Source organism: Coregonus clupeaformis, chromosome 27, assembly GCF_020615455.1.
Source record: "Coregonus clupeaformis isolate EN_2021a chromosome 27, ASM2061545v1, whole genome shotgun sequence".
NCBI classification, from domain to species: domain Eukaryota; kingdom Metazoa; phylum Chordata; class Actinopteri; order Salmoniformes; family Salmonidae; genus Coregonus; species Coregonus clupeaformis.
Genome location: NC_059218.1, coordinates 19,117,719 through 19,261,897, shown reverse-complemented (window position 1 = coordinate 19,261,897; position 144,179 = coordinate 19,117,719). Strand labels below are relative to the sequence as shown.

General features: G+C 44.6%; 2 protein-coding genes and 1 pseudogene across 2 annotated transcripts; 1 reads left to right on the top strand and 2 right to left on the bottom strand.

Moving 5' to 3' along the window:
- Window positions 1–16,277: 16,277 nt before the first annotated feature.
- On the bottom strand, window positions 16,278–22,005 carry LOC121541144 (AT-rich interactive domain-containing protein 5A). Its single transcript, XM_041850120.1, has 6 exons — window positions 21,828–22,005; window positions 19,786–19,933; window positions 19,559–19,611; window positions 19,209–19,306; window positions 18,809–18,977; window positions 16,278–18,466 (listed from the first exon to the last, which is right to left on the bottom strand). The coding sequence occupies exons 2-6, from the start codon at window positions 19,922–19,924 to the stop codon at window positions 17,000–17,002; spliced, it is 1,926 nt and encodes a 641-aa protein (XP_041706054.1). The 5' UTR covers window positions 19,925–19,933; window positions 21,828–22,005; the 3' UTR covers window positions 16,278–16,999.
- Window positions 22,006–60,706: 38,701 nt separating this feature from the next.
- LOC121542198 lies at window positions 60,707–89,641 on the top strand (annotated as a pseudogene).
- Window positions 89,642–96,585: 6,944 nt separating this feature from the next.
- On the bottom strand, window positions 96,586–114,908 carry LOC121541143 (aquaporin-3-like). Its single transcript, XM_041850119.1, has 6 exons — window positions 114,797–114,908; window positions 108,718–108,844; window positions 97,824–97,961; window positions 97,520–97,638; window positions 96,995–97,212; window positions 96,586–96,805 (listed from the first exon to the last, which is right to left on the bottom strand). The coding sequence occupies exons 1-6, from the start codon at window positions 114,902–114,904 to the stop codon at window positions 96,613–96,615; spliced, it is 903 nt and encodes a 300-aa protein (XP_041706053.1). The 5' UTR covers window positions 114,905–114,908; the 3' UTR covers window positions 96,586–96,612.
- Window positions 114,909–144,179: the final 29,271 nt, after the last annotated feature.

The window sequence follows — 144,179 nt, the reverse complement described above, 5'->3', positions numbered from 1 at the left end:
GGATTTTCTGTTGAAACTCTGGGTTTGACTTGTAATATGAATTGCTCACACCTATTTTAATCGAAAACTGAAACATAATAAATGTTGGAAATTATTGATGTTATTTTACCTGGAGATAGCCTCCCAAGCTTTTCACAGTCTTGTACATCATGAACAGATCGACTAGAAACATAGAAAAAATATACAGAATATCAGCTCTACATTCAGTCTGAGAGATCTCAACAATTACTGTGTGTGAGTGTGCTTGCATGTACTGTGTGTGTGTGCATGTACTGTATGTGAGTGCATGTACTGTGTGTGTGTGCATGTACTGTGTGTGCGCGCGCATATGTTTCTCTGTGTACAGTATACTCACTCTGTTTGAAGCCCAGGTGTGGTATTCTCTCTATAGGTGTACCTCTCTTCTTCATGTATAGACAGAGGTCTTTGAGGAAGGTCTCCTCTTCCATCTCTTTCTCCTGTTCTGAGGGTCTCTCCTCCTGCACCTGGACCATGATGTCTGCCTGTGAACACACACATGACGCAACCACACCATTACCACAACCTTTACACAACATATTGAAGAAGACACCAGCATCATGTTGTTCATGCATCATTGACGTTCATAGTTAACATTATTCATAATTCCGAACAGTATTTTACAATCTTTTACCACACATACACAGGGCCGGCTCTAGCCTTGTGGGGTCCCCAAGCAAGATTTTAAAGTTTTCTGAAGTTCTACACATTTTGCCATGGGGTTTACACGTTTAGATAACTGGCTAGACTAACTTACCAATCTAAAAATTGTTAGCTGAAATGGCTAATTGAATGACTGTCAATGACTGACAAAACAAGAGAAACCCATATTTCGAATTTACACCTTGGGTATTCTTCTATTCTAACTCTCAACAGTAAATTGAATCCCCGACTGAGTTCCTTTGGGTCGGGGCCCCCCACTCATGTCTCTTATGCCTGGAGCCGGCTGTGCACATACATATTTACAATGCACATAAAACATATTTGACCGTGGCTTGACTGTAAATCAAACAATGAGTTTGACTGATGAACGGACAAATAAAATGACATGTTTGACTACTGTATGCATTTCAACCGATCTTCAAGGGCCTACAATCTCTTTATTGACTGCCAATCGGTGTTCCCAAATATAACTAATTGATGATAATGACTAAATGTCAACACAAACTAATGTTGTTTGACTGATCATGGTTAAATCTGTTGTTTGACTGATTACTCAGCAATGTTTGTCCCTGGCACAGTGGTACCAGTGTCAACACCCAGGCTGTCACAATCGGCAAACATGCCACTGAGCTGACTGTGGTCATGGCATAGATGAGAGGCTTGATCAGTGCAGTCAGTGTTTCCTATACGTTTACTTATCTGTTGTGTATTGTGTTCTATTGGAGAGGACAAACCAATCATAGACTAGGGGTGCATTCAGTGAGGTGAAGTGTTCACAACATTGCAGATAGAAATCCAACAAATAAACCCAACATTATTCCCTATTCTGCTTAATGGAAAATCATATTATAAACAATACTTTTCTATCTAAATGTTGTGTAACATTGCAACCTCCTGAAAATACCCTTTAATAAGTGCCAAATGTGCCCTACCGAGCTAGGAGAGTTGAGAAGAGTCAGATACGGAATATGGCACAGTCTCACACTTGGTCCTGTGAGACGTGTACATATCTTTGTGCCACTTTATTTTTCAACATTTCATTGAGATCCAATATATAGTATAGAATATATATTTGAAATATGTATCTCATGTTTCTGTCATGTTTTTCATATTCTGTTTCAGGCGTTGATGAATCTACTATAAATCTCTATGAGATATCTCTCTTGTAGATTTTTATATGGTCTTTCATATTTGAATTAAAGGTTAAAATATTGTGCTTGTTTTATTATTTCTTGAAAGTTCCTTTCACATATTACATGCATGAGGACTTAAAAGATCAACCACTAAAGATGTGAAAGTGTCTCTTGCCAAATTAAGTTAACCATAACAGATATTTCAATTTCACTCTGTGTTCATGAATACAACCACAACCAGCAATTTGTTTCTGAGACACACAGTTTGAGAGCAATCTAGAGCAACACCATCACTTCATGTGTGTTGACATACCAATGGGTGGTTGAGCTATGAATTGCGAATCGAATTAAGTAATATGTGGTCCTCTGTAGCTCAGCTGGTAGAGCACGGCACTTGTAACGCCAAGATAGTGGGTTCGATCCCCGGGACCACCCATACATAAAAAAAAATATATAAGTCGCTTTGGATAAAAGCGTCTGCTAAATGGCATATTTAATTTTAAATATGAATTACATAAAAATCTAATAGTATCTTCATAGAGGATACAGGCCATTGGCTACACATTTCTGTTACAGAAGTTATGTTGATTGTGACACCAGCTACTTCAATAGTAGTCTCCTTAGGCAGATGGGTTGTCTCTCACAATGTGAACAATCTTCCAGCATACATTGTTCTGTTACACAGTGCTGTTACCCTAGGTCTGGGATTTCCAAAACTACTTCAATAGCTACGGGAAATTCAATGCGAAGATGTGAACCACATTTGAAGAAATAAAACACTATTATCCTATTCATGATTGGAATTGTCTTTCAATAGGGAAAATAATTTCTTCCATTTTGGGCATTTTTTCCAAATTGAATTCCATATCCCCTTTTTATCCCCTGTATTGAATAATTGTATGACATTTAATGGAAATTTGACCCTAAATCACACAAGAATATGGAGTATACATTGGAGATACCTTCAGTACCAAGAATATTATCTGCAGCTCCAACATTTGACCACATCAGTGCCTCCTCTCAGCTATGAAGACTTAGGAATTGTGAAGAAACCAAGATGATATCAGAACCACCAACCAAGCTGTAAGAGAGTAACACTAGAGTATTTAGTGGTGGTGCTCACCTGTGATTTCAGGGACAGAATAGAGGTGGCTAGGTCTCAGTCTCAGGCCTCCACACCAGGCTACAGCGCATCCACAGGCTCTATAGATCAGTGTTTATATCTGCAGATTGGTAGCTACAATACAGTCTCTTCTCCTGTCTCTGTACGTCTCCTCCCGTTTTCCACAGGCAAGACAGTATTGTCACCTCTTCCTGTCCACACAACTGTCCTGTACGTCTGAAGGTCCAACGCTCTCAGGGAGGTGAATACCCAGAGTTCTTCCTGCTATGAGTTGGACGTCAGACCAGTCCAACCTGTTCGTGGTAGCATGCCAAAGGCTTGGCATCAGAAATGTCCACAGAATTAGGTAGAAATTTGAAAGAAATCTCTGAGATAAAAAGTGTTTTGTTCACCATTCGTGATGATGGCAGCCATTCACTCATGCATAATCATTATTTGATGTTTTTCTTCAATGCCTTTTTCCTGTGTTGATGATGCTTACAGTACATTGGTAGGTGGTGAAATGTAAACAGCTTTTAGGCAAGTGTGTGGCCCTTTGCCCAGTAGAAACCAGAAGTAACATCAACAACATGAATGCCAGTCTTTCCTGGTTGAGGGTTGACGAGAGATTAACTGCTTCTCTTGTAGTTTCTATGAGAAGTATTACTGTAATGAAAATTCCAGATTGTCTGCATAAACAAATAAAATTCAGCTCAGACACCAATACATACCCCACAAGACGTGCTACCAGAGGTCTGTTCACAGTCCCCAAGTCCAAAACGAATTCAGCGCAATGATCGATGGAACTCCCTTCCATGTCCAATTACTCAAGCAAAGAGCAAAATTACCTTTAAAAAATATGAAACATCTCATGGAACGGCAGAGACTGTGAGGGACACACACAAACACACATACATTTTTATTGTTGTATTGTATGTATTTTTATTTGATGTATATACACTACCGGTCAAAAGTTTTAGAACACCTACTCATTCAAGGGTTTTTCTTGTTTTTCAATATTTTCTACATTGTAGAATAATAGTGAAGACATCATTCATATGAAATAACACATATGGAATCATTAGTAACCAAAACATTTATTTTATATTTGCGATTCTTCAAATAGCCACCCTTTGCCTTGATGACAGCTTTGCACACTCTTGGCATTCTCTCAACCAGCTTCATGAGGTAGTCACCTGGAACGCATTTAAATTAACAGGTGTGCCTTCTTAAAAGTTAATTTGTTGAATTTCTTTCCTTCTTAATGCATTTGAGCCAATCAGTTGTGTTGTGACAAGGTATACAGAAGATACCCCTATTTGTTAAAAGACCAAGTCCATATTATGGCAAGAACAGCTCAAATAAACAAAGAAAAACGACAGTCCATCATGACTTAAGACATGAAGGTCAGTCAATACGGAAAATTTCAAGAACTTTGAAAGTTTCTTCAAGTGCAATCGTAAAAAACCATCAAGCGCATTGATGAAACTGGCTCTCATGAGGACCGCCACAGGAATGGAAGACCCAGAGTTACCTCTGCTGCAGAGGATGAGTTCATTAAAGTTACAAGCCTCAGAAATTGCAGCCCAAGTAAATGCTTCACAGAGTTCAAGTAACAGACACATCTCAACATCAACTGTTCAGAGGAGACTGTATGAATCAGGCCTTCATGATCGAATTGCTGCAAAGAAACCACTACTAAAGGACACCAATAAGAAGAAGAAACTGTCTTGGGCCAAGAAGCACGAGCAATTGACATTAGACCGGTGGAAATTTGTCCTTTGGTCTGGAGTCCAACATTTTAGATTTTTGGTTCCAACATCCGGGTCTTTGTGAGAACAGAGTAGGTGAACAGATGGTCTCTGCATGTGTATTTGGAAGAGGTGTTATGGTGTGGGAGTGCTTTGCTGGTGACACTGTCTGTGATTTATTTAGAATTCAAGGCACACTTAACCAGCATGGCTACCACAGCATTCTGCAGCGATACGCCATCCCATCTGGTTTGGGCTTAGTGGGACTATTATTTGTTTTTCAACAGGACAATGACCCAACGCACCTCCAGGCTGTGTAAGGACTATTTTACCAAGAAGGAGAGTGATGGAGTGCTGCATCAGATGACCTTGCCTCCACAATCCCCTGACCTCAACCAAACTGAGATGGTCTGGGATGAGTCGGACCGCAGAGTGAAGGAAAAGCAGCCAACAAGAGCTCAGCATGTGGGAACTCCTTCAAAACTGTTGGAAAAGCATTCCAAGTGAAGCTGGTTGAGAGAATGCCAAGAGTGTGCAATGCTCTCATCAAGGCAAAGGGTGGCTATTTGAAGAATCTCAAATATAAAATATATTTAATTTGTTTAACACTTTTTTGGTTACTACATGATTCCATATGTGTTATTTCATAGTTTTGATGTCTTCACTATTATTCTACAATGTAGAAAATAGTAAAAATAAAGAAATCCCTTGAATGAATAGGTGTTCTAAAACCTTTGACCGGTAGTGTATATATTTTTATTGTTTGTATATTGTTGCATTTAAATATGTGTGACTGTCCTTGTCTATCAGTGTATCAGTGTTGTCACAGGCCGGCTCATAGCCTGTGGCAAAAATGAGTGGACATAAACAACAGGTATAGGCCAATCAAAAGGTTCTTTATTGTAAACCAAAAACTATTAACTTTAAACAAAGAAAAAGGAATGTGTGGAAATGTCATAATGTAGGGTGTAGGTAAGGTGCTTGGATGCATGAATCTGTGTGAACATGACTGAGTGGATACTAAGTAAACCTACAAAGGAACAAACAAAACAGGATCATACCTGGAGGAGCAGGGAGAGGAGAGAGAGAGAGAGAGAGAGAGAGAGAGAGAGAGAGAGAGAGAGTGGTTAGTTAAGCAGTTTTAAATACCCTGAGCCCAGGGGGCTCCAATCACACCAACTCCAATCACTAACAACCCTCCTCTGCCTGCAGGAGGAACCGCCCCTGCACTGCAGAGGAGGGGCCATGACAGTGTTTTGTTACTTGCAATGTTTTTTTTATGGATGGACCCCAGGAAGAATAGCTGCTGCCTCTGCAAAAGCTAATGGGGATCCAAATAAACAAACAAACCATTCCATAATGTTGTCTGAAAATTGTCTGAAAGTTGTCTGAAGGTTGTCTTAAAGTTGTTTAGTATTCTTTATATTTTGATTGTTAAAACACATAAACCTCCATCTTATGATTGGTGATTGATTGATTATTTATTTTACGGTCCTATAAATTTTACAGGAGCCCAGCCAATATGTGCTTACATAGGTACATAGGCTACAGTCCGTATGTCACGACTTCCGCCGAGGCTGCCTCCCCTCCTTGTTCGGGCAGGCTTCGGCGTTCGTCGTCACCGGCTTACTAGCCACTGCCGCTCCATTATTCATGATTCCATTTGTCTTGTCTTGTCAATCACACACACCTGGTTCTTATCCCCTCATTAGTCCGTGTATATGTGTTCCCTCTGCCCCCCTTGTCCTTGTGGGTGATTGTTTAATTGTGAGAGTAGTGTAGCTCGGTGGAGCTACTCGTACCTTGTTATTGTCGGGGTAGATATTTCCCCTGTGCCTGTTATTGTTGGAGCTACCGTTACCTTTTATTGCCAGGGTAGATTTTCCCCTGTGCCTGTTTCGTTTGTCGCTAACCAGCGCTATTTGTGTACGACAGAATAAACTCTGGATTCGGTGACTACCCTCCTGCGCCTGACAACTTCTATCACACTCATCACACCGTATATTGCAACATCTAACACAATCACAGTTTGTAGTTACAATTCAGATACAGAACTCATATTCACATATTCAAAATGTTTTACCAATATAATATATTGTCAGTGTAAAAAAATATCCTAAGCCTTAAGAATCTCTCTCAATTAAACGGTTTTGATGCTGCAAGTCTTGAATTCAGGTGAGCCTTCGCCAACAAAGGCAAATAAAGGAAAGGAGGGGTGCTCAACAACAATGAGAAAAATCAGGAGCAGGGTTTACCAAGACAAACTTCCAAAAGGACTCATTTGAGGTAGAAAGGAGTTGGAGCCCTCAACAAAATAAGCAGAGATTGATTTCTTTTAGCTCACTTTAATCCATTGTAGAGGATGCGAACAGGTGACTAAGGTTTTGACGTCAAGATGACGTCTTCCTCAGTGTGGCAAGTCTTGAATTTCAATGCAATAACCTGCTGTCTGATGTCTGATGCTCCTCAACCCAGTCATTAACCCCAGGAATACAGGAAGTGGCACATTCTGAATGCTGTTTACCCTCATTAACATATTCTGATGAAGGAAACATACAATTAGATCAGATGTGTCAAGATTGTTGTTGTGTTTTATTTTGTATAAGTTTGATTCCATTTTCACACTTTCTTGCCTAAGATTTTGAGTGTCACATTGCAAGGCTTTACAGAGGTGCTGATGGCCACATTTCCAACCTTCCAATTATGAGACCAATTTGCAGTAGTGCAAATCTAGATGTAGTTGAACAAGCTATCTCAGTCAGAAGATCATGATGCTAACAACACCAAGGCTCGTTGGTTCGATTCCCACTGGAGCTACCCATACAAAAGATTTATGCACTCATGGCTGTAAATCGTTTTGGATTAAAGCGTCTGCGAATCAAATCAAATCAAATATGTGCCAAATATATTATGATTATATTATTACATTTGTGTAAATATTGGGGGAAAAATACTGAATCAAGATAAAAAATCACAACTTGGACGGACTACAATAGGGGACAACCAAACAATGAATGGCTAGACAACTTAAAAAAGTAAAAGCCAAGTATCCCTCACAATGATGCCTCTCAAACAATCTCTCTAAAGGCAGGAATGATTATGATTCATTAGAAATTCCCATCTGTGCAGCCTGGCCTCAAAGACGTAACATAGTAAATGTCAACGTATGTCCCTTCAATTAATATGATATTTTACGTTTGGTATGGTTAAAAAAACAAAAGGAGGGAGGTTGGTTGAGGAAAATGGAAGGGTATAGCGCAAACGTCTAGCAACCCAAAGGTTGCATGTTCGTATCACATCAATGACAACGTTAGCATTTTAGCTAATTAGGCACTTTGCAACTACTTTCTACTTTTTTGATACTTTGCAATTACTAAGCATGTTAGCTAACCCTTCCCCTAACTTGAACCCCTAACGCTAACCTTAACCCCTAACATCTAACCCTTACCCTAACCTTAACCCCTAACCTTAACCTTAACCCCTATACCCTAGCCTAGCTAACGTTAGCCACCTAGCTAACATTAGCCAAAACAAATAGGAATTTGTAACATATCATACGAATGGCAAATTCATAACATATTGTACGATTTGGAATTCATAGCATATCATAAGAATTGGAATTCGGAACATATCATATGAATTTGAGGACAATTAAGACATTTCATACGAACTTAACATATCATACTAAATGGAGGGACAAATGTACATTTACTATGTTACGTCAACCCCTGTGTCCATGTTGATCTGTGATTGCCTAAACAAATTACTGCACTGGCAGTCAGGTTACTGTGTTGACTGACAGCCACACTTGTCCCCAGACTGGCTTTCTGTGTTTGTCTTGACTCTATCTGTCTTCTCTGTCTATTCTCTCTGTCTAAACTGGCTTGTTCCAGTCCTTGGGCTCTATTTTAACAAGCCTAATGCAATGGTCAATCTAAATTTTGGGCGGTAGCGCTATAGGTTCAGGGTGTGCCAGAAATATTTTTGCTATTTTCACAAGCACAGTTGTCTGTGCAAATGCTGTCGTTGGCGCAAAAGGGCTGTTTCTTGGATGACCAAACAAGTTGTGGGTGTGTCGAGGCTTGGCCCCTCACTAGCCAATCAGAAAGTGCTCCATGGCTAAATACAGTGAGGGAAAAAAGTATTTGATCCCCTGCTGATTTTGTACGTTTGCCCACTGACAAAGAAATGATCAGTCTATAATTTTAATGGTTGGTTTATTTGAACAGTGAGAGACAGAATAACAACAAATCTAGAACGTGCTCCATGGCTAAATATGTGGTTCCTTCAAGTTGCGTATTTACGTTCCTTTACGTATTGCCTTGGAATCAACTCCAATTCCAGTGTTAGTCCATTATACTTTGTTAAACAGCTTACAGAAACAAAATAACAAAATGTAGACCTATCCCATCTTTGCTAAATATGTTCACTTGAACCTCTTTGCAGTCCACATTGTCTAAGTAATTGCGTGGCTTCAATGTGGTAATATACAGCGCATACGGAAAGTATTCAGACCCCTTGACTTGTTCCACATTTTGTTACGTTACAGCCTTAATCTAACATTTATTAAATTATTTTCCCCCCTCATCAATCTACACACAATACCCCATAATGACAAAGCAAAAACAGGTTTTTCGATTTTTTTGCAAATTTATAAAAAATATAAAACTGAAATACCTTATTTACATAGGTATTCAGACCATTTGCTAAGAGACTAAAAATGGAGCACACGTGCATCCTGTTTCCATTGATCATCATTCAGATGTTTCTATAACTTGATTGGAGTCCACCTGTGGTAAATTAAATTGATTGGACGTGATTTGGAAAGGCACACACCTGTCTATGTAAGGTCCCACAGTTGACAGTGCATGTCAGAGCAAAAACCAAGCCATGAGGTCGAAGGAATTGTCTCTGGAGCGCTGAGACAGGATTGTGTCGAGGCACAGATCTGGGGAAGGGTACTAAAACATTTCTGCAGCATTGAACGTCCCCAAGAACACAGTGGCCTGCACCATTCTTAAATGGAAAAAGTTTGGAACCACCAAGACTCTTCCTAGAGCTCGCTGCCCAGCCAAACTGAGCAATCGGGGGAGAAGGGCCTTGGTCAGGGAGGTGACCAAGAACCCAATGGTCACTCTGACAGAGCTCCAGAGTTCCTCTGTGGAGATGGAAGAAGCTTCCAGAAGGACAACCATCTCTGCAGAACTCCACCCATCAGGCCTTTTTATGGTAGAGTGGCCAGACGGAAGCCACTCCTCAGTAAAAAGCACATGACAGCCCGCTTGGAGTTTGCCAAAAGGCACCTAAAGACTCTCAGACCATGAGAAAGAAGATTATCTGGTCTGATGAAACCAAGATTGAACTCTTTGGCCTGAATGCCAAGAGTCACATCTGGAGGAAACCTGGCACCATCCCTACGGTGATCTAACTAAGTGGAAGGGGTCTGAATACTTTTCAAAGGCACTGTAAGTGGTTCTGCATGAGAGCGTCTGCATAAAAAATCTAAATGTTCACTCAACAACACCAATCACCCACACCTTACTATTAGCATCATTGTGTCCAAAACAACATGGAAAGTAGGCATGCAATCAACTCAAACGCTGGGATTGTAGACAAAAGCATTGAAATGCGGTGTTTATTGAAGACAATTTTCCCGAAGTTTGCTGAGATCGCATTCACAGTAAATGCTGCGGATGTCAGCTCCAGCATAAATTACATTTAAAAGTCAAGTGCAATGCACTCCTTGACTGAACCCTGGCCTAAATCAACTCAAATTCCCGCCCCCAAAAATGTATTTGGTTCAACCAAATAAGTCATTAAGGTGCACTATCCCTTTAAATGATAGATTTTTGAGAATATTTGCTCCTATAGAAAAAAGATGGATGAAAGGATGTAAGGAAAGATGTTGTGCCCTGTGAGAGCAATGATCCATTGTAGCAGGTACTTTTATGAGGTGAAGACACTGAGACTGGTGCAACCTGATGGGAGGCACACTCCTCTTCCTAGTACGTCGATGTCTGACTCAGGGAGGCATGGGCAGGTAAAGTCTTGCAGGTTTGAGATATGATCTTGGTGGCGTGGTATGGTGTGGTGTGGTTGTGGTACGTGACTGGTGCAATGATACCTCTTGAGATTTCTCCGCAACCACGTGATGAGAGTTTTGATTGGTTTACTTAATGATATGTTGTCCAGATTTTCTCGAAAAAGTGTTGGCTAGATAAATAATAGAGATATACAGAAATCCTCTAGTGCCATCTCCTCTCCTCACCAACCCCAAGCGTAATTGTCTTACGCCAGACAGCATATGCCTCCCCCATAACTGTTGTGTAACCAGGGTTTGGAACCGAAATTATTTTCCAATTGTTTCGTTCTGAACAGAACCATGATTTTTTTTTGTTCCGTTCCACTGTTCCGACCCATGCTCTTGCCTTGAAGGGCATCTTGTTATGACATGCATTATCTGAATTAGGTCCACAGAATTATGCCTACTGAGGAGCGGCTTCTATGGAGGAACTTTAAATGTCTTTGAACGTCTGAGTTGGTGTAACGTTGATAGCTAGCTAACAAGCTTGTGTGTGCAGAAGAGCTCTGGAATTATAATGTCACGCCCTGGCTCTAGGGACTCTTTTAAGTTGAGCCAGGGTGTGTAGAGTTTATGTTTTGTGCTTGTTGTGTCTAGTCTAGTTTTTGTTTATCTATGTTGGCCAGAGTGGTTCTCAATCAGAGGCAACGAGTATCAGCTGTTGCTGGTTGTCTCTGATTGGGAACCATATTTAGTCAGGTGGTTTTCCCACAGTGTTTGTGGGATCTTGTTCCGTGTTGGTTTGTGTTTTGCACCTGTGGACGTCACGTATCGATTTGTTGTTTTGTTCGTGTATCATTTAATAAATAAGTATGTTCACCTTCCACGCTGCGCCTTGGTCCTCTATATCCGACGATCATGACAGAAGATCCCACCAATACAGGACCAAGCAGCGTGCCCAGGCAGGAGAGGAGAAGCGGCACCAACCGGGCAGTCGTCGGACAGGCGAGGGCACCCCCAATACATTTTTAGGGGGGCACATGGCAGGGGACGACGGGGCCACTGGAGGCAGATAAGGGGCGAGTTGGTGGACGAGGGAGAGAAGGCCACCGGGTTACGGGAGCCATTGGTGTATAGAGGGAGGGAAAATGTAGAGGCACGGCGAGAGGTACTGAAGTGTGTTGCCAGTCCGGTCCGGCCCGTTCCTGATCCCCGTGTAAGGCCAGTGGTGTGTGTTCCCAGTACGGTCCGGCCTGTTCCTGTCCATCGCGCCAAGCCTATGGTGCGGCGTCGCCAGCCCGGCCCGGCCTGTTCCTGCCCCTCGCACCAAGCCTATGGTGCGCGTCGCCAGCCCGGTCCGGCCTGTTCCTGCTCCCCGCACCAAGCCAATGGTGCGCGTCGCCAGCCTGGTCCGGCCTGTTCCTGCTCCCCGCACCAAACCTGTGGTGCGCGCCAGCCAACCCGTGCCCGTTTCACCGGTGCCTGGTCAGGTACCGGTCAGCTGCTCCACACCGGAGCCTGAGCAATCCGCTCCACCGAAGTCCAGTCCAGCTCCAGCCAGTGGGGCTAGACCAGACCAGGGGCACTACGAGGGGGGTTAGTAGAGGGTGGTGGTCAAGCCCGGAGCCGGAACCGCCTCCGAGGAGGAATGCCCACCCAGCCCTCCCCTGTTCGGTGATGTTTAGGCGCGGTCGCCTAAACTGCAACACAGAACTTATATAAACTTATATAAACTCTACACAGAGAGCTGGATTGGTGTGTATTCTCCAAAAAGTAGTTTTTCTAGGGTAAATCTAAAAAAGTATTTATTTGAATCCAGGTTTCTCTGGAGACATATTATTATGTTATAGATATCCTCAGAGGGTGGAGTGGGACATTTTGGAGTGATCCTGGCGATTTTAGCATGTCAATCTTGGTGGGGTAAACAAAACAAAAAAATGGGTGGATGCATGCCAGCAAAGCCACAACACTAAACAATAAATTAATTGGACTATAACGGTGACAAGCGGTGCCCACAAACTTTTAGGGCCTACATAAAGCTGTCCCAAGAGCAAAGTCCCAACAGCAGTCCCAACACCTTACCACTGTTACACCTGGCTATCTGCGGAGCCTTGTCTGGCAGCGAAACAGTTCATTCAGTCTAATTTGCTGCCTTCAAAAAAACATAGCTGACATGGCTGACTTGCTTAAACAAATGTGGTTTCTACTGACAATTGAGATGTACAAACTATGGCATAATGGGACGACGAGCGGATAAGAGGCAATCCGTAATTTCAATGAAGACATTAATGACCGAGCTAGGATGGACGTAGTCAATATAACTATTTGTTCAGCACTTTTGAAATGTACAGCGACAGAATTCAGAACATGGGCCGTTCTTACAGTATTCTCCCTGTACACCAAGTCAGAACCGTTTGATAAATAAAGGGGGCATATCAGCAGACAATGAAAGCTCTTACAATATTCAATGATGACATTTCTCTAAAACAGGGTATAGACTACATGTGCACCACCAAGTCAGAACAGTAGGCGAAAATGAGGGGAAAAGGGATCAAATTATTAGGGTGAGGCACATGGGCTACTAACAGCTTACTACACAGCATACACTTAGTATGACTTTCTTAGCTACAGTATACATATCTCCCTGGCATATTACATAATTTATGCAGCGGCATACAATACATTTTTGGACTCACCTTCTTGTGCTGTGCTCAATTGAACAAGGTGGCGCGGCGGTCCTTCGTTGGAAAATGTTGTCATCAGCTTCATCATCAAAGTCTGGCATTCTCTGGACTTATGGTGCTTTCAAGACAACTGGTTACTTAAAAATCAAGACGTTAGTGATCTTCAGGTTGGAGCTCTAGAAAGATTGCTTTGCAGTGCTTGCAGTTTGCCACTGATTCCTTTCAAACCACTCATTGCTGATTTTGTGATTTCCAACTTGTTGTGTAATGTTTATGTCCAATGGCCGATGAGCACCCGATACGTTTGATCTATAATTTATCTTCATAATTTATCTTCATATGACAAGGATTGAAAAGGATTTGCAAGTATATTGTCGACTTGATTCATGATGATGACTGCTAGCTAGCTAGCTAAGATTTTGAAAGTATGATGTTGACATGATCAGTCCAGTCAAAGCTACTGTATATATAACGTGATTTGACTTCATTTTATCTGTGGCCAATGACCTTGAGCCTTCTTGGATGGGTACTTCTAATGTAACTCCATGGCAGCACCCAAGGGGCTTGAATTTTCGAGCTCTCCCCATAGATTTTGCAGTACCATAGTGTCCCCATGAGTGACAGAACACTGAGCCAATCAAGGCGCAACTTGAGAACATTACCAAACCCTACGCTCTGTATTTTCCGCTGGCTGCCCCACCGCCACAGCACTTGCTAGGCTAAAACACCTGCATTTTGGAGCTGCCTTACTCAAGAAAGCAAAAAAGAGACCTTGTTGGTATGCCGCTTCATTAACTCAATGATATATTATATATTTTTTTACATTGTTTGCAAACTAATAAGTGACATGTATTAATACCAAAATAACATGCAAAAAAGGCACCAAAAAATAAATAAAATAAAAAATATATTATTTGCTAAACAGGTGGGGCTCAAAACACCTACCCTGAATGACGGGTCGCCACTGCCTGATAGACAGATCACCTGCAGAGATGGAGCACCTTATGTACTATGGTTATAACCAGGTATGACTGTGATCAAAATCAAAACTAACTTAGATATATGCTTAGTTGCAGTCAAAACCGCTCATTGTCAGTGGTATAACTACTTGGTAGAAATGTAATACAGAAACCAGCTACCCTCTGAATGTACACGTGGGGATGTTTTGTTGTTTTCTCCAAAAAATAGTTATTCTAGGGAATATGATATATAAATACCATCACTCCTATAACATCTTCCAACATTCAATATTTTCAACTTGTTATGGTATTTGTGTTGCTATAACATTTAGTTTGAAGTGACTTTGCTTTTTGAAACATCCTGCCATAGGCTCTATACCAATCCCATTGATTCACTAGCAGCGATGCTAATGCTGGCTGTGGGGTAAATAAATAAATAAAACTATGTTTTTGGTCTCTCAGGATCAAAGGGTGAATCGCTTTTTGTCAATAAAATTAAGAACAGTATATTTCACATTTTGGTGTACCACCCCTTTAAATTGCAGTTGTTTTTACCACATAAATATGACAAAATGTATATTTACTTCATAATTCTAAAAACTGAATGATACTATATACAATAAAATGATGGTAAATCAGCTTTAGTACTAATGTGGGTTGTACTTTGGAAAATAGCTGCACATTATTTAAGGGAAAAATACATATTGTCATTTAAGAAAATATGCAGAATAAGTGTAATTCTGCTAAAATAACAGTCCGTTTTGGTTATATTTTTATTTCAGATAACATTATTTACATGTCTTATGATGTTTTCAAAATCATTTAGTTTATATTTTGCTGTGATTGTTGCTTTTTCCAATAGTTTCTTATCAGAGTCAAAATGACCCCAGTTGGTAATCCATGTATGTAAAATATGTTGGTAGTATAAGGGTTAATATACTGAACAAACATATAAATGCAACATGTAAAGTGTTGGTCCCATGTTTCATGAGCTGAAATAAAAGATCCCAGAAATGTTTAATACTTACAAAAATATTATTTCTGAGGAGAATTTCTGTCTAATAAAGCCTTTTTGTTGCGAAAAACTGATTCTGATTGGCTGGGCCTGGCTCCACAGTGGGTGGAGCCAGGCCCTGGGTGCCCTCCCAGGTGCCCTCCCAGGCCCACCCATGGCTGCGCCCCTGCCATGTCCCGTGACATCCATAGATTACGCCTAATGAATTTACTTCAATTGAATGATTTCCTTATATGAACTGTAACTCAGCAAAATCTTAGAAATTGTTGCATGTTGTGTTTATATTTTTGTTCAATATATGAGTGTCAGTTGACGTGTGTTTTTAGTGTTCTTTTTTTTAGGAATATAGTTAGTTTTTCTGAGGAACATAGTTAGCATGGGGTTTCACACTGACACTACCTGGCATCTCCTATTTGATTTACAGCCACAAATGACACATTCTCGCTGTTGTGACCGTTTTCGAAGTTCCACCTTGGTTAGGGTTTTGACTATGCAAAATGAGTTGATGTAGGTGTTAGATAATGCCATATTTGTACAATACTGTGTAAATATGTGAAGAAAATAATGAAAACTATCAGAATATTTGTGTGAAAAATTAGAAACATGAAAAGGATTAAAAGAATCCATCATTACTCGTGGTAAAATAAGAATAGGAAAAAAAAATTAAATTTACAAATATATACACAGCGTACAAAACATTAAGAGAACCTTCTTGACACAAACCGGTGCGCCTGACAACTACTACCATACCCCGTTCAAAGGCACTTAAATCATGCCCATTCACCCTCTGAATGGCACACATACACAATCCATGTCTCAAGGCTTAAAAATTATTCTTTAACCTGTCTCCTCCGCTTCATCTACACTGATGGAAGTGGATTTAACAAGTGACATGAATAAGGAATCATAGCTTTCACCTGAATTCACCTGGTCAGTTATTTTTAATGTTTTGTACACTCAGTGTATATAAAAACATTCACATGTTCATAATAAAACGTATATTTTACATTTTATTTGTATATACTGTAATTGTTCCTTCTCAAAACAGTGTGGCTCACAATTCTCAACAAAATCACAAGTACAAGTCACATTTCCCAACAATTCACACACAAAATATACCTTTGCTGTCTGGGTGGTAAACTTGTATAGTTTCGTGCAGAACATACCAGATTTTGACTGTTATTATCAGACTACATAATATTTTTAAAACGTTAAAAAAATTCAATTTCAATGCTACTTCATGTTCAAAACAAATCCCTGAGATGAAGGCTAAAAAATACTTCATTTTGGAACAACCTTTCATTCCAGTGCATAATAAATTGTTATCAAGCTTCAAAGGATAAAAACACAGACTAAAATTCATATTCGGAAGTATTTCAAAAGTTAGTCAACAGTAGTGCTACAATGTCTCTTGAACTGTGTTTTATAACTGAAACAGTACTCTCTCTCTCTCTCTCTCTCTATATATATATATATTTATTTATATGTCTCTTTGTTATGTGTCAGGGCATTTCTCTAGACAATATTCTATGTACAGTAATGGGTGCTTTTCCAAGAGTCCAATGTCAACATTGACATGTTACATCTTTCGTCCAGAGTGCATCATGTTTTCTGTTAATTAGCAGGATTGTTGTCCTGTTGTTGCCTTCTGTTCACAAGGAGCTTGAGATGAGCCTCTTTAACTTCATGAACTCCTCAGGTGTCAGTGGTACCAGAGAGGAAGATGAGGGGTCCACCATCAAAGCCATCCTAGGGTTATCCTCCCTTCCCTGGGATGTGTCTAGACTATAGGCTGGGGATGTGGGGCCTACATAATCCTGCTCCAGAGCCTGACTGCTGGGGTGGATCTTCAAGGGGATTGGCTGGGCTCTGTCCCGTAGATCCTGGGGGTGCATGTGGTTTGGGTGGTAGGGCCTCCTGGTGTTCTCCTGTTTCTCCCAGGGGTACAAGTCCCGGCAGGCTGGGTTATGGATGATGCTCCCTGACAGCTGAGGCTTGTAGCAGGAGATCTGGTAGGGCTCCATGGGATAGAGGTGACTGGAAGCAGGGGAGGTGGTGGTGGGGCTAGGCAGGTTCCTGTACCTCTCCAGACTCCTCTCCCTCAGATAACCAGAGCTCCTGTCCTGGTCTCTGTGAGGGCTTTGGAAGACCTGGTCAGCATGGTTCACTACGGTGGGGGAGGTGTCTGATCTGGTCCATGTCCTCTCCCTTGGCTCTGGGGTCTGGCCCAGGGTTGGACCTTGTGGTGTTGGACCCTGCAGGGATGGAGCCCCAGGCCGGGAACCAGCAGGCCCACATAGCAGGCCTCCTTTAATCCAGTCATGGAGCAGCACCAGCGGGATCTGGATCTCCATCCTTCCTGTCTCTCTGGGGGGACTGGGCAGAGCGCAGCTGAGATTGAGAGGCCCCGGACTGTGCTTGGGGCTTTCCCCCCTCCACTCCTCCATTGGCCAATCTGGGTATTCTCTCTTCAGGGGTCTAGGGACGTGGACCATGGAGGGGGCGCTGGCCTTGCGACTCTGCAGTGGAGAGGGGACGAGGGACTCCGTCTTCATGCCTGGGCTGGAGGCTGGTGTCAGACTGTGGGAGGAACCGCCAGAGGAGGAGGAGGAAGTGAGGTCGATGACGTAGCCGTCTCTGGTCTCCAAGGGGTAGAGGTAGGATCTCTCCGGGGGTGACTTCCCCTCCGGCGTCTCACAGCCCTCGTCTTTAGCCATCCCCTTGGTGGGGTACAGGGGTGAGGGCATATTCAAGAACTTTGGGGATTTGTTGGAGGGAGGAGGGGTAAAGGACGAAGCAGGGTGACCGCCTGACTCTACGCAAGCTCTCTTGCGACTGAGGTTGAGTGGCTCAGTCCAGTCTGAGGAGCACTTGTACTGGTTGGCCAGGAGGCGCAAGCGCTCCAGAGGCTGCTTGGTCCTTTCTATCTGCCCTTGAGGGGAGGGGAGATATGGGGGCTGGGGCTGGGGTCCGGGGTGGCTGCTGGGGGTCAGAGGTGGGTGGACATAGGGGAGCAGAGGTGGGTGGACGGGGTTGCCAGGGTGGTGATAGTTCTGACGGTAGTGTACATGCATAGGGATGATCCTCACTCTGGAGTCTATCAGGACGTTATGGGGGTTCTGAGAGGAGAAAATGCCAATAATGAGTCAGTCAATTCATTTAAATGTGTGTGTGTGCATGTGTGTCTGTGTGTGTATGGCTGCTATTACAGAGGCAGCCCAATCCTTTGTTCCACTAATTTGTCTTTTGACTAATCAGATCAGCTCTGAAAAATATCTAATGTGAAAAGATATGATGTGATTGGTCAAAAGAACAATTAGTGGAAAAAAGTTCAGATTTTGGCTGCCTGTGTAAATGCAGCCTCTGTCTTCATCTGTGTATGACCACTTGTCAGTGTGTGTGTGTGTGTGTGTACATGCTTATGTGTGTGTGTGTGTGTGTATGTTTGCTTGTTAGTGTACCTGTTGCTGGGATGTCTGGAGATCGCCGTATGTCATGATACGTTTAGCTGTCCTGGGGCACTCATCCTCCTCACAGAGACTACTGTAATGTAAACGCTTCTGCTGGTGCTGTGGCAGGACCTCCATGTAGTTGTCTCCTTTTACGTGACACTCATATGCAAGAAGCAGCCTATGGCAACACAAAGGCCATTTTTAGAGACTGAACCAATTTAAATATACCACACATACACATCATTTACTTGCACACTTATACTGTATATTCAAAATATCTGTGTCAAAGACATGCAAGCACACAGCCATGTGCACAACCATACAAGTCTATGCACACATACACGCACGCACACATGCAAGCACAGACACGCATGTATATAAGATGTAGGATAAGTTTGCTTTGACATACTTCTCGTAGTGTCTACGGGTGCAGGTGGCTGCACTGGTGCTTCTGGGGTTTCCTCCCAAGATGTTGTATACTTGCTTCCACAGCTGCTGGGTTGTTACCTGGTAGAAATTCAGCTTGATTTTAACATTGAATCATTGTATACATGTAACAAAAACATACATGAAATGTGGCCCCATTACAATAGTTTTCAAACTTGTAAAAGAGGGTGATGAGGATAGTTGACTTTAAAAACAACTTTACAGGATTTTCTGTTGAAACTCTGGGTTTGACTTGTAATATGAATTGCTCACACCTATTTTAATCGAAAACTGAAACATAATACATGTTGGAAATTATTGATGTTATTTTACCTGGAGATAGCCACCCAAGCTTTTCACAGTCTTGTACATCATGAACAGATCGACTAGAAACATAGAAAAAATATACAGAATATCAGCTCTACATTCAGTCTGAGAGATCTCAACAATTAATGTGTGTGAGTGTGCGTGCATGTACTGTATCTGCGTGCATGTACTGTGTGTGTGTGCATGTACTGTGCGTGCGCGCGCATATGTTTCTCTGTGTACAGTATACTCACTCTGTTTGAAGCCCAGGTGTGGTATTCTCTCTATGGGTGTACCTCTCTTCTTCATGTACAGACAGAGGTCTTTGAGGAAGGTCTCCTCTCCCATCTCTTTCTCCTGTTCGGAGGGTCTCTCCTCCTGCACCTGGGCCATGATGTCTGCCTGTGAACACACACATGACGCAACCACACCATTACCACAACGTTTACACAACATATTGAAGAAGACACCAGCATCATGTTGTTCATGCATCATTGACGTTCATAGTTAACATTATTCCAAACAGTATTTTGCAATCTTTTACCACACATACACAGGGCCGGCTCTAGCCTTGTGGGGTCCCCAAGCAAGATTTTAAAGCACGTTTTCTGCAGTTCTACACATTTTGCCATGGGGTTTACAAGTTTAGATAACTGGCTAGACTAACTTAACAATCTAAAAATTGTTAGCTGAAAATGCTAATTGAGTGACTGTCAGTGACTGACAAAACAAGAGAAAAACTGTTGACGGACAACCACATTTCTAACTTACACCTTGGGTATTCTACTATTCTAACTCTCAACAGTAAGTTGAATCCCCGTCTGAGTTTGTCATGCGTCAGTGTGTAGCGGTAGGACGGAGTCAGGCGCAGGACACAGAACTTAGTCAACTTAGTCAAGTAAATAAACATATCTTCCACGCAGGGAAGAAAATACCGACTCACAATGTCAATGACAACAAAACAACGAACAATCACGCACAACACCATGAGGGAACCAGAGGGTAAAATAGGGAAACAAATTATCGTAATTGGAACCAGGTGTGTGCAATATAGACAAAACAAGTAGAACACAGAAACATAGATCAGTGGCAGCTAGTACTCCGGTGACTACGAACGCCGAAGCCTGCCCGAGCAAGGAGGAGGAGCAGCCTCGGCTGAATTCGTGACAGAGTTCCTTTGGGTCGGGGCCCCCCGCTCATGTCGCTTATGCCTGTAGCCGGCTGTGCACATACACAACATATTTACAATGCACGTAAAACGTATTTGACCGTGGCTTGACTGCAAATCAAATACTGAGTTTGACTGATGAACGGACAAATAAAACACAAACTAATGTTGTTTGACTGATCACGGTTAAATCCGTTGTTTGACTGATCACACAACCATGTTTGTCCCTGCACGGTGGTACCAGTGTCAAAACACAGGCTGTCACAAACATGTCACTGAGCTGTCACTGAGCTGACTGTGGTCACGGCAACCATGACAATTATTTCAATTTCACTCTGTGTTCATGAATACAACCACAAACAGCAATTTGTTTCTGAGACACCAGACAGTTTGAAAGCAATCTAGAGCAACACCATCACTCCATGTGTGTTGACATACCAATGGGTGGTTGAGCTATGGATTGCGAATCGAATTAAATAATATAAATATTAATTTCATATTACAAAACAAAAAAAATCTAATAGTATCTTCATAGAGGATATAGGCCATTGGCTACACATTCTGTTACAGAAGTTATGTTGATTGTGACACCAGCTACTTAGTAGTCTCCTTAGGCAGATGGGTTGTCTCTCACAATGTGAACAATCTTCCAGCATACATTGTTCTGTTACACAGTGCTGTTGCCCTAGGTCTGGGATTTCCAAAACTACTTCAAAAGCTACGGGAAATTCAATGCAAAGATGTGAACCACATTTGACCACATTATTTCAAAACCTTTAAAGAAAAAAAGACTATTATCCTATTCATGATTGGAATTTTCTTTCAATAGGGAAAAGAGTTTCTTCCATTTTGGGCTTTTTTTCCAAATTGAATTCCATATCCCCTTTTTGTCCCCTGTATTGAATAATTGTGTGACATTTAATGGAAATTTGACCCTAAATCACACAAGAATATGGAGTATACATTGGAGATACCGTCAGTACCAAGAATATTATCTGTAGCTCCAACATTTTACAACCTCAGTGCCTCCTCTCAGCTATGAAGACTTGGGAAGAAACCAAGATGATATCAGAACCACCAACCAAGCTGTAAGAGAGTAACACTAGAGTATTTAGTGGTGGTGCTCACCTGTGATTTCAAAGGCAGAATAGAGGTGACTAGGTCTCAGTCTCAGGCCTCCACACCAGGCTGCAGCGCATCCACAGGCTCTAAAGATCAGGGTTTATATCTGCAGATTGGTAGCTAAAATACGGTCTCCACTCCTGTCTCTGTGCGTCTCCTCCCGTTTTCCACAGTCAAGACAGTATTGTCACCTCTTCCTGTCCACACACCTGTCCTGTGCGTCTGAATGAAATCAAGGTCCAACGCTCTCAGGGAGGTGAATACCCAGAGTTCTTCCTGCTATGAGTTGGAAGTTAGACCAGTCCAACCTGTTCGTGGTAGCATGCCAAAGGCTTGGCATCAGAAAAGTCCACAGAATTAGGTAGAAATTTGATAAAATTCGCAGAGAGAAAAGTTGTTTTGTTCACCATTAGTGGTGATGACAGCCATTCATTCATGCATAATTATTATTTAATGTTTTTTCGTCAATCCCTTTTTCCTGTGTTGATTATGCTTACGTTGGTAGATTGTGAAATGTAAACAACTTTTAGGCAAGTATGTGGCCCTTTGCCCAGTAGAAACCAGAAGTAACATCAACAACATGCATGCCAGTCTTTCCTGATTGAGGGTTGACGAGAGATTAACTGCTTCTCTTGTAGTTTTTACGAGAAGTATTAGTGTAATGAAAATTCCAGATTGTCTGCATAATCAAATAACATTCAGCACAGACACCCATACATACCCCACAAGACGTGCTACCAGAGGTCTGTTCACAGTCCCCAAGTCCAAAACGAATTCAGCGCCATGATCACATGGAACTCCCTTCCATGTCCAATTACTCAACCAAACAGCAAAATGACCTTTAAAAAATATGAAACATCTCATGGAATGGCAGAGACTGTGAGGGGACACACACAAACACACAGACTCACTCTAACACACATAAATTTTTTTGTTATGTATGGTTTGTATTATTATTATTAATATATATATATATATATATATTACAATTATTGTTTGCATATCATTTTATTTTAAATTTGTGTGACTGTCCTTGTCTATCAGTGTGTCAGTGTTTCGTTACTTGTCATGTTTTTGTGTTTTTTGTGGACCCCAGGAAGAATAGCTGCTGCCTCTGCAAAAGCTAATGGGGATCAAAATAAACAAACAAACCATTCCATAATGTTGTCTGAATATTGTCTGAAAGTTGTCTTAAAGTTGTTTAGTATTCTTTATATTTTGATTGTTAAAAAACATAATCCTCCATCTTAAAACAAACCATATGTCAAATGATTGGTGATTGATTGATTATTTATTTTATGGTCCTATATGTTTTACAGGAGCCCAGCCCATACAGTGCCTTGCAAAGTATTCATCCACCTTGGCGTTTTTCCTATTTTGTTGCATTACAACCTGTAATTTAAATGGATTTTTATTTGGATTTCATGTAATGGACATAAACAAAATAGTCGAAATTGGTGAAGTGAAATGAAAAAAATAACTTGTTTCAAAAAATTCCACACAAAAAAATAACGGAAAAGTGGTGCGTGCATATGTATTCAACCCCTTTGCTCATGAAGCCCCTAAATAAGATCGGGTGCAACCAATTACCTTCAGAAGTCACATAATTAGTTAAATAAAGTCCACCTGTGTGCAATCTATGTGTCACATGATCTCAGTATATATACACCTGTTCTGAAAGGCCCCAGAGTCTGCAACACCACTAAGCAAGGGGCACCACCAAGCAAGCGACACCATGAAGACCAAGGAGCTCTTCAAACAGGTAAGGGACAAAGTTGTGGAGAAGTACAGATCAGGGTTGGGTTATAAAAAAATATCAGAAACTTTGAACATCCCACGGAGCACCGCTAATCCATTATTAAACATTGGAAAGAATATGGCACCAAAACAAACCTGCCAAGAGTGGGCTGCCCACCAAAACTCACGGACCAGGCAAGGAGGGCATTAATCAGAGAGGCAACAAAGAGACCAAAGATAACCCTGAAGGAGCTGCAAAGCTCCACAGCGGAGATTGGAGTATCTGTCCATAGGACCACTTTAAGCCGTACACTCCACAGAGCTGGGCTTTACGGAAGAGTGGCCAGAAAAAAGCCATTGCTTAAAGAAAAAAATAAGCAAACACGTTTGGTGTTCGCCAAAAGCCATGTGGGAGACTCCCCAAACATATGGAAGAAGGTCCTCTAGTCAGATAAGTTTAAATTGAGCTTTTTGGCCATCAGGGAAAATGCTATGTCTGGTGCAAATCCAACACCTCTCATCGGCAGGGACTGGGGAACTGGTCAGAATTGAAGGAATGATGGATAGCGCTAAATACAGGGAAATTCTTGAGGGATACCTGTTCAGTCTTCCAGAGATTTGAGACTGGGACGGAGGTTCACCTTCCAGCAGGACAATAACCCTAAGCATACTGCTAAAGCAACACTCGAGTGGTTTAAAGGGAAACATTTAAATGTCTTGAAATGGCCTAGTCAAAGCCCAGACCTCAATCCAATTGAGAATATGTGGTATGACTTAAAGATTCCTGTACACCAGCGGAACCCATCCAACTTGAAGGAGTTGGAGCAGTTTTGCCTTGAAGAATGGGCAAAAATCCCAGTGGCTAGATGTGCCAAGCTTATAGAGACATACCCCAAGAGACTTGCAGCTGTAATTGCTGCAAAAGGTGGCTCTACAAAGTATTGACTTTGGGGGGGTGATTAGTTATGCACGCTCAAGTTTTCTATTTTTTTGTCTTATTTCTTGTTTGAAACAGGTACAAAAGTATCTATATCCACAGTAAAACGAGTCCTCTATCAACATAACCTGAAAGGCCGCTCAGCAAGGAAGAAGGCATTGCAAAGATCATACTTTTTGGAGAAATGTCCTCTGGTCTGATGGAACAAAAATATAACTGTTTGGCTGTAATGACCATCGTTATGTTTGGAGGAAAAAGGGGGCAGCTTGCAAGCCGAAGAACACCATCCCAACCGTGAAGCACGGGGGTGGCAGCATCATGCTGTGGGGGTGATTTGCTGCAGGAGGGACTGGTGCACTTCACAAAATAGATGGCATCATGAGGAAGGAAAATTATGTGGATATATTGAAGCAACTAATATTTGCACCCTCCCATCTGAGCGCAAGCGTGCTGATGTTTGACAGGTAAATTGCCATAACTGGCGTTAAGGCTGGAAAATGCCTGTGCGCCAGTTTTTACATGAAGAAATTGCAAACTAACGTGCATTTGACACTTGCACCTCCTTAACGCCAGCTAAAAATAGATCCCCTTCTGTTCAACCCAGGGTGCTGACAGACATACAGACTGACTGACTGACAGACAGCAGGAGGGTGGCTTTGAGGTGAAAAAGATAAGGCGGTGTAGATATTGGACAACAACAACAATGGCATAATCTGAGTAGAACGTTTAAGCAGGGGACATATTTGTGTTGTGTCGGAACATATAGTAATGTATAGTATATGTAACCTTAGTGTCAGGTCTCTGGGTGTGGTTTGTCCCTGGTGCTGGGCTTTGGCGGAGGGTGATGATGGTGATGAGACTGTCTGTGTGACAGCTGTTGAAGACAATGTTTTAAATTTCCCTATTAGGAATTATGATTTATGAAAGAATTATACTTGGGGTTGTTTCTAGTTGGCCCGTGGACAGTTCTCTGATTTGATTGCAGCCAAACATGTAGATGAGAATAAAATATATTGGATTCTTTAAAGGGGATAAACTGCAGTTCAAACAATAACAAAGTGGACACCCTGCCACTGTTTTGGTAAAGAGCTGAGGGATTGGGCTGAAGAAATGTAACCACTCTCAAAATTATAGACAGCGCTATTGATGCAAGGAATGACCATCCATGAGATCAAAATGATTGTTTTAACCATGTTTTGAGGCTATACAGTGTTTGTTTACAATTACATTGTTTACAAACAATGGAGTAAAACAAGCTGGTATTTTGAGTTCTGAGGGGTTAGGACAGTTGAACTAAGATCATGAGGCATTTATAAGTTATATTCTTCAAGAATCATGGGTACACATGGGGTGGCAGGTAGCCTAATGGTTAGGAATGTTGGGTCAGTAACCAAAATGTTGCTCGTTCAATTCCTTGAGCAAGGCACTTCACTATATTTGCTCTTCTAAGTCGCTCTGGATAAGAGTGTCTGTTAAATCACTAAAACAAATGTAGTATACACAGATTGCACCTTTAAGGTTCGCTACCTCTGCTTTTGCTCAGATTGGGATTATTATGATTTTTTATTGGGAAATGTATACCTAATATTTCACACCACAATCAAATTTGTGAACATTGGTAATAAATGCTTAACTTAATACTAATAACACTGTTATTAGGCTACGGATAGGATGAGACCATGAGAGAAACTTAAGAACAAAGTGCCATAAGAGATGACAAAATTGAAAATAACTCCTCATATATATTATTCATGGTGTAAAGTCTATACCTTATTGATTAGACCAGTAGTTCCCAAACTTTTTCGGATGCTGTACCATCAACTGAATTTTGCTCTGCCCGGAGTTGCCCTGAAGTACCCCCTCATGAGCGTTTTACCAGTAAGCCTATGGTCTCCTGATTCATTTCAAGTATCCCCTGTGGATAGGCCAATTACCCCCAAGGGTCCTAGTACCCCTGGTTGGGAACCACTGGATTAGACCAAGATAACATTTATTTTCCCGGAATGTGTATCTCATAAATCATATTTTGTGCTACTTTTGTAAACGTGAACAGTGAATGTGAAGTAATAATAGAATCAAGACAATAGGATTCCTGGATAATATCACATTAAGTACTGCTGTTTTTAGTTGAAGTCAGTTGGACCAGTACAAAAATGTCAGTCTCTACCTTGTCAGTGACACAGAGGAGATGTAGCAATTATCCCACTATGTCACATTGACAGGACTAAACAAGCATTTCCTCTCACTGTTTTAAGCCTCTGGTGATTGTCTCGCAGAATCTTTGACTTTCAGTAATGATTTGAATCTGACCTGTCCTCTTGTATTTCTGACAGCTTAAATCACCACTGCATGCTGAACCTGGTTGTTATCCATATCCATCTACAGAATTCTTTTTTTTTTTACTTCCCATGGGTAACATTTATTTGATTTGATACGTCTGCATGTTCTATCATATATCTTACTGGAAATAATTTCTATTGAATGACCTCTGGTAACCGTAATCATGTAATGTACAGGCAGCATGTGGTATGTTGTGTGAGAGTTGGGTTGGGTGACAGTTGGGAGAAATACAAAAGCTATTTCCCCATATTTGCTTTCCTGGCAAAGACTTCCTTGTTCATATTTTGTCAGGTATTGATTTAATACCTAATCATTCAAACTCAATGTCTACAAACTGACTTCTAAATTAAGATTTGAGCTTTTTGTTTCTGCTAGTCTTTATACAGTTTGAGTGATATACATATGAGTGATATATAACCACTCAAGTCATCAGCCAGTTGCCTTCATTCGACACCAGACTGAACACAAGCATTTCTCTTCCATTTTCTTCGGCAACTATGATAGTTATTAAATGTTTTATTTATTCCCCATCCTCTGCATTTGCCGTAAAGGAAGTATCCAGGCTGGGAGTGATGACAGACAGATGGCATGTCTGCTATCATTGCTCAGGAATGTCTGTTCATAGAGGAGTTTATTTTGGTGAGTGTTGATCGAGAGAATGAAGGAAAGCCGAAACTCTGTTGACTGTCTGGATTTGGCTTTTACTCTTGACAGTTGAGAGACGAGAGACAAATATGATTAAACAATCAGATGTTCTGTTGAAAATTCACTTTCAGTTTGAACTTATTGAAGGACAGGCTTGTAGAAGAGCTCAGAAGGAAACAATAACATAACATTCTGCAACCAAATTACAGTGCATTCGGAAAGTATTCAAACCCCATTACTTTTTCTACATTTTGTTACGTTATAGCCTTATTCTAAAATTGATAAAATAATTTTTTCCCCTCGTCAATCTACACACAAAACCCCACAATGACAAAGCAAAAACAGGTTTTTAGAAATTTTTGCAAATGTATTTAAAATAAAATCAATCAATAAGATCAATATCACATTTACATAATGTGGCAACGCTGGGCCAGCAAGGATCTACAAAGGAAGGAGCAGGTCCTTGGTCAGCTCCAAAGGGCTAGAGAGGCCAAGGTGAGTCAGAACCATGGACAGCTCTACAGGCACCAACTGGGGCTGGTGATTCAAAACCAATACTACCCAGTCCAGGTGCTGCAACCAATAGGCACCTGGAATTGGTCGCACCTGTCCCTCATTACCCCAAATGGGTATAAGTAGAGGTGCAGTCACTTTGGCAGACAGGCAGAGAGTATGCCTAGACCTCAAAAGAACCGGAGTGAGTGTGATAAGCACCTCAAACAGACGCCAAAGAAGATACTAGGCAATGTTTGACTCACTCGTCTCTCTCTCTTCCTTTTCTTTGCCCCCAAAGCGTCCAATCACATCCCTCAGCACGTTATTGACTAGGTTCCGGAAAACAGCAGGGATGTTAGTAAGACCAAAAGGCGTGACCAAATACTCAAAGTGACCAAGTGGTGTGTTGAACGCGGTCGTCCACTCATCCCCCTCTCTTATGTTGACAAGGTGGTAGGCATTCCGGAGGTCGAGTTTTGTAAACACCGTGGCACCATGGAGGGGGGCAAAAGCAGAGCTGATGAGTGGCAAGGGGTACTTGTTCTTAACAGTGATATTATTCAGCCCACGGAAGTCTATGCACGGCCTCAGTGACCCATCCTTCTTCTTCACAAAGAAAAACCCAGCACCCACCGGGGAGGAAGATGGCTTGATAAGTCCTGCCGCCAGAGAATCCTGGATGTACCTCTCCATAGCCTCTTGCTCGGGATGAGAGAGGTTAAACAACTGGCTACTGGGGAGAGGAGCTCCAGGCTGGAGGTCAATGGCGCAGTCGTACGGCCGATGAGGCGGCAGCAACAGGGCGTGGTGCTTGCTGAACACAGGAGCTAGATCGTGATACTCGGGAGGAACTGATGACAGGTCCGGAGGTTCTAGAATGAACTGGGGCACAGACAAGGCAGGGGGAAGGGCAGAATGTAAACAATTAGAGTGACAAAATGAACTCTGAGTGGTTACCTTTCCAACGGTCCAGTCAATCTGTGGACTGTGTAGCTTTAACCATGGATGGCCAAGAACTAGGGGAGAGTAAGGACAGTCGATTATGTGGAAACTGATATTTTCCTGGTGATTTCCAGAGAGACGCAGGATGACAGGGACGATTCTCTCACAGACACAGGTGAGGAGCTGGCCATTGAGAGCGTTGGCATCGAGGTGTGAATCGAGTGGGACAGTGTCCAGGCCCAACTGGGTAACGACACCTCGGTCCAGGAAGCTTTCGTCGGTGCCCGAATCGATGAGAGCAGACAGAGGAAAAGCCTGGCTCTGCCACACAAGGTTGCCTTCAAGCAGGGATCTGGGGGAAGATGGGAAGGCGATTTGGCTCAACAGTATATCCCCCACTACTGCCGAGCCCCCTCTTTTGCTGGACTCAAGGAACAAGTGGAAACAAAGTGACCAACCTGGCCACAGTATAGGCAGCTCCTAGCGCCGATTCGTCGTTGCCTCTCCCCTGGAGAGAGACAGGCCCGGCCGAGCTGCATGGGTTCAGGATATGGACGAGCAAGGGGATGGGGTGGAGGAGGAGGAGGACAAGGCACTGAAGCAGATGTTATGGGACATGCAACCCTACCTACCCTCTCACTCACGGAGACGCTCACGGAGATGGTTGTCAATGCGGATAGCGAGAGAGATGAGTTCATTAAGTCCATCAGGCTCATCCCTGGACACCAACTCGTCCTTGAGGGTCTCAGTGAGCGCGTACCAGAATGCTCCCTGAAGGGCCTCCTCATTCCAGCCGCTCTCAGCGGCGAGGGTGCGGAACTCACATGCCATCTCAGCAACACTATGGGGACCTTGACGGAGGGACAGAGGTCGTTTAGCGGCATCCTTACCGCAGACTGGGTGGTCGAAGACTTTCTTCATCTCCTCTGTGAATCTGGAGTAGGAGAAGCAGATGGGGGACTGTCTCTCTCACTCCGCCATGGCCCAGGAAAGCGCTGCTCCATGGAGGCAGCCAATCAGAAAGGAAATATTGGCTGTTCGCTAGCATAAGAGTAGGGCTGTTGCTGAAATACTAGTGAACATTGTACCAAAAATGCTCTGCAAGCTCCGAGGTTGCCATCGTAACGCTCGGGAGTCGAACATACGGCTCCCGGAGCGGAGGAGAAGGACTTGGAACTGGTTGTGAGCTCTGGGCAAAGGGTCGGCCCTGTAGGTCAGACAGGCTCTGTGAAAACTCCTTGATGTGCTCCAGAAGAGTATTCAGGGCTTGGTCATGTTGCTCGAGCAGGGCGCCTTGGCTGACAAGGGTTTGGTGGAGAGTAGCAGAGTCTGCTGGGTTCATCTCTTAGGCCAGATCGTACTGTTACACAGAGTGGAACAGGGGAACCCAAGAGCAGACTCAGACGAGGAGACTGGGATGAAGTAACCAAGGTGTTTATTGAAACACAGGGGGGAGATGGAGTGCAGGTCAGGGGAAACTGCTGGAAACCAGGTGCGGGGCTGAGGTTGGAGCGAGGGGGGTTGAGACAGGGTGAGCAGGTCCGGAGGGGAATCCAAGGGAGTAGTAGAGTGGGGAATACAGGACAGAGTAGCAGGATGACGAGTCGTGGGACTGGAGACAGGGACCAGAGTCAGAGTGGGCAGAACTGCAGCGGAGAGGAAAACAGCGTCAGGCAAGGAAAACAAGCACAACAGGATAACAGGATCTGAATAGTAACTAACGGCTAGAACCGTAGCAGAGATTGCGATCTGGCAGTGTTGAAGTGGCAGGACCGAGTATTTGTAGAGGTCTAGATTATGGAACAGGTTGCAGCTGGTGGGGATGTGCTCTGACTCCAGCACACCTGTCTCCGCCCACACAATCACACACACACACAGAGAGAGAGGGGGAGTGGGAGAGAGTACTGGGGGAGTGGCGGCAGGTCAAGGAGACACAGGATGAGCAGTAGAGGGCGTTGCAGGAGCAAATGTGACAAAATATCTGTTATTAGGTCATTTACTACTTGTTTATACAGAAATACTAATGCAACATCGGAAACTAGGTCCTTCCCTGAATTTATGAAGTCCAGTGTTCGTTAATAACCTGGAGGGAGGGTTCTCCTCACCCTGGCAGACAGACCAGCATTTCACACAGACACTACTCATGGATTGGAATGTTATCTTATCACCAAGCCATAAAATTGTCCTTCATTGAGAATGATATAAACATCAAAATATTGTTAAGAAATCCTCAGCAATCAAAATGTTTCATCAGTACTGAACAAAATCAATGTCACGTCTCCTTCCATTGCACCCCTCTGGTGCTCTGATTCGCCGGTCTACTGAGCCACCGGTCTGAGCGCACCACCTCGGCAACACCGGAATGGAAACCCAACACACCCTAATCACCTCCAGCACACCTGCACCTCATCATCTCATCACCACCCATATTTAGCCCTGGACTGTTCAGTATTGTGTTGTGTGTGATTGTTAAGCGTCATGTCGTTTACTCTCTCTTTGTTATTCTCTTTCTCATTATTAAGTAAACCTTGACCTTATTAATTCCTGCGTCTGCGTCCTGCCTCTTCGTATATCAGTACTCGTCACAGAATCACACACCACACGAAAATGGATGCAGCAGGAGTTCCCAACACCTCCCGGAGCCTCGACGCTCACCCCATCTGAGCTATGGAAGCCGCCTTGCTTCCGAGTCCTCACTCATGGAGGTGGGCAGCACCCCCTACACCACCACCTGGCGGCTCCCTATCTAGGCGGTATGACTCCCATCGCCACTCCATGAGTTTTACGTCATCTCCTTTCACAAAACCATAGTTTTTAGTTCCCATGACGGTGACAGGTTATTCCTTCTTTTCTACTGCAATGATAGATTCCGGATCAGCGGGGAACCTTATAGATAGGGAGCTGGTCTCTGAATGGGGGTTGCCCACCGTGCCACTGACATCTCCGCTACACGTCACCTCACTGTACAATAAACCCCTTGGATCTGGCACCATTACGCACATCACTCTCCCCATCACCATCACCATTCCCACACTACCGGAGCACCACGAGGAGCTGTCATTCCACATCGTCACGTCACCCCTTCACCGGATCGTCTTGGGATTGCCCTGGCTCAGACTACACAACCCCACCATCAATTGGATCACCAAGAGGATCACAGCCTGGTCCACCTCAAGCCGGAAGACCTGCCTGCCAGTGGTTTGTTGTTCCACGTCAGTGGAGAGTCCGGAGTCCGCCCTCCAGCCCAACATTCCACGTGAGTATGCAGATCTCTCCGATGTCTTCTCTTCATCAAAGGCTACGTTTCTCCCTCCTCACAGGCTCTGGGACATCGCCATTGACCTGCTGGAGGGACAACACCCCCCGAAGAGTCGCATTTACCCCCTTTCCATGGCGGAGACTGAGGCCATGGAGAAGTATGTGGCGGAGACCCTGAAACAGGGGTTCATCAGACGCTCTACCTCTCCTGCCTCCACCAGCTTCTTCTTCTTGGCCAAAAAAGACGGAGGACTGAGACCGTGCATTGACTACAGGGGGCTGAACGCAGTCACCACCAAGTACCGGTACCCCCTCCCTCTGGTTCCGTCGGCCATCGAGCAGCTACGAAGGGCCCGGTACTTTACCAAGTTGGACCTGAGGAGTGCCTACAACCTGATCCGAATCCGGGAAGGAGATAAGTGGAAGACGGCATTCAGCACTACCTCAGGCCACTATGAATACTGCGTCATGCCCTACGGCCTCACCAACACACCTTCGGTATTCCAGTCCTTCATCAATGACGTGTTCAAGGACATGCTGAGTAGACAGTTGCTGCTGTACATCGACGATATCCTGATCTACTCGGCTACGTTCGAGGAGCACGTCAGGGATGTCCGAGCTGTCCTACTCCGCCTCCAGGAACACAGCCTGTTGGTGAAGGGGTAGAAATGTGAATTGCACCAACAGGCCATCTCCTTCCTGAGATACAGGATCAGTCCTCAGGGGGTGTTCATGGAAGGAGTGAAGATGGACGCCGTCAGGTCATGGCCAGTCCCCACCATCATCAAGGGCCTACAGAGCTTCCTGGGCTTCGCCAATTTCTACCGACGTTTCATCAGGTCCTTCAGCTCCATACCACCCCGTTCACATCTCTCCTTAAGGGTGGACCTCAGAAGCTGGCCTGGAACCCTGAGGCTGATGCTGCCTTCAAGAGGCTGAAGGAGAGGTTCAACACAGCGCCCATCCTAAAACACCCAGATCCATCTCGTCCTTTCATCCTGGAGGTGGGCGCATTGGAGGAGGGCGTGGGTGTGCCAGAGAAAATGTATCCCTGTTCCTTTTTCTCTATGAAGCTTACCCCCGCAGAGAGGAACTATGGAGTTGGAGACAGGGAGCTGTTGGCGGTAGTCCTCGCTCTGGAGGAATGGAGACACTGGCTGGAGGGCGCAGTCCATCCACCCCCGGAATTTGGAACACATACGGGCAGCGAAACGGATGAACTCTCGTCAAGCCAGGTGGGCCCAATTTCTTACTCGCTTTCAATTCATTCTGTCCTACCGCCCAGGATCCCAGAATGTTAAAGCCGACGCACTATCCAGGATGCACCATACCGGAGAAAGGAAGGATCTGGGGGGTCCTATCCTGTCCTTGTCTCTCAACGTTGCACCTGTCATTTGGGATGTGGATGAAGACATCCACCTGGCGGCTCAGGAGGACCCAGCGCCTGCCAATGCCCCTCTGGGGCGCGTGTATGTACCCACCAGTGTCCATGACCGCCTGCTGATCTGGGCGTACACCACCCTTACGGCAGGGCACTCTGGTATTATGCGCACCCTGCATTTTCCAGCCCAAAAATAATGGTGGCCCACCTTGGCTTCTGATGTCTCCCGCTATGTCAACTCCTGTTCTGTATGTGCCCAAACGAAGACACCTCGGAACGCCCCGGCAGGCAAACTAGTTCATCTCCCAGTGCCTCAGTGACCTTGGTCACACCTGTCCATAGACTTTGTCACCGACTTTCCACGTTCTGACGGCTTCACCACAGTCATGGTGGTCGTAGATCGGTTCTCCAAATCATGCCATTTTTTGCCACTAAATGGTCTTCCTTCTGCTCTCCAGGTCACTGAGGTCCTGTTCCAACAGGTCTTCCGGTATTATGGCCTTCCGGAGGACATCGTCTCGGACCGTGGACCACGATTCATCTCCCGAGTGTGGAAGGCTTTCCTGGAGAAGATCGGGGCCACGGCCAGCCTCACTTCTTGGTATAGGCCTCAGTCTAATGGGCAAGTGGAGTACATGAACCAGGAGCTGGGGATGTTTCTTCGTTGCCACTGTCAGGACTGGCAGAGTGAGTGGGTAAGGTTTTTTCCCTGGGCAGAATATGCCCAGAACTCCCTTGTTCACTCCTCCACAGGGCTCACTCCCTTCCAGTGCATCCTGGGGTACTAGCCGGCCCTGGCCCCTTGGACACCCAGCCAGACCGATGCGCCTGCTGTCGACGAGTGGTTCCACAGGGCCGGACAGGTCTGGGACGCCGCCCATGTCCATCTCCAGAGGGCCATTTGTCGGCAGAAGGACCAAGCCGACCGCCACCGCAGTGAGGCCCCTGTATTCCAGCCACCTGCCCTGGAAGAAACTGAGCCCCCAGTTTGTGGTGCCTTTTAAGGTCCTCCAGCGGATAAATGAGGTATCATACCGGCTGCTCCTTCCCCCTCACTACCGTGTCTCACCCACTTTTCATGTGTCTCTCCTTAGGCCGGTGGTTCTGTTGTGGAAAATTATCACTATGCTTATTAAAAATCAAAGTTCTTCCAGAGTTTTTATAGAATCAAGATAGACTTTATTACACAGAGTAACGTAAGCCGAGATGATCTACAGAGCACCTTCCCTCTACCTTTCAGCACTCTGTTTATATAGTCTTAGCTATATAAATACATCTTAGCATATACATCTTAGCTTAAAGCCCCTCCCTCTTGGGTTCCCCCACCATTATCTTCAGTTTCCCTCTCTCTACCGCTCTGCCCACTTCCTTAGTCTATGATAGCGGCTAAATTTGACTTTTAGTAGAACAATCAATCTAGCCCTTATCATGCAAAAACACTCATCTTCAGTTTAAACTCTGTTCAACCCCGGCTCTCCCTGGCTTGACCTAAAGATTGATTGTTGGACATGACAGGTCCACACTTAATCTTTCAAACATACCCAAACCCACTCCTCTCTACCCTCCCATCATGCTGTAATTACTCATGATTAGTCTAGACTCTGTTTAATTCTGGCGCCGCTCTCTCTCTACTTTGTTTGAGGAGAGATGCATGAGGCAACAGTCTGGTTTCAGTCTCTGATAAGGTAGGACAGCCATGGATAAGGTAAGAGCGAGCAATTCGATCCTAGGTCAGATCCCCACTTCACACAAACACAGTGAAATGAACCAGTTAAGTTCTTGCCTAGCAACAGAGAATTCTAACTACAGTGAGGGAAAAAAGTATTTGATCCCCTGCTGATTTTGTACGTTTGCCCACTGACAAAGAAATGATCAGTCTATAATTTGAATGGTAGGTTTATTTCAACAGTGAGAGACAGAAAAACAACCAAAAAATCCAGAAAAACGCATTTTGTCAAAAATGTTATAAATTGATTTGCATTTTAATGAGGGAAATAAGTATTTGACCCCTCTGCAAAACATGACTTAATACTTGGTGGCAAACACTTGTTGGCAATCACAGAGGTCAGACATTTCTTGTAGTTGGCCACCAAGTTTGCACACATCTCAGGAGGGATTTTGTCCCCCTGCTCTTTGCAGATCTTCTCCAAGTCATTAAGGTTTCGAGGCTGACGTTTGGCAACTCGAACCTTCAGCTCCCTCCACAGATTTTCTATGGGATTAAGGTCTGGAGACTGGCTAGGCCACTCCAGGACCTTAATGTGCTTCTTCTTGAGCCACTCCTTTGTTGCCTTGGCCGTGTTTTTTAGGTCATTGTCATGCTGGAATACCCATCCACGACCCATTTTCAATGCCCTGGCTGAGGGAAGGAGGTTCTCACCCAAGATTTGACGGTACATGGCCCCGTCCATCGTCCCTTTGATGTGGTGAAGTTGTCCTGTCCCCTTAGCAGAAAAACACCCCCAAACCATAATGTTTCCACCTCCATGTTTGATGGTGGGGATGGTGTTCTTGGGGTCATAGGCAGCATTCCTCCTCCTCCAAACACGGCGAATTGAGTTGATGCCAAAGAGCTCCATTTTGGTCTCATCTGACCACAAAACTTTCACCCAGTTCTCCTCTGAATCATTCAGATGTTCATTGGCAAACTTCAGACGGGCCTGTATATGTGCTTTCTTGAGCAGGGGGACCTTGCGGGCGCTGCAGGATTTCAGTCCTTCACGGCGTAGTGTGTTACCAATTGTTTTCTTGGTGACTATGGTCCCAGCTGCCTTGAGATCATTGACAAGATCCTCCCGTGTAGTTCTGGGCTGATTCCTCACCGTTCTCATGATCATTGCAACTCCACGAGGTGAGATCTTGCATGGAGCACCAGGCCAAGGGAGATTGACAGTTATTTTGTGTTTCTTCCATTTGCGAATAATCACACAAACTGTTGTCACCTTCTCACCAAACTGCTTGGCGATGGTCTTGTAGCCCATTCCAGCCTTGTGTAGGTCTACAATCTTGTCCCTGACATCCTTGGAGAGCTCTTTGGTCTTGGCCATGGTGGAGAGTTTGGAATCTGATTGATTGATTGCTTCTGTGGACAGGTGTCTTTTAAACAGGTAACAAGGTGAGATTAGGAGCACTCCCTTTAAGAGTGTGCTCTTAATCTCAGCACGTTACCTGTATAAAAGACACCTGGGAGCCAGACATCTTTCTGATTGAGAGGGGGTCAAATACTTATTTCCCTCATTAAAATGCAAATCATATTATAACATTTTTGACATGCGTTTTTCTGGATTTTTTTGTTGTTATTCTGTCTCTCACTGTTGAAATAAACCTACCATTAAAATTATAGACTGATCATTTCTTTGTCAGTGGGCAAACGTACAAAATCAGCAGGGGATCAAATACTTTTTTCCCTCACTGTATATGTTCGTGATTAACTCAGTTTTATGTCATAGTCCACTAAAAATGTCCCATCAGTTCCTGGTCCTCTGGCAGATGCCGTCCCCCGGGGTATGCATCCTCCGCCCCTGGACAATGACGGGAGTCCAGCGTATTCGGTGAGGGACCTGCTGGACTCCAGGTTCTGTGGGGGACAGCTCCATTACCTGGTGGACTAGGAGGGGAATGGTCCTGAGGAGAGGAGCTGGGTTCCGGGGGGTACTGTCATGTCTCCTCCCGTTGCTCCCCTCCGGTGCTCTGATTTGTCGGTCTACTGAGCCACCGGTCTGAGCGCACGACCTCGGCAACACCTCATCTCATCACCACCCCTATTTAGCCCTGGACTGTTCAGTGTTGTGTGTGATTGTTAAGCATTGTGTCGTTTACTCTTCTTTGTTATTCTCTTTCTCATTATTAACCTTGACCTTGTTAATTCCTGTGTCTGCATCCTGCCTCTTCGTATATCAGTACTCGTCACAATCATCATGTTGATACTGAGCACACTCCCATTGGTCAGCATAGTGGAAATAACTATTTCCATCCCCATAACACCATCTGTAGAAACTAAAATTAGCATATCTTGTTGGACAAATCCAGGTAGTAACTCCCGGTTTAAGTTAAATGTATTCCGTTTAGTTGCTAATGAACATGACCCAGGACAAACATCATGATTCCACTATTTATAAGGCAACGCCTATGGACTCTGACCATTAGCATAAACCTGCTAAAGTTTCTGAGTATTATCATCAAAAATGTAATTTGGTAATGGATATAGATCAAATAGATTAGGATCAGTTTCACTATCAGGATCAGAGTTTACCCTCTCCATTCACCAGGGCATGCTGAGAACAGTGTCAACATCTTTAGTATGTAACTTCTTTACCCATGTCACAATTAGCATAACAACAATCAAAACAATCAAACCCTAACACATTAATTGCTTCACTCATATAGTTATTAACATATTATGAACTTACTCAAATCAATTAGTCCGTTTTCAAAAAATCATTCAGTTTCCAAATCATAATTAAAACCCAATTAATTATCCAACCCAAATTTAGAATGACAATGCTTCAGTGATTCACATTAGTTATATCACTCAAAGTTAAAACCCTCAATTTAACACATATCGACACTGGCAAAATGTAAATGTATATTAACATACAGTATAATTATCCCTAATTCTAGTTTTAACTTTATCATTATGATTTATAATTACAGATCAGTATCTTAATGCATCCCTAGTCTAAATTCCTATTGATTTAGCAGTGTATAGACCTCCACAATCAACCTGATAACCCAAAATAAACAATTTTAGACTAACCTAAATTAATTCTGTGCACAGTTGACCAACCCCTTCTCCTTCCCGTCACTCAAGCTTCTGGCATCTCTTCAGATAGCCTTATAGTTTAAAATGGATGGCCCATGATAATGTCCCAATTTCAATGTCTTTCATGGGCCCGCAACCTTTACCACCCATTATGTCTTGTCCATTTGCCAACCACTATACCAGCAACATGAGAGAAGTTTTAGAACGGATCTCTCTCCATGCTCATTCCACCTGGACTCCTGTCACACTCCTGAGAGAAAATGCATGAGAGAAAAAGCAGTTGATAGCTTCGATTGAATGCTGTGTGCAGGTTGCTGGCTCGGACTCAGGTCTCTCGGTAGTGGTGCAGGACAGGGCCGTATTGAACGGTTTTGAGGTTCACACCGTTCTTGGCCGAATTATCCCTTCCATGCATCTAGATACCATCGAAGAGTCACTGGATCAGGAAGTTAGACCGCTAATCCTTAAGGAGTAATCTTGATCATCCAGCAGACCCAATCTGGTGAGATTTGTATCGAAACAAAACAGAAACAGAACAAACAACACAACAATACACCTTCATATATCACTCGATACACTTCTATACATCACTCAAGGTGTGTAAAACTTAAATCCAAAAACCCAAGAGGACTGGTAACTCCCCATTTTGACACGACTCACATCGTGATTAAAAATAACAAATCCATAACTCCATAAAGAAAAAATGGTACCCATACGGTCATAGGAAAATAGACTTAAGACAGCCTCCCCTTATTTAAGGGCATCACTCTCTTTCCCCCGTGGACCGAATCACAAGTAAACATGTCAATAAATCAGTATTACATATGACCTTCAAATCAGTATTACAATGACCTTTAAATCATCACCCAATGTCTCTCAGCTTTCCAGTGAGGGCGATCAAACCACACTATAAAGTCAGGACAGAGGTCAGAGGTCATTCAAACCCTTCAAAGAAGTGTTTCTTTCTATATTAGACAAATTATTTAAAAACAGTCAAACATTTCATACATTTCCTTTCCCAGGGTTACAGTAAGTTTTTCCAGTATATTTCATGTCAAAAGAATTCACGTGTTCAATGAAAACTCCGAAAATAAAACTTCAGAGAATTCCATGTGGGTGCCCCTTTAAGATACCTCGCCTCTAACCCATGAAAAACACACTAAACCAAATGAAATAGTCCACTCAATAAGTCAAACACGGTATTTAACACCACTAACATATATTCATAACAAGTGTGTTGTGTGTGGGTATTTGCAAACCATAGGGCAAAAACAAACAAAAATGGCCAGGCCTTAAAAGGGCATTTTAGGTTTGGTAATCCCAATGCTGTCGCTTGACACAACTTCTTAAAAATCTACTAACACTTACTCCCAATATTAACTCCAATCTAATTTCCCATAGGGTAAAGTTAAAACAAATCAGATGATACAGCGCCCCGTTAACCAGAACTAACACCTTCTAAAATCAACAAACCCAGAACCCCTTTCCGAAATCTTATTATTGTAATCTGTTGCATTGATTTAGTCAAAATATAAACCTGTTGATTGACAAATCTAGAACTTTCAACAAGTTAGTGCTGTCTCATCAGCGTAATAGTCTAAACTAAATGTCACGTTCGTTCAATGACGGGTCGGACCAAGGCGCAGCGTGATATGCATACATGTTTATTATACCGAATAAACACAATGACAAAACAACAAACTAAACGAAACGTGAAGTCCAAGGTAGACACAAACAACATACCTTACACGGAACAAGATCCCACAACTAGACTGTGCCAATAGGCTGCTTAAGTATGGTCCCCAATCAGAGACAACGAGCGACAGCTGCCTCTGATTGAGAACCACACCGGCCAACATAGATCCACACATACTAAAATCAACAACATAGAAAACGCACAACAAAGAATATACACACCCTGACTCAACATTTAAGCGTCCCCTGAGTCAGGGCGTGACAGTACCCCCCCAAAGGTGCGGACTCCAACCGCACAACATAAACATAACAGGGTATGGACCGGGTTGGACCGGGCGGATCCGGCTCAGGGCGTGACGACCTCTTACTCTCCGCCTCCCTGTTGCGCCCCTGGTCTGGTCTGGACCTCGGCGCGCTACTTCCCCTTTCCTTCCTCCCACGATGTACCAAGCCCTGTCTGGGCCCTGGTGTGGGAGACCCCGAACCTGGAGAGGGGCTGACGTCTGGATCTGGACTGGAGCCGTTGACCGGAGCTGGACCGGGCACCGGTGGAGCGGACTGCTCTGGGTCCGGAGTGGAGCCGCTGACCGAAGCTGGATCAGGCACCGGTGGAGCGGACTGCTCTGGCTCCGGAGTGGAGCTGCTGACCGGAGCTGGACTGGACCCCGGTGGAGCGGACTGCTCTGGCTCCGGAGTGGCGCAACTGACCGGAGCTGGATCAGGCACCGGTGGAGCGGACTGCTCTGGCTCCGGAGTGGAGCAGCTGACCGGAGCTGGATCAGGCACCGGTGGAACGGGCACGGGCCGTGCCGGACTGGACAATCGCACCACTGGTCTGGTGCAAGGAGCAGGCACGGGCCGGACCAGACTAGGAACAAGCACCACTGGCTTGGTGCGAGGAGCAGGTACAGGCCGGGCCGGGCTGGCGACGCGCACCACTGGCTTGGTGCGAGGAGCAGGAACAGGCCGGGCCGGGCTGGCGACGCGCACCACTGGCTTGGTGCGAGGAGCAGGAACCGGCCGGGCCGGGCTGGCGACGCGCACCACTGGCTTGGTGCGAGGAGCAGGAACAGGCCGGGCCGGACTGGCGACGCGCACCACAGGCTTGGTGCGAGGGGCAGGAACGGGCCGGGCTGTACTGGGAACACGCACCACTGGCTTGGTGCGGGGAGCAGGAACAGGCTGGGCCGGACTGGCGACGCGCACTCCAGGCTTGGTGCGAGGGGCAGGAACGGGCCGGGCCGTACTGGGAACACGCACCACTGGCTTGGTGCGGGGAGCAGGAACGGGCCGGACCGGACTGGCGACGCGCACCACTGGCTTGGTGCGAGGAGCAGGAACAGGCCAGGCCGGGCTGGCGACGCGCACCACTGGCTTGGTGCGAGGAGCAGGAACAGGCCGGACTGGCGACGCGCACCACTGTCTTGGTGCGAGGAGCAGGAACAGGCCGGGCCGGGCTGGGAACACGCACCACTGGTTTGGTGCGAGGAGCAGGAACAGGCCGGGCCGGGCTGGCGACGCGCACCACTGGCTAGGTGCGGGGTGCAGGAACGGGCCGGACCGGACTGGCGACGCGCACCACTGGCTTGGTGCGAGGAGCAGGAACAGGCCGGGCCGGGCTGGCGACGCGCACCACTGGCTTGGTGCGAGGAGCAGGAACAGGCCGGACTGGCGACGCGCACCACTGTCTTGGTGCGAGGAGCAGGAACAGGCCGGGCCGGGCTGGGAACACGCACCACTGGTTTGGTGGGAGGAGCAGGAACAGGCCGGGCCGGGCTGGCGACGCGCACCACTGGCTTGGTGCGGGGTGCAGGAACGGGCCGGACCGGACTGGCGACATGCACCACTTGCTTGGTGCGAGGAGCAGGACTGGGTTCCTTTATTAACCCCCGCTCCTTCTGCTGCCTACCCAGCTCCTCTCGCCGTGCCTCTACCTTTTCCTTCTCCCTTTTAGCCTCCTGTAGCTCCTCCCTCTGACCGACTAACTCCTGCTCCCTCTGAGCCAAAAGCCCCCGTAACATGGTGGCCTCCTCTCCTAACCTGCAGATCCGCCCTGTCGCGGCCTCCTGCTGCCTCGTCGTCCACCCCGTGTGCCCCCCAATTTTTTTTTCTTGGGGTTGCCTCTCGGGTCTTCGTCGTCGGCACTCCTCTTCCCGTGAGGACTCCTCCGGGAGCCCCCACGAGTTAGGGAACAGAAACTCGTCGTCATCTTCCGACTCCTCAGTATAATACTGTTCCCACTCCTCTTCCCATGGTCGTAGGGACCCAATCTGGAAACCAACCGGGTGCAGTGGTCGGGGCTCTTCTCTCTCGCTCTCCGACCACCCATTTAGCCCTCAAAATTTTTTTTCTTGGGGCTGCTTCTCGGGCTTCCTCCTCGGCCGGCTTCCGTGTTGCCGTTGCTCCTCTCCTGCCTGGGCTTCCTTCTTCGCCCAGGGTTCTTTTCCCGAAAATATCTCCTCCCATGACCATATCTTCCCCACCTGTGTCCAGGGTGTTCGGTCCTCCTGGGCACGCTGCTTGGTCCTCGTTTGGTGGGATCTTCTGTCACGTTCGTTCAATGACGGGTCGGACCAAGGCGCAGCGTAATATGCATACATGTTTATTATACCGAATAAACACAACGACAAAACAACAAACTAAATGAAACGTGAAGTCCAAGGTAGACACAAACAACATACCTTACACGGAACAAGATCCCACAACTAGACTGTGCCAATAGGCTGCTTAAGTATGGTCCCCAATCAGAGACAACGAGCGACAGCTGCCTCTGATTGGGAACCACACCGGCCAACATAGATCCACACATACTAGAATCTACAACATAGAAAACGCACAACAAAGAATATACACACCCTGACTCAACATTTAAGCGTCCCCTGAGTCAGGCCGTGACACTAAATGCAATCCACTTCAATGACTTGACACTGTTCCACGTAATGGAAACAGATTATCGGTTTAAAATATATGAACTTTCTGCTCAAATTCACTGGTTTTACCCAAACTATAGAACTGAGTAATAATAGTTAGAAATTGTCAAAGAACATCTCCGCTTTGAACTTAGTTATACCTCTACTCCAAACTTGGCCCACTACGTCCCTTACAGCCCACTCGATTTCAGCCAGCACCAGTTGCTCACACCCGCTGACTATAACATGGAAACTCTTCTATTCTTTCCAGTAGAAAATAATACAAATACAAAAACCATTCTCAAACAATGTTCTGTGTTTACCTCTATAGTAAGGATAAAAAACAACAACCGTGACAACTTTCTCTTCTCATTCCTGCTTCACACTCATGAAATGTCCATGACTTTAAAATTAAAATGTAATGCGCCGAATTTATAAAATACATTAGTCAATCCATGAGGACAAAGATACATTTCAATGGGCGCTAAAATAGTCTATCGCAATTGCCTATCCGCTATTATTAAAATGCATTAGATATAGGTAACAGTCCGTTCTGATTAGACTACAGGTAATAAAACAAACACTTGCTGTTGTTAACAAGCATATAGTATTAATATTCAATTTAGTGATTTAAATTACGACTCCATTCTCAGTAGTTTCCACCAGCAAACCATTAGGCAATGCAAAAATGTATTACCTCAAAATCGTCACGCTATTCATGTTGAATAAATTAGCCTTTCAATTTGAACTAAGCAAGCTGCTAAATCCTTCAGTATATGTCTTAAAACAAACACTGGCTGCTATATCTATCCAAGCAACCCATGGCCATAGTTGAATTACAATCAGAAAAGCAGATTTTAGTCAGTAACATAGAACCTATGCCTATTGGAATGACAAGTAAATCCCACAAATAACCCAATTATAATGGTTTGTAGTCTTAACATCTGGCACATAATAACGACTCAATTACCAGTTCGTCAAAGTGTTCCTCCGCAGACATTTCACATGCGCAAATGGGATTTATGTACAATCACAGCAGTCAAACGAATTAAATCGATATCCATTGATTTGGAAACAGATCTTGCGCCTTTTAATAAAAGCGGATTATCTTTTATTTTGCGACATATAGAAATGACTTTACTACATCACATTTGCACAGCAATGACTATTATCTTGATATAAGTTACGTCGAGATTCCACCTTAAATCGCTCTAACTGTATGAAATAAAAACAAATTTCAGGCCATATGGGCAGTTTTGGTTTTAATGTATTACCCGTGCAGAGAAAATCCCAAAAGCGTTTTATAGTTACATCGTTAGGGTAAGTCAATTTCCCATACTTTGCAAATGTGGACATAAGCCTGTCACGCCCTGGCTCTGGGGACTCTAATATGTTGAGCCAGGGTGTGTATAGTCTATGTGTGTTCTAGGTTTCACTTTCTGGTTTTGTAGATCTATGTTGGCCAGGGTGGCTCCCAATCAGAGACGGCTGTAGCTCGTTGTCTCTGATTGGGAGTCATACTTAGGTAGCCGTTTGGCACTCCTTCATTGTGGTTTCTTGTTCGTATTTGGTTTGTGTATTACCATTGACTGTCACGTCATCGTTTTGTTGTTTTGATCGTGTGATCATTCTATAAATAAATATGTTCGCCTTCAACGCTGCGCCTTGGTCCTCATCTCTGTTTGACGATCGTGACAGAAGAAACCACCAAGATTTGACCAAGCAGCGTGTCCAGGAGCCATCGCCAGGGAGATCTCTAACAGATCTCCTTCGCCTCCTCGACTGGGTCAAGCCGAGTGAGGAAGAGAAGGGCTTGACATTGTGGCAGAAGGGCGAGAGGCTGGCGAGGGACATGGAGACCTGGTCCACGGGTAGGAGAGACGCCCAGAAATTTTTTAGGGGGGGACTAACGCCGTGGACGACGGGCCAGCAGGAGACCGCGGCAGAGCGGCCCAGCGGATTGGCAGAGGAGGCCGCCAGGTTACGGGGGCCATTGGTCGAAGAGGGGGTGGAAGGTGTAGAGGCACGGCGAGAGGTACTGGGGTGTGTTACCAGTCCGGTCCGGCCCATTCCAGATCCCTGCGTAGGACCAGTGGTGTGTGTCCCCAGTACGGTCCGGCCTGTTCCTGCTCCCCGCACCAAGTCAGTGGTGCGCTTCGACAGCCCGGCTCGGCCCGCTCCTGCTCCCCGCACCAAGTCAGTGGTGCGCTTCGTCAGCCTGGCTCGGCCCGTTCCTGCTCCCCGCCCCAAGTCAGTGGTGCGCTTCGTCAGCCCGGCTCGGCCCGTTCCTGCTCCCCGCACCAAGTCAGTGGTGCGCTTCGACAGCCCGGCTCGGCCCGCTCCTGCTCCCCACACCAAGCCAGTGGTGTGCGTCATCAGTCCGGCACGGCCCGTGCCTGTTCCACCGGTGGCTGGTCCGGCACCGGTCAGATGCTGCACGCCGGAGCTAGAGCAATCCGCTCCACCAGTGTGCAGTCCAGCTCCGGCCAGCGAGGCCAGACCGGACCAGGGGTACTTTGGGGGGTTGGAGAGGGAGCGGGGATCAGGCCCGGAGCCGGATCCGCCGCCTAAGCGGAGTGCCCACCCGGTCTGTTCTTGACTTGGGGATTGTGAAGAGACATTTGGTGGCATGTCTTGTGGGGTATGCATAGGTGTCCGAGCTGTGTGCTAGTAGTTTAAAACAGACACCTCGGTGCATTCAGTATGTCAACACTTCTTACAAAAAAGAGTAGTGATGAAGTCAATCTCTCCTCCGCTTTGAGCCATGAGAGATTTACATTCATATTATTAATATTAGCTCTCTGTGTACATTTAAGGGCCAGCCGTACTGCCCTGTTCTGAGCCAATGTTAATTTTCAGAGGTCCCTCTTTGTGGCACCTGACCACACGACTGAACGGTATTCCAGGTGCGACAAAACTAGAGCCTATAGGACCTGCCTTGTTGATAGTGTTGTTAAAAAGGCAGAGCAGCGCTTTTTTATGGACAGACTTCTACCCATCTTAGCTACTGTTGTATCAGTATGTTTTGACCATGACAGTTTTCAATCCAGGGTTACTCCAAGCAGTTTAGTCACCTCAACTTGCTCAATTTCCACATGATTTATTACAAGATTTAGTTGAGGTTTAGGGTTTAGTTAATGATTTGTCCCAAATACAATGCTGTCAGTTTTTGAAATACTTAGGACTAACTTATTCCTTGCCACCCATTCTGAAATGTACCTGCATTCCATCTTTTACAGTATACGGGTGAACTGTACAGTATGGGTGGACAATCCGGTTGGACTATATTACGTGTACGTGGACTGTGTCTACGGGTTTACCTAAGCACCTTATATCAGCCATAACTGTGTGAGGCGAGGTCCTTCTCTCAACCTTTACCCCAAAACATTGTTTTAGCGCCATGGCGTGGTAATTTTAACCATGTAATTATATGTACTCTATGAAGGCATTCACAATAATATGTTGGTGTAATTTCACGGTGCGGTTGTGTGTGTAGGTGGGATACGGAACAGTAATGGTAAACAAAGACACATTCAGAGCGTGACTGAATAGGACAATAGCATTTCGCCATCATATGCAGGTAGAATACAGTGATATTAATAGTGGTGCACGTAGGAGAAGAGTGGCCCAAAATTCCTCCACAGCGATGTGAGAGACTGATCAACAACTACAGGAAGCATTTGGTTGGAGTCATTGCAGCTAAAGGTGGCACAACCAGTTATTGAGTGTAAGGGGGCAATTACATTTTCACACAGGGGAATTGGATGTTGCATAACTTTGTTTATGAAATAAATATGTAATTGTTGTGTTATTTGTCCACTTATGTTCCCTTTATCTAATATTAGGTTTTGGTTGAAGATCTGATAACACTCAGTATCACAAATATGCAAAAGTAGAGAAAATTAGAAAGTGGGCAAATACTTTTTCATAGCACTGTACCAACCTGTTTGGTAGTCATTGTGAGTTTGCATGTGAATTCCTCTGTCTGTGTTTAGTAATCCCTGTGGGATAAAGAGAGATATTACCTACAGTGCCTTCAGAAGGTATTCATACCCCGTGACTTATTCCACATTTTGTTGAGTTACAGCCTGAATTCAAAATTGATTAAATATTTTTTTCTCACCCATCTACACACAATACCACCTAATCACAAAGTGAAAACATGTTTTTAGAAATGTTCAAGTCTTGCCATAGGTTTCAAGACAATTTAAGTCAAAACTGTAACTAGGCCACTCAGGAACATTCAACGTCGTCTTGGTAAGCAACTCCAGTGTATATCTGGCCTTGTGGTTTAGGTTATTGTCCTGCTGAAAGGGGAATTCATCTCCCAGTGTCTGTAAGATGGTTGGCAGACTGAACCAGGCTTCCTTTTTTTCACTCTGCCAATTAGGTTAGTATTGTGGAGCAACTAAAATGTTGTTGATCCATCCTCAGTTTTCTCCTATCACAGCCATTAAACTCTGTATCTGTTTTAAAGTCACCATTGCCCTCATGGTGAAATCCCTGAGCGGTTTCCTTCCTCTCCGGCAACTGAGTTAGGAAGGACGCCTGTATCTTTGTAGTGACTGGGTGTATTGATACACCATCCATGGTATAATTAATAGCTTCACCATGCTCAAATGGATATTCAATGTCTGCTTTTTTTTTACCCATCTGCCAATAGGTACCCTTCTTTGCAAGGCATTGGAAAACATCCCTGGTCTTTGTGGTTGAATCTGTGTTTGAAATTCACTGCTCGACTGAGGGACCTTACAGATAATTTTATGTGTGAGGTACAGAGATGAGGTAGTCATTAAAAAATCATGTTAAACACTATTAGTGCACACAGAGTGAGTCCATGCAACTTATTATGTGACTTGTTAAGCACTTTTTTACTCCTGAACTTATTTAGGCTTGTCATAACAAAGGGGTTGAATACTTATTGACTCAAGACATTTCAGCTTTTCATTTTTTATTAATTTGTAAACATTTCTAAAAACATAACTCCACTTTGACATTATGAGGTATTATGTGTACAAAATCTCAATTTAATCATTTTTAAAGTCTTGAATCTTCAACATAGAAATGCTCCCAAAAATAATTTACAGAAACTCGTTACAAATTATGGAGTAATCCATGATTCACCAAATTATATTTTGAAAGAGGAAGCAAAATATTTTAAGCACATTTCTTTTCAGTCTCCTCCATCTCCACTGAATGATGTTAACTGTAATGATTTATTTCTTAATAATAACAATGTAATATTAGCAAATGTACAGAAAGACCTGCGTGAAGGCCAATTTACAGAGGAGGAGCTTCTTGAGGAAATTAAATATTTTCAATCTGGAAAAACACCAGGGCTTGATGGTATACCAGTAGAGATATATCAGACCTTTTTTGATGTACTCAAATATCCATTATTAGCATGTTTTAATTACTCCTATAAAATGGTAGACTTAGGTACTCAACAAGAAGGTCTGATTTCACTACTACTGAAACAGGACCCAGGTGGTAAGTATATAGATCCAGTCCATTTAAAAAAATGGAGGCCTCTTACACTTCAATGTTGTGATGCGGAAATCCTGGTGAAATGCATAGCACATAGAATAAAAAAGGTTTTACCAGATATTGTTAATTCTGATCAGACAGGTTTTTTACATGGACGATATATTGGAGATAATATATGACAATTACTTGAAACAATTGAACATTATGAAACATCAAAGATACCAGGCCTGGTTTTCATAGCAGATTTCGAAAAGGCGTTTGATAAAGTATGACTAGAATTTATATATAAATGCCTGGACTATTTTAATTTAGGTGAATAACTTATAAAACGGGTTATAGTTATGTACAGCAACCCCAGGTGTAAAATAGTAAATAATGGTTATTTCTCAGAAAGTATTAAGCTTTTAAGAGGAGTAAAACAAGGCTGTTGTCTCCATATCTATTTATTATGGCCATTGAAATGCTAGCTATTAAAATGAGATCCAACAAGAACATCAAAGGGTTACAAATCCAGGGGTTAAAAACAAAAGTGTCAATGTATGCCGATGACTCAGGTTTTTTCTTAAATCCGTAATCTGGATCCCTGCACAGTCTCATTGAAGATCTTGATCACTTTTCTAGCCTCTTTGGACTGAAACCTAATTATGACAAGTGTACCATATTAAGTATAGGATGAAAAGACACAATGTTTACACTACCTTGTAGTTCACCAATAAAATGGGCGGATGGTGAAGTAGACATACTTAGTATTCATATCTAAAAAATATATAAATGAATTTAGCACAACCAATTTCAATAGAAAGTTTGCAAAAATAGATACGATTCTGCAACCATGGAGAGGTAAATACTTGTCTATTTATGGAAAAATCACAACGATTAACTCTTTGGTCCTATCACAGTTTACTTACTTACTAATGGCGCTGCCTACTCCAGATTACTCCTTTTTTAAATCATATGAGCAAAAAAGATTTCACTTTATTTGGAATGCTAAGCAAGACAAAATTAAACATGCCTATTTATATAATAAATATGAGTTTGAGGGGGCTAAAATTATTAAATATTAAAGCATTAAACCTTTCACTAAAAGCTTCACTCATACATAAGTTACAGTGAGGGAAAACAGTATTTGATCCCCTGCTGATTTTGTACGTTTGCCCACTGACAAAGAAATGATCAGTCTATAATTATAATGGTACGTTTATTTGAACAGTGAGAGACAGAATAACAACAAAAAAATCCAGAAAAACGCATGTCAAAAATGTTATAAATTGATTTGCATTTTAATGAGGGAAATAAGTATTTGACCCCCTCTCAATCAGAAAAATTTCTGGCTCCCAGGTGTCTTTTATACAGGCAACGAGCTGAGATTAGGAGCACACTCTTAAAGGGAGTGCTCCTAATCTCAGCTTGTTACCTGTATAAAAGACACCTGTCCACAGAAGCAATCAATCAATCAGATTCCAAACTCTCCACCATGGCCAAGACCAAAGAGCTCTCCAAGGATGTCAGGGACAAGATTGTAGACCTACACAAGGCTGGAATGGGCTACAAGACCATCGCCAAGCAGCTTGGTGAGAAGGTGACAACAGTTGGTGCGATTATTTGCAAAAGGAAGAAACACAAAATAACTGTCAATCTCCCTCGGCCTGGGGCTCCATGCAAGATCTCACCTCGTGGAGTTGCAATGATCATGAGAACGGTGAGGAATCAGCCCAGAACTACACGGCAGGATCTTGTCAATGATCTCAAGTGAGCTGGGACCATAGTCACCAAGAAAACAATTGGTAACACACTAAGCCGTGAAGGACTGAAATCCTGCAGTGCCCGCAAGGTCCCCCGTCTGAAGTTTGCCAATGAACATCTGAATGATTCAGAGGAGAACTAGGTGAAAGTGTTGTGGTCAGATGAGACCAAAATCGAGCTCTTTGGCATCAACTCAACTCGCCGTGTTTGGAGGAGGAGGAATGCTGCCTATGACCCCAAGAACACCATCCCCACCGTCAAACATGGAGGTGGAAACATGATGCTTTGGGGGTGTTTTTCTGCTAAGGGGACAGGACAACTTCACCGCATCAAAGGGACGATGGACGGGGCCATGTACCGTCAAATCTTGGGTGAGAACTTCCTTCCCTCAGCCAGTGCATTGAAAATGGGTCGTGGATGGGTATTCCAGCATGACAATGACCTAAAACACACGGCCAAGGCAACCAAGGAGTGGCTCAAGAAGAAGCACATTAAGGTCCTGGAGTGGCCTAGCCAGTCTCCAGACCTTAATCCCATAGAAAATCTGTGGAGGGAGCTGAAGGTTCGAGTTGCCAAACGTCAGCCTCAAAACCTTAATGACTTGGAGAAGATCTGCAAAGAGGAGTGGAACAAAATCCCTCCTGAGATGTGTGCAATCCTGGTAGACAACTACAAGAAACGTCTGACCTCTGTGATTGCCAACAAGGGTTTTGCTACCAAGTACTAAATCATGTTTTGCAGAGGGGTCAAATACTTATTTCCCTCATTAAAATGCAAATCAATTTATAACATTTTTGACATGCGTTTTTCTGGATTTTTATGTTGTTATTCTGTCTCTCACTGTTCAAATAAACCTACCATTAAAATTATAGACTGATCATGTCTTTGTCAGTGGGCAAACGTACAAAATCAGCAGGGGATCAAATACTTTTTTCCCTCACTGTATACATGAACCCGAAATGGTTCTCCAGTAGATTATTAAGAAAGGCTCATCCTTTGTTCAAAAAGGCAATTTTTGTCTTTATACAGATTACAACTTCTAATTTCCGACTAATTGAAAATGAAACTTTGTTTAAAGTATCGCCCTTTCTTAAACAAGCCATACAAAGCTAGTTAGAATTTCAATTTTATCCTCCAGAAAAGATATAACAAATATTACAACAAATATACTGATTGATAAAAAAACATTCTTTATGGATTTAGAAATATATATTTATTAATGATATTATGAATAGAAATGGTGGAGTTATGTCACATATGCAGCAATCAAAAATATATGGGAATGTCTGCTCAATCCAAAGTTACAACCAACTGATTGCAGCATTACCACAAAAAATGGAGGAGGCAAGTGGAAGATACAAATTGGCTGAAAAGGATTGGCATAAATAGAAAAATATACCAGTTTCATTTGAGGACAAAAATGTTGACAGCTGCGCCATACAGGTTGCAAAATAAATGGGAAGAGATTTTCAATGTACCATTCCATGGCACATGGTATATGAACTGGTACAAAAAAACAACACTTGATTCAACACTTTGAGTTTTTCCAATTTAAATTATTATACAAAATCCTTGCCACCAACATCATGCTATATATATGGGGCATACAACAATCTCAGCTCTGTAGATTTTGCTGCGAAGAGACAGAATCACTAGATCATTTATTCTGTTTTGCCCCTATGTAGCTTGTTTCTGGTCACAGGTTCAGGAATGGTTAAAAATTCACAACATTCACTTAAAATGAACCTTACAAATAACAGTGCTGGGTGATTTGGAAAGCCATAGTCAATCAATCAATAATATAATAATACTCATAGGAAAGGTTTTCATCTTTAGCTCACAATCTGTGGATACTATGCGATTAGAAAGGTTTCAACATTTACGTAATACATCACAGCACAATTGAAAAATATATGGCACATGGAAACCAAATGAGGGTGGTCTATGGTGATAGGTGGGATGGGCTGAGAGTGGCTGAGGGGTAGGATTGAGAGTTTATGTTCGGTAATGTATTATTGTTATGTGATTGCTGTATATAAAAGTACCAGTCAAAAGTTTGGACACACCTACTCATTCCAGGGTTTTTCTTTATTTTACTATTTTCTACATTGTAGAATAATAGTGAAGACATCAAAACTATGAAATAACACATATGGAATCCTGTAGTAACCAAAAACGTGTTAAACAAATCAAAATATATTTTAGATTTGAGATTCTTCAAAGTAGCCACCCTTTGCCTTGATGACAGCTTTGCACACTCTTGGCATTCTCTCAACCAGCTTCATGAGGTAGGCACCTGGAATGCATTTCAATTAACAGGTGTGCCTTGTAAAAAGTTAATTTGTGTTGTGACAAGGTAGGGGTGTGGGGGTATACAGAAGACAGCCCTATTTGGTAAAAGACCAAGTCCATATTATGGCAAGAACAGCTCAAATAAGCAAAGATAATCGACAGTCCATCAATCAATCAATCAATCAATCAATCAAATTGTATTTATAAAGCCCTTTTTACATCAGCAGATGTCACAAAGTGCTATACAGAAACCCATCCTAAAACCCCAAACAGCAAGCAATGCAGATGTAGAAGCACAGTGGCTAGGAAAAACTCCCTAGAAAGGCAGAAACCTAGGAAGAAACCTAGAGAGGAACCTCTGAGGGGTGGCCAGTCCCTTTCTGGCTGTGCCGGGTGGAGATTATAACAGTACATGACCATTAAGGCCAGATTTCTCTCCAAGATGTTCAAACGTTCATAGATGACCAGCAGGGTCAAATAATAATCACAGTGGTTGTAGAGGTTGCAACAGGTCAGTACATCAGGAATAAATGTCACTTGGCTTTTCATAGCCGGGCATTTAGAGGTTGAAATAGCAGGTGCGGTAGAAAGACATGAAGGTCAGTCAATCTGGAAAATTTCAAGAACTTTGAACGTTTCTTCAAGTACAGTCGCAAAAACCATCAAGTGCTATGATGAAACTGGCTCTCATGAGGACCGCCACAGAAAAGGAAGACCCAGAGTTTCCTCTACTGCAGAGGATACGTTTATTAGAGTTACCAGCCTCAGATTGCAGCCCAAATAAATGCTTCACAGAGTTCAAGTAACAGACACATCTCAACATCAACCGTTCAGAGGAGACTGCGTGAATCAGGCCTTCATGGTCGAATTGCCGTAAAGAAACCACTACTAAAGGACACCAATAAGAAGAAGAGACTTGCTTGGGCTAAGAAACACGAGCAATGGACATTAGACCGGTGGAAATCTGTCCTTTGGTCTGATGAGCCCAAATATGAGATGTTTGGTTCCAACCACCGTGTCTTTGTGAGACGCAGAGTAGGTGAACGGATGATCTCCGCATGTGTGGTTCCCACCGTGAAGCATGGAGGAGGAGGTTTGATGGTGTGGGGTGCTTTGCTGGTGACGCTGTCTGTGATTTATTTAGAATTCAAGGCACACTTAACCAGCATGGCTACCACAGCATTCTGCAGCGATATGCCATTCCATCTGGTTTGCGCTTAGTGGGACTATCATTTGTTTTTCAACAGGACAAAAACCCAAAACACACCTCCAGGCTGTGTAAGGGCTATTTGACCAAGGAGAGTGATGGAGTGCTGCATCAGATGACCTGGCCTCCACAATAACCCGACCTCAACCCAATTGAGATGGTTTGGGATGAGTTGGACTGCAGAGTGAAGGAAAAGCAGCCAACAAGTGCCCAGCATATGTGGGAACTCCTTCAAGACTGTTGGAAAAGCATTCCTCATGAAGATGGTTGAGAGAATTCCAAGAGTGTGCAAAGCTGTCATCAAAGCAAAGGGTGGCTACTTTGAAGAATCTCAAATATAAAATATATTTTGATTTGTTTAACACTTTTTTGGTTACTACATGATTCCATATGTGTTATTTCATAGTTTTGGTGTCTTCACTATTATTCTACAATGTAGAAAATAGTAAAAATAAAGAAAAACTCTGGAATGAGTAGGTGTGTCCAAACTTTTGACTGGTACTGTATGTAAAATGTGTATGTCCAATGTATATGTAGCAGAAAAGCTGTACAAAATATGTGTCCTCTGAAGAGGGATGGCTTAATAATAAAATTAAATATTAGAATGTGGAAGTCAGGCTGTAACACAGCAAAATGTGGAAAGAGTCAAGGGGTGTGAATATTTTCTGAAGGCACTGTATAGCTGTAAACTAGTGACAACCTGCAAGATTTACATTTTAGTCATTTAGCAGACACTCTTATCCAGAGCAACTTACAGTTAGTGAGTGCATACATTTTTCATACTGGCCCCCCGTGGGAATCAAACCCACAACCCTGGCGTTGCAAGCGCCATGCTCTACCAACTGAGCTACAGGAGGCCTATAATAGATTGATAGATTAAATGTGAAGATAAAACATTTTGTATAATAAGATATCATTGTATTTTGAATGATGTCAATGAGTGATATGAATAAGAGGAGTGTGCACACATGCATGTGTGTGTGTGTGCTACGTCCACTCTGTTCTTCCTTTCCTTTCTACTTGAGTCATGGTGAGGAAGTCCTCTATCCCATCATTCCTCAAAGTGATAGATGGTCATTTTGGGTTCTGATCTGCTTCAGCAGGGCAGAGGTTTCCCTATCCCCGTTTATACCTGGTTCCAACATGCTGTTGTCCTGATCTTGTCCACATTCTGATTGTGCCCACATTTTTAGACAAGTGTAGACAATCGAAAAATGAATTGTGATCTGATTGTGATTAGATCTCCCTGACCACATCCAGAGGTAGTCGAAGACGCATCTTGTACGGATATCCTTGAAGTGTAAACGATTCCTGACAACGAAAGCATAACATTTGGCCAAGGTCACGGTTGTCCCACCCTCTCAAAAAATATCACACCGGCCAGTTGAGGTATAATTATGGACAATCATACCTCTACAATTCCTCCAGAATTAAGATCATATTCTTCATTAGAAACCAATTACCTACTCACACTGTGGTCGGATGCCACAGTCCAATCGAAATTAGATCAAGCATATAGAAATAAAGATATGTATATATAGTAGCGATGAGGGAAAAAGGGTTCTCATTTTCCCACATTCAATGCCAGTGCAAAACCAAACATTTGAAAACATTGTACATAAAGGTCAAGGACTGTAATAGCAGGAGTGGAAATGGGAGCCCCAATCCCCAATGTATTCACAGTTGGACGAGGTATTGAGTGAGCATCCCACCACCCCGCCCATGACCCACCATCCCATGCATCCCCCATATGTAGTTCCGTTTAAATTCTGTAATGCTAGTATAGGGCAGTCTATCAGTCTATCAACTCAGGATAAGTGAAATAGACTCTGTTAGTGAATTATCATTGATCAATGATTTGGAGGAAACAAAACCAAGTTTGTTCTTCTCCCAGCATGTCACATTTCCCCCCTTTGGTGGGCTACTGTTTAAGCCAATACTAAATAAGAATCTCTGGTATATAATGCAGTCCTGTTTATTATAGACTATTCTGTGAATCTCAGACAAATCTCTCTATAGCAATAAAGTGCAGAAGATGTCCAAACTGATGTGTAAAGGCGCATAGCTTTCTCTTTCTGTGTCACACTGTCCAATATAATGTAGCCTACAATAGGAAGGACTAGGCTACTTTTAGATTTACACTTTATTCCTCCATAGTATTTGCTTTACATGCGTGGTCCATTGTAGGACTATAGATGTCAGTTTATTTAGAGAGCTTAAAGTATTTGCCTTTTCAATCATGAACATAATTATGAAGACAACATATGTAAACATCCATGCATAAAGATCAAGCCGTACAGACCTGTTTGAATGAATGCGTTACGCCATTCGGAGATAACTACTCTGTAACTTAACTTAACTTAACTTTCTGTTTCTACTGTGTGCATAAGGGCCCTAAGTGTCATTTGTATTTATACTGTGCATTAATTGTATTTTGTGCACACATCCAGATACTCAGCTAGTTTGTGTGTTGACTTTTCTGAATATTTATTTGTGCGGTGGTGGACAGGTCGAGGTTATCGGGACAGTAGATAACAAAGGTGGGCTGTAATGATGAGAGTATAGACTATTGACTATAAAAGTGTGCAGTTTTCTGTTGATTTATACAGCTTGTGTCATAAGGGGAGGTTCAAGGCAGGTTGGATTAATTTGCGTATAGGGAGGGCACAGGGAATCTGGTCACAATATGGATGCAGTGGCCAGCTAGAGACACATTTTATTACCATGTGTAGATGCAACAAATCTCGATCATATAGTGATCGAATCGTCTTGATCAGATGACGAAAACCACATGTTAATGCAAGGTGTCACCATGGCTTCTGAGGATAATAAAAGGAAGTATACATATGTAATGCCTTGTTAAAACATGTATTTAGAACTATGGTTTAATAGCAATAATAATATGTGGATGTATATTTTGTATACATTTAATCCGATTTTCATGAACTCTACGTTTTACGACAGCCTTCGCTGTTGGGCCTATGTTGGTTAAATTATTATGTACTGTTACTTTAAATATGTTGGGACCATTTCTGTTCATGTGAAGGGTGTGTGATCGTTTGGGCCAATCAAGATGGACTATGGGTGGTGTGCGGAGGGCTTCGCAGGTTTTTCTGTTGTAGCTGAGGAGAGAAAGAAAGGGAGAGAGATGCTCTTGTGAAGCGGGAAAACATTTTATGTACTAAAAATAGTTTTTTCCCCGAATTGGGTTGAACTGTGCTCTAATTTACTCACCTTAAAAAAATTAGATTTAAAATGTAATATTTTAGAGAGAGAGTGGGCTCAAATTCGCTTGCTGCTTGGCTGGATTAACGAAGGTTCCAGACGCTTCGGGAGCTAGTGTCACGCCCTGACCTTAGAGATCCCTTTTATTCTCTATTTGGTTAGGTCAGGGTGTGATTTGGGTGGGCATTCTAGTTTTTCTATTTCTTTGTTGGCCGGGTATGGTTCCCAATCAAAGGCAGCTGTCTATTGTTGTCTCTGATTGGGGATCATACTTAGGCAGCCTTTTTCCAACCTTAGTTTGTGGGATCTTGTTTTTGTGTAGTGGCTTTCTAGCCTGCAGACTTTACGTTTGTGTGTATTTAGTTGTTTTTGTCTGTAGTCATTTAATAAAGTAATATGTTCGCCTACCACGCTGCACCTTGGTCCGATCCGTCAATCCACGAGTGTTACAGAAGATCCCACCACAAACGGACCAAGCAGCGTGGCCAGGAGGAGCAGACATCCAGGACACATGTGGGGAAGACATTCTGGACATGATGGGAGATATTGGCCGGAAAGGGACCCTGGGCGAAGGAGGAGACCCAGGCAGGAAGGGAACGCCTTCCATGGGAGCAGACGGAGGTAGCGAGGGAGGATCAACGGCGACTCCGAAGGTCACGACCACGACGGAAGCCAGAGAGGCAGCCCCAAAGATTTGTTTTGGGGGGGCACACAGGGTGGTTGGCGGAGCCAGGTTTCAGACCAGAGCCAACTCCCCGCACTCGCTTTAAGGAGCATGGGACCGTTCAGGCACCCAGTTATGCGGTGATACGCACTGTGTCTCCAGTGCGCATTCACAGCCTGGTGCGCTTGGTGCCTGCACCCCGCACTTGCCGGGCTAAAGTGAGCATCAAGCCAGGACGGGTTGTGCCGGCTCAGCGCTCCTGGTCTCCAGTACGCCTCCTCGGTCCAGTATATCCTGCGCCGGTCCTACGCACTGTGTCGCCAGTGCGCCTTCATAGCCCAGTGCGTCCTGTGCCAGCGCCCCGCACTTGCCGGGCTCCAGTGATGATCCATGGCCTGAAGCCTCCAGTGATGATCCATGGCACGAAGCCTCCAGTGATGATCCATGGCCCTAAGCCTCCAGTGATGATCCATGGCCCGAAGCCTCCAGTGATGATCCATGGCACGAAGCCTCCAGTGAAGATCCATGGCACGAAGCCTCCAGTGACGGTCCATGGCCCGGAGCCTCCGGCGACGGTCCGCGGTCCGGAGCCTCCGGCGACGACCCACGGTCCGGAGCTTCCGGCGACGATCGACGGTCCGGAGTCTCCGGCGACGATCCACGGTCCGGAGCTTCCGGGGACGGTCTGCGGTCCGGAGCCTCCGGCGACAGTCTGCGGTCCGGAGCCTCCGGCGACGGTCTGCGGTCCGGAGTCTACGGCGACGTTCCGGAGTCTCCGGCGACGGTCGGCGGTCCGGAGTCTCCGGCGACGGTCGGCGGTCCGGAGTCTCCGGCGACGGTCGGCGGTCCGGAGTCTCCGGCGACGGTCGGCGGTCCGGAGTCTCCGGCGATGACCCACGGTCCGGAGCTTCCGGCGACGATCGACGGTCCGGAGTCTACGGCGACGATCCACGGTCCGGAGCTTCCGGCGACGATCCACGGTCCGGAGTGTACGGAGACGACCCACAGTCCGGAGCTTCCGGCGACGATCGACGGTCCGGAGTCTCCGGCGACGATCCACGGTCCGGAGCTTCCGGCGACGATCCACGGTCCGGAGTGTATGGAGACGACCCACGGTCCGGTTCCTCCGGCGACGATCCATGGTCCGGAGCTTCCGGCGACGATCCCCGCACCAGAGGCACCACCAAAGATGGCGGATCCGCGAGCGGAGCGGGGTCTACATCCCGCACCGGAGCCGCCACCGAGGCTAGATGCCCACCCGGACCCTCCCCTAATGAGTCAGGTTTTGCGGCCGGAGTCCGCACCTTTGGGAAGGGGGGGGGGGTACTTTCACGCCCTGACCTTAGAGATCCCTTTTATTCTCTATTTGGTTAGGTCAGGGTGTGATTTGGGTGGGCATTCTTGTTTTTCTATTTCTTTGTTGGCTGGGTATGATTCCCAATCAGAGGCAGCTGTCTATCATTGTCTCTGATTGGGGATCATACTTAGGCAGCCTTTTTCCAACCTTAGTTTGTGGGATCTTGTTTTTGTGTAGTGGCTTTCTAGCCTGCAGATTTTACGTTTGTGTGTATTTTGTTGTTTTTGTCTGTAGTCATTTAATAAAGTAATATGTTCGCCTACCACGCTGCACCTTGGTCCGATCTGTCAATCCACAAGCGTGACAGCTAGCTTGGATTCGTTGGATCGGGAGCTGGAGAGGACTGTTTGGTCTGAGTGAATTTGAGGGCTTCATTGATGCTGGACATCGTTTTTTGGATGCATGCAGTGCACTTTCTGCTAATTGGATTGTAAATAGGCAACTGTTGGTTTCAAGGGGGGTCTACGAAACCGTGAGTAACTGTGGGGTTAGCCTAATGGTTTAGGTTTTAGGCTGTCTTAAAATTGTATTGTGTCAAGTGTATTGCAGATTGTATGCAAGTTTACCATTCATTATTCATTATTTTCTATATAAACATTCTATCTGTAGGTAAGAACCCTGGTACCTCTGTTTTTTCCCTAGCAAGTTAAGTCAAACCAGGTTTATTATATACCGAGAGTGTCCTTTTCACCATACTTACTGTATTGATTTATCTGAGCCTGTGGTGAGAGGGTTACATTTTGGGGGCTGTCCGGGATATTATTTTATTTGTTTTCCTTGAATGACACTGTGTATTTTCCGTACATATTAACAATAACTACTAAGCTTTTACGCTGAGTCACTGTACTAAACTGTTAGTTGTTAGCGCTTTGTTTTTCTAATCGTCCCTGCTTAATTGAGATTGTAGCTTGGTGCACTGAACAGAAGGTAGCTACACACAATGCTGTTGTACTGAGTAATGTGTCTGTTGAAGTAACAGATGAAGAACTGCATGAAGCCCTCATTCATGTCAAACCTTTGCGGAAGGCTTTGGTGTGCAATCGATGCTCGTATGCATCTGGTGAAAAGCATTATGTCTTGGTTGAGATGTCACAGGATGTAACTAAGATGGTAGTACCAGATGTTGTAGGGATACCTGGAGAGGTTGGTACCTTGCCTGTACATGTCATTGTTGCATCACCTGCATCTCCTGCTGAGGGTGAAGATTTTCAGCCTAAGCTGCTGTCCTTTCTGAGGAAGGAAGGGAAGACTGTTGCAGAAGTCCTTCTCCACTTCTGTTGATCTAAATACTACGTTGGTTAGTGCCATTAGTTCATTGGTGGAGCAATGTCACCGCCTACTGAAATGCAAGGTTACCGCAAGCTATGCATGTTCTCTGGCGTGAAGCCTACTCCCAGTGGAGAAGAGGAGTATGATGATTGGGCTGAGCAGACCACTCATCTGCTGGATGAATGGCAATGTAGTGATAATGTGACGAAGCAGAGAATAGTTGAACATCTAAAAGGTTCTGCTGCTGACATTGTGAGGTTTTTGAAGATTGGAAATCCCACAGCTACTGCTACTGATTACATGAACACTCTTGAAACTGCATTCGGAACCACTGAAAGTGCATCTGATCTGATGGCAAGGTTCAGAAACACGTTCCAGAATGAGGGAGAGAAACTTTCTGCATATCTGCTGAGATTGAACAAACTGCTGCACAGTGTATTTTGCAAAGGTGGAATTGAACTGTCTGAGATTAATAGCAAACGCATCGAACAGGTTGTGAGAGGTGCCCTATCACATGACATGGTTGCTCTTCTCATACGGATGACCTACAAGCTGCGTGATCCACCTACCTTCTCTGAGCTGCTTCACGAGGTAAGGGAGGAGGGAGATATGATTCAATACAGGACTGTTCCCACAAGTGTTGTGATGTCATCAGCTGTCACTCCAGTTGTTGCTGCACCCACAGAAGTCAACAGCGACATGGAGCTGCTGAGGAAAGAAAACTGAGATTACTTAGGTTTGCTGCTGTCACCACGGGTAAGCCTGACATGTTCACTCAGAAGACAGATTGCACATTCAATGTCAGAAGGAAGAACGCTGATCCATCTCAAGGTCCCACTAAGGATGAAGGCCGACCTGGTATCTTCTGCTATAAATGTGGAGAGGATGGACACTTCAAACAAGACTTTGAGGGCGAAGACAATCTGAGGAAAGTCAACAAGCGTCTCATCAGCCAGAAACGGTCAATGGGAAACTACAGTGGGACCCAGTAAAGGAGTGGCATGACGTCCCGGTGAAGATACGTTCCACCAAGTGCAACAAGAAACGTGAAGAAGCAAAATACATGCTATCTACCGGCTTAATGGGCCCTAGTGTAGTTGTTCCTGTACAGATTGAAGGCATCTATGCTTTACTAGATAGCGGGTCTCAGATGATCCTACTCTACAGATCCTTTTACAAGAAGTCCTTGACACATCTGCCATTAAAGCCCATTGAACACTTGGAGATTTGGGGCCTTAGCTCAGAGCAATACCCCTATGATGGCTATTTGTCGTTGAAGTTGGAGTTTTCAGGATCACTAGTAGGTGTAGCAGAGACCATAGAAGCACGTGTGTTGGTTTGTCCAGACCTGGCCATGAAAGGTGAAGTCTCTATCCTGGTTGGTACAAACACTTCTGTGGTGAGAAGGCTGATGATGGTTTGCGAAGAGAAAGGAGGTGAAGGTTTCCTGAGCACACTACGAGTTCATCCTGTTATCAAAGAGGCTTATGAGAAGATGAAAGAGATCCCAACTGATGTTGGGACCAGAAAAGAGGAATAGTATGGTTTTCACAGACAAAACCTGTAACATTGCCCCCTGGTGGACTACCAAGAGTCACAGGGATTCCAAAGTTTCCTGTATCAACTTGTACTCAGACCATTTTGATAGATAGGCCTGAAGAATCCCAGTGTCCAGAAGACTTCTGGTTTCCAGAAGAACTTCTTGTGAGACCTGAAATTCAGACGTCTACGGTTGTGTTGTCTAGAAGAATAACAGTTACAGTCAGGAATGTATTGTCAAGGGAGATAACCTTAAAACGTGGCATGCCCATTGCTTACCTGTTTCCTGTAGATGTAGCTCCTGTTCCTGCTGCCCCTGAGAGGAGTAAGTGCAACTTACCTGAGAAGCTGACTTCTTCTTCACTCAACTTCGGTGACTCACCTTTATCTGAAGAATGGAAGAGGAGGTTAACTGACATGATGATTGAATGAAAATATGTTTTTTCAACTCATGAGTTTGACGTTGGTTGTTCCAAGAGTACCCGCCATACCATTAGAGTCACTGATGACACACCGTTTAGGGAGAGGTCTCGACAGCTGTCTCCAGCTGATGTGGAAGGTGTAAGGAAACATCTGAAGAACCTGAAAGATGCTGAAATCATCTCTCCGTCGAAAAGCCCCTATGCGTCACCGATTGTAGTGGGGAGGAAGAAGAACGGAGACCTATGGATGTGTGTGGACTACAGAACACTCAACAGACGTACAGTTCCTGTCCAATACACCATTCTACGAATTGAAAATGCCCTGAACAGTTTGAATGGAAGCAAATGGTTCAGCGTGTTGGATCTCAGAAGTGGATATTATCAAATTCCAATGAGTGAAGCTGACAAAGAGAAGACTGCTTTCATATGTTTGGCTGGATTCTATCAGTTTGAGAGGATGCCGCAGGGTGTGTCAGGAGCACCAGCAACTTTTCAACGTGTTATGGAACAGACCGTTGGAGACATGAACCTGTTCGAAGTTCTAGTGTACTTAGACAACCTGATAGTGTTCAGAAAGACACTGGAAGAACACGAAGAGAGTTTTCTCAAAGTGTTGGATCGCTTGAAAGAAGTTCTAAAGTTGTCTTTGGACAAGTGTCAATTCTGCCGAACGTCAGTCAACTATTTGGGACACATAGTATCCCAGGATGGAGTGGCTGCAGACCCATCAAAGATCGAAGCAGTAACCACATGGCCGAGACCAAACACTGTGTCTACTCTGTGTTCTTTTATTGGATTCTGTGGGTATTATAGAAGATTTGTGAAAGACTACTCAAAAGTGAGTTAACCTTTGAACCAACACCTTCATGATTACCTTCCCTCAGCCAAGAAAGGAAGAAAGTCCAAGGAAAGAACAGAGTACTTCAAGCCTTCTGAACCCTTCGGATCTAGGTGGGATGAGAAATGTGAAATGGCCTTTGAGAAACTGAAGGAAAGCCTCACTAAAGCTCCGGTGCTGGCTTTTGCAAACCCTCAACAGCCATATGTACTACATGTTGATGCAAGCGGTGAAGTGTTAGGTGGAGTATTGTACCAAGAAGACAAGGATCAACATCTGCGTCCAGTTGCATTCGTCAATTGAAGTTTATCTCCATCTGAGTGCAATTACCCTGCTCATGTGGTCCTCTGTATCTCAATTGGTAGAGCATGGTGCTTGTAACGCCAGGGTAGTGGGTTCGATCCCCGGGACCACCCATACGTAAAAATGTATGCACACATGACTGTAAGTCGCTTTGGATAAAAGCGTCTGCTAAATGGCATATTATTATACGTCTAAATATCTAGCATTAAAGTGGGCCGTCGTTGACAAACTGCACGATTACCTGTATGGAGCAAAGTTCGAGGTGAGAACAGACAACAATCCGCTGACATATGTCTTGACCTCAGCAAAACTGGATGCTACTGGTCATCGTTGGCTTGATGCATTGTCTACCTACGACTTTAGTCTTAAGTACATGCCGGGAAAACAGAACATTGATGCCGACTCCCTATCCCGTCATCCGCATGATAAATCTGAAATGAAACCGGATTGGAGAAACATTCCTGCATCATGCGTGAGTGCCATGTGCCAGATGTCAGACCGACTCATCGATCATCTCAAGACAGAGTGATTGACCAATTGGGTGCTTCTATGCATGCCGTTCCTCAAGCATACTGCAATCTGACTATGTTGAGTGCTCATCAGCTGCCAAGGTTGAGTCCATCTGAGCTGTCAGCTGTTCAAAAAGAAAATCTCTGCATTGGTGAGGTGTGGTCTGCTCTAGCAAAGGGTGATGTCACAAGAGTAATTAAGAAGGGACATCCAGCAATCTCTACTCCTGAGAGAATGGGATAAATTAAAGATTGAAGACGGAGTGCTATACATGATTACCAATCCTCCGCATTAGACCTTGTCGCTATCAGTTACTTCTGCCAGAGATGTTTAAAGAAGTGGTGAAGTCACTACACTATGACTCAGGTCATCTGGGATTCGACAAGACTTATGGATTAGTAAGAGACCGTTTCTACTGGCAACGTATGAAACCGGAGGTCAAAGACTACTGCAAGTCCTTTACTCACTGTATCCAGAGAAAGACTCTACCCAATTTTGAGAGTCGCCTTATACATTAAATGTTGAGCATGCTTGGAGTCAAGAAGTCAAGAACAACACCGTACCATCCTCAGGGAGATCCACAACCTGAGAGATTTAATAGAACGTTGTTGAACATGCTTGGAACACAGAATCCAAAGAGAGAGTAAATGGAGTCAGCATATTGTACATCTTGTACATTCGTATAGTTGCACTCAGAATGAAGCAACCGGATACTCTCCGTACTTTCTCATGTTTGGCCGTGAAACAAGGTTACCTGTAGACTTGTTCTTCGGAGTCTCAAGTGATGGAGCATCAGAGAAGACTTACCTGAAGTACGTGTCAGACATGAGGAAAGAGTTGCAAGCTTCATTCAAATTTGCAGAGACCACTGCTGACAAACAGAACAAAGGAAACAAACAAATATATGATCAGAAGATTCGCTATTCCCATCTTATGCCTGGAGACAGTCCTGATATGGAATCTAGGACTGAAAGGAAAGCACAAGCTGGCGGATCGCTGGGCTTCTACGCCGTATGTTGTTGACAGTCAAATGCCAAACTTAGCTGTGTTCCGGTTGAAACCAGAGAAGAGAGATGGACCCACCAAAATCCTTCATTGGAATCACCTGTTACCACTAGGAGAGCAAGTGCGCCTAGAACCAGTGGCTGACGTTGAGCCAACACCGAGTCAAAGAACCCTGCAAAGAAGAAAAAAGAAAGAAAAGAAGCAGAGTGAAGTGTATTCGAACAATCCTGAAAGCAGCGCTTCAAGTGGAGAAGTGAATAATCTGAATATCTTGAAGATGTCGATTCAGAGAATGAAGACATAAGAGTGTGGTATGATTGACCTGACACAAACTGTCAAGACAAAGAAGATGAAGAAACGTCAGAAAATTACAGTTTGGACTTACATGGAATGTAGTGACTGGAGAACCTAAGGCGAGATCAGGAGAAGAAAAATAAACTGAGTCCACTGAAGAAACAAATAAAGCTGAAGAAGCAACAGAAACAACTGAAGCTGAGGAAACATATAGAACAAATGAGGATGAAACAAATGAGGTTAAGAAATCAGATTCAGTTGAAGACAACTCAGAAGCAGAAGCAGAGATAAGAAGATCTCTAAGAACTAAGAAATCTTCTACACTACTGACCTATGACACACCTGGAGTTCCTAGTGTGGTGTCTGTTCGTATAGTAAGATATATCACCTCTATATACAAGTGAATTGGGGTAGTACTATGTGTAGGCCTATCCCTTATTCCCTAAGAAACAGAACAGAAGGGTTAACACATTTCTTGTGTTTGTACATACTATGTTCTTTACCCTGGTTTACTTGTCATGAGGACATGCCTGTTTTTGGTAGGGGGAGTGTGTAATAACCTGTTAAAACATGTATTTAGACCTATGGTTTAATAGTAATAATAATATGTGGATGTATATTTTGTATACCTTGTATACATTTAATCAGATTGGTTTTATTTTCATTAACTCTACATTTTACTACAGCCTTCCCTGTTGGGCCTATGTTGGTTAAATGATTATGTACTGTTACTTTAAATATGTTGAGGCAGTTTCTATTCATGTGAAGTGTGTGTGATCGTTTGGGCCAATCAAGATGGACTATGGGTGGTGTGCAGAGGGCTTCGCAGGTTTTTAGTTGTTGCTGAGGAGAGAAAGAAAGGGAGAGAGATGCTCTTGTGAAGTGGGAAAACATTTTATGTACAAAAAATAGTTTTTTCCCTGAATTGGGTTGAACTGCACTCTACCTTACTCACCTTAACAAAATACGATTTATAGTTTCATATTTTAGAGCGAGAGTCATCTCAATTCGCTTGCTGCTTGGCTGGATTAACGAAGGTTCCAGACACTTCGGGAGCTAGCTTGGATTCGTCGGATCAGGAGCTGGAGAGGACTGTTTGGTCTGAGGGAATTTGAGGGCTTCGTTGACTCTGGACATCATTTTTTGGATTCATGCAGGGCACTTTCTGCCAATTGGATTATAAATAGGGGGGTCTACGAAACCGTGCGTAACTGTGGGGTTAGCCTAATGTGTTTTTGAGCTCCAACTGCGCCAACAAACATGTTCATTTTGGGTTTTGGTTTAGGCTGGCTTAAAATTGTATTGTCATGTGTATTGCAGATTGTATGCAAGTGTATCATTCATCATTCATTATTCATTATTTTCTATATAAACATTCTATGTGTAGGTAAGAACCATTGTCTCTCTGGTTTTTCACTAGCGAGTAAAGTCATACCAGGTTTATTATATACTGAGAGTGTTCTTTTCACCATACTTACTTCTTTGATTTTATCTGAGCCTGTGGTGAGAGGGTTGCACATAATTTTTTATCTTGAGGTAGGCAGGTAGCTTAGTGGTTAAGAGCGTTGTGCTAGTAACCAAAAGGTCGCTGGTTCTAATCCCCGAGCCGACTAGGTGAAAAATCTGTCGATGTGCCCTTGAGCAAGGCACTTAACCCTAATTGCTCCTGTAAGTCGAGGGATAAGAGCGTCTGCTAAATGACAAAAATGTAAATTTTTATTTGATTTTGATCATTTTAGTTTCCACGTTGAATACTAAATCATACTTTTAGTTTAAAATGTGTTTCACTGTTTAACTGTGTTTTGTGAAGATTTCTGTACCCGAGGCATACAGTTTCACACATACTCCATTCTCCCTCGTCCCATTGGATGTATGAAGTTCAGGTTCAAGCCATTCCTCATCTGTGATCATCTTATTGGCTGATTTCTCTTCCTCCTCCTCCACCTGCACTTCCTCTCCTTCCTCATCAAGTGACTCCATTTCCAGGTTCATGTCAAGCCCAGGTTGGGTCTTCTCCAAGGCTCTAAAGTTGGGTGAATGAGGGGAGGTTTAGGACAATGGTGGGGACCTTCCAGGGATGTGTCTAACTCGATTGCTGATGCTACTGTGTCTGCTTCTTCCTCTCCATCTATATCCTCTGATTCTCTCACTCTCTCCTCCTCTCCCTCACTAGTCTTACTATCCTTCTCTTCCTTTTCAATCACTTCCTCCTCTTCTACTCCTTCCATCCCCTCATCCTCTTCTCCATCCCTATCCTCTTCCACCACACACATCCCTCCCCTCTCCTGTAGTACCTCCTTCGCCTCCCCCTCCTCCCCCTTGTCGCGACATGACTCTCATTATTGTGATGACTATTATTTATCGAATAATTACCTACTATGTTTAATTGTTACTAGATTAAATTAATCATGTAAAAATTAACTAATTAAGAATTTGGGGCACCACGGGAAAAGTTGTTTAACGAGTTACCGTTTACAGAATTAACTCTAAAGATATCTAGATAACTCTTATCGTTTAACAGTCATTTATTAATCATTTACCTCATATCAGTCTCATTCTGAAAGTCGTAGACTTTAAGTCTGCACGAATCCGGGTCTTACTGATCATTCCATACCACACAAATTGATGTAATTATTTATATACTAACTAATTAAAAATGATAACACAAGATACAAACACATACACGGTATAGGTAGGGATTAGAAACGTAATACAATGAAAACGGGTCCCTAGCGGACTAACACAATATGACACATGTTACAAAAGATGACGAGAGAGAGAGAGAAAACACTTGGATACACATGGACCTACGCTCACAGTAATCCTAATACTTTGCCCCGAACTGCCGCCCATTTGGGAAGAAAGGTAATGCATGTATTTACGTGTTGGAGGTCTTCGTCATGTATCTCTGTTGGACCCAGGCCTTCGTGGGAAGGGGTCGATTGGGCCTTCTCTTTCAGATGGCCTTTTAGATGTAAGGCTCAGATTGTCCACAAGAGGTCACAATGTTCTTCTTCTTAGTTGTCTGTTTACTTTCACTCGTTCTGGAAGTGATCCCATGTGGGGTGATGAGAGCAGTGTAGTAGACGATGGCTTGAAGAGAGTAACAGGATGGTCCCTCTTAAATTCACCTTCTTAGATACAGTACTTAGAACAGCTACTCAGCCGTAACATTGATTGTTAGTGGAGGCAACTTTGTCGTCTTCACCTCGTGTTGATTTTCAGGGTCGGGACCAATATGGACAAAAGCTGCAGCTTGAGGTCCGTCTAGTCTGATCTGATCATTCTTAACTCAATATTTTATGCACTCTGGTAAAGAGGGGCGTTTCTGTCATACTGACACACTCTCTGAGCTCCCTCGGGCGTGGCTAGTTACGAGGCAAAAGTATTATCATCACTATGATTTTGTTAGAAAGCTAAAATCACATTCCTATCTTCAAGAAAACATTGTCTTCCTCCTTGATATTTCCTACACAACGTAAAGGATGAAAACCTGATATACACAGTGTAAAAGCTCTTTAAGTTCCAATGTTTTCGTTATAACGCCTTTAAACCGTTTTTAATGACATCACAAAATATACATTCATTTTCCATATTCCATTTCTCATCATTCCCAATGTTTGGATGAATAAAATATATTGTCCCAATGTTCATTGTTGGATGTTGAAGTTTTTGGGCAGCAAAAAGTATCTGAAAACAAAGGCATTCCTTTCACCATACTAGAGTGCCAGAGATAGATTATCCTATCTCTCTAATTTATGGCAGCATTAAGGTGTCAAGACCGGCTGCTGCCTCCTGCAGGAGAAATAGAGTATTACATAACACCTGCCATTATTTCTGTGCATTTCCATGGTTATAGCTAGATAGTCTGCCATTACCAACCATTAGTTTAACAGTCGTCTGCCAACTAGTCACATTAATCTGATTGTGAGTCCAAAATATTTCTAGAGATAATCAATATCCTTTCATCTAATGATTAGGGTGTAATGATGGGTAGGAAAAAGGGCAGATTTCAGTTGTGTATTTACAGCTACTCTATACATAATCAGTGCGAGCCAGACCACCTCTTGTCTCTTGCTCACACTCCCTCTGCTGCTGCTCCTGCACATGGTGGAGATGTGTATGTAAGACATGCAGATACACACACACACACACTCACACACACATCCTTACCCATCTTAGTCTTTCTTGTTTGTGAATCTCTGCTTCAATCTGGGCTTGTAACCTCCTGAGGGAATGAGATAAAGAGAGAGAAAAGGATGATATTCATTTGTAAAATAAATGTGTATAACAGGGTTGGGCTCAACTCGAATTGAAGGCAGTCAATTCAGGAAGTAAACTAAAATTACAATTCAATAATCGAAACATTTCATTTATTTTCAATGACTAAAAAGTAGAAGCTATTTATTTCAAAAGTTTTAAAATGTTTGACTTAAATTCAAATCACTTCCTGCATTGACTGCCTTCAATTCGAATTGCACCCAACCCTAGTGTATAAAAGTAGCATACATTTGTGAAAGTGTGTATATTGCATGACTGACCTCTGCTCCTGTATCCTTTCCTCTTTTTCGTTCATCCTCCTCTCCCTCTCTTCCGCACCCCTCCTCTCAGCAGCAGCTATTGTCCTCTTGTACTTGGTACCCTGTTGAGGAAGACAGAGGAACTAAACAAAGTTATTATTTATTTAAAGGAGTTTACATGGTCAGAAGGAATGTATTTTAGAGCAACATTAGTTTAGGTGGTCGACGTGGCCCACCAGTGGTTGAGTTAAGAACTGCACCACTGCTCAGTCTCACCACACATGGGATCATTTCTTTGTCAGTGTTCAAACGTACAAAATCAGCAGGGGATCAAATACTTTTTTCCCTCACTGTACACATACACATACAGACACACACACAAACACGCACCCATGCACACACACAATGTAAATATTGTTTGTTTTAGACCCCACTCCCCCTCACAGTGACATTCCATCATCTTCTCTCATTAACAAGCACTTCCTGTGTCTGTCAAAACGCCAGGAAGCACGCAACAACGATAACGTCTCGTTTCAGCGCCACTCGTTTCACCAGTGCATTTTTAACACTTTAAAGAATCACAAATATAAACCTTGTTTAAGCACTTCTCACACATACTGTGTAAATACAGTAGTTTAAGCTCTATAGGTTTAGAGGCCTATGTAACTACTTAAGGCTACTCAGCCAGTCGTCACCATTCTACAAGTTAAGACCTTAGTCGTTTAGACAGAATGTACAAATAGAGAATGCACCTTATGTAGGCTACATCCAACTAAGTGCACCCGATTTGTTAAGACCTATGTGTCTGACATGATGTCTAGCGACTAGGCTAAATGGTTCAGACAGACAGGCATGCAGACAGACATAAATCACAGCAGGGATCAGCAACTCCTCCCAGGCTGGCCTTGTGGGGGGATATGAATCAGACTGGAATAAAACTAAACACATATAATTTCACTCAAATTACTAACATTTTGGCCATCCCATCAATTAAGTCACCATAGGGCATAGCATGAGTCATACTGTATATTATTAGTCTGTGCAAAATGGCCCCTGGCCTGTAGTCTACTATTCACTACATTGCAATGCACATTTTGTAGGTCTGATGACTTTTAAGGTTTGAAATGAAATTAAGGTTAGAAATTAACTTAATCAATTCATGTTGTGAGTAGGCATATAGCGAATTGGCTTGATAGTCCAATGATGAGAGCGTGACAATGACACTTTACACTACCCAATGCAAAGAGCTGAAAAACATTTTGGACTAGTGGGGGCGCAAAACCTACGGAACAGTGATATATTCTTTAACTGACTTCAAAGTCGCCGCAGCAGAGTGGCGCAGCGGAAGCGTGCTGGGCCCATAACCCAGAGGTCGATGGATCGAAACCATCCTCTGCTAAAAGTGACTTTTGCCCCCTCAATTTATAGTAGGCCTACTTAATAGAATGTAGCCTACTCAGTAAAGTGAGTAAACTATAACAGTAAATGTTAATGTGAAATGTAATCCTAATACAAAAAGCTGCTCACTATAAAAAAATAACCTGCCGAATATCGTTTTCTTAAAAACCAAGATAGTTTAAAAAAAAGGCGACCGCAAAATACTAAAAACTCCTTGAACAACAGTACAAAGACGACACATTATACAACACATGCAAATCAATGCTAAAGTAAGCAAATACTATTGGATAGGTTATGAATACATCTTGTGCCTAATCATAACAATTCATTGATGAACGTGGGTTCAGAACGTCCTCTTTCGCCGTCAGCAGAGAAAGGCTGTAGAAGTCTAAATTAATTACTTGCATTTTATAACGGTAACTTTTTAATAGTTTATTTGCTTCATCCACTCCAGTCTGTTCGCAACACGCATAGTCTAAACACACTTGGCACACCCACTCACTATATTCCACAAGAACATGCAATATTGCAATGTTTTCTAAGTTGATCTTTTGTAAATGTATGTGCGTCTTGTAAAATGTTGTGAACCTGTCGTTTGATCGCGGCTCATGAGAGAGATTAGTAGTCTTTCATTGGCCACTCCTCCAGCTCAGCGTGTGTGTGTGCGTGTGTGTGTGTGTGAGAGAGAGAGAGAGTTTGTGTTTTGCTTCGAATGTTTTGAATTTCCCCCGCCTTTGTGTTTGTGTACCGAAATAAGGCAAGGATTATAAACAGATCCATGCCAGTAGAGAATGGCTCTGAGAAAGAATGTTGGCACCTTCTTCTGGTTAATGATAGACAAGTCAAAGTGTAGGTGAGACGCCTGTTGCTCAGCAACCGCACCCGACATCAATTTGAAGGAAATAATGTTGCTGCAGCAAAAGGTACAAATATTGAGTATTCGAGAACTAACAATATAATGGAACTTTCTTGAAGTGAGCGTTCTTTAAAGAATGTTGTGACATATGCGGTAAAGGAGTCAATGGGTCGCAGGCCGTTCCATTGACCAGATAGGCGCACATTCAACAAATCTGATCTAACAAAGTGGATAGTCCTCAAATCCGCCATGATTTATGTATTGTAACAGGCCCACAATGTGGTTACTTTAGTCCGATTTTTATATATTTGGCTGTTTTCGATGCGCAACATGTATAAGTTGTCCCTTTTCAAGTTTAGAAGAAGTAACTGCTGAATGCTAACTCCCGTTCGTATAAACTGGTTAGCATAGCTAGCATACAGAAATCGGTGGTGGTAGTCAAATTCGTTTTTAACTGTAATGCAGTTGATTGGTCAAGATGACATGAACATGTGTTAGTGTTGACATCCATACAAGCATTATAATTTTTTACCTCAACATAGTGTGACATACACATATAAACAATAGCCTAACATTTTGCTGGGGGGAGACTGGCTCTTTCCCCCACGGCCCTTTCCTCCACGTGTTTCCATGGCAATTCCATTGTTTTGGTCGAGTTCGATTGACCTATTTACCGCATTAGAATACTAGAATGGACATGAACCTTTTTATGATGGGATCAAGGTCTGCCATTTTGGTCAGGGAGTTGGCCAACCATGGTTTGCCAGTGCTGTGATAAAATATTGTGCAAAATTATTAATTTTAAAATTTTATCTGAGCTGTATGTTTGTTTAGCTAGCTAGCTAGAGAGAGGAATGATTCCATATTTTGTTTAAATAAACTGCCAATATGCCAACATTCCATTCAAACAATGCAGTCAATCCACAGCCATACACTGTCTGAAATCAGTTGATGATAGATAGGACTTAGACAAGTTGTAAATGCAACAAGTACTGATATTGTATCATATAATAGCATTCACAGCTTTCCAAGAAAACAACAATTGAGACATTTATGGTCTGTTTGCATATATTTTAGAGGCTATTTATACAGAAAATTGGTATAAATCCTGTATAAACGGTATTTATAATTATATTACTCTATTTTAGGTTGACAATAATTATATCACACAATTTCTGACATATCACATGTGTTGTATTTTCCTGCATAAGTAAAGTCAGGGTTATTTCTCTACTGCCATTAATTCCAATTAGACTGGTTTGGATTTCTCCCTGATCAATATGGCTGCCATTTTCACACCATTCTGGAACTTTGAAGGGTTTATGACATAGATCCTCTAGTAATTTAATATGATCTCTATGGGCACATCATGCATGTTGTATTGTTTAGGCTATTTCTCAAGACATTCACCATTGGCACAGTTGTGGCGATATACCCCACTGGGCACAGACGACATTTCGACCTCTAGTTTTGGTTTACATTTGGTTGAGTTGTCAACTAACGTAAATTTAACGTGAAATAAACCAAACATTTCACCATGTCATTGGATTTAGGTTAAAAAAGTTAGTAAAAAAAAAAAAAAACGAACTTCCCTTACGTTGATGACATTTTGCAAATCCAATCAGTTTTTCACATTGATTCAATGTCATCACATTGAATTATTATAATATTTGTTTTCAGTGGGACAGCCCTACTGTGGATGTTTCGATGCTCAGAGGAGGATACCACTCACAACATAAACAATCTCTATGAAGCCAAGTCGCTGTTACTTTAGGCATGGTCATGAGACTAGAATATTATATATTTACTTTTCCATCACACACACACACACACACACACACACACACACACACACACACACACACTGAGCTGGAGGAGTGGCCAATGAATGACCACTAGGCTCTCTCATGAGCGGCAATCCAGCGACAGGTTCACAACATTTCCAAAGACACACATGAACATAAACGTACAAAACAGTGCAATATTGCATGTTCTTGTGGAATATAATGAGTGAGTGTGCCTAGTGTGCTTAGCCTATGCGTGTTGCAAACAGACTGGAGTGGATAAAGCAACTAAGCTTTATTGAAAAGTTACCGTTATAAAATGCAAGCAATTAATTAATTAATCTCTGCTGACAGCGAAAGAGGACGTTATGAACCCATGTTCATCAATTAATTGGTATGATTACACACACTATCCAATAGTAGCCTATTTGCTTACTTTAGCATTGATGTGTTGGATAATGTGTCGTCCATTGTACTTTTCAAGGCCCTACCACCACCTCTGAAGACCCACAAACCCTTGCACCCTAGTGAACCAACCCAGTGGGACCAGAGCCTCTCTGTACCCAACCCGGGGCGTAGAGAAGACCACGAGAGGTTCCAGTTCCTAGGAGACTACCACAACATCACATCTGGCCCGAGTTGGAGGTCCTGGAGCCTCGCCCCTCACACCGCTCCATGGAGAGGACAGGGGGGCTCACTGCCCTCCTCCGGCCCAACCAGGACCAGCACAGCCCGCCGAGCCACCATAACCCCCCCCCTGACTGTCCACACCCACCACCTAATTAAATCAGGGTCTACACTTGAGTTTGTGTTTTTATTTTTATGTTTTTCTTCTGTGAGACGGTGCTCCCATGTTTTGTCAGATAAACTTAAAACCCCACCCCCCATACCGGTAGTTACATAACAAAATGTTTACATAGTTACATTGTTACACGATTGTTACTGATCACCTGTTTGTTTTCAACTTTGCCTTGTTCATAGATTAACACAGAGGTTGGCGCTAAACTAAAGGATAGGGCTACCACACACAGGGCTAGCGCAGACAACCCTGAGGCTACGGCTGAAGACAGGAACAAGTACAAGAAGTGCTGCTATGACCTTCACAGAGTCATCAAACGAGCAAAAGGACAATATAGGAAAAGGTGAAATCTTTTTGCCTGTGCTGGCGCTGCAGACGGCTGTATTGGTCCGCTATTACAGGACTATTAAAGACCCAGTGCACTGCTTTTTTTATTTTAATTTTTGTAATAATTATTCTTCAGCACCCCTACTTCCCGCGGCTATGAGTGTGGGGCCGGAACCGCAATCTCTCCCTCAACGTCATAAGACCAAGGAGCTGATTGTGGGTGGGAGCACGCCACCATCCACATCGACGGGGATGCAGTGGAGCAGGTCGAGAGCTTCAAGTTCCTTGGTGTCCAAATCACTAAGAACTTAAAATGGTCCACACACACACTGTTGTGAAGAAGGCGCGATAGCGCCTCTTCCCCCTTACGTTTCAAATCCTCAAAAAGTTCTACAGCTGTACCATTGAGAGCATATTGACTGGCTGCATCACTGCTTGGTATGGTAATAGCACCGCCCTCGATCGCATGGCGCTACAGACGGTGGTGCAGACAGCCCAGTACATCACTGGGGCCGAGCTCCCTGCCATCCAGGACCTCTATATGAGGCGGTGTGAAAGGAAGGCCCGGAAAATCGTTAAAGACTCCAACCACCTAAGCCACAGACTGTTCTCTCTGCTTCCGCACGGCAAGCGGTACATCAGGTCTGACACCAACAGGATCCTGAAAAGCTTCTATCCCCATGCCATAAGACTGCTAAATAGCTAACTAAATAGCTAACAAAATGGCTACATGGACTATCTGAGCTGACCTTTGTATTTTATTATTCTTATTTTTGCACTGTCTCTATGCACACTCTCAGGGCCCTACACACTATGCACACTGATACTCCAACACACATACAAACACTCACTCCATAATTTGCTCACACACACATAATATGCACATACAGTGCATTCGGAAAGTATTCAGACCCCTTCACTTTTTCCACATTTAGCAACGTTACGTTACAGCCTTATTTTAAAATGGCTGAAATATATTTTTTTTCTCCACACTCTACACACAATACCCCATAATGACAAAGCAAAAACAGTTGTTTGGACACTTTTGCAAATTTACAGATTTTTGACGTTTTTCAGCGGCAGGGACTGGGAGACTAGTCAGGATCGAGGGAAAGATGAACGGAGCAAAGTACAGAGAGATCCTTGATGAGGGGGGGAATTTAATCCATTTTAGAATAAGGCTGTAAAGCAACAATATGTGGAAAAAGTGAAGGGGTCTGAATATTTTCCGAACGCACTGTACATTTATAGACACACCCACTCACATAAAATCATAATATACACACACTGGTGCTACTCTGTTTATTATATATTCTGATGCCTAGTCACCTTACCCCTATACATATCTGCCTCTATCGATCCAGTATCCCTGCACTTTGTAAATATGGTATTGGAACTGACCCTGTATATAGAATGCTTATTACTTTATCGTGTTCTTCTTATTCTTATATCTCGTGTGTTTTTGTTCTACCTTGTTATTTTTAAGTTTACATTGTTATTGATTGCTGCATTGTTGGGGTTAGAGCTTGCAAGAAAGGCATTTCACTGTACTTGTGCATGTGACATTAAAACTTCAATCTTGAAATTAGATGTCCTGAGGTTTGATGTCAATGCAGTTCAATACTTGACCACATGATGTCAGTGTGGATCATATTTTAACATTTCTCATCAATGATTCTCAGCAAATTCAGGAGATGATTTCTGGGGTGGACGAAGGCTGTTTTTACAAGACTGTATGAATGACAACAGATGACAAGGGAAAGTACATGATTCACCATTGTTCAGTTCTAGCTCAATGCTTCATACATTTACTTCATTTTTGACATTTTATCTTTTGCAATGACATTAATTCTCAAATCAAATTATATTTGTCATGTGCGCCGAATACAACAGGTGTAGACTTTACAGTGAAATGCTTACTTACAAGCCCTTAACCAACCAACAATTCAGTTTTAAGTCAAATAAGTGTTAACTGAGTGTTATCAACCATTGAGAATAGTATTTGTTTCACTAGTAATTGTACATTCTTATCTATGACGAGTCACATACTTTACTTTGAATCCCATTGGGCAATTATTCTGTGTTGATGATTTACTGCCAGTAATACAAAAATAACCCCCAGCTAATTTTGCACTGTATGCAGTCACACTACAATCATGAATAGTTTACAGACCAGCACACCAGATACCGTATGTGGCCCCTCAACATGAAGGTCTTGATTTTATTATATAAGACATATTGCTGATCAGTTATGTACGATATTGATGTATTATGTATATGCTTCTGTATGTTCTGGCTAACATTGCAAGCATAATAAGAGTTGGACATAGGCATCTTTTTGATGACAAGCATTGAGCTTCATTGTTGACGCCATAGGTTTTTTTAGGCTGCGTTTAGACAGGCAGCCCATTTCTGATATATAATCACATCATATTGGTCAAAAGACCAATTAGTGGAAATAAGATCAGAATTGGGCTGCCTGTCTAAACGAAGCCATAGAGGGTTGTGTGTGTCATAGCCTCAATAACTTTTCTAAAGCACTCTTTCCAGCTTGCACATATTGAAAATATTGCTAATTGACTCTTAGGCTGCGTTTACACAGGCAGCCCAATTCTGGGCAAAAGACCTGATCTGATTGTTCAAAAGACTTAAGAGTGAAACAAAGATCAGAATTAGGCTGCTTGTGTAAACGCAGCCATAGATGTGATACGTTCCATGCAAATATACACTGCATGGGAAAAAAGCCTGTTTGTGAATGAGCTTTATGTATGCATAGTAGAGTGAACATACTATACCTTACATTGATTAGTTTGGCTATAATAAACAGATCATTATAATATTATCCCAAATATTCAAAGTTGTGGGAGATGCATTGGTCAGGGTTTTTGTGTATCAGTATTTGTTACGAGCAGTAGGATTAGATTAGATATGTTCTTTTAATTGACACAATCCCCATCCATTAAGATGATTTAATGTACCTGGTTACATCCATCCAACATGAAATACCATGTGTGATTTACTGCCTTTCATGATGCTCACTGTGAACCACAGCATGAAAGCCATGATGAAACGTCCTTCAACTTCCTTCAAACTGCACACAGAGACATAAACATTGTATCCATGAGTTCATCTGCCTCCATGGGTAAGTAAAACAATAAATTATTTGCACTATCCCTTTAACTATCCATTTTAAGTTTTCAGCTCATTGTGAAAAATATGAATGTATTTGAAATGTTGATTAAGTTTCACAAAACACCACGGTAACAGTAAGATTGGATAACATTTTGGTTACACTCTACTTAAAGCCTGGCAGTATAATAAGACATTGTAAGACTTCATGAGCACGTATGTCTTATTATAATCTCATATGACCAGGATGAAATATGTACGTTTCTGAGTCCAATTGCGAAGAGGCCTTTTGGCGATGGAAGTTTCAGTGGGGAGGCAATAAGCTGCTATAGGGCCTATAGCGGTGCCATGCCTATTTACATTGAATCAGGGAAATCAGTCACAGCAAGACTTATGTAGAATATGTACAAAGTATATAGAAAACAAAAAAAACGGGACAATGAACAGACAGGAACATAAACTGGACAGAAATCAAATAAAAAGTTATTAAAGTATAAACCAAGACTTCAATAATACCTAACAACCTGACCATGTCTTGCCACAAAGGAATGAGACAACTAGATAAAATGCCTCCTCAGTTGGCCCTCCCACGCGTACTGCCTGCCTCAACTTTAGAGATCCCTGTTTTTCTACATTCAGAAGACTTCAATAGCCACAAGGCTGTTGACAACCGAAGTATCCATTACTGCAGTAGTTAAAATAGCAGTCAACCTATTTCCTGTAGTCTCAAAATTATTAAAGGTCCAAAGCAGCCGTTTTTATCTCAATATCAACTCATTTTTTGATAACAATGAATACTAATAACCTTAACTGTGATTGGTTTAAATTAAAATGGTACAAAAAACACACAAGAAAAAACGCTTTTTATAGAGGTTTGGAACTTTCTTATTGGTCTATTAGCTAATGTACCACCTAGGGATGTCACCTGGCAGGCCAAAACATCCCACCAAAACAAGCTGAAATTCCAGGTGGTCTTTTCAAACAGCTCTTACACTAAAAGAACATCATAATTTCACAATTTCACAGTATTATTTTTTTGACTGCACTGGGCCCATAAACGTTTTGTTTCATGTAATAAAGTTTATTTTCGATTTCTACTTCAAATGTAGCAAACTTTGTTAATATCATGTATTAAATCATATGACATAATATCATAAAAATACGTTGACTCACCTAAATAAGTATATCTAGATGCACATTTATCAACTTTGAAAAATGGTTTTCTTTGATTGGGCTAATGGCTAGGCTAATATGGCTTCTAGCACCTGAGCACATGGCATTTTAGTAATAGCTTGCAATTCACACCTCCATGTAGATGGTGATAATTAGCATAACTCTCAGTGCTGGGCCCCTCTTTCCCACCAAACATTTCTTAGTTCATTGAGCAGCTTTGCTGCTTGAGCTAGGCGGTGGAGACCAACTTCAGCGCGGCGCAATTCGCGGCCATTTCATTGATGCAGCGGTGACCATAGAGAATAATAGAGGCCTCTAGTGGTCAAAATAGTCATGGGTAACTGCATACATCGAGTATGTCTGGGAGTGGGCGGGTCAATAGAAGTGGGAGGATCAACAGAAGTGGGTGTATTGAAAGTGAATCAGCTAATTAGGTAAATTTGTTGCCACTCAAGACCGTTTTGCGTGGCGCTGTGTTTTCAAACTTTCCGAGTGTGGTCTTGGTCGGCAGAGATGACGGTAAGGAATTTCAATTAGGCTAACATTTTGCAATTCATGTTGAGCTGTGTCTTTGGTGTAGCTAACTAAGTTCTTCTTAGATGTATGCTAGCTTTTTATTGCTGTCTAACATTAACATGGCTATAATCTACCAAGCTAATGTTAGAAAACCTAGCCTGTTAAATTAGCTATATCATCACAGAGAGTCCTGTTTGCTGTGAGTGACTGTTAGCTGTTATCAACTCATCTAACTAACTAGCTAGCTTTCTTACTAAATTATTAGTCTTTTATGTTTGTGTTTGACGGCATATGACAGTTTTTAAAGCTGCTGATGGCCGCATGGTTTTATCCCAGTGCCAGAAGTGCCAATTGTATCATTGCCCCTTCTGCCAGCACTTCATTATCTACCCCTGAGACTATGCCAGTTTGTGGCCACACATTGAATGTCACATAGTGAAGGCACAATAATAGCTACAGTAATCACACCAACAGATAAAGAAATAAAAATGATGATTTCCCAGTATTTTGTATTTGTATTTATTATGAATCCCCATCAGCTGCTGCCAAGGCAGCAGCTACTCTTCCTGGGGTCCAGAAAGTTATATACATTTAAAAAAACATTACATTACATATAACAACAGATTTCACAACACATTAATTGTGTGTCTTCAGGCCACTACTCTACTACCACATATCTACAATACAAAATTATGGTCAGCACCTGTCAACACATGATACCATGATCCAGGGTTGTGGGTTCGATTCCCATGGGGGGCCAGTATGAAAATAAAATGTATGCACTCACTAACTATAAGTCGCTCTGGATAAGAGCGTCTGCTAAATGACTAAAATGTCAAATGTAATTAATATAGGCTAGCCAGGCTATTTGCATCCCCTTCCATGAACACTTACTTAGTGTTTTGTTTTTTCAATTTCAGAGGTAACTGTGGATGCTGGTGGTGTTTCTGCGTCTGAAGCAGTTCGACGTGCCCGGTGAAACAGAGTCATACAGAGACCTGTCACACATGGGGACAGGACTGGCCTTCAGAACCTGCAGGCTCTGGTGAAGTGTATCACACTGCGTCGTACGAAGACCAGCCGCGTGTGTGGATAGCATCTGGCTCTCTGCCGGAGAGGAGCGTCAGTATAGAAGAGGTGGAGCAGACACAGAAAGAGAGGAATACAGAGGAATACGAGCTGGCACGCACAGAGGGACGCATCACCGTCAGCAGGTATGTTGCAGAGGGGACTGTCCTCAGGAACTATGAGGATGTTCTGGCTATCCTGGTCATGCTGAGACAGTTCTGCTGCTACCCTGACCTACTGGTCAAGACCACTACATACAGGTGTGGTAGCTATGACTCCTGCAGAGTTGAGAGAGCATCTGATAGAGAAGCTGAGGCTGGTGCTGGGCAGAGGCTCTGATAAGGAGTGTGCTGGGTGTCTGGCTGTGCACTGTGCACACGTCTACTGCAGACTCTGCATCGCAGAGGTCATACGTACCCAGCAGGAGCGTTGCCATCTGTGCAGAGGCAAGATCAAGGCCAGTGAGCTGGTGGAGTTTCCTCAGGAAGAAGAGGAGGAGGAGAGCAACCTCTCAGAGAACTGGAGGAGCAGCTCTAAGGTGGAGGTTTTAATGTTTAGCCTGCTCAGACTGCACAGTGAGGGCAACAGCATCAAGAGTCTGGTTGCCTCTCAGTTCACACGCTTCCTCACTCTACTGGAGGTCCCACTCAGGGATAAGGGTTTCAGGTTTGTGCATCTGGATGGCAATGAGCCAGAAGAGGCGGGCTCAGGTGATCCAGGAATTCCAGAGTGATGCACCCGGCAGCCCATTGATCATGCTGCTGTCACTCAAAGCCGGACAGGTGGGGCTAAACCTTACAGCCTCCTTGCGCGTCTTCCTCATGGACCCAGCCGGGAACCCAGCAATAGAGGACAAGTGTGTGGACTGTGTTAACCGCCTCTGCCAGAAGAGAGACGTTGTCATCACTAAGTTCATGGTGAAAGACTCCGTGGAGGAGAACATGGTGAGGATTCAGAGGAAGAATCTGGTTGAGAAGGCTTTTGGCATCCCCAGCAAGAGGAAGACGGTACGCATAGATGATATCCCTCATGGAGCTCTAGACGTCTGGCTGTTTCAAGACTGTTCGAAGGAGACTGTTCTCACTGTTATTTTGTTATTTAATATCCTTTACATTTAGAGGGAATGTTTTCCCATTTGTGGAACCAAACATATAGTGCATTCGGAAATTATTCAGACCCCTTGACTTTTTCCACATTTTGTTACGTTACAGCCTTATTCTGAAATGGATTACATCGTTTCCCCCCCTCATCAATCTACACACAATACCCCGTAACGACAAAGCAAAAACACGTTTTTAGACATTTTTGCAAATATATTAAAAAGAAAAAACTGAAATATCACCTTTACATACACTACCAGTCAAAAGTTTGTGCACACCTACTAAATCCAGGGTTTTTCTTTACTTTTACTAATTTCTACATTGTAGAATAATAGTGAAGACATCATAACTATGAAATAACACATATGGAATCATGTAGTAACCAAAAAAGTGTTAAACAAATCAAAATATATTTTATATTTGAGATTCTTCAAAGTAGCCACCCTTTGCTTTGATGACAGCTTTGCACACTCTTGGCATTCTCTCAACCAGTTTCATGAGGTAGTCACCTGGAACTTATTTCAATTAACCTTGTTAAAAGTTAATTTGTGGAATTTCTTTCCTTCTTAATGCGTTTGAGACATTCAGTTGTGTTGTGACAAGGTAGGGGTGGTATACAGAAAATAGCCGTATTTGGTAAAAGACAAATCCATATTATGGCAAGAACAGCTCAAATAAGCAAAGAGAAACAACAGTCAATCATTACTTTAAGACATGAAGGTCAGTCAATGCAGAACATTTCAAGAACTTTGAACGTTTCTTCAAGTGCAGTCGCAAAAACCATCAAGAGCTATGATGAAACTGGCTCTCATGAGGACCGCCATTGGAAAGGAAGACCCAGAGTTACCTCTGCTGCAGAGGATACGTTCATTAGAGTTAACTGCACCTCAGATTGCAGCCCAAATAAATGCTTCACAGAGTTCAAGTAACAGACACATCTCAACATCAACTGTTCAGAGGAGACTCCGTGAATCAGGCCTTCATGGTCGAATTGCTGCAAAGAAACCACTACTAAAGGACACCAATAATAAGAAGAGACTTGCTTGAGCCAAGAAACCCAAGCAATGGACATTAGACCGGTGGAAATCTGTCCTTTGGTCTGATGAGTCCAAATTTGAGATTTCTGGTTCGAACCGCTGTGTCTTTGTGAGATGCAGAGTAGGTGAAAGGATGATCTCCGCATGTGTGGTTCCCACCACGAAGCATGGAGGAGGAGGGGTGATGGTGTGGGGGTGCTTTGCTGGTGACACCGTCGTGATTTATTTAGAATTCAAGGCACACTTAACCAGCATGGCTACCACAGCATTCTGCAACGATACGCCATCCCATCTGGTTTGGGCTTAGTGGGAATATCATTTGTTTTTCAACAGGACAATGACCCAACACACCTCCAGGCTGTGTAAGGGCTATTTGACCAAGAAGGAGAGGGATGGAGTGCTGCATCAGATGTCACTGGGGAGCTCGCGGCTGTGCTTCCCTTTGTAGTCTGTAATAGTTTTCAAGCCCTGCCACATCTGACGAGCGTCGGAGCCGGTGTAGTACGATTCAATCTTAGTCCTGTATTGACTCTTTGCCTGTTTGATGGTTCGTCGGAGGGCATAGCGGGATTTCTTATATGCGTCCGGGTTAGAGTCCCACTCTTTGAAAGCGGCAGCTCTACCCTTTAGCTCAGTGCAGATGTTAGCTGTAATCCATGGCTTCTGGTTGGAGTATGTACGTACAGTCACTGTAGGGACGACGTCAAATTGAGCTCAGGTGCATCCTGTTTGCATTGATCATCCTTGAGATGTTTCTTCAACTTTGTTGGAGTCCACCTATGGTAAATTCAATTGATTGGACATGAATTGTTAAGGCACACACCTGTCTATATAAGGTCCCACAGCTGACAGTGCATGTCAGAGCAAAGACCAAGCCATGAGGTCAAAGGAGTTGTCCGTAGAGCTCCGAGACAGGATTGTGTCGAGGCACAGATCTGGGGAAGGGTACCAAAATATGTCTGCAGCATTGAAGGTCCCCAAGAACACAGTGGCCTCCTTCATTCTTAAATGGAAGGGAGGTGACCAAGAACCCGATGGTCACTCTGGTAGAGCTCCAGAGTACCTCTGTGGAGATAGGAGAACCTTCCAGAAGGACAACCATCTCTGCAGCACTCCACCAATCAGGCCTTTATGGTAGAGTGGCCAGACGGAAGCCACTCCTCAGTAAAAGGCACATGACAGCCCGCTTGGAGTTTGCCAAAAGGCACCTAAAGGACTCTCAGACCATTAGAAACAAGATTCTCTGGTCTGATGAAACCAAGATTGAACTCTTTGGCCTGAATGCCAAGTGTCACGTCTGGAGGAAACCTGGCACCATCCCTACGGTGAAGCATGGTGGTGGCAGCATCATGCTGTGGGGATGTTTTTCAGCGGCAGGGACTGGTAGACTAGTCAAGATCGAGGGAAAGATGAATGGAGCAAAGTACAGAGAGATCCTTGATGAAAACCTGGTCCAGAGCGCTCAGGACCTCAGACTGGTGTGAAGGTTCACCTTCCAACAGGACAACGACCCTAAGCACAAAGCCAAGACAACACAGGAGTGGCTTCGGGACAAGTCTCTGAATGTCCTTGAGTGGCCCAGCCAGAGCACAGACTTGAACCCGATCAAACATCTGTGGAGAGACCTGAAAATAGCTTTGCAGTGACGCTCCCCATCCAACCTGACAGCGCTTGCAGAGAAGAATGGGAGAAACTCCTGAAATACAGGTGTGCCTAGCTTGTAGCATCATACCCAAGAAGACTCAAGGCTGTAATGTGCTTCAACAAAGTACTGATTAAAGGGTCTGAATACTTCTGTAAATGTGATATTTCATATAAATTTGCAAAATTCATAAAACCCTTTTTTTGCTTTGTCATTATGGGGTATTGTATGTAGATTGATGAGGTGGAAAAAAACGATTTAATCAATTTTATAATAAGACTGTAACGTAACAAAATGTGGAAAAGGTAAAGGGGTCTGAATAGTTTCCGAAGGCACTGTATATATTGTTTTTGGTTACTACATGATTCCATATGTGTTATTTCATAGTTTTGATGTCTTCACTATTATTCTACAATGTCGAAAATAGTAAATATAAAGAAAAACCCTGGAATGAGTAGGTGTATCCAAACTTTTGACTGGTACTGTATATATTTAGTGATTCCTACTTGATGCACTAAGTTGTGGACAGTACAGTAGGCCAGCAGGACAGAGGAGAAGAGACTGAGTGTAAAATACTTTTCTTCAGCACGTTGGATGTTGTCATTAGTGAAATGTCAGAACGATTTAGCCAACTGGTGGAGGCCCTGTGTGCCCTTGACCCAGACACCAATGACTTTCTAGATGTGAAAAAGGTGAAACCACTGCTGGATCTAAGCTAAACAGATTTGGTGGAAGCTGAGTTTAGTGTCGTTCACTAGTTTTTGCAGACTGAAATCACCCGTTCTGGCTCCAATGAGAACAAATGGACCCACTTGATATCCTGCAACGATTCGCTGGTCCTCTCTCCGCTATGCCGACCATGCTTACTGCACTGATACATGGACTGACTTTTGGGGCATCCACAGAACTCATTTTCCACTTTGACAAACGTGTTCAGTCAGCACAGAAGAAGCATGCTACACCCGAGGAAAGCTCAACTAATCCAACTGGCGTTTGATGGGGATCTTACAAGGAAGCTGCAACTCGTTTGAAAAGTTAAGATTGAAACAATCTAGCTTGTTTTTTAAAAAAATCAAAATCTTGCTTTAGTGTGTAGGGCGCTGCCCATGGTGCTGATAGAGCGTAGTGAGATTTCGTGCCATTGAACCTGTCACTTCTTGATCAAAAGCATTTTTTGAACGTTTATGTTTATTGTGGTATATCATGATATAAGCAGAATTCAATATAATTCCAATGCAATAGCCCAAATGACACATCTGGCTATAGCTACATATCAGAATGTTTCATCATAGAGATAGATAGGCTACATTATGTTATGATTTTCTTGGTAGCCTATTGGTTTTAGTTGCTGTAAATGGAACTGTACGTATTGGTACCTGTTTATGGTAGGCTGGCATTGCTTAATTGATTATGTGTTTAGAATTTGATTCACAGAAGTGTATCGTGCCATATCACAACGTGTTGCTGAACTCATGAGCGAGCGGCATGATTTTCCATGTTTGAAGCGGGCCTGTATAGGCCTATCTATTTGGCAAGACAGCTTTGCATGACTGCATCTCACTATAGTAGGCTGTAGTTATTTTTTGGTTATTTGGATCTCCTTTAGCCTTTTGTTTACAGCATTTGTTTACTGTTAATGTAACTAGCCTTAATATATATTGTGTCATGCCTTTATCGATCTGATATTTTGTTTACTAGCCTACTACTTGGTACCGCTGTTTTGTGCTGTTCACATTCGCAGTTGTGTCGGTATACTAAGCCAAACTGCTACTCAGTATTTTTGTTTGCATGCAAGAATAACTAGGCTACTACTTTCATCGTTTAGTTTGCATTATTTTGATAAGATAGCTGTGTGAACAACTGCATTCACCTAGGGCAATTCACCTATTATAAACAACCTATCTATCTTGTCGCATATATGCATTACCAAAACAGTCTAGCTGTAGTGCACTGTCCATTGTGCTGATACAGCGCAGCAGAGATCAAAAGCACTCAATGATCTCGGAGTCGTAGCATTATAACTTTATGTTTATTGTGGTATAGCGTGATTATATAAGCAAAATTCAATATAATTCCAATGCAAGAAGGCCAAAAAATTTAGTCACCTAATCCTGGTGCCGGGTCTGTTCTAATGGATACAGTAAAACAATTCTTAGATCTGTATAATAGCCCAAGCTTATAGTTAATTGTTTTTCTAATATAATCAATATGCTTTCCAAAATATAATTCAGAATCTATCCTCAAACCCATATATTTCAAGCATTGTTCCATCACTTGCATGAATTTTGAAATTGCAAACTGTGGAGTGTACATGAAATAGTTGACCCCTTGTTTCAGTCAACTCTGCGGTGCGTTAGTGACCATTCTCTGATTTATGGGATTTTGCATTTACTTTCTTACGCAAAACACCTGAGAACACTGTATCCTCAGCTTAGAAAATTCCCACCTCTTCACACTTCTGTTATTTTCTATCTGCAAGCAGCCACTGTTGTTTCACATTGAAGGAATGAACAGAATTTGAACAGATCAAGAAGAGTTTTTGTTATAATGTTGGCCAATGCTTGGTTTCTTATGATATTAGCTGTGATATATTGAGCTCATGTGTGTTCACTTAACCACTCTTTTAACGTGAGCCAACAATAGTATAGTAGACACGCACTACTAGGCAGTAGAGTTTTTTTAATAAAGAACAGATCAGAGTAACTCCTCTTGACCCTCCCTGTCCTAAAGACGAATGCGAAATGTAGGCCTACAGTACACCTGCCTACATCTTATCCTCTTTTACTCTCTTTTCACACTATTATCAGCAAATCCTACTAGTAGGCCACCACTGATTTATGCCTGACGAAACGGATTGAAAACCAATCGACATGACGGTGTGATATGGTATAGGCTGTGGTTACGATATAAAACCATTACTGCTTTGTTTAAGTAGGATACACCAGAATTTGGTACTAACAAATGTAAAGAGGAAAACACTTCAAGGTTTTGGATCAGTATTTTGAGGTAAACAAATAGTCAGTCACCTAATTTTTTTAACCAGCATGGCTACCACAGCATTCTGCAGTGATACACCATCCCATTTGGTTTGGGCTTAGTGGGACAATCATATGTTTTTCAACAGGACAATGACCCAACACACCTCCAGGCTGTGTAAGGGCTATTTTACCAAGAAGGAGAGTGATGAAGTGCTGCATCAGATGACCTGGCCTCCACAATCCCCCGACCTCAACCAAATTGAGATGGTTTGGGATGAGTCGGACTGCAGAGTGAAGGAAAAGCAGCCAACAAGTGCTCAGCATATGTGGGAACTCCTTCAAGACTGTTGGAAAAGCATTCCAGGTGAAGCTGGTTGAGAGAATGCCAAGAGTGTGCAAAGCTGTCATCAAGGCGAAGGGTGGCTATTTGAAGAATCTCAAATATAAAATATATCTTTTTGGTTACTACATGATTCCATATGTGTTATTTCATAGTTTTGATGTCTTCACTATTATTCGACAATGTAGAAAATACTAAAAATAAAGAAAAACCCTTGAATGAGTAGGTGTTCTAAAACGTTTGACCGGTAGTATACAGTGCATTCGGAAAGTATTCAGAACCCTTCCCTTTTTTGTTGTTGTTACGTAACAGCCTTATTTTAAAAATTTATGAAATACATTTTTCCCTCATCAATTTACACACAATACCCCATAATGACAAAGCGAAAACAGATTTTTAGAAGTTTCGCACATTTATTAAAAATAAAAAACAGAAATACCTTATTTACATAAGTATTCAGACCATTTGCTATGAGACTCGAAATTGAGCTCAGGTGCATCCTGTTTCCATTGATCATCCTTGAGATGTTTCTACAACCTGATTGGGGTCCACCTGTGGTAAATTCAATTGATTGGACAGGATTTGGAAAGGCTCACACCTGTCTATATAAGGTCCCACAGTTGACAGTGCATGTCAGAGCAAAAACCAAGCAATGAAGTCGAAGGAATTGTTCTGGGGAAGGGTACCAAAAAAATGTCTGCAGCATTGAAGGTCCCAAAGAACAAAGTGGCCTCCATCATTCTTAAATGGAAGAAGTTTGGAACCACCAAGACACTTCCTAGAGCTGGCCGCCCGGCCAAACTGAGCAATCAGGGGAGAAGGGCCTTGGTCAGGGAGGTGACCAAGAACCTGATGGTCACTCTGACAGAGCTCCAGAGTTCCTCTATGGAGATGGGAGAACCTTCCAGAAGGACAGCCATCTCTGCAGCACTACACCCATCAGGCCTTTATGGTAGAGTGGCCAGACGGAAGCCACTCCTCAGTAAAAGGCACATGACAGCCCGCTTGGAGTTTGCCAAAAGCACCTAAAGGACTCTCAGACCATGAGAAACAAAATTCTCTGGTCTGATGAAACGAAGATTGAACTCTTTGGCCTGAAAACCAAGCGTCACGTCTGGAGGAAACCTGGCACCATCCCTACGGTGAAGCATGGTGGTGGCAGCATCATGCTGTGGGTACGTTTTTCAGCGGCAGTGACTGGGAGACTAGTCAGGATCGAGGGAAAGATGAACGCTCAGGACATCAAACTTGGGCGAAGTTTCACCTTCCAACAGGACAACGGCCTTAAGCACACAACCAAGACAATGCAGGATTGGCTTCGGGACAAGTCTCTGAATGTCCTTGAGTGGCTCAGCCAGAGTCCGGACTTCAACTCGATTGAACATCTCTGGAGAGATCTGAAAATAGCTGTGCAGCGATGCTCCCCATCCAACCTGCCAGAGATTGCGAGGATCTGCAGAGAAGAATGGGAGAAACTCCCCAAAAGTCAAGGAGTCTGAATACTTTACGAATGCACTGTATGCATAAGCATGGTGTCAATTGAAAATGAACAGTTTGGAGATCATGGAAAAATGATTAGATCAAAGTTGAGGACACAACAGTTCACTTGACACAAGACTGAATCCAAACATGACTAGCTAAGTTCAAAAATACGGTCATACAGTTGTAGGCTTTCCCAAGGCAATTCAGAGAAACAGATCGTAATTTTGGTGTGTTTGCTACAAAGTGATTTTTTTTTCTTGTGTTTATCCTTACTTTTTTTTAACAGAAAGTTCATACTATTATCACATATGACCTCCAAGCACTGCTGGACATCAGATCGACAGTTACTAACCACGACTTCGACTTCAAATCCGACTTCAACTCCGACTCAGCTGTTCTCTTCTTCATTCCTTAGTTTTATGGGCTACCAAAACGCTGCAGGCGTAGACAAGCCGGCATCCTGGTGAGACTGAGATGAAGAGAAAATCGAACTGGATGATCTTTGTTCGAGAGTCTCCTATCAGAGAGACTTGGAAAGCTGCAACATTATATGCCTTGCAGAGACGTGGCTGGATGACTCTATGTATGTAGAACTCAGTGGTTTCTCCATGCAGCAGCACGATCTGACAAATGCAGCCTCGTGCAAATCGAAAGGGAGAGGGGTGTGCCTATTCATAAACAACAACTGGTGCGCTGCCTCCAGTGTGAAGAAAATCTCTAGCTTTTGCTGACCTGATATAGAATATCTCATGGTAAACTGCAGATCCTTTTATCTACCAAGAGAGTTCTTATCCGTAATCATCACAGCTGTCTACATCCCTCCACAAGCCAAAACCACTTTGGCACTCAACGAACTGTATGGGGCCATAAACAAACAAGAACCCGCTCACCCAGAGGCAGCGTTTCTGGTGGACAGAGACTTTAACGTGGGGAGACTATTCTACCTCACTTCTACCAACACGTCTCCTGTGCCACTAGGGGCACTAAAACTGTAGACCACTTTTATTCTACCCACAGAAATGCATACAAGGCCCTCCCTTGTCCTCCCTACGGTAATTCTGACCACGACTCATTTCAACCTGCATCCTGTTTACAAACAAAAGCTCAAACAGGAAGCATCAGTGAAGCAGAAACGAGGCTACAAGGCTGGTACAGACTGCTAGTACAGATTGGGATATGTTTCCGGGATTCATCCGATAGCGTTGAGGAGTTTATCACATCAGTCACAGGCTTCATCAATAATTGCATAGACAACGTCGTCCTCACAGTGACTATAGAATGTATCCAAAACAAAAACCATGGATTACAGGCAATATCTGCACTAACTCCAATTCCCATCCACAGGTGACGCAATCTCAATTGCACTTACAATTGCATACTCTGCCCTCTCCCAACTGGACAAGAGGGGAAATAACTATGTGAGAATGCTGTTCAAAGACCACAGCTCAGCGTTCAACACCATAGTCCCCTCCAAGCTCATCGCCAAGCTGGGGACCCTGGGACTGAACACCTCCCTCTTTAACTGGACTTCCTGACGGGCCAGCCCCAGGTGGTGAGGGTAGGCAACAACACCTCCGCCACGTTGACCTTCAACACTGGGGCAACTCAGGCGTGTGTGCTTAGTCCCCTCCTGTACTCCCTGTTCACCCATGACTGCATGGCCACGCATGACTCCAACACCATCATCAAGTTCGCTGGTGACACAACAGTGGTAGGCCTGATCACCGATGGCGATGAGACAGAGAGGTCAGAGACTAAGCAGTGTGGTGCCATAACAACAACCTCTCCCTCAATGTCAGTAAGACTGATCGTGGACTACAGAAGAAAGACGGGAGAGCACGCCCACATCGACAGGGCTGTAGTGGAGCGGGTCGAGAGCTTCAAGTTCCTTGCCGTCCACATCACTAAGGACTTAACATGGTCCACACACACCTGCACAGTCGTGAATAGGGCACAACAGTGCCTCTTCCCCCTTAGGAGGCTGAAAAGATTTCTCATGGGCCCTCAAAAAGTTATACAGCTGCACCATCGAGAGCATCTTGACTGGCTGCACCATCGCTTGGTATGGCAAATGCACAGCCCTCGACTGTAAAGCGCTACAGAGTGTGGTACGGACAGCCCAATACATCACAGGGGCCGAGCTCCCTGCCTTCCATGACCTCTATATTAGGCGGTGTCAGAGGAAGGCCCGCAAAATTGCCAAAGACTCCAGACACCCAAGCAATAGACTGTTCACTCTGCTACCATCCGGCAAACGGTACCAGAGTATCGGCTCTCGGACCAACAGGCTCCGAGACAGCTTCTACCCACTAGCCATAAGACTGCTAAATAGCCATACGACTGCTAAATAGTTAAGTCAATGGTTACCTGGACTATCTGCGCTGTCCCTATCTTGCACTGACTCTATGCACACTCACAAGACTATATATACACACCATATACACACTCACTCACACACACACTACACTGACACTCTCACACAAAACCCACACACATTCACATACACTACATGCACACACACATAACACACACACATACCAACACAACACATACACACACACACACTTTTACACTCATCATATGCTGCTGATACTCTTTTCTTTATTTTACTCTTATTACAATCTATCCTGATGCCTAGTAACTTTACCCTGCCTTCATGTACACATCTACCTCAAATATCTCGTACCCATGCACATTGATCTGGTACTGGTACTCCCTGTATATACAGTGGGGGGAAAAGTATTTAGTCAGCCACCAATTGTGCAAGTTCTCCCACTTAAAAAGATGAGAGAGGCCTGTAATTTTCATCATAGGTACACGTCAACTATGACAGACAAAATGAGAAAAAAAATCCAGAAAATCACATTGTAGGATTTGTAATGAATTTATTTGCAAATTATGGTGGAAGATAAGTATTTGGTCAATAACAAAAGTTTCTCAATACTTTGTTATATACCCTTTGTTGGCAATGACACAGGTCAAACGTTTTCTGTAAGTCTTCACAAGGTTTTCACACACTGTTGCTGGTATTTTGGCCCATTCCTCCATGCAGATCTCCTCTAGAGCAGTGATGTTTTGGGGCTGTCGCTGGGCAACACAGACTTTCAACTTCCTCCAAAGATTTTCTATGGGGTTGAGATCTGGAGACTGGCTAGGCCACTCCAGGACCTTGAAATGCTTCTTACGAAGCCACTCCTTCGTTGCCCGGGCGGTGTGTTTGGGATCATTGTAATGCTGAAAGACCCAGACACGTTTCATCTTCAATGCCCTTGCTGATGGAAGGAGGTTTTCACTCAAAATCTCACGATACATGGCCCCATTCATTCTTTCCTTTACACGGATCAGTCGTCCTGGTCCCTTTGCAGAAAAACAGCCCCAAAGCATGATGTTTCCACCCCCATGCTTCACAGTAGGTATGGTGTTCTTTGGATGCAACTCAGCATTCTTTGTCATCCAAACACGACGAGTTGAGTTTTTACCAAAATGTTCTATTTTTTTTCATCTGACCATATGACATTCTCCCAATCCTCTTCTGGATCATCCAAATGCACTCTAGCAAACTTCAGACGGGCCTGGACATGTACTGGCTTAAGCAGGGGGACACGTCTGGCACTGCAGGATTTGAGTTCCTGGCGGCGTAGTGTGTTACTGATGGTAGGCTTTGTTATTTTGGTCCCAGCTCTCTGCAGGTCATTCACTAGGTCCCCCTGTGTGGTTCTGGGATTTTTGCTCACCGTTCTTGTGATCATTTTGACCCCACGGGGTGAGATCTTGCGTGGAGCCCCAGATCGAGGGAGATTATCAGTGGTCTTGTATGTCTTCCATTTCCTAATAATTGCTCCCACAGTTGATTTCTTCAAACCAAGCTGCTTACCTATTGCAGATTCAGTCTTCCCAGCCTGGTGCAGGTCTACGATTTTGTTTCTGGTGTCCTTTGACTGCTCTTTGGTCTTGGCCATAGTGGAGTTTGGAGTGTGACTGTTTGAGGTTGTGGACAGGTGTCTTTTATACTGATAACAAGTTCAAACAGGTGCCATTAATACAGGTAACGAGTGGAGGACAGAGGAGCCTCTTAAAGAAGAAGTTACAGGTCTGTGAGAGCCAGAAAACTTGCTTGTTTGTAGGTGACCAAATACTTATTTTCCACCATAATTTGCAAATAAATTCATTAAAAATCCTACAATGTGATTTTCTGGAAAAGTTTTTCTCAATTTGTCTGTCATAGTTGACGTGTACCTATGATGAAAATTACAGGCCTCTCTCATCTTTTTAAGTGGGAGAACTTGCACAATTGGTGGCTGACTAAATACTTTTTTCCCCCACTGTAGCTCCATTTCATTCCTCCGCATTTCTTGGTAAAGTCTACTCCTGTTGTATATGGCTCATTTGACAAATACAATTTCATTTGATTTGTATAGAAAATAGTCATATAGGCATATGTTCTTCACTATAGACAAACATAGGCTCATTCTGTTCAGAACAACCCAGGGTATTACGCCATGTCATCTTGCAAATGTACAAACATATCAAACATAATGATCATGAGTCCCCTGTAGCTCAGTTGGTAGAGCATGGCACTTGCATCGCCAGGGTTGTGGGTTCGTTTCCCACGGGGGACCAGTATGAAAATGTATGCACTAACTGTAAGTCGCTCTGGATAAGAGCATCTAGTAAAATCATAAACGTTTACACTGTATATGACATGAGTTTTATAATATGAGAAGTGCAGATTTGGACTCACTGTGTTTGGCTTGCTTGTATGACATCAAAGCGGTATTTATTATAATCCTCAACATCTCATCTTTCGAAATATACTGAACAAAAATATAAACGCAACATGCAACAATTTCAAAGATTTTACTGAGTTACAGTTCATATAAGGAAATCAATCAATTGAAATAATCTATGGATTTCACATGACTGGGCAGGGGTGTAGCCATGGGTGAGCCTTGGAGGGCATAGGCCCACCCACTTAGCAGCAAGGCCCACCCACTGGGGAGCCAGGCCCAGCCAATCAGAATGAGTTTTTCCCTACAAAATTGCTTTATTACAGACAGAAATACTCCTCTGCACCCCCCCACCCCCACGTTGGAGGCAGCTTATGGTAGAGAAACGAACATTCAATTCTCTGGCAACAGCTCTGGTGGACATTCCTGCAGTCAGCATGCCAATTGCACTCTCCCTCAAAACTTGAGACATCTGTGGCATGGTGTTGTGTGACTAAACTGCACATTTTTAAGTGGCCTTTTATTGTCTCCAGCCCAAGGTGCACCTGTGTAATGATCATGCTGTTTAATCAGATTCTTCATATGCCACACCTGTCAGGTGTATGGATTATCTTGGCAAAGGAGAAATGCTCACTAACAGGGATGTAAACACATTTGTGTACAACATTTGAGAGAAATAACATTTTTGTGAGTATGGAACATTTCAAGTATTTTTTATTTCAGTTCATGAAACATGGGTCCAACACTTTAAATGTTGTGTTCATATTTTTGTTCAGTGTACATCGAGTCCTCTTAATTTACAGCATTTCCCTCACTCAGACAACAAAACATTTGCAAAAAAAGTTACCCAGTTAGCGGGAGGAATTATTTTCATGTGCGGTGCTTCAGAACGGCTGACAGTCAAAACCCATACAGTGCTTTAAAGCGCAGAGCCTGAAATCTGACATCATTTAAAGCATTATAGCCACTGCGTTACAATTTAGGCGCTTATCAGTTCCCAAATCTGCCATTTTCAACCCATACACTCTTAGAAAAAAGGTGCTATCTAGAACCTAAAAGGGTTCTTCGGCTGTCCCCATAGGAGAACCCTTTGAATAACTATTTTTGGTTCCAGGTAGAACCCTTTTCGGTTCCATGTAGAACCCTTTCCACAGAATGCTCTACTTGGATCCCAAAAGGGTTCTACCTGGAACCAAAAAAGGGTTGTCCTATGGGGACAGCTGAAGAAACCTTTTGGAACCCTTTTTTCTAAGAGTGTATACGGGTGTGAGTGTAAAGGGCTATTCAGGCTACTGAAGGTTTGCTTGAAGCAGTCAACTGTTCGTCTTGGCTCTTTTTCTCATGGTTTACCGTAAAGCAGTCCAAAGTTATATTTGGCTCAGGTCCCAGAAACACAGGAGCATATGTTACACATCTGGTAGAAATTAACAGGTGGAAAAACCTAGCATATCACAAGTGAGACTGCTGAGCTGAGGGAAAGAACATGAAAGTGGTGGTAAAGATTTTAGTAATCTGTTCAGCATAGCGCTTTGATAGATCTCACTCACATTTATTATGATAGTAGTATAATACTGCCAATGCTAGGCCTCCCGAGTGGTGCAGTGGTCTAAGGCACTGCATCGCAGTGCTAGCTGTGCCACTAGAGATCCTGGTTCGAGTCCAAGCTCTGTCGCCTGGAGCGGCACACAATTTGTCCAGGGTAGGAGAGGGTTTGGCCGACAGGGATGTTCTGGTCCCATCGTGCACTAGAGACTCCTGTGGCGGGCTGTGCACACTGTTACGGTCGCCAGGTGTACAGTGTTTCCTCTGACACATTGGTGTGGCTGGCTTCCGGGTTAATCGGGCATTGTGTCAAGAAGCAGTCAGGCTCGGTTGGGTTGTGTTTCGGAGGACGCATGGCTCTTGACCTTCGCCTCTCCCGTGTCTGGGATACCACGAAATTGGGGAGAAAAAAGGGGTATAAAATAAATACATTCTGGCAATGCTGCAGCGTCCCTGTAATGTTAATGCATGTACTACATAATGTATGGCTTGGTTAGAGTGTCTGAACTATATGTGTACAATTAGATTATAGTTGTTTGTATATAGAATTCAGTAGAACCAGAATCCTAACTATAAGGGCAAAACATAGTAAAAATTGTGAAACTGGGTGCTCAACTTCCTTTGATGGCTTTATCTAGGTTTCATATCGTCTCTTGGATCCTGACACAAATTCAACACAGCACCATATTTCAAATGCGTGAGAGGTGATACTTCTGCTTTGAGCCTTCTGTTTTCCAGTTTTTCTGTGCCAAAGCATCACTATAGCAGTTTTGTCAGCAAGGCGGCATAAGGGAAGAATGTTTTTGTTTTGTTCTTGTTTCTGATGTTGAACGTAAGACGCACACTGAAGCTACAGACACAGTGTGTGTGTGTGTGTGTACTGTTGACAAACTGTCTCTATTGATCCCTAATGTCTTCAGAGGTTGAACCTGGTGGTATATAATGAATAATTGATTGATTGATTGATTAACTAATCATACTTTATTAATCCTCACAAAGAAATGAGCTTGTCACTAAGGCAAGATATAAAATATGTAAGAAGATACTACAAAGACATACAGTATATTATGTACATAGAGAGGGTTTAAAATGGGTCAAGGTAAGAAGATTCATGCACTCAGGCGCGCTCCTTGGTTGTAAGGCTGGACAGTTTAAGCATCTCCTCTTGCTCCTCCTTCTCTTCCTCTTCCCTCTTCTCCCGTGCTTCTCCTTCCACATGGTACCCCACCATCAGCTGGTACACCATCACCCCCACCACTGCACCAATGAAGGGGGCAAAGATTGGCACAAAGAACCAGTAGGAATTAGCCCTGTGGGAGACCAAGACAGAGACAAGGTTGTATGTCCATAGAGAGTAAATAGTGAAAGCAGAGCTATTATCTTTAATAACTTATGGTAAGATAGAACTTCTCACAAGACATGCTTTATTTAAGTCATTATTAGAAAGAAAGAAAACACAGAAAGAGAAAAAAACGGGAGAAAACCCTAAAGAGACTCACATGAAGACCTCACTACCCCAGCCAGCCAGGGCAGTAAAGATGCGAGGGCCCAGGTCTCTGGCAGGGTTGACAGCATAGCCCGAGTTGAAGCCCATGGACAGACCGATGACCAGAACCACAAAGCCCACCGTGAAGGCCTCCAGGCCCCGGGGGATAGGGTTGTTGTAGGGGTCCACGATGGCCAGGATACACATGATCAGTGCAGCCGTGCCTATCATCTGTAACACAGCCAGGCTCAGTTGTACATGGTTGTTACATTTACATTTTAGTCATTTAGCAGCCGCTCTTATCCAGAGCGACTTACAGTTAGTGAGTGCATACATTATTTTTTTATTTTTCATACTGGCCTCCCGTGAGAATCGAACCCACAACCCTGGCGTTGTTGTGTGTGTTTTGTTGCAAAAATGTGCTTGTTGTTGTTATGTACTACGGTTTCCATACAGGACATTAGTCCATATAACTTTGTATGATTCAGAGGCTGTCCTAATGTGGATGCACTAATATACTATAATATTGTGAATGTACCTGGTCAAAGAATCCATTAACCAGAGTGAGATGTTTGGAGGGATAGGTAGCAAAGATCCCAGCAGTTGCATTCTCCCCCACAACGATCATCGTTCCTTGGCCGTAGTCCCACAATGCATCTGGAGAAACCACAGCAACATATAAGAGATCACATTGTGTGTGGTACCATCTACAGTAGCTGTATAACCTTGAAACTCCCTTAGGGAGAAAATAACAGTTATTTAATAAAACGTTGAAAGTCTGGAATATAGCCACTGTAAAACAGTTTTTGTTATTTGGACATTTCTCTTCAAATTCTCCTCACCAAAATACATTCCAAATATGATCCCAGATCCCAGGAAGGCCCCCAGAGTCTGGAATAAGAAAAACACAGGGAACTTCCTCCAAGGTTCTCTCCCCAATAGACAGGGGGCGAAGGTCACCGTTGGGTTCAGGTGGCCTCCTGTGACAAAGAACAATTTGGCAAATGGTGAATGGCCATTTCTCACTTTCATTCTATCCCATTTTCTCTGAGTAAAAATCATCCAAGACCATCTCTCTTTAAACCAAGTCTCCTCCTTTTCTCTAAATGAGAGAAAACAACCCAAGCACATCAAGACTAAAGATGATTCTCTTAAAACCTTTTCTCAGAGGGGAAAAAAGGACCCGAGACTATCTGCCGTAATAGTAGACTCAGTAAATGCCTGTTAGGTTGGCAGGTCTCTGTGACACACAGTAAATTTGAGGGATGAAAAGGCCCAGAAAATGATCCCATGAAGCTACAGTAGATTTTCCCTTTAAAACCTTGAAGTAGAATACCTAATGAACTGTTCAGACTGCGCATCCACATGGGTGTCGGTCTCCCTCCTCTCACCTTGTGTTTGCAGCTTAAATTGCGGAATGGTAGGAGATCCCTAATTTGTGTTGGGTGGAGTAATAAAACCCCTAATACGTATTCCTGCTCCTGTCTTCTAATCATTATACAACATGACAGAATAATCGACCCCAAAAAATTGAGACAGTGGGAATGGCTCTGCTGGCGACCATCGTAGAGACAGTCCAGCATCATGAGGACTGTCTCTCCAGACTCGGCAGTGCCATGGACAGCGTGCTGGCAACCATCCTGCAGTTGGAGGGGAAAGTGCAGTCCCTCCAGTCTCCAGCACTGGTTCCGGCAACAGCCCCCACACCACCACTACTTGCTTCCGTTCCATCTGAGCCGGTCCACGGAATACCCCTGTCCCTCCCAGAGCACTTTGACGGTGCACCAGCGAGATGCAAGGGATTCCTTCTGCAATGCGACCTGTACCTCGCTCGCTACACCGAGGCTGTATCCGGGAGAGACAGGGTTGCCATTGTCATCTCTGCACTGTCCAGATGAGCGGACCAGAGGTCGAGTCCTATGAACGCTTCACCCTCCTCTTCTGCTCGGTGTTTGATCATCCTGTGGAGGGCCGAGAGGGGGGTGAGCGTCTACTCCGACTATGCCAGGGATCTAGGACCGCCTCGGAGTTCGCCTTGGAGTTCCGGACCATCGCAGCCTCCACCTTATGGAACGAGTCGGCTCTGGTCACCGTGTTCCACAGCGGACTGCAGGAGGAGGTATAGATGGAGTTAGTATGACAACCTGTCACTTGACCAGCTCATCAGCATGGCGATCCGGTTGGAGAACCTCCTGCAGTCCGGACGAAGACCTTTGCGGAATCCGGAGCCCATGGCTACACCTGCTCTGTGGCCAGAGCCGATGGAGGTGTGCTCTGCACGTTTGCCCGAGGCAGAACGTAGGAGAAGGAGGAATCTGGGCCTCTGCTCCTATGGCGGAGTCATTTCTCCCCGACCTGCCATCTATCCACTAATAGGTGAGGAGTTGACAAGCCAGGGAATTCCCCTGCTCCAACCCAGGCAGAGGAGAGGCAGGAAGAGGAGACCCCCATCATCCTTCCATTCCGTATCATCGCACCAGTGGTGTGGGACGTGGACGCCGACATACAGCAGGCCCTGTGTACGGAACCCGCACCTGCACAGTGCCCTGAGAACCGCGCGTACGTGTCCATGGGTGTGCGGGACCGCCTCCTTTCCTGGGCACACACGGCGCCTGTGTCGGGTCATCCTGGGATAGTCCGTACCATCGCCTGCCTGACTGAGAAGTACTGGTGGCCCACCTTGGCTTGTAACGATCCCGGCAGTCTGAGTCGGGTCCTGTCTGTGGACTAGTTTTTCTGCTCGTGATCTCCAGTTTCCCGAGGGTTCTGGAACGCTCCGGGGAGCTCTCTTGATTTCCGCACCTGCATCCCATCAGCAATCTGCACACCTGGTCCTGATCATCACCCTTCTTAGGCTCTGGCCTAACATCCATTCCCTGCCGGATCGTTAGCCATGAACAGTAGGTTTACCAGAGTATCAGTCTTAGAGCTTCTAGCGTTAGTTTTGTTGTTTTGCACCTTGTTGGTTTGTTGTTTACTTACCTCCGTTTTGTTCCATCTGCAGTCACTCGTCCGGAACCTTCATCCAACCTCTGCCTGGTGGTCGGCGGCTGCCGAGCCATGATTGGATCAACCACTGCACCCCCAACAACTAATCAACGCGCCCGCTCTGTTCCCTGGATTATTCAGCATCACTCTTGAATTTGTAAATAAACACTCACCTTCGTTTCAACTTACCTTGTCCTGGTCTGCTTCTGGGTTCTGGCTTTGTAACTCGTGACAGAACGATCCGGCCAGTAATGAACCCAGCGGACCTGGACTCTGTTCGCCATGCCATTACCCATCAGGAGAAGATGTTGGGCCATCATAGCACGGAGCTACAGGAGATCGCGTTGGCAGTTCGGAACCTTTCTACCGGTCTGACGGAGGTCCAGAACCAGCGCAAGTTTCCGGTGGAGGATCCACTACCGGTTTCACCCATCTCGCCTGCCGCGTCTGGAGCGGTGTCCTTCCGTGAGCCCAAGGTTCCGACGCCGGATAAATATGAGGGGGAGCTGGGAAGATGCCGTTCTTTCCTTATGCAGTGTGGGTTAGTGTTCGATCTACAGCCCTACTCTTATGCCACAGACAAGGCTAGGATAGCCTTTGTGATTGAGTTGCTGCGTGGTCGAGCGCTGGAGTGGGCTTCAGCCGTTTGGGAACGACAAGACCCCTGCATGGCTTCATACCAGGGGTTCACGGCCGAGATGAGGAAGCTTTTCGACCATTCCGTCCGAGGGAGGGACGCAGCTAGGCGCCTGTTTTCGCTTCACCAAGGAACTCGCAGCGTGGCCGACTTCGTGATCGAGTTCAAGACGTTGGCTGTGGAGAGTGGGTGGAATGAGGAGTCTCTGCAAGCGGCCTTTTACCAGGGTCTGTCGGAGCAGCTCAAGGATGAGTTGATCTCCTATCCGGAGCCTAGTGACCTGGACAGCTTGGTAGCCTTGTCTATTCGGGTGGATAATCGAGTCCGAGAGCGAAGGAGGGAGAAGCAATGGGGTCCGTCCAATCGATCAGCTTCTCAGGTTCCAGTCGGGTCGGGGATTGGACCAGAATACGTCGATCATCGTCCACCACACAGGATTAGTGGAGAGGTCCTGTCTCCCGATTCGGAACCAATGCAAGTAGGGCGGCACGGGTTAACCAAGGAGGAACGCCAACTCAGACGTAGGACTAACTGTTGCCTCTACTGTGGTGGTTCGGGACATTACCTCGCCACCTGTTCCCGGCGGTCGTCAAACTGCGCGGCTCGCTAAAGTTGGGAGGACTTTTAGCGAGCCAGTTTCGACCTCTCAATACCTCTGTCAGACCCCGTTTCCGGCTACCCTTGTGAACAGGAATCAGAGCTTAGCGATTAACGCTTTTATCGATTCAGGTGCCGATGGAAGCTTTCTTGATGCCGAGTTGGTGGAACAGCTGGGGCTTTCCAAGGAGCAATTGCCGGAAGCCATTGAAGCGACCACTCTGAACGGCAGTAGTCTGGCACGTATCACGATGAGGACTGAACCGGTTAAGATGCTGTTGTCGGGGAATCATTCGGAGATGATTTCATTCTTCATTCTGCCGTCTTCCCATGTTCCTCTGGTCCTTGGATACCCCTGGCTGAAGGAACACAATCCCACGTTCGATTGGGTGACGGGCAAGGTAACGAGTTGGAGCCTTGATTGTCATGCTAACTGTCTCAAGACTGCCTGTCCCCATTCGGTTCCCAGTCAGGTGATTGAGGCTAAACCCCCAGATTTGTCCCTGGTTCCCGAGACATATCACGATTTGGGGGAAGTGTTCAGTAAGCAGAAGGCTCTGTCACTCCCTCCCCACCGACCATATGATTGTGCCATCAACCTGTTCCCTGGAGCTGTCTACCCCAAGGGAAGGTTATACAGTATCTCCCGCCCTGAACGTGAGGCTTTGGAGACCTACATCAAGGAGTCCCTAGCTGCTGGTCTCGTTCGTCCCTCGTCATCACCCCTGGGGGCAGGATTCTTCTTTGTGGGTAAGAAGGATGGCTCTCTTCGACCGTGTATTGATTATCGGGGGTTGAATGACATCACGGTCAAGAACAAGTATCCCCTGCCCTTGATGAGTTCTGCCTTCGACTCCTTACAGGGTGCTACGGTGTTCACCAAGCTAGACCTACGCAATGCGTATCACATGGTCCGGATCAGAGAGGGAGACGAGTGGTTGACGGGTTTCAATACACCGATGGGTCACTCGAGTATCAGGTGATGCCGTTTGGACTGACCAATGCTCCAGCGGTATTCCAGAGTATGGTGAACGACGTCCTGAGAGATATGATCGGTCTCTTTGTGTTTGTTTATCTGGATGACATTCTGATCTTCTCGAAGGAACCTTCCGACCACGTCCAGCATGTCCGGCAGGTTCTGCAGCGATTGTTGGAGAATCGCCTGTTCGTGAAGGCCGAGAAGTGCGAGTTTCACGCCCACACGACATCCTTTCTCGGGTACATCATCTCCAGGGGAGAGATTAGGATGGACCAGGAGAAGGTTAGAGCGGTTCTGGAATGGGCCCAGCCCGGTACGAGATTGCAGCTCCAGAGATTTTTGGGGTTTGCGAATTTCTACCGCAGATTCATCCGGGATTACAGCCGTGTGGCCGCTCCGTTAACTGCCTTGACTTCCAGTATCAGGAGCTTCAAGTGGAATCCGGAGGCGGATCGAGCGTTTCTGGATTTGAAGAGGCGATTCACCAACGCACCGATTCTCTCTCAACCGGACACGGCCCGTCAGTTCGTCGTTGAAGTGGACGCGTCTGATGTGGGAGTTGGCGCCATCCTGTCGCAGCGATGCTCCACGGACAGTAAACTCCATCCCTGCGCCTACTACTCTCGTCGCCTTTCGCCTGCGGAGAGGAATTACGATGTGGGTAACCGGGAGCTTCTCGCGGTGAAACTTGCCTTGGAGGAGTGGCGCCACTGGTTGGAGGGGCGGAGCAACCGTTTATTGTCTGGACTGACCACAAGAATCTTGCTTACGTGCAATCGGGCTAGACGTCTCAACTCCCGTCAGGCCAGGTGGTCGTTGTTTTTCGGACGATTCAATTTTTTCCCTGACGTTCCGACCTGGATCTAAGAACGGCAAGGCGGACGCCTTGTCTCGGATGTTCTCCAAGACGGAGGAGAGTGGGTCCAAGACCGAGACAATTCTCCCCCGGAACTGCGTCGTGGGAGCTGTTAGGTGGAAGATTGAGGAGGAGGTGATGGCGGCCCTTCGGACGCAGCCCGGTCCCGTAACGGTCCACCCGGTCGGTTGTTTGTGCCTGAGTCGGTTCGTCCTGCGGTCCTCAAATGGTCCCACGCCAGCAAGATGGCTTGTCACCCTGGCGTGGCTCGGACGATGGCGTTTCTTCGCAGACGTTTTTGGTGGCCTGCCATGGCCGAGGATACTCGGGGTTATGTTGCTGCCTGTCCAGTGTGTGCGCAGAATAAGAGTGCCAATCGGCCCAGCTCTGGACTACTTCACCCCCTTCCTATTCCCCGGCGACCATGGTCGCATCTGGCCCTGGACTTTGTCACTGGGTTGCCCGCTTCTGAGGGGAACACGGTCGTTCTGACTATCGTGGACAGATTCAGCAAGTTCGCCCACTTTGTGCCAATTGCCAAGCTTCCCTCTGCCTCGGAGACGTCCGAGATCCTGGTTAGGGGAGGTTTTCAGGGTCCACGGTTTGCCCAGTGATATCGTTTCCGACCGTGGCCCTCAGTTTACCTCTGCTGTCTGGAAGTCCTTCTGTTTGGCCATTGGAGCTACAGTCAGTCTCACATCTGGTTTTCACCCCCAATCTAATGGTCAGGCGGAGAGAGCCAACCAGAAGATGGAATCCACGCTACGCTGCCTGGCCTCTTCCAACCCCACCTCCTGGGTCTCTCAGTTGCCTTGGGTTGAGTATGCCCACAATACTCTCCCTACATCTGCCACTGGGATGTCTCCCTTCCAGTGCCTGTATGGCTACCAACCTCCCTTGTTCCCTTCTCAGGAGAAGGAGCTCTCAGTGCCTTCTGTTCAGGCCCATATTCGTCGTTGCCACCGGACCTGGCATCGGGCCAGAAAGGCACTCCTTAGAGTTTCGGACCGGTATCAGCTCCAGGCGAATCGTCGCCGGATCCCCGCTCCCACCTATACCATCGGAGATAGGGTCTGGTTGGCCACACGGGATCTTCCTTTACGGACTGAGTCTAGGAAGTTGTTACCGAGGTTCATTGGTCCGTTTGTGGTGGAGAAGGTGATCAATCCGGTGGCAGTTCGACTCAAACTCCCGAGGACGCTCAGAGTCCATCCCACCTTTCATGTCTCCTGCCTCAAGCCTGTTTTCCTCAGTCCTCTGTTGCCTCCTCCGCCTCCTCCTCCTCCTCCTCGGATGATCGGAGGTGGTCCTGCCTACACGGTGCGACGCATCATGGATTCCAGACGGCGGGGCCGGGGTTTCCCAGTATCTCGTGGACTGGGAGGGGTATGGTCCTGAAGAGAGGAGTTGGATTCCGCGGCGACAGATCCTAGATGCTGACCTCATCCGTGACTTCTACCGCCTCCATCCTGGCGCTCCGGGAGTCCGCCCGGTGGCGTTCGTCGGAGGGGGGTACTGTAACGATCCCGGCAGTCTGAGTCGGGTCCTGTCTGTGGACTAATTTTTCTGCTCGTGATCTCCAGTTTCCCGAGGGTTCTGGAACGCTCCGGGGAGCTCTCTTGATTTCCGCACCTGCATCCCATCAGCAATCTGCACACCTGGTCCTGATCATCACCCTTCTTAGGCTCTGGCCTAACATCCATTCCCTGCCGGATCGTTAGCCATGAACAGTAGGTTTACCAGAGTATCAGTCTTAGAGCTTCTAGCGTTAGTTTTGTTGTTTTGCACCTTGTTGGTTTGTTGTTTACTTACCTCCGTTTTGTTCCATCTGCAGTCACTCGTCCGGAACCTTCATCCAACCTCTGCCTGGTGGTCGGCGGCTGCCGAGCCATGATTGGATCAACCACTGCACCCCCAACAACTAATCAACGCCGCCCGCTCTGTTCCCTGGATTATTCAGCATCACTCTTGAATTTGTAAATAAACACTCACCTTCGTTTCAACTTACCTTGTCCTGGTCTGCTTCTGGGTTCTGGCTTTGTAACTCGTGACATGGCTAGGGACATCTGGGTTTACGTCTCTTCCTGCTCCATCTGTGCCCAGTCTAAGACACCCAGACACCTCTGTTATGGAAAGCTCCTTCCTCTGTCGGTTCCACAACGACCCTGGTCTCACCTCTCGGTGGACTTTGTCACTGACCTTCCCCCCTCCCAAGGGAACACCACCGTTCTCGTCGTTGTGGACCGGTTTTCCAAAGCTTGTCGCCTCCTTCCTCTATCTGGGCTCTCGTCGGCCATGCAAACTGCGGAGGTTCTTTTTACGCACGTCTTCCGGCACAACGTGATCCCGGAGGACATTGTGCCAGAGCGTGGTCCTCAGTTCACCTCACACGCATGAAAAGAGTTCATGGAACGCCTGGAGGTCACAGTCAGTCTCACCCCCGGGTACCATCCTCATGCTAATGGTTTGGGTGGAGAGGGTCAATCAGGAAGTGAGCAGGAACCTGAGGTGTTACTGTCAGGGCCGGCTGGGGGAGTGGGCGGATTTTCTACCTTGGGTTGAGTATGGGCAGAATTCCCTCCGCCACTCCCCCACTAACCTCACTCCTTTCCAGTGCGTGTTGGGGTATCAGCCGGCCCTGGCACCTTGGCATCCAAGCCAGACCGAGGCCCCTGCGGTGGATGAGTTGTTTCGGTGCGCTGAGGAGATCTGGAACGCTGCACACACTCGTCTCCAGCGGGCTGTGTGTCGGCACAAGGAACAGGCCCGACCGCCTCCGCAGTGAGGCACCTGTTTTCTCTCCAGGCGACCGGGTCTGGCTCTCCATCCGGAATATGCCCCTCCGCTTGCCCTGCCGGAAGCTGAGCCCACGGTTTGTGGGGCCGTTTAAAGTCCTGAGGAGGGTTAATGAGGTAAAGTACCGTTTGCAACTCCCTGCTTATTACCGCATTAACCCGACTTTTCATGTGTCTCTCCTCAGGCCAGTGGTGCCTGGTCCCCTCGCTGAGGCTTGACCCAGTGACGTCCCGCCTCCTCCTCGGGACATAGAGGGATGTCCGGCGTACTCGGTCCGTTAAATCCTGGATTTGAGGCGTCGGGCGGGGTGTCTCCAGTATATCATCGACTGGGAGGGGTACGGCACAGAGGAGAGGTGCTGGGTTCCTGCGGTGGACATCCTGGACGCTTCTCTGACCAGGGATTTTCACCGTCGGCGCCCTGACCGACCCACACTGTGTCCCTGTGGTTGTCCCCGAGGCTGGTGTCGTCCCGCTGCAGGTGCAGCGTGTCAGGGGGTGGTACTGTCACGGATCCCCCCGGTACTGCTGCTCATTCTGTTCACCAGTTCCGGAGGTCTACGTCACCGGCTTCCTAGGCGTCACTGACATGGATCATTACCACCAACCCCAGACTGTCTTTTCTCATTACGCAAACCATTTTCCCATTCCCCCTGATTAGTATGTGTATATATGTGCCCTCTGTTCCTTGTCGATTATTGTCCCATGTCCGTTGGTCTCGTGAGTACCGTGTATTGTGCTCTGGTTGTTTGCGGGTCTCGTCCCGTGTATTGTGTAGAGGTTACACGTCGCTCTTTGTTTGGGTTACATCCCTTTTGTGTATACAGTGGGGAAAAAAAGTATTTAGTCAGCCACCAATTGTGCAAGTTCTCCCACTTAAAAAGATGAGAGAGGCCTGTAATTTTCATTATAGGTACACGTCAACTATGACAGACAAAATGAGAAAAAATTTCCAGAAAATCACATTGTAGGATTTCTCAATACTTTGTTATATACCCTTTGTTGGCAATGACACAGGTCAAACGTTTTCTGTAAGTCTTCACAAGGTTTTCACACACTGTTGCTGGTATTTTGGCCCATTCCTTCATGCAGATCTCCTCTAGAGCAGTGATGTTTTGAGGCTGTCGCTGGGCAACACAGACTTTCAACTCCCTCCAAAGATTTTCTATGGGGTTGAGATCTGGAGACTGGCTAGGCCACTCCAGGACCTTGAAATGCTTCTTACGAAGCCACTCCTTCGTTGCCCGGGCGGTGTGTTTGGGATCATTGTCATGCTGAAAGACCCAGCCACGTTTCATCTTCAATGCCCTTGCTGATGGAAGGAGGTTTTCACTCAAAATCTCACGATACATGGCCCCATTCATTCTTTCCTTTACACAGATCAGTCGTCCAGGTCCCTTTGCAGAAAAACAGCCCCAAAGCATGATGTTTCCACCCCCATGCTTCACAGTAGGTATGGTGTTCTTTGGATGCAACTCAGCATTCTTTGTCCTCCAAACACGACGAGTTGAGTTTTTACCAAAATGTTCTATTTTGGTTTCATCTGACCATATGACATTCTCCCAATCCTCTTCTGGATCATCCAAATGCACTCTAGCAAACTTCAGACGGGCCTGGACATGTACTGGCTTAAGCAGGGGGACACGTCTGGCACTGCAGGATTTGAGTTCCTGGCGGCGTAGTGTGTTACTGATGGTAGGCTTTGTTACTTTGGTCCCAGCTCTCTGCAGGTCATTCACTAGGTCCCCCCGTGTGGTTCTGGGATTTTTGCTCACCGTTCTTGTGATCATTTTGACTCCCACGGGGTGAGATCTTGCCTGGAGCCCCAGATCGAGGGAGATTATCAGTGGTCTTGTATGTCTTCCATTTCCTAATAATTGCTCCCACAGTTGATTTCTTCAAACCAAGCTGCTTACCTATTGCAGATTCAGTCTTCCCAGCCTGGTGCAGGACTACAATTTTGTTTCTGGTGTCCTTTGACAGCTCTTTGGTCTTGGCCATAGTGGAGTTTGGAGTGTGACTGTTTGAGGTTGTGGACAGGTGTCTTTTATACTGATAACAAGTTCAAACAGGTGCCATTAATACAGGTAACGAGTGGAGGACAGAGGAGCCTCTTAAAGAAGAAGTTACAGGTCTGTGAGAGCCAGAAATCTTGCTTGTTTGTAGGTGACCAAATACTTATTTTCCACCATAATTTGCAAATAAATTCCTTAAAAATCCTACAATGTGATTTTCTGGATGTTTTTTTCTCAATTTGTCTGTCATAGTTGACGTGTACATATGATGAAAATTACAGGCCTCTCTCATCTTTTTAAGTGGGAGAACTTGCACAATTGGTGGCTGACTAAATACTTTTTTTCCCCCACTGTATATACATACGTGTTTGTGTTGGGTGGAGTAACAAAACCCCTAATATGTATTCCTGCGCCTGCCTTCTAATCATTAACCAACGTGACAACAGCCTCATTATAAAGGCATTGAAGACGTGGGCACAAGTGAACTGCGGAACTCTCTGTGCTGCCTGCTTTTTGATTTGCTTGTATAGTGAATAAAGAAATAACGCAGCTTCACAATTTCCTTTCAATCATGGACCAAATAACTTTGAGATTCGAGAGGCAAGCGAGTGTCATTCTCTGTTTCTCTGTATGCCTCTCGGATTTCCACTGTTTGCTGTTCTCTCTCTCTCTCTCTGTCTCTGTCTCTAAATATTGCACTTGAGATTACTGTTAGTTTACTTTAGGTAGAATGTGTCTGTCACAATAGTTAACTGATCACTCCCAATAGACTTGCTACTATCAGAGAGGAATGTCTGGACTAATGAAACCTCTTCTTGTTCTGACCTTTGATTTCAGAGGAAGTAAGAGTAATAACGTGCCCCCCTCACCTGAGACCTGTCCGCTGACCAGTATGCCCAATGTGGCAGCGAAGCCAAAGGCAAAGTTGACGGTGAGGAACATTCCATGGGAGCCACCACTCAGCACCAGCTGGGCTACCGCACCACAGCCAAACATCTTGTGATGTCACGAGAGGCTGTGTCCTGGAGGGACGTTACATCCCCCTGAGGTGGCTGCAAACCCAGACAGCTATGGCTCCATCTGCTGGTATGGTCGGGAACTCCACCCCTCTATGGCCAATCTTCCCACGCAGCTGAAACAAATGAGGAGCTGATGAGCTGAAGGTTTGGGAAGGGAAGAGACACAGTCTCCAACCTGGGCTCTCTGGAGGACAAGAGTGCTGCACGTCCACTTCCATGAGGAATATAAGGATTTGGAGATACTTACCTTTGGGAAATACTCACCTTTGGATATATGCACCTGTGGAAATACGTGTGGGACATTTGGAAGGACGTTTTGCTGGGTTGGCCACTAGCTGCAACGTGGAATACAGTAAGACTGGGGAAAAGTTATTTGAGCGAGTGAGAGTTATGATTGTGGATGTGGAAGAGACATCCCTGAACTGTTAACCCTTAAAGAGCCACCAGAGAACAGAATTGTGTTATACTTTCGTTAGTTTCCCAAGACCTTTAATAAAATCCTTGTTTTGATTGAACCTGGTCTCCTTGCACTACTTGAGCAATCCCGCTGAAAGCTGTGTAGCCTCTCGTGACATCACAGATGGTGGAGAATACGGGCACGCTCAAGCGTTAATAGTGCATGTCAGAGGAGGATACCGAAGGTTTGATCACCCAGTTTTCCAAGTTGGCCGTAGGCTCCCCGCCGACTGAAATGGAGGACATATTGAAAGCCCTTGTTGCTGGCCAGCAAGCCCAGATGCAAGCGAACGTGGCTCTCTTGGAGGAGCAAAAGAAAGCCAACCTTCTGAAGGCAGAGGAATTGCAGTTGCAGAGACAGAGGGTGGTCCAAAATACCCGCCCGATAAAGGCAAGTGACTTTATATCTAAGATGGGAGCTACCGATGACATTGAGGCATACCTGCATGCATTTGAGGCCACGGCCACTAGGGAAGCCTGGCCCAAGCAACAGTGGGTTGGTCTGTTAGCCCCCCTTTCTAACCGGGGAATCGCTGAATGCTGTCCGGGACCTGGGCCCTGACCAGGTTACTGACTATGATGCCCTGAAGTCTGAGATCCTCAGCAGATATGGACTCACAAAGTTTGGTATGGCCCAGCGCTTTCACAGTTGGACCTTCCAACCAGACCAACCTCCTCGGGCGCAGATGCATGAACTTGTCCGAATCGCAAGGAAATGGCTGGATCCGCAGAGGAATACAGCAGCGGCGGTGGTGGAGGCCGTTGTGGTGGATCGTTACCTACGCGCCCTGCCTTATGAGGCAAAACGGTTCATCAGTCAACAGGCCTTGACCACGGCTGATCTGACCGTGGAAGCTGTGGAAAAGTACCAGGCCACAGCGGAGATGCTGAATGCTTCCCGAAAAGACCCCAGGAGTGCGGCCCCACCACAAATGGGAAGAACCCGTCCAAAGGACCCCAAGGTCTCGAACCCAGCCACGTCAGGACTTATCCCGGCTCCAGGGGGAGCCAGAAACCAGGCGGGTCCAAGAAGAGTACACCAGGAGGGGGAAACTCGACAGTGTTACCGGTGTGGGGAGATGGGACATATCTCCTGGCAGTGTGGGAAACCAGCCGATGAACCTATGCCCACTGCGGAGTCCTCCAGCTCAGCACCCACACACCGTTTTGCCTCGCTCTTGGGAGTCGTAGATGGCGGCCCAGATCGACCCCCCACCTGCCCGGTAACTGTGAATCACCATGATGTGGAGGCCTTACTGGATTCTGGTAGCCGGGCCACCCTGGTGCGTAAGGATTTGGTGGGCCCAACGTGTCTGACCCCGGGAAAGTCCTCCCAGTTTCCTGTGTCCATGGGGACACCAGAGAATACCCCATTACTGAACTTACAATGACCAGCACACGGGGAACCATACACACGACGGCGGGGGGTGGTTGATTCCCTCCCCGTCCCTGTCCTAATTGGACGGGACTGCCCAGCCTTTTACCCACTCTGGAGAGAGTCTCAGGAGAGGATAACCCGAGTACCTCGGAAACGGAGAGGCAAGACTCATCCTGGGAAGGCTCCGGTGCAATCCTCCGAGTTACTCACTCCCGCCCGGGCTCTGATAGGGATGGCAGGTGCCCAGACCGACACAGAGACGGAGCTACAGAATCTGGACAAAGAACTGTCTGGTCTGAAGGGGACCGCTGAGAGGTATCGTTTGTTAAAGCAACAGTTAGACATGAAGACAGAAGACTTAGATATCCTCCAGGCTAAACTCCAACAGAGCTCCTTCCATAAGCAACAGGAGGAGCTGGAGAGGCTGCGCAGGACCATCGAGGAGTGTGAGGAGACCCTGCGCAGTAGTAAGGAGGTCCAGAAGAAGGCAGAGGAGAAGTACAAGGTGTTGGAGAACAAGATGAAGAATGCGGAGGCAGAGAGAGAGAAGGAACTGAAAGCTGCTCAACAGAAGCTAAACTCTGCTAAAACCAAGGCTGATGCGTTCAGTAAGAAACTCAAGGAGAGACAACAGGAGGCTGAGTCCCTGGTCCTAGAGGTGGAGGAGTTGAAGAGAGAGCAGGCTGGCAAGCACCACGGCAATGCGGACGCCCTCTCCCGGCGTGATGCCTTCTTCAGCTGCCTTTACCCCGACGAGGACGTCGGTCCCGAGGAGGGGGATGTGTGATGTCACGAGAGGCTGTGTCCTGGAGGGACGTTACATCCCCCTGAGGTGGCTGCAAACCCAGACAGCTATGGCTCCATCTGCTGGTATGGTCGGGAACTCCACCCCTCTATGGCCAATCTTCCCACGCAGCTGAAACAAATGAGGAGCTGATGAGCTGAAGGTTTGGGAAGGGAAGAGACACAGTCTCCAACCTGGGCTCTCTGGAGGACAAGAGTGCTGCACGTCCACTTCCATGAGGAATATAAGGATTTGGAGATACTTACCTTTGGGAAATACTCACCTTTGGATATATGCACCTGTGGAAATACGTGTGGGACATTTGGAAGGACGTTTTGCTGGGTTGGCCACTAGCTGCAACGTGGAATACAGTAAGACTGGGGAAAAGTTATTTGAGCGAGTGAGAGTTATGATTGTGGATGTGGAAGAGACATCCCTGAACTGTTAACCCTAAAGAGCCACCAGAGAACAGAATTGTGTTATACTTTCGTTAGTTTCCCAAGACCTTTAATAAAATCCTTGTTTTGATTGAACCTGGTCTCCTTGCACTACTTGAGCAATCCCGCTGAAAGCTGTGTAGCCTCTCGTGACATCACAATCTACAGAGATGGGAGAGAGACAGGTGAGACAAGAGACACCCTGCATGGGTTACCAAACCCATGTGAACTTTGTAGTGTGGTGTTGTGTTACATCTTGTTGATGTTTACACTAATCCCCCCATAAAGGGATACACTATATATAAGGGTCATCTTCATCATAACCATCTTCATCATCAACAAGTTTACTATGGCATGCGCATCACATTCAGACAGTCTGTAACTACCTGGGTAGACTGTCTGTCTATAACATTTTCTGTGTAGATTAGTGAGAATGGAGGATGGATAGAGAATAGCCTGTTCCAGTCCAGTCTCTTTCTGCTTTAGTCAGCTTGTTGTCGGGCCAAAATAGTTTTTCAATCAACTTTTGTCTGAGTGCCTTGTGCACTCAGGATCCCAAATATGCCTGTGGTCGAGCGGTGGTCTACTACTCATCTCAAATGAGTTTTAAGACTTTTCCAACTTTAGCTCTGTATAGCGCTCAGATATACAGACATAGGGTAGAAAATAGGTCACCCAAGATGATTAACACCTCCAACCGATTGACCCGAGTACCACCCCTCTTGCTGTGCCATGCATGTGGCCATTTAGCCTACTACGGATCTTGACTGAGGTGTGGCTTCCATTGACCCAAGAAGCCGTGCTTGTGTCGTTTTGAATGTGCTACGGAGCCAATGGGTGGTGTGTGTGTGTTGATATGGGTTTGCTACGGAGCCCAGGGGCCGTGGTGGTGTGCAGTGGTGGCCGCTGGTTGGCTGATTACCTGGCGCGGGCAGGTCATATTTTCAACAAAGCTGCATGGTGGATCATACAGAAACATACATGTGTGCCCAGTTTCCTTTGGAAGATATAAAGCTTTCTATATGCATTTGATCAAGAGTGTGTTGTGGTGGGTGGGTTATGGTGGCTATTGAAGATCCTAGGTAGATATCTACCTGTGGAGCCTTCTTTAGAGCAGAGAAGACCTGCATTCAGGCAGTCAGGGCCAGGGGAGTTCTGTTTGCCAGGGGGTCATAAGTCTTCACTCAGTAGTGTGGCCAAACAGCGGATCAGGCATCAGTTAGACCTCACGCTGCAGGCTGGGAAAATACCAGATGGCATGACTACCCACTCTCAGCTCGTATCTTCTCTCCAACTACTGTTGTTGTTCTGTGTGGGGGTTACCATTGGAAACAGTTGATCCCAGGTAGCTGTTTGTGTATTAATCTCACATGTTTTATTTGGATTGAGCTGGATACCAATGAGGCTGCCAGTGCCTTCGGTTACATACGTGGACGAGTTGGTTCCATGACAATTATCTTTCACCTTGGAGGGCAGTATACAATTATATTCTAGTCCGTAGGTTTGTCTCATATAGGCTAGGTTTTGAGTTATCCCTAAAGCAGTATGCAGGTGAATATGTTTGTGCATTAATTATAGATCATGTTACCGTTTAATCCATTTGTATATTTTACAGATAGATACAGTGAATCCATGTAAATATGGAATGTAATATCAACAAGGAAGTATTCATAATTATGTAATACCTTGCTATATGGAAAACAGAAAGTTATTTAAATGTCCAATTTAAAGTAAAGGATGTTTATTTTCATGTCGAAGACTTGAGAGGTTCATTAAAATGTGATAATAAAATAATATTAAAAAGCTGATAATATAATTTACACAGTGTCAGTTCTGGTTGTGCAGGTAATGCAAACAACGTGGGAAGAGCTAACCATTTACATTCACACCCAAGCTCAAAGCACTGCTTTAAACATCACATTTAGATTGAGATCATCCATTACAAGTGAGATAGATGAATGTGAAATTCATTATAAAACCAGGAATTAAGTCATCAGAGGATTTTAAATACTTAATGAACAATCTCTTGGGTTAATTATGTGCTTCATCCAGATTTTGGAGGACATTCTTTTCACACCCACAAGCTGTCAATCAGCTCCAACTTGTTGGATAGCTAATGATAGTATGGCACTGTATTTCCTATTGACAGTCACACACTCATAACACTCTGAGGTCAATGTCCGGTGACATCATCCCATTATGTGTGTTTAAGCTAGAGACTTCCTGTTTTTTGCATGAGCTGCATCTCAATCCACTGAATCTGCTGGTGTGCCGCCGCTTCCCGAGATGGGTGTTTGTCAGACATGAGAGGATGCCGAAAAGTTCATTTTCACAAAAACGTCTGTAAAGTCAACATTTTTAGCTATTTGGACTATCGAAAGCTGAGACTCTCACGAACACAGACATGTTAGCTGTTTTGCTCTATGACACCCACAATATTAATTAGACTTGTCTGAAAGTAACCTGGTACTGGGTGGTAAAAATGAATAGAAGTGAATAAGGGATAGAATGTGCCAAAACTAAAGGGGTTGAATATGGGTCTAAGATATAGGAAAAACACTTCAAAACATACTTCCTTTTGATCGATTTTTTGACTATCTGTTTTGCCATGTATGAATGTGTTATTCAATGCGTTTCTATGGGCTAATAGCAGTAAGGCCAAATTTAATGTTTCATCAACATTTTTAAATATCTTTTTTTTATATACCTACAGGGGCCCCACAATTTGAAATCAAATAGCTAAATGATCCATGGTATGACCATCTTAAAACAATTCCATATGTTAGCTTAGTAGATATCGCCCTCTTAGACTCAAGAGAAGGGTTTTATGTACATAGCTAATACTACTAGTAATGTAGAACAGTCCCCACTCACCACCAGTATCAGGGTTCCCAAGCACTCTGCCAGAGCCTGGCGTAGCAGCATGTGGCGGATCTGAAACGTCCTCGCTAGCTTGTCCATAAGTGCCTTCTGTTTTCCCATGATAGAGCTGTGACAGGGTTGTCCAGTGAGAACAGGGTCAGTGGCAGAGGCGCAGGGCTGACTAGGAATGTGTGTCAAGGAGGGCCTGTGTGTCGACTTTATAAGATCTCAGAAAGGGATCCCTCCCTTGTTATAATAAAATTAAAAAAATAGCGGCTCTCCTGGATTCTGAACCCCTCCCTCCACATCTCCACCCATATATTTCTTCCTCTTCATTATTATTGTTGTCAAGTCCTCTTTATCGGCTTTTTCGACTTTTTCCTCTGTTTTATTGAAAATGTCCTCCCTTGTTTTCAGATGGATTACTATTACTACTCCACTTGGTGTTTTGTAACTTGGTCAAACCTGCTCAGGATGTACGTTTACACAGGCAGCCCATTTCTGATATTTTTTTCAGTAATTTATCTTTTCACCAATCAGATCAATTGTGAAAAGATCTGAAGTGAAAAGATCTGATCTGATTGGTAAAAATAGCAATTAGTGGAAAACATATCAGAATTGTGCTGCCTGTGTAAATGTAGCCATAGTGTCGCCTCCCTGTATGCAAGCAAACGACAGCCTCTACAAAAAGGTCTGAACCTTCACGGCACAGCAGGTAGTTCAACAGAGTAACTGGTTCAAGCTCTACTCCATGTGTTCGCCTTAAATCACTACAGTAGTTTTAAGCAGGGAACTTATCTTGTATAATTACCATACACAATATCATTACTGATGTGTAAATTATATCAAACGACTTGGCCAAAAAAAATATACATATATTACAAAAAATTATCTTAACTAAACAGAAAGAGCCCCAAGTGTATTATTTTAATCAGTTCAATCTAATTGGAGATTTTTTCAGACAGGGAACCCGAGTTGGCTTCAGCGATGCATCAGCTGACGTCGCACCAATATTCTACAAACACTTTCTATCTTAATGTGGTCTATTTTTGCTGATCAGTTAACTCACTAATTCTCTGCTGCCTCTACTGCTGTTGGTTTCTCGATAATGTGCGGCTGCATTTTCTGCTATGCGCTGGTGTTCTTGGTGACATGCTAATGCTGCCCTGCAGCTGTGTTCATATGCTTCATGTTGCAATGTTTGGTGGCTGCGGGTTTCATTTGAAGTTATTTGATTGCGAGGATCAATCAATTTGCATGCTTTACTGTTATTAGTCAAAGCCAGCTACAAAGCTAGCTAGCTTATAGGATTAGTCTCAGGAGTACTATGCCAGCACGGCAGAGCCTGTGCGGTTGGTGCACACACCAATCAAGGAGAAATCATCAATCCAAAAGGAGGAAGTGTGTTAGGCCATATGCATTGATACAAAGGTAATACTACTCTAGTAATGTAGAACAGATACTGTAAGTGTCAATGTTTCTCGATGACATGAGCAAGGAGATTGTGCTTATCAAGGCAATTCGATAGTATTTCCCTCTCTATGTGGCCGCTATTCTTTCAGTGCAGCAACATTATGTAGGCTACAGTGGCATTCAGTGCCATTTAAGATGAGGGCGGATGATTTATGTTTTCATATTACAGCATATTGGATGACTGTCATTCATATTCCATTCACCCAGCTCAATGTAACATCGATAGGTTTAGGCTACTACATGATACTCAAATTTTCCCTGTACCCATCATGAGGTTGCTACAAGGTGACAGACAGTGACACATTAAATACCGCCTTGCACACTCTTGCCTGCATGTAGCTGATCTAGGATGTAATCATTAGTCCAACAGTTGCAAATGAGAGTTTCTATTGGACAAATTCAGGTATGTTTATCCTCGTTTCATTCTGTTCGCTTCTGTTTAAAAAAACATTTTTCAACAGAATCGGAGGAATGAATCCCTGATCACACCCAAACACAGTTCACTTTCATAGCAGCCATATAAAAACAGCATGCTTACTTTGCTCGTTGTATATATAATTCCTTCTTGCAACTATCTACGCGCTCTCCTCCTCTGGCCTTTTCCCTTCGCTTGTGGACTTCAGTGCACAACACATCTGCTGTCTGTGACCAGGCAAAAAACACTTTCCAAGCCAAACTTTCATATCATGACTGCTAACTGCTACACACAGCTTACATTGTTGTCACCTCATAGTCAACATAGCTACTAGAACTAACTCGTTAGTAAACCCCCTACAATCATGCAGTACAGTGTACAGTCAGAAAGCAGTTTAGCAGTTACAACGGCAGGCCCCGGTGGCAATAAATTAATCAAACCAAAAGCTTACCTTGACTTGGAAGAGTTCCAGTGATGGATATCCGGGCGTTTGAGTAGGCTAAACTATCTTGCTTCATTCAGCTAGCTAAGTAAAAAAAAAAATATATCTCTCTATCTCTTCGCCTCCTTAATTTTGCAAGAAATTAAATTGTTCAAAACTGTTAAACTATTGTCTTTCTCTCTCTTTGAGTCAACTACTCACCACATTTTATGCAGTGATAGTTCGCTGTAGCTGATGCTTTCAGTACTAGATTCATTCTCTGATTGGGTGGACAACATGTCAGTTCATGTTGCAAGAGCTCTGATAGGTTGGAGGATGTCCTCCGGAAGTTGTCATGATTACTGTGTAAGTCTATGGAAGGGGGTGAGAACCAAGAGCCTCCAGGTTTTGTATTGAAGTCAATGTACCCAGAGGAGGACAGAAGCTAGCTGTCCTCAGGCTACACCATGGTGCTACCCTACGGAGTGCTGCTGAGGCTACTGTAGACCATTGCAAAACAGTGTGTTTTAGTCAATTATTTGGTGACGTTAATGTATTTGGTATAGTTTTATCTAAAACTGACAACTTTTTTAATGTCTCACTATTTTTTAAAAATGAAATTCACTGAGGATGGTCCTCCCCTTACTTCTCTGAGGAACCTCCACTGCTAGGCTATGGTTACTGTGTTATGGAAAGCCAAACGGTTCAAATTACTTAATCATTATCTGCAGCAAGGGTTTATGCTTTGCATTTTATCCATGTTTTGCTCATGCATTTTACATAGGTAGTCGTAGTCACTCCCTGTGGTTCCATTAGTTAGTTCTACCAGTAGTAGGCCTAATTATTCCATGCTATGTGTTGTATGCTAGTATAACAATGTTTGTGTGTTACATGAATGAGCAGGCGTTATCCCATGTCGAGTGCCCAACTAACTTCTTATTTTTGGGATTTTAATGGTGGTGTGCAGTCCAATATTGGGTGCATTACCGCCACCTACCGGGCTGGAGTGTGGTGGAGACTATGGACATGTAAAAAATTCAGTACTCTAATGGAAATATTTTTTTCTGAGTCTATTTCATTTTTTTCTGGATGGCTTTTTAGTAAATTGGGTAGGTTGAAGCTATTCCCATGGATGTGATTTTCTTCTGTGTCTGCCTTAGATGTTTGTGTGCATGACAGTGAAGGAGGTTGTGATCTGTGGTTTCTGCTGCTGGACAGTTGGGACATGTTGTTTTCCTATTTTAGGAAGAGAGGGGTTACGGCTGTTGTGGTCTATTTGCAGACAGCGATGATGATGATGATGATCATCATCTTGATTGTTCTTTGTGGTTATTGCTGAATTACCCCAGTGGGTGGATGGAATTGAAATGCCTTCCCTTTCTAGTTATGTATTAGCTTCTGTTATTTATTCATCATCGGAACATAATTGTCATGGCCCGTTGCTCGTATCGCTGGCAAGAGCACACATTGAAGTCGTGGTGACTTATTTAGTAATGCTTGTTGTTCCACTATTGCCCCGTCAATGCACTGGCCTGAGCCTCTATGCCCCAAAATGTTGGATGTCTGGGCATTTGCTTGTGGTGTGTTTTTATTCTATCGTTGTAAACATTCGCATGCACACAAACACTGTAGCTCAACCATAGTTTTACTGTCATCCATAGCTGTTCATTACATTAGTGGTCACTTCTCTGGCCTAGTATCAAATAGTGGTGGGACAATCGTCTTGGTTTATCACAGATAGCCCCTTACAGGATAAAGACATGCATTATTATGTTTGTCTTCATTAGTTCCCTCATCTTCATTCTTGCTGTCATGCACATGAAACATCTAGGTTAGGTAATATCTTAGGAGTGTACTTTATCGTAGGATAGCAGTAAGCTGTTTCACACGCATATCATGCATGCTTGTACATTGTGCATATGCAAAGTACACTGAGTGTTCAAAACATTAAGAACACCTTCCTAATGAGTTGAGTTTTGCCCTCAGAAGAGCCTCAATTCGTTGGGGAATGGACTCTACAAGGTGACGAAAGCGTTCCACAGGGATGCTGGCCCATGTTGACTCCAATGCTTCCCACGGTTGTGTCAGGTTGGCTGGATGTCCATTGGGTGGTGGATCATTCTTGATACACACAGGAAACTGTTGAGCGTGAAAATCCGAGCAGCTTTGCAGTCCTTGACACAAACCGGTGTGCCTGGCACCTACTACCATACCCTGGTCAAAGCCACTTAAATATTTTGGCTTGCCCATTCAACCTCTGAAAGGCACACATACACAATCCATGTCTCAATTGTCTCAAAGCTTAAAAATCCTTATTTAACCTGTCTCCTCCCCTTCATCTACACTGATTGAAGTGGATTTAACAAGTGACATCAATAAAGGATCACAGCTTTTACCTGGAACAGAGTCAATGGAATGGCATCAGACACATGGAAACCATGTGATTGATGTATTTGATACCATTTCACTCATTCCGCTCCAGCCATTACCAAGAGCCCGTCTTCCCCAATTAAGGTGCCACTAACCTCCTGTGTATCTTATATAGGACTGTGGCGGTCATGAAAGTTTGTCAGCTGGTTATTGTCATGCAAAAGACTGCCGGTCTCACAGTAATTCACCCGCAATTAACATAAACACATTTAGCATCTCCAGGCCTCAACGCAGACAAGCTGCATAGAAGCTGCTGATGCTCACCTTTGGAACATCTACATTTAAAAAAGTCAAATAAATCAATATATTTAACACCATCACAATAAATCCATTATTTATTTTAGTCAGGTCTAAAGAAACATTAAAGTATGAAACATTTTATTTCAGAAGAACAGAATATGCGTTGGCCTACTGTTTGTTGTCTGGCTATGCTCCATGCCATAGGCTGTAGGCTTGTTCATTTAGTTGACAAGATATTACATTTACATTTTAGTCATTTAGCAGACACTCTTATCCAGAGCGACTTACAGTTAGTGAATGCATACATATTTTATTTTATTATTATTTTTATTTATTTTTATACTGGCCCCCCGTGGGAAACGAACCCACATCCCTGCCGGCCAAACCTTCCCCTACCTTGGACGATGCTGGACCAATTGTGCGCCGCCCATGGGTCTCCCGGTCGCGGCCGGCTGCGACAGAGCCTGGACTCACCGAGGATCTCTAGTGGCACAGCTAGCACTGCGATGCAGTGCCTTAGACCACTGCGCCACTCGGGAGTCCTCCGATATGTTTATAAGTCCCGCTTCTACCCCCAAGCCATAAGACTGCTGAACAATTAATCAAACGGACTATTTACATTGACACACCTCCATTTGTTTTTACACTGCTGCTACTCGCTGTTCATTATCTATGTATAGTCCCTTTAACCCTACCTACATGTACAAATGGCACCAGTGATGTACTGGGCTGTACGCACTACCCTCTGTAGCGCCTTACGGTCGGATGCCGAGCAGTTCCCATACCTGGCGGTGATGCAACTGGTCAGGATGCTCTCGATGGTGCAGCTCTAGAACTTTTTGAGGATCTAGGGACCCATGCCAAATCTTTTCAGTCTCCTGAGGGGGATAAGGCGTTGTCGTGCCCTCTCAGTATCACAAGTTTGTGTTTCATGTTACCGCAATAGTGTTGCGTTTATACCGACACTTTTCCTAGAGGCAGTCTGTATGATGGCTTTTAGGGGTTCTTCATTTTAAATACACTAAATGTTCAATCCCTTTTAATCTTTGCATGATCTCTTAAGTTCTGGTCGTTTCATGGACACTCACATGTTATTCAAATTCTCATACACTCCAAGAATTTAAGACTAGCAAAGGAACATTGGTTTAGTCACCGACCACGGGCGGCACCTGGTGAACCTCTTTTCAACATTAATGCTGGCAACAATGACAAGATACTGGAACTCATCATGGCTCTGGTTCCTTTGCCAGCGCTGCGGGCTAGCTCTGAACTATAAACATCTCACTCCAGCATGGGTGCTGCTATGGCTTCTCAATCGGTCCCAGCTTCACCCACAAGATCATGGTCCGATGATCCTCTTCTGCTTACGAACAATACATTTGATTAAATGTTCTGAGATTGTGGAAGCCTAGATGAGTTCCTGCAGTAATTGCTAATTCTGTCATGACTGTCAGTCCTGTGGTCCAGTGGCTGTGTTGCTTCTCTCTTACTGCATTGCAATCTGCTATATAACCCTGACTGTATACACAGTATAGCTGCAGATGGTTGGTTGGGTTCACAGGTAGAATATTGTCATTTACCAAGATGACAGCTCATTTTGCCTCAACGAGCGCACTGGGCTGTGCGTCACATGAGAATAGCCTACTCATAGCTATCAGAAGTAATCTCAGTGGCGTGATTATGGCACAGTGTAGATGGGTAGATTATTTTCATTTACCAGGATGGCAGGTTCATCTTGTTTCAGTGAGGACATTGGGCGGTGAACAACATGAGAATAAGCCTACTCATAGTTCTGAGAAGCTATCTCAGTATGGTGTGATTTACGGCACAGTGTAGTTGGATAGATTTATTTTCATTTACCAAGATGGCAGGTTAATCTTGCCTCAGTGAGGACACCGGGCGGTGAGTGAATGATAAATAAGACTACTCATAGTTCTGAGAAGCTATCTTGGTATGGTGCAATGTAGTTTGGTAGAATATTTCCCATTTGGGCCTCCCGAGTGGAGCAGCGGTCTAAGGCATCACTACAGACCCGGGTTCAATCCCAGGCTGTGTCACAGCCTGCCGTGACCAGGAGACCCATGAGGCGGTGCACAAATGGCCCAGCGTCGTCCGGCTTAGTGGAGGGTTTGGCTGGCTGGGATTTCCTTGTCCCATTGCACTCTAGCGACTCCTTGTGGCAGGCCAGGTGTCTGCAAGCTGACTTCGGTCGCCAGCTGGACGGTGTTTCCTCTGACACATTGGTGCTTCTGGGTTAAGCGGGCAGTGTATCAAGAAGCGATGCGGCTTGGCAGGGTTGTGTTTCAGAGGACGCATGGCTCTCGAACTTCGCCTCTCCCGAGTCTGTAGGGGAGTTGCAGCGATGGAACAAGACTGTAACTACCAATTGGGGATATAAAGGGAAAAGTAATAAAAAATGGAATATTTCCCATTTACCAACATGGCAGGTTCATCTTAGGTCACCGGGCAGAGAGTAACATAGGAAATAAGCCTAATGCGGATTTATGAGAAGCTATATCAGTAACATGCTGACTAGACCGGGCACACTCGTGCGTCTGCATGCGCCATCGCGCGCATGTTGATTTTGTTCATACACACCAGACGCGATTAGGACACGCAGGTTGAAATATCAAAACGAACTCTGAACCAACTATATTAATTTAGGGACAGGTCGAAACACATGAAACATTGATGGATATTTAGCTAGATAGCTTGCTGTTGTTAGCTAATTTGTCCTAGGATATAAACATTGGGTTGTTAATTTACCTAAAATGCACAAGGTCCTTTTTTTCTGGATCTTTGTAGAATTTTGACCCATTTTGAGTCACACAAAATCGTGTGTTCTTAACTCCGACAATTAATACACAGATAAAAGGAAGCCTAGTTAGTTTCTAGTAATCGTTCCTCCTTCAGTCTTCTTCTTCTGTGGACTTTATATGGCGGTTGGCAACCAACTTTAAGGTGCATTACCGCTACCAACTGGACTGTGTGGACCTCAGTTCATCTTTCAATCACCCAAGTGGGTATATGCTCCTAAAAACCAATAAGGAGATGGGAGAGGTGGAACTTGCAGCGCGTCTAGCGTCAAAAATAGAACCAAGTTTGAACAACATGTACAGTGGGGAAAAAAAGTATTTAGTCAGCCACCAATTGTGCAAGTTCTCCCACTTAAAAAGATGAGAGAGGCCTGTAATTTTCATCATATGTACACGTCAACTATGACAGACAAATTGAGAAAAAAACATCCAGAAAATCACATTGTAGGATTTTTAAGGAATTTATTTGCAAATTATGGTGGAAAATAAGTATTTGGTCACCTACAAACAAGCAAGATTTCTGGCTCTCACAGACCTGTAACTTCTTCTTTAAGAGGCTCCTCTGTCCTCCACTCGTTACCTGTATTAATGGCACCTGTTTGAACTTGTTATCAGTATAAAAGACACCTGTCCACAACCTCAAACAGTCACACTCCAAACTCCACTATGGCCAAGACCAAAGAGCTGTCAAAGGACACCAGAAACAAAATTGTAGTCCTGCACCAGGCTGGGAAGACTGAATCTGCAATAGGTAAGCAGCTTGGTTTGAAGAAATCAACTGTGGGAGCAATTATTAGGAAATGGAAGACATACAAGACCACTGATAATCTCCCTCGATCTGGGGCTCCAGGCAAGATCTCACCCCGTGGGGTCAAAATGATCACAAGAACGGTGAGCAAAAATCCCAGAACCACACGGGGGACCTAGTGAATGACCTGCAGAGAGCTGGGACCAAAGTAACAAAGCCTACCATCAGTAACACACTACGCCGCCAGGAACTCAAATCCTGCAGTGCCAGACGTGTCCCCCTGCTTAAGCCAGTACATGTCCAGGCCCGTCTGAAGTTTGCTAGAGTGCATTTGGATGATCCAGAAGAGGATTGGGAGAATGTCATATGGTCAGATGAAACCAAAATAGAACATTATGGTAAAAACTCAACTCGTCGTGTTTGGAGGACAAAGAATGCTGAGTTGCATCCAAAGAACACCATACCTACTGTGAAGCATGGGGGTGGAAACATCATGCTTTGGGGCTGTTTTTCTGCAAAGGGACCAGGATGACTGATCCGTGTAAAGGAAAGAATGAATGGGGCCATGTATCGTGAGAATTTGAGTGAAAACCTCCTTCCATCAGCAAGGGCATTGAAGATGAAACGTGGCTGGGTCTTTCAGCATGACAATGATCCCAAACACACCGCCCGGGCAACGAAGGAGTGGCTTCGTAAGAAGCATTTCAAGGTCCTGGAGTGGCCTAGCCAGTCTCCAGATCTCAACCCCATAGAAAATCTTTGGAGGGGAGTTGAAAGTCTGTGTTGCCCAGCGACAGCCCCAAAACATCACTGCTCTAGAGGAGATCTGCATGGAGGAATGGGCCAAAATACCAGCAACAGTGTGTGAAAACCTTGTGAAGACTTACAGAAAACGTTTGACCTGTGTCATTGCCAACGAAGGGTATATAACAAAGTATTGAGAAACTTTTGTTATTGACCAAATACTTATTTTCCACCATAATTTGCAAATAAATTCATTAAAAATGTGATTTCCTGGAAAAAAAAATCTCATTTTGTCTGTCATAGTTGACGTGTACCTATGATGAAAATTACAGGCCTCTCTCATCTTTTTAAGTGGGAGAACTTGCACAATTGGTGGCTGACTAAATACTTTTTTCCCCCACTGTATGTGTACATTTATTTTGCAACGCTCGGGCGCGCAACATGGCCATTGTGGTCAGCATGTGAGGTGTGCCTGCTATAGCCTACACATAGTTTCACCTTCATACTACACATAGTGTCATACCGATAACATTGCTGAATGATCTTAAAGCTCTAAAATGGAGTGCTTTTGTCATACACATAATTGTCTGGCAGTGGTATAGCTGTTTTGGGGAATGGTCCAGCGTACCTTGCTCACTGCCTGTAATTATTATTATCTTAACATTATGCATGCTCTGGCGGTGAGCTACCCTGAAGGAGCAGAGCCTAACGCTAAGACAACGTATTGCATGTATTGTAATCTTTTCTAATAAATGGTTAAACTAATACGTGGCGTTTTCTGTCTGAACAATAATGATCAGCTTAAACCACTCCTCCAGAGCTCAAGGGAATGCTGAATTGGAGTCAAATTAGACCGCATTCTGGGATTTCCAGAGAATTTGGCTGGGAATCGAACAGTACAAGAGGTCCCTATGGGCTAGGGCGTGGTCAGAGTTATTACTTTGTGCTCTGTATGTGGTCGACTGGACCATTCTGGACCTTTGACTCCTCCCTATGGTTAACAAAGGGACTCTTTAGTACCATTTCTAGGGCCAGGAGTTTTTCCTTGACTACAAAAATCAACTCCCAGAGTTTTTCCTGGTCAGGTTTTATTGTTAGGGAAAACTCATGCCCCTAACCATTCTCAATTTCTGGATTATTGTGTTGCAGCTCTATAGTAGGATCTACAGTGGGGTCTAAGTCTGAGAGAACAGGTTATTACTGATATCCTGAGGCTATGTTTCTGTCCTCGAATCAGAGTGGACCTACTTTAGTCAACTCCACTAAAGGAACACAAAATAGCTAAGGGGGCAGGATTGGAGAGTTTTTGTCCTGGGTAAGAAAGTAGCACCCTGTCACATACTCACACCCAGGCATGTACGCACGTACACACAGACACATATTCCAAGCATAGGAGGTTAGTGGCACCTTAATTGGGGAGGTCGGGCTCGTGGTATTGGCTGGAGCGGAATAAGTGGAATGGTATCAAATCAAACACATGGTTTCCATGTGTTTGATGCCATTCCATATACTCTGTTCAAGACATTATTATTAATGTCCACCCTTCAGCAACCTCCACTGATTCGAAGTGAAGTCAGATGGGAGGATGTTCCAAGTATTCCCTTGGAGAACTATTAAAATCACTGCGTGAGTTCAATTGCAAGCTGAGTGAAAAAGTGTAAATCCAATTGCTGGCCCAAGCATTAATGTGTATGCATAATGGTGGTTCATTGGTGTACTGTTGAGATAGAGGAAATAAGAGTCAGTGATGTATGTGAGGAGACACACCCACTCTGGCATATTGTACTGGGATTGGATTTTCTCTCAGATTCCAGTTTACTCTATCATGGTCCCTCCACACTATCTGTCCAAGTATTCAGAGCTAGCAAGCTTAATGTCTCCTCTGTTTTTCATCTAAACATTCCACCTCGTCAGACCGCAACTTAGAATGAAAGAGAACTGTCTTCTATTTTACCAAGCATTATACATTACCAACATGATATTACACACTGTGCTCTTGATTTCATTGCCAGCAGGTTTTTAGAAATCATACTTGCTACTCTGTTAGTTATTTCTGCTTATAGCCTTTTATGGTGAACAATACAATGGAGGTTCGTAGAAGGTTATTGGCAAACTTTTCCCCTTGACAATGCAGCAGTCCAACTCAGGAGAGATGCGCTACTGTATCCACTCACGTGATGTTCAGGGGTTGTCTCCTTTCTCTCCACACATACAAACACCTGATATCAGACACTGAAGTGTGTTATGCATCTAGACCTCTCACAAACTCTCATCTGTGGATTAGAAACCAAATTAACGCACTCCTCGGTATCTCCTCTGCAAATACAAACACGATATACAGATCCTAAAACGAATGAATATGAAGTGGAATGACTCCGGTCGCTGCTTGATGGAAAGTCGGGTGAGGAACGTGCTGATTATGTATTTGTTCACACCTACAGTACAGAGCTGCGTAACTTGGTGTCCCTGCCGAGGCGAGCTGAGCTTGCCTGTCTCTGTAGCAGAGCTGAAGCTGCGTCTCAAATGGCATCCTATGCCCTACATAGTGCACTACTTTGGCTCTGGTCAAACATAGTGCACTATATAGGGAATAGGGTGCCATTTGGGACTCAGTTGAAGTCTCCTTAATCAAGCATTGCCTGGGACCTGCGATAGTTATAGGATATCAGCTTTCCAATCTCTCTCTATTCTTGCCCTCAGATAAGGTAGGTAGGAAGGTGTGTTCTCTGAATATAAAACCATTCAGGCTGGATTACAGTCGCATTTCAGACAGAACACACAAAATAAGTTACATGCGCACACACCGATGTAAAGGCACTAATATATACAGGCTAGGGCTGTGACTGTCATGGAATTTTGGATGATGATAATTTTTCAGCCAAATAACCACAGTCACCATTATAACCGTTCGAATAGCAAAACAATTAAATTAAGATAAAATAAAAGCACACATTTTCTTTTCTCTTCAGCTCCTGACTGTCACAGTGTGCCCTGTTTTTAGTAAGGCATTGGATGCATGTATTTCATGATACTTGTTTCCTACAACACCTTGCTGAAACAAGGAGCAACAAAGTCCATGTTACCACGGAAACGGATGGTTGCAGCAGTCTTCAGTCAGCTACTTGTTCCACAACACAAAACTGGCTAGTTTTGTCTCCTCTCATCTCTTCTTATATCGGTGGTTGGATGTGAACCAGGCTTACTTTTACTTGACCACTTTTGAGTAAAGTTTGCCTACTTGATTGTCACGTTGTATACTGATAGGAGACAGGCGCAGGAATACGTAATAGGGGTTTTATTTTACTCCACCCAACACAAGGTACGTCATGAAAAAACGACAGGGACGAAGACCAAAACAAACACGTATATATATAACACAGGGATGTAACCCAAACAAAAGAGTGAGGTGTAAACCTCTAAATAATACACGGGACGAGACCCGTAATAAGAAGTGCACAATTCCACGGTATGTAACCCGTAATGCAAAGTACTCATGAGACCAACGGACATGGGACAATTATCGACAAGGACAATGGGGAACAGAGGGCACATATATACACATACTAATCAGGGGGAATGGGAACCAGGTGTGCGTAATGAGACAAGACAGTCCGGGGTTGGTGGTAATGATCTAGTTCAGTGACACCTAGAAGGCCGGTGACGTAGACCTCCGGAGCTGGTGAACAGAATAAGCAGCAGTACCGGGGGGATCCGTGACATAAAAAAAAAACTACAGTTTTAATATGGTCATGGCGGTCTTCACCCATAATTGTCAGTTACACGATTATACAATTATGGTGCCAGCCTTAATACAGACACGCATGCACATACATTTTGTAGGACAGACAGGCAGACGGTCAGACAGACAGACGGAATTGTGTGAATCTTTGGTTATATAGTGATATGAGTGAAATTTGTATACAATATCGAGTTGTGTGTTTCAACCCTGCTCTAGGTTTTGTGATGATAACCAGTGGCGTCATTAGGCCTGGGCTTCCGGGGTTTCAGCCCCGGATGGTCTTGGTCCAGCCCCAAATATTTTGATGGTCCAATAAAAAATAAAAAAGGTTTATGTACACTACCGGTCAAAAGTTTTAGAACACCTGTCACGCCCTGGCTCTGGGGACACTGTTATGTTGAGCCAGGGTGTGTAGATCTATGTGTTTTGTTTCTATGGTGGAAATTCTATGGGTGCTATTTCTATGTTGGCCAGAGTGGCTCCCAATCAGAGGCAACGAGTGTCAGTTGTTGCTGGTTGTCTCTGATTGGGAGCCATATTTAAACAGTCTGTTTTCTTTTGTGTGTGTGGGATCTTGTTTCTTGTTGGTTTGTGTTAGACCGTGAACTGTCACGTTATCGTTTTATTTATTTTGTCGTTGTATCGCTAATAAAGAGTATGTTCGTCTGCAACGCTGCGCCTTGGTCCTCATCTCTTAACGACGATCGTGACAGAAGATCCCACCTAAACTGGACCAAGCAGCGTGTCCAGGAGCCATCGCCAGGGGAATCGCTAGCAGATCTCCGTGGCAACCTCGACTGGGTCAAGCCTAGTGAGGAGCAGAGAGGGTGGACTTGGGAACAGTGGAGGAAGAGTTTCGATTGGGTCAAGCCAAATGAGGAGCTGAATGGCGGGAGTTGGAAGCAGAAGAGCGATAGTTGGGCGAGAACTATAGAGGCCTGGCCCACGGGGAAGAGAGACCCCCAGAAATTTTTTAGGGGGGGGCTCACGACGTCGGGGCAGCAGGAGGCCGCGATAGAGCGGTCCAGCGGGTTGGCAGAGGAGGCCGCCAGGTTACGGGGGCCACTGGTCAAAGAAGGGAAGGAAGGTGTAGAGGCACGGCGAGAGGTACTGGGGTGTGTTACCAGTCCGGTCCGGCTCGTTCCAGATCCCGGTGTAGGGCCAGTGGTGTGTGTCCCCAGTACGGTCCGGTCTGTTCCTGCTCCCCGCACCAAGCCTACGGTGCGCGTCGCCAGCCCAGCCCGGCCTGTTCCTGCCCCTCGCACCAAGCCTACGGTGCGCGTCGCCAGCCCAGCCCGGCCTGTTCCTGCTCCTCGCACCAAGCCTACGGTGCGCGTCGCCAGCTCGGCCCGGCCTGTTCCTGCTCCCCGCACCAAGCCTATGGTGCGCTTCGCCAGCCCGGCCCGGCCTGTTCCTGCTCCCCGCACCAAGCCTATGGTACGCGTCGCCAGCCCGGTCCGGCCTGTTCCTGCCACTCGCACCAAGCCAGGGGTGCGTAATGTCAGCCTGGTTCGGCCCGTTGCTGATCCACGCACTAAGCCAGGGGTGCGCATCGTCAGCCCGGTCCGGCCCGCTCCTGCTTCCCGCACCAAGCCTATAGTGCGCATCGCCAGCCCGGTCCGGCCCGCTCCTGCTCCTCACCAAGCCAGTGGTGTGCGTCGTCAGTCCAGCACGGCCCGTGCCTGTTCTCCACACCAAGCCAGTGGTGGGCGTGGTCAGTCCGGCACGGCCCGTGCCTGTTCCACTGGTGCCTGGTTCGGCACCGGTCAGATGCCTTACGCCGGAGCTAGAGCAATCCGCTCCATCAGTGTGCAGTCCAGCTCGGCCAGCGGGGCCAGACCGGACCAGGGGTACTTTGGGGGATTGGAGAGGGAGCGGGGATCAGGCCCGGAGCCGGATCCGCCGCCTAGGCAGAGTGCCCACCCGGTCCCTCCCTGTGGTATTTGGTTGACGCGGTCGGAGTCCGCGCCTTTAGGGGGGTACTGTCACGCCCCTGGCTCTGGGGGACACTGTTATGTTGAGCCAGGGTGTGTAGATCTATGTGTTTTGTTTCTATGGTGGAAATTCTATGGGTGCTATTTCTATGTTGGCCAGAGTGGCTCCCAATCAGAGGCAACGAGTGTCAGTTGTTGCTGGTTGTCTCTGATTGGGAGCCATATTTAAACAGTCTGTTTTCTTTCGTGTGTGTGGGATCTTGTTTCTTGTTGGTTTGTGTTAGACCGTGAACTGTCACGTTATCGTTTTGTTTATTTTGTCGTTGTATCGCTAATAAAGAGTATGTTCGTCTGCAACGCTGCGCCTTGGTCCTCATCTCTTAACGACGATCGTGACAACACCTACTCATTCAAAGGTTTTTCTTTATCTTTACTATTTTCTACATTGTAGAATAATAGTGAAGACATCAAAACTATGAAATAACACATATGGAATCATGTAGTAACCAAAAAAGTGTTAAACAAATCTAAATATATTTTATATTTGAGATTCTTCAAATAGCCACCCTTTGCCTTGATGACAGCTTTGCACACTCTTGGCATTCTCTCAACCAACTTCATGAGGTAGTCACCTGGTGTCACGCCCTGACCTATGGAACTCTTGTTTGTTGAGTCAGGGTATGAATGTCTGTTTGAGATCTATGTTAGTCTATTTCTATGTTGCAGTTCTAGGTTGTGTTTCTATGTTTGGCCGGGTGTGATTCCCAATCAGAGACAGCTGTTGCTCGTTGTCTCTGATTGGGGATCATACTCAGGTAGCCATGTTGCCTACCTTAGTTGTGGGATCTTGTTCCTGTTAGGCTTGTATGTGTATAGCCCTTTGGACTTCACGTTACGATGTTTCTTGTTTTGTTGTATGTTTATTGAGGTAATAAACATGTACGCTTTTCACGCTGCACCTTGGTCCGACCCGTCTCTCAACGTTCGTGACAGAAGATCCCACCACAAAAGGACCAAGAAGCGTGCCGAGGAGGAGCGAATAGCTATGTCACAGGTGGGCAAATGGTGGTCATGGGAGGAGATATTCGCTGGGAAAGGACCCTGGGCGAAGGTACAGGCCCGAGTAGGAGAGGATCAACGACGACGCCAACTGGACCAACCGCTGAAGAAGCCTGAGAGGCAACCCCAATAAAAAAAATTGGGGGCTAGAAGGGTGGTCTGGGATCGAGAGAGAAGAGCCCCTACCACTGCACCCGGTGGGGTTCCAGTTGGAGTCCCTACGACCATGGGAACAGGGATGGGAACAGTTTTACACGGAGGAGTCGGAGGAGCTGTCTGAGAGAGGAGGCGACCACGTTACGGGGGCTGTTAGCTCAGAGGGAGCAGGAGTATCCGTTCAGAGGGAGGCGCTACAGGCGGCTCAAAAGGAGAAGGAAGTTGTGGAGGCACGGAGAGAGGAGCTGGTCAGGTAACAGAAGGAGTGTGTGTTCATTGAGGAACCTAGGTATGCGGAGATAAGCACTGTGTAACCAGTGCGCGTTCACAGCCCAGTGCGTCCTGTGCCAGCGCTCCGCACGTGTCGTGCGAAAGTGGGCATCCAGCCAGGACGGGTTGTGCCGGCTCAACGCTCCTGGTCTCCAGTGCGCCTCCACGGTCCAGTATATCCTGGGCCAGTCCTACGCACAGTGTCGCCAGTGCACGTTCACAGCCCAGTGCGTCCTGTGCCAGCGCCCCGCATGTGCCGTGACCTCCAGTGCACCTCCACAGGCCGGTACTCCTCGCACCAAACCAGGGGTGTGTGTTCCCAGTCCGGCCCGGCCCGTTCCTGCTCCTCGCACCAGACCTGTGGTGCGTGTATCCAGTCCAGTACGGCCCGTTCCTGCTCCCCACACCAAACAAGTGGTGCGTGTTGCCAGCCCGGTACGCCCCGTACCTGCTCCCCGCACCAAACCAGTGGTGCGTGTCCAGTCCAGTGCGGCCCGTGCCTGCTCCCCGCACCAAACCAGTGGTGCGTGTCTCCAGTCCGGCACGACCCGTGCCTGCTCCCCGCACCAAACCAGTGGTGCGTGTATCCAGTCCGGCACGGCCCGTGCCTGCTCCTCACACCAAACCAGTGGTGCGTGTCTCCAGTCCGGCATGACCCGTGCCTGCTCCTCGCACCAGACCAGTGGTGCGTATCTCCAGTCCGGCACGGCCCGTGCCTGCTCCTCGCACCAAACCAGTGGTGCGTGTCTCCAGTCCGGCACGACCCGTGCCTGCTCCTCGCACCAAACCAGTGGTTCGTGTCTCCAGTCCGGCACGACCCGTGCCTGCTCCTCACACCAGACCAGTGGTGCGTGTATCCAGTCCGGCACAGCCCGTTCCTGCTCCTCGCACCAAACCAGTGGTGCGTGTCTCCAGTCCGGCACGGCCCGTGCCTGCTCCTCGCACCAGTCCAGTGGTGCGTATGCCCAGTCCAGCTCCAGTCAGCGGCTCTACTCCGGAGCCAGAGCAGTCTGCTCCACCGGTGCCCAGTCCAGCTCCAGTCAGCGGCTCCACTCCGGAGCCAGAGCAGTCCGCTCCACCGGTTTCTATTCCAGCTCCGGTCAGCGGTTCCACTCCGGAGCCAGAGCAGTCCGCTCCACCGGGGTCCAGTTCAGCTCTGGTCAGCGGCTCCACTTCAGACCCAGAAGTCAGTCCCTCTCCAGGGTCGGGGCCTCCCACACCAGGGTCCAGACAGGGCTTGGTGCATCGAGGGAGGAAGGAGAGGGGAAGCATCGCGCCGAGGTCCAGACCAGACCAGGGGCGCAACGGGGAGGCAGAGAGGGAGAGGTTGTCACGCCCGGAGCTGGATCCGCCTCCGAGGCTGAAAGCCCACCCGGACCCTCCCCTGTTAGGTCAGGTTTGTGCGGCCGGAGTCCGCACCTTTGGGGGGGAGGGGGTACTGTCACGCCTTGACCTATGGAACTCTTGTTTGTTGAGTCAGGGTGTGAATGTCTATTTGAGATCTATGTTAGTCTATTTCTATGTTGCAGATCTAGGTTGATCTTTCTATGTTTGGCCGGGTGTGATTCCCAATCAGAGGCAGCTGTTGCTCGTTGTCTCTGATTGGGGATCATACTTAAGTAGCCTGGTTACCTACCTTAGTTGTTCCTGTTAGGCTTGTATGTGTATAGCTCTTTGGACTTCACGTTACGTTGTTTCTTGTTTTGTTGTATGTTTATTGAGGTAATAAACATGTACGCTTTTCACGCTGCACCTTGGTCCGACCCGTCTCTCAACGTTCGTGAAACCTGGAATGCATTTCAATTAAAGGTTAATTTGTGGAATTTCTTTCCTTCTTAATGTGTTTGAGCCAATCAGTTGTGTAAGACATGAAGGTCAGTCAATATGGAACATTTCAAGAACTTTGAAAGTTTCTTCAAGTGCAGTCGCAAAAACCATCAAGGGCTATGATGAAACTGGCTCTCATGAGGACTGCCACAGGAATGGAAGACCCAGAGTTACCTCTGCTGCAGAGGATAAGTTCATTAGAGTTACCAGCATCAGAAATTGCAGCCCAAAATAAATGCTTCACAGAGTTCAAGTAAAAGACACATCTCAACATCAACTGTTCAGAGGAGACTGTGTGAATTAGGCCTTCATAGTCGAATTGCTGCAAAGAAACCACTACTAAAGGACACCAATAAGAAGAATACTTGCTTGGGCCAAGAAACACGAGCAATGGACATTAGACCGGTGGAAATTTGTCCTTTGGTTTGGAGTCCAAATTCGAGATTTTTGGTTCAAACTGCCGTGTTTTGTGAGAAGCGGTGTGGGTGAACGGATGATCTCCGCATGTGTATTTCCCACTGTAAATCATGGAGGAGGAGGTGTTATGGTGTGGGGGTGCTTTGCTGGTGACACTGTCTGTGATTTATTTAGAATTCAAAGCACACTTAACCAGCATGGCTACCACAGCATTCTGCAGCGATACGCCATCCCATCTGGTTTGGCGTTAGTGGGACGATCATTTGGTTTTCAACAGGACAATGACCCAACACACCTCCAGGCTGTGTAAGGGCTATTTTACCAAGAAGGAGAGTGATGGAGTGCTGCATCAGATGACCTGGCCTCCACAATCCCCCGACCTCAACCAAATTGAGATGGTTTGGGATGAATCGGACTGCAGAGTGAAGGAAAAGCAGCCAACAAGTGCTCAGCATATGTGGGAACTCCTTCAAGACTGTTGCAAAAGCATTCCAGGTGAAGCTGGTTGAGAGAATGCCAAGAGTGTGCAAAGCTGTCATCAAGGCAAAGGGTGGCTATTTGAACTATCTCAAATATAAAATATATTTTGATTTGTTAAACACTTTTTTGGTTACTACATGATTCCATATGTGTTATTTTATAGTTTTGATGTCTTCACTATTATTCTACAATGTAGAAAATAGTAAAAAGTAAGAAAAAAATGAGTAGGTGAGTCCAAACTTTTGACTGGTAGTGTATGTAACTGTACTGAACAAAAATATTTATTTCACATGACTGAGAATACAGATATGCATCTGTTGGTCACAGATAACTTTTTAAAAAATTGCGTTGGAGGCGGCTTATGGTAAAGATATGAACATTAATTTCTCTGCCAACAGCTCTGGTGGACATTCGTGCAGTCAGTATGCCAATTGCACGGTCCCTCAAAACTTGAAATATTTGTGGCATTGTGTTGTGTGACAAAACTGGACATTTTAGAGTGGCCTTTTATTGTCCCGATCACAAGGTGCACCTGTGTAATAATCATGCTGTTTAATCAGCTTTTTGATATGCTACACCTGTCGGGTGGATGGATTATCAAATTTGTCCAAAACAATTGAGAGAAATAAGCTTTTTGTGCATATGGAAAAACTTGAGATATTTTATTTCAGCTCATGAAACATGGGACCAACACTTTACATGTTGCATTTACACACATTTTAGTTAGTGTATTTGTAAAAAAAACTGCCCATTATTAAATTGGTGAAATTATTTCATTGAGCTTTTATTTTTATTATTATATTTATTCACTTAGCTACCTACTTTTTGTATTGTTGGCCTAAATAAAAAGCTACAGGTTTGGGTCATATCCACTAGAACACAACACAGAGTGAAACCCTTTGTATTTACAAGTATTGTGGTGGCAGCATCACACCCCTTGCCCATCACACTGCTGCAAGCAAGCAGCACCCAAGTCACAAATGTCCTAATGTCTTTATATAATTTTTCTACTGAATCGATATCCGGAAAAAACCTTCACATTATTTGAATAGTGAAATTATTTCAAATGCCCATCCATACTCTATAGATTCTAATTAGTTTGATTTATTTGCCCAAATTATAACAGGTGAAATACAGACAGTGAAAAAAGAAAACATGGTTTACAAAGAATTTGCAGGTGAAGTTAAAAAGCCTGTGAAATTACTATTAAAAATAATTGTTTACTTTGACACTTTTGACAACTAGGACAGGACGAGAGAGGAGGCTAGACAGAAAACACAGCAACATAGAAGACTAAGAGACAGCAACATAAGAGGGCAGACAAGAGAGACAGCAACAGAAGAGGGCAGACGAGAGAGACAGCAACAGAAGAGGGCAGACAAGAGAGACAGCAACAGAAGAGGGCAGACAAAAGAGACAGCAACAGAAGAGGGCAGACAAGAGAGACAGCAACAGAAGAGGGCAGATGAGAGAGACAGCAACAGAAGAGGGCAGACAAGAGAGACAGCAACAGAAGAGGGCAGATGAGAGAGACAGCAACAGAAGAGGGCAGATGAGAGAGACAGCAACAGAAGAGGGCAGACAAGAGAGACAGCAACAGAAGAGGGCAGACAAGAGAGACAGCAACAGAAGACACAGAAAGCGATGGTGAGAGGCAGAGGAGGGATGAGCACACAGTGTATCACACCAACACCCACACACCCACAACACTGTATCACTTAAAGCTCCTATATGGATTCTAATTACTGCGGTGTGGGTGTGTGTGTGTGGGTGTTTAGGTACTATTGTAGTGAAGTAATATTTGATATGTGTATATTATATTTACTTCGCATGTGACCCATAATAAGACTATGCCTATTAAAATGTGTATCTGTCTCCTGTGGTATCTAAAAATATGTTGCTAATTATGCTGTGAGAACAAGGATTCTGCTTACACTGTACTTTGATTATAAAGGTTTATTATTTCAAAGGATTTCAGCGTAAATTTACAGACATCTGCAGGCATCTGGAGAACAACGGACCCAAAATAATATGTTGTGCTGTCCTCCTTTGTTTTAACCGTGGTATTTATATCCTATGCCCTATGTAACATAATATGGGTGTTTTCCCATAAACCAATCCCAGGAGGCCACCTAACAGACTTACTCTAACACACCATTTGCAAACATCAACAAAGTCATAAACTGTTTAAACACTACACTCCATAAGACGATTTATGGTTGAGTTACAGTAATAGGCAATCAAGAAATGTCTGAGAATAGAATTCTAAATACAAGTGTATTTAATTAGTTTGTAAAATGAATGGATTCACATACAAGGCATAAATCTTATGTTACAAAGCATTAACAAGCATTACAATGTAATACTCTAGGCAAAAACAAAGAAACCATGGCTTGTGCCATGTCCCATAGCTCATGGGAGAGGGAGAAAGAAAGAAAGAGAAAGAGAGGGTGTGTCTCACCACAGCAGGTTATGAACAAAAAAGAGAAAGAGACAATGAACCTAAAACCTTTTATAAGCATCTCAGTTGTTTGGATTCAAAATCTGAGTTGTTGACCAATAGCATTACTGTAAAGTTAACCTCCAATCAGATATTCTCAGAGGCGTGACAGTGGGGGTTGGCAAGATGACACAGAGAATGCTTGCATATTATATTCAACATAATTTATACACCCCTACACTGTGGGATTATTTAATCAGTTTGGCTCCCTGGACAAGTCAGAGTCAATGTTTGAAATTGTTGAGTGGTATGGAGGTTTTTGGCAATACCCTGTAGATGTACGTGTTCCTTAGTAGAGACTAGAGATTGTTCCAGAGTAGAGAGACCCACAGTAGCTACTGTAATTGAGTACTGGCAGTGTCTGCTGTGGCAGGTGCGAAGGTGCAAGTTACCTGAAAAATATATAATCTCTCAATGTTGTAATCTCTAAAAGTTCATCTCAAAGTGCACCAAATTCATTCATTTAGCTGTGGAAATGTCTTATTTGGGGGGCCGGGGGCGGATGCCCCAGAAACCCCCTACTGGCTTTGGGCTAAGCCGCTAATGTCTTCAAATGCCCCTGACGATGACCTATAGTCCTTACCAGTGGCGGCTGGTGAAAAATATTCTCGGTGGGGCTGTGCCATACTTTTTTTTTCCTGTAACCATCGCGATATATTTTAACACAAACTGCAGGACAGCAGTGCTCAGTGAAACATTCAGTAATTATTTAATGCCAATATTAAAAAGTTGAGGCATTCTTACACAAAAACATATTACACAAACCCAAGCCTTTCATTTGCATTTAAAGTGAACTTTTCACCATTGGTAGTAAACAGGCAACGCAACAGGCATGCTGTCAGAACAGAGTGGAAAGTGGACAATAACATGAAATTATTATAAAGTTTATAGGAAATCTTACACTGTATAAAAGGATGTATAATATAGAAATGGATATCAAGTGGATGAACTCAAACCTTTGACTGGAAGAATAGCATACAGTATTTTATGATCATACTAAATGTGACTAATTGTTAATGTGCTCCAGAACTGCAACAATTAATTGATACAAAACAACATATATACAGTAATATTAGCAAAGACACTATTAAGACTTTCTAGAGTACCATATATAACTGGATTTTTTATGCTAAGGTCAACTATATACAAAGAAACATGCGGCCAGAGCTGCTCGTGTGTGTGTGTCTGTCATCTTATTTGTACAGGAATTTTGCCCGTCTGTCCTTCTGAGTGGCAAACCTCTCAATGACCCTTTGATTAAAGTCAGGAATGTCCCTGACAAGTTTCTTCTCCATGGAGAGCATGGCCAGAGCGTTCAGGCGATCCTGTGTCATGCTGTTTCTCAGGAAGGTCTTGATCCTTTTCAGTGTAGAGAAGCACCTTTCTGACTCAGCAGTTGTCATGGGTGTGGTGATGAGGATCTTGAGGAGGCTGGCAGTCTCTGTGAAAGTGCTCTGAAGGTTGTTCTCCATGAAGAACTGGTACAGGGGCACTGCACCACTACAAGCCTTGAACTCACTGTTCTCATAGATGAGGGACAGTTCGGTTTTGAGCTTGGCCTTGTTCAACATGGGGTACGCCTCCACGGTTGTTTCAAGCGCTGTATCGGGGAACTTCACACTGTGTTGTGGGAACAACTCTCCGTGCAATAGTGTTGCGCTGATGAGGTGCTGGGTGAAGGAGAACCTCTCTTTGGCATGACTCAGGATGGTATCACATACCTGTAAAAGATACATCATCAGCTTTAATTTGCAATTAAGCTATTTTGATGCAAGTGATCCTGACTGACACATGCCTATGTCCAACTCAAGTATATGATTACCAAGGTGCTGATTGTTCAGGGTTTTGGCTACATACTACCAGGCCTGAAAAAAAGTTCTAGGGGGGAAACACTGACAATTACATCACAACTTACCTCTATAGCCAACCTCTGTTGTTCTCCTGGTCTCAGCATCCTCCGTCGCTTGATGGGCTGTTGCTGCTCGTCAGATGCGCTGTCCCCACACAAAGAGGGAATTGAGGCCCTGGGTCCAAAAATAAAGTTTAATTTGATAACTTGCAATCAGACTTCTTAACTCACTGTAATTCCCCCTCAACACACAACCAGTGACTTTTTATATATATATATATATATATATATATATATATATATATAGACAGACAGACAGACAGACAGACAGATAGTGTGTATATACACACAAACTATGTCTAGTAACTGCTTTTAACCTGTGATGTACATAATTAACTGATGTTATTACGTTTTAAAGCCTTTTTTCTATTACATTTGTGAGAGGGATGCAACATCATTTTGTTCTGCTGTGCACTTAGCAATAAAGTTAATCTTCAATAACAACTAGGCCTCTTCTAGAAATTGACCTGGTGGACACCTGAATAATTATTACAAACTGTGTAGTACTTTTCCTGCATTATTATCAACGTCTGATTGTGTCTTCTCTTTCCTTTTAAAATACTAAAACAAATATAATTGTGACGGCTCTATGATAATCACTCACTTTGATGACCAGACACATTTAGGCTTTTAAACTGTTGTAAGTGAACTATTCATCTTTCTAACAACATCTTTATCAGCCAATAGTAAATATAGTTATTTACCTGATTGTTAGCATGCTGTCTGTGAACCTCTGGACAAGTGCTTTAATGAAGACAGGGTCGATGTTCCTCTTCTGCAGCTGGCTGAAAAGCATGTCCACATTTGGCATGATCTTGTGGAACAGTGCCAGGAAAAAACAGAAAGCCTCGTCTTCGAGCATCCTCACAAAGCCCCCCGCTCTCTGACAGTCGGGGCATCAAAGTTCCCAGAGTCTCTGATGGTCTGGAAACACGTTAGGAGGTCATCCCTGTACTGTACACAGTGTTTACAGCGCGACTGTGGAAGTTCCACCGTGTTGTAGAGGCTCTGGGAGTCTATGCGCAACCACTTCGTCAAGCACGGTGGTTCGCTTGGGGAGACCTGGAGAAGAAAGCAGAAAATCCTGCAAGGTCGGAAAAGAAAGTGCCGATCCTGGGGATGCGTGAAGTAGCCTGCTGCATGATGAGGTTCAGCTGATGTGCATAGCAGTGGACGTAGTGCGCATTTTCGTACACATCCACTATTTTACGCTGCACTCCGCCGGTGGCTCCCCCTCATCACACTTGCTCCGTCGTAAGCCTGGGCAATAAGTTTGGCCTTTTGTCCATGTGAGAGTATGGTGCTGAGCCTCTCCAGCAGCGCTGTAGCGATGGTGTCGGCGGTTGCGTTCTCGATCAAAATGAACTCGAAAAACGCTCTTGGACGTTACTTTTAGCATCGATGTAGCGTATCACAAGCACCAACTGGCAGTGGGTGGAAACGTCAGTCGTCTCGTCAGCTTGAATGGCGATAAAATCAGCACTCTTTACTTCCTCCAAGATGTAATCCTTAAGCACTGACAGCATACAGTCCAACAGCTCGTTCTGTATCGTCTTTGACGTGCCCTTAAAAACGGTAGCTGTCTTCAGGTGCTCCTCCAGCACACTGTCGAGGGAGGCAACAAAATCCACTAAGCCCCGGAAAATGCCGGGGTTGTCCGAGGAGTCAGTCTCCTCGTGCCCACGCAAGGCCAACTCAAAAGCCCCACAGAACTTCACACAATCGATAATTTTGGATAGAATGTGCCTGTTTTTATCCACCTCCTCATTGTGTTTCCTCACCGCAATCCTGTGGCCGTCATCCAGCTGCGTAGCAATGTTCACCCTTCCTAATACAGCTAGCTTTACAGAGTTGTCCATGTGTGCCCTGGTGTTCTCATGTTTCTTTACCTTCTCTGACAGGTGCTTCATATCCCTCACTCCGGTACCTGTCCATGCTGAATCTGACCCCGTCGGTTTTAAAAAAGCAAGCACGGAAAGCAAAATAAAGCATTAGCATCAGTGCACCCAGCTAGCCAAGCCTTCCTGGTGTACCAGCTACGGGAGAAGCCGCGCATATACTGCTTCCCTTTCTCGCTAGCCTGCTGTCTGATTGAGAGGTCAGGTTGATCTGGGCCCAGCTCTTTCACCCGAACTTTCTCTGACAAAGTTCTCCTCTCAAACGGATCTTGGAGGAGAGATTTCACCGAGTTAGGGTTGGGTCTTGGAGGAGTAACGTTTGCGCTCGCCATTGTCGTCTAGTAAAAATGGCGCCACTGGAGCCCAGTCCTTATTTTATCAGGGGCGAGCTTGGGGCGATAAAATAATCGCCCTCCTTGGATTCGAATTAAAATCGCTGATTAGCTACATTTTATGTCATACATTCATATCTTAAATTAGCAATTGGCTTAACTGCTACGTAGACCCGCCTCCTCGGGGCACTTTCTGTATCGCCCAGAGCTGACGAGGCGTTTGACAGGCAGAGGAAAGGTTGCGAATATGATTTTCTATCATATCTTACACATATTACTGTGTGCATTCCATATTTCAAACACACAAATATTGACATACTGATGTTTTTATTATTATTATTATTATTTTTATTTATTTTTTATTTTATTTTTTTAAATAATTTTATTTAAGGGGGCGGCGCCCTAGCGCCCTCTATCGGCCAGCCGCCACTGGTCCTTACCAAAATCGATTGATTTAACACTGGCTGTATCCACCTCCATTTTCCCCTCACTATACCGTAACTAACCAGTAGGTAGCAGCATTTGACACCAACTGAAATAACCACCAGAGTCCAGATCAGCACCATGGTAGTGGGTGACTATTCCTACACTACTACCCGCTGGAGCAGCTACCTACAGGCAGGCAGACAGGCACATTGGCAGTCCCAGGGGAGCAACACACAGACCAGGTGAAGTGTGAGGGCCCAGCCATTGATGTGGACACAAGCCATCTGGGGAGGCTACTGTATACCCAGACAGGTGAATTTCAAATACATTTACATTACATTTTAGTCATTTAGCAGACGCTCTTATCCAGAGCGACTTACAGTTAGTGAATACATATATATATTATTTTTATACTGGTCCCCCGTGGGAATCGAACCCACAACCCTGGCGTTGCAAACGCCATGCTCTATCAACTGAGCTACATCCCTGCCGGCCATTCCCTCCCCTACCCTGGACAACGCTAGGCCAATTGTGCGCTGCCCATGAGTCTCCCAGTCGCGGCCGGCTGCGACAGAGCCTGGATTCGAACCAGGATCTAGTGGCACAGCTAGCACTGCAATGCAGTGCCTTAGACCACTGCGCCACCCAGGAGGAGGATAGAGGAGCAAGAGGATGTGTCATGACAGCCGGTCTGTTAGTTAGAGCTCACACTTTCAACTGTCGCCATCCATAATGTTTCAAGACAGAATTCAATGAAACTGTGTTTTTGAACCTACCTAGTACATTATTGAAGACACTTTTTGGAAACTGCCTTGTGTTCATTGAAACAGGTGTACAATAAAGAAATTGTAGGAATCTACTGTTGTATTCCTACCACTCCTTCCATCCCAGTAGTACATCACTGTATTACCCATTTCACACCAGCACAACAGACATGACCCTGTACCTGACACATTCTTCTGAACAATAAGGGGAGTGAAAACAAAACTGACCTTAGATCAGTGACTGTGGTAGCCTGATGACTCACACTAAATTTGTCCGCTGCTCTGTCCTTCGCTACATACTTTAGTCTGAGACTGCCATCATTGAAGTCGGATTCAAAATGGCCATTGTACAAATCAAACTCATCAGTAGGGCTGTGGTGGTCATAACATTTTGTCAGCTGGCGATTGTCAAACAAATAACTGCCAGTCTCAGTCCCGAGTGGCGCAGTGGTCTAAGGTACTGCATCGCAGTGCTAGCTGTGCCACTAGAGATCCTGGTTCGAGTCCAGGCTCTGTCGCGACTGGGAGACCCATGGGTGGTGCACAATTGGTCCAGCGTCGTCCAAGGTAGGGGAGGGTTTGGCCGCCAGGGATGTGGGTTTGTTTCCCATGGGGGGCCAGTATGAAAAAAAACTCAAAAACAAACAAAAAAACATGTATGCATTCACTAACTGTAAGTCGCTCTGGATAAGAGCGTCTGCTAAATGACTAAAATGTAAATGCAATGTCTCATGGGAATTGACTGTTAATTAACATAAACACATTTAGCATCTTCCATGCATAGCCTACAAGCCACTGATGCAGACCTTTGGAACATCTGCATTTAAAAAAGTCTAATAAACCCATGTAATATAGCCTACACCATCACAATAAATCCATTATTTATTTTAGACAAGTCTAAAGAAACATGATATGAAGAAAACGTTTAGCTGAAAGTGTTAATAAACTATTAGGCTATTTCTTCATATTATAAGGGCAGCAATGCGCACACGGCAATATGCTATAAACACAAATGTTCCATTAGCAGGAAAATCAACATTCTCAAAAGTGACCACAAATGTAATTATGCATGTATTGCTTTTATTATAAAGGTCAATTTTTCAATACATTTGCATTGATGTCAGAGTGACACTAGAGTACCAGGCAGTTAGCAAGTTTGGTAGGCTACTAATGACCATCAGCAGAATCAGAGCTTGGAGAAGCCTAATTACTGTGACTACATTTACATTTTAGTAGACTTATCCAGAGCAACTTACAGTTAGTGAGTGCATACATTATTTTTATTTTTCATACTGGCCCCCTGTGGGAAATGAACCCACAACCCTGGTGTTGCAAACGCCATGCTCTACCAAATGAGCTACATCCAGGATCTCTAGTGGCACAGCTAGTACTGCAATGCAGTGCCTTAGACCACTGTGCCACTCGGGAGTCACATGGAATTTGACTGCCATCATGACTTGTGACCGCCGGTGTGGTGGTAATAAGTTCACCATATGCCAAATGTTCTAACTGCAGCTTTAACCATGTGTGTTCTGGCTCTTGCCCAACCCAACGGTTTCTGGACCAATCAGATGGCCCTGAATGTGTTTGCATTCGGTGAAGGGTAGGGAGGTACTCAGATCCAGACTCATTGTGGAGAAGAAACCATAAACCGTGGGCGTGACGTAGCGTTTGGCCGGAGCAAGGAGTCTGGGTAGCCAGGCAATGTCTAAGGATGACTCCAACCCCCTGACCAGGGTTGCCATGTCCGCGGTATTCCTGTAAAATTGGGCTACTTTGAAAACTATGTCATGGGTGAAAATATATTGGTCGCGGATTGCAGGTTTTTGGGCTACTTCTAAATTGCACCGCAGACGCCATGGCATTTCTCTTAAAAAAAGTATTCATTCCCCTATGACCTGCTGCTGCTGACTATCAAGCAGTGAGGCAGGATGTTGCTGCGTGAGTGAGTTAGTGGTGGGGAGGGCCGGAGGGGTGTGTGTGTGTGTGTGTGGAGCACAGTCATTGGTGTTGAGAGAGCGCTGCAGCAGGCAGCTGAGTCACGTGAGTGAGAGGAGAGCAGCACACAATCATTACTAGAGCAAACACAGCAAGAGAGAAACTGATAAATAATCATCCAACAGTTTCAGATAGAGGGAGAGAGGATCGAAAGATGTCCTTTCTCTCTGGGTAGGCTATATAGCCAGGAAAGATTTTTAAAAAGATGTATGGGATGGTTCAAGCAAACTCTGGGACAGTTTTGGGACGATAGATCCAAAATTCCTACAACTAGGCCTACTGTACATCAAAAAATGTTAAAAAGCAATAAGGCTGATGCAACAGATCAGAACGTTTAGTTTAAAATGTTGATAAACTATTATTTCTTCACATTATAAGCGCAGCAAAGTGCACACGGCA

Excerpts from the sequence above, each read along its gene's own strand:
- LOC121541144 (XM_041850120.1), bottom strand. The coding sequence starts at position 19,924 with ATGGCCCAGGTGCAGGAGGAGAGACCCTCCGAACAGGAGAAAGAGATG. Across the intron at positions 19,612-19,785 it reads ACACCTGGGCTTCAAACAGA|TCGATCTGTTCATGATGTAC; the intron begins GTGAGTATACTG and ends CTATGTTTCTAG. Across the intron at positions 18,467-18,808 it reads TCCAGACATCCCAGCAACAG|AACCCCCATAACGTCCTGAT; the intron begins GTACACTAACAA and ends TTCTCCTCTCAG.
- LOC121541143 (XM_041850119.1), bottom strand. The coding sequence starts at position 114,904 with ATGGGAAAACAGAAGGCACTTATGGACAAGCTAGCGAGGACGTTTCAG. Across the intron at positions 97,962-108,717 it reads GGTCAGCGGACAGGTCTCAG|GAGGCCACCTGAACCCAACG; the intron begins GTGAGGGGGGCA and ends TCTTTGTCACAG. Across the intron at positions 96,806-96,994 it reads TGGGGTAGTGAGGTCTTCAT|GGCTAATTCCTACTGGTTCT; the intron begins GTGAGTCTCTTT and ends GGTCTCCCACAG.